The sequence below is a fragment of the Balaenoptera ricei genome, chromosome 9 (assembly GCF_028023285.1).
Source record: "Balaenoptera ricei isolate mBalRic1 chromosome 9, mBalRic1.hap2, whole genome shotgun sequence".
In the NCBI taxonomy this organism is placed as follows: domain Eukaryota; kingdom Metazoa; phylum Chordata; class Mammalia; order Artiodactyla; family Balaenopteridae; genus Balaenoptera; species Balaenoptera ricei.
Genome location: NC_082647.1, coordinates 1,262,501 through 1,383,762, shown reverse-complemented (window position 1 = coordinate 1,383,762; position 121,262 = coordinate 1,262,501). Strand labels below are relative to the sequence as shown.

The 121,262-nt window shown below is 53.2% G+C and overlaps 1 protein-coding gene across 4 annotated transcripts; it reads left to right on the top strand.

Moving 5' to 3' along the window:
* Window positions 1–48,574: 48,574 nt before the first annotated feature.
* Window positions 48,575–106,827, top strand: DNAJB6 (DnaJ heat shock protein family (Hsp40) member B6). 4 transcript variants are annotated; one of them, XM_059932933.1, is made up of 10 exons: window positions 48,575–48,721; window positions 66,571–66,662; window positions 69,118–69,227; window positions 71,139–71,198; window positions 72,023–72,133; window positions 83,129–83,260; window positions 84,577–84,718; window positions 85,206–85,276; window positions 101,178–101,393; window positions 105,591–106,827. In XM_059932933.1, the coding sequence occupies exons 2-10, from the start codon at window positions 66,598–66,600 to the stop codon at window positions 105,671–105,673; spliced, it is 990 nt and encodes a 329-aa protein (XP_059788916.1). In that variant the 5' UTR covers window positions 48,575–48,721; window positions 66,571–66,597; the 3' UTR covers window positions 105,674–106,827. The 4 variants fall into 4 exon arrangements, with proteins under 4 accessions (XP_059788916.1, XP_059788918.1, XP_059788919.1 ...); XM_059932934.1 differs by lacking the exon at window positions 48,575–48,721 and adding an exon at window positions 49,052–49,072; XM_059932935.1 differs by lacking the exon at window positions 71,139–71,198.
* The last annotated feature ends 14,435 nt before the right edge of the window (window positions 106,828–121,262 follow it).

Here is a 121,262-nt window from a genome sequence, read left to right as displayed (position 1 = left end):
CACACTAATATTTAGCTGATTTCCTACAGTCGCCTCTTGCAAATTCCTCTGCTCCCGGTCTGAAAGTGTTACGTACAATAGCGTAGTAATCTGTGCCCCAAATAACAGCAACGTCTGCACCACACAGGTCAGCAGATCTCCCCTGGGGTTTGTTTTAGGGGAATCACCCCCACTCCCCAAACAAAGGGTGAGTCGCTGAGCCCGACCTTGGCTTCCCAAGGCTTCTTTGTGGCACCACAGTGGTGGCCGGAGTGGATGACCGGAGGCCGGGTGACCAGCAGGTCCAGGTGGGAGGTTGGGCGAGAGCCGAGAGGATGGAGGCAAGGCCCGGGGGGGGGGGGGCGCCTGTGGCCTCGGAGCATCCCGGACCACCCAGAGGTCTCTGCTTCCAGAAGACTCTGTGAGTTCTTAGCCTGAGTACTTCGTGCCTCAGCTTGCACATCTGTGAAATGGGGATAATCTAGATGCAGTTCTCCCCCATTAAGAAGAACTCACTTCAGTACCTGGTTTTGCTAACCAAAAGAAATCTGAAGAGGATTGGCGCTTTTACCCCCCCAAAAAAAAGGCGAAAAGGGAAAATCTCGTTCAGCTCAGCGTGTTTTGCAGCGAGCGTTACAGAGGCAGCGCCCATCCCAGCAGTGAGAGCGGCCCCGTCAAGCTCCTTCCCGGAACCGCACTCCGTATCTCAGCAGCAAGCCGCTACAGCTGTGAACCGTGTCTGTGAGCACCTGTGCTTCATCTCGATTGACTTTGTGCGTCCACGAGCAGGACGAGTCCTCAGGTAACTGCTTCTTGGCCTCACGCCTTTTCGGCTCAGGAAGGGTTTCCTCGGATGCTCTTGTTTTCGGAGAGTTGTGGAACCTGTACTTTGGCTTCACAGGGATGTTACACCCGTTTGATGAGAGTTGTGAACAAGCTTTGGATGTCAACATATTATAAACCCAATATAACCTTATTTTCACTTAGGTGGTTTGATGTCACAGGTTGCAAATGTCACATTTTGACATTCGTGCCTTAATAATAACATTGTCGGGACTTCCCCGGCAGTCCAGTGGTTAAGAATCCGTCTTGCAGTGCAGGGGACACCGGTTTGATCCCTGGTGGGGAAACTAAGATCCCACATGCCGCGGAGCAACGAAGCCCACGCGCCACAACTACTGAGCCTGCACTCCGCAACTAGAGAGACGCCGGCATGCACACGACAATGAGGATCCCGCGTGCCGATCCTGCGTGCCGCGACTAAGACCCGAGGCAGCCAAAAAATAAACTAACAATTTTTAGAATAATCATAACATTGTTGCCCGTAGGCCACATCATTCCTTTTTCCTCTGCGGAGACGGGCAGAAAAGTCACCCTTCCGCGCTCTCCTCTCCCTTGCCCCACTCTGGCTGTGAAGGGTAGTTGTCCTGGTAGCTGTGCCTGGTGCTTGTCGGTGCGACTGCAGACGTGGCTCTGCGGCTGGGCTCCTCCTCCGTCGCCTGCTGCCGGGCCGTCGGCTTGTGTGTGTAGACTGACGACTTGCTGTGTCGTTCCCGAGGTGCCTTCTTCGCCTTTGAAACTTGGTGCGGTGAGGATCTGCCCACCTTCCCCTGCGCTGCAGTTCAGGGACCGGCGCCCACCCTGGCCTCCGGGTCCTGCCGAGCCTCCCCCAGAGGCCAGAGCCACAGGGGAGGACTTCGCTTGCGGAGGGCATGTGAGGTCGGGCGGGCGGTCCAAGCACGGCGCTCAGTGCAGGAGCTGGGCCTAGCTCAGGATGGCGGCATCAGGAGGGCACGCCAGCTGGGGACGTCCTACAGCAGCTTCGGCTCCGATCCAGCACGAGGTGCTGGCCAGTGCTGTCTGGCCGAGGAACCAGGAACCGGAGGGACCCGTGAGAGCCCGAGCCGGGGGAGGGCCTGTCTAAAGGCACTCACGTTGTGTGACATCGTTAGCTGCCTCTGGCTGCTGGAACCTGGTGCCACAAACGGCGTGACTGAAACAGCACTTTTACCCTCTCGCGGCTCTGGAGGCCGTAGGTCTGAAATTGAGCGTCAGAGGCCCCGGGGTGGGGGGACACCGGCGCCCTGCCCCTCCCGGCTCCTGTGCTCCCAGCCCGGCCGTCCTGGACACGCCACTGCCTCTGTCGGCGTCCCACCTCCCTCTGTGTTTTCTCCTATAAGGACGTTTGTCCACTGGCATCAGCCCCCCCCGTAACCCAGAATGACCTCACCTCCAGGTCCTCAGCTAAGTTACATCTGCAGAGACCTTCTTTCAAGTAAAGTCAGTTCATGGTTCTAGGGACTGGGCCATGGACATAAGCGGGGGGGGGGGGTGGGGGGTGGGCGACCATCCCCCCACTACACGTGTTCTTCTAAGAGGCAGAGGCTACTACGCCGTCAGAAAACCGGAGCAGCGTGGAAGGTGGGCCCGCTCGTGGAAAGTTGGGGCCGCCTCATTCAGGCTCCGCCGTGGCCGCGTGGCCTGGAGCAGGTGTCTTGATGACCCTCTGTGAGATGAGGAGGCCACGCCACATCCATGTTTCCCAAACCTGCCTGAAGATGATCCTTTCCCTAGCGCTGGGGTCATAAGTCTGTGTCTTGAAAGCATCCCAGGCAACCCTTCCCGGGTAATTACAGGAAAACAATTAGATAACCTCCAAACCTCCAGTCAGAGGCAAAGAACTTGCCAGGCGGGGCCACACAGCATTCCAGCCCAGGGAACCGTTCCCTCTGCTGGGAAGTCCTGACCCTCTGCTGCGGGGGCAGAGCCTTGCCCCCAGCTGAAGGGTCTTGGCCCCTTGCAGGGTGCGCAGGGCCGGGCTCTACCTGCAGCCACCGCCCGCCGCAGGCACCCAGGCGCCTCTGCCCCTGGGACTCGCCTTCCAGAAGCTGAGTGCAGCCCACGGGCTTGTGGCTGCAGCAGGAACCGCTCTGCACCCACCATCCACCTCTGCACCCCACGCTGCACCCCTGCCAGCCCTCCTGAGGACACGGCAAAGGCTGACGACTCCTGGCCACTTTCTCGGCCACCTCCACGTCCCAAGCCATGACCTCGGGGTTGCCTGGATCTGCGGTGGCCTCCAAGTCTCTCCCACCCCTGACCTCACTAACCTTCAGTCTCTTCTCAGCTCAGAGCCAAAGGAAGCCCCTGGTCCCACGCCAGCCCCTGCCGCTCCTCTGGCAGAACTTTCCAGGGTCTCCAGCTCAGGAAGAGCGGGAGCTCTGAAGATTTCGGCACCCAGCGCCCGCCCTCCTGCTAACCGGGCCCCACTGGCCGCCTTGATTTCCTCCCCGGCCTCAGGGCCTTTGCACACACTCCTCCCCTGGGAAGACTCTTCCCGCAGACGCTCAGCTGACCTGCTCCCCCCCCCTTCTTTCCGGTGCCCCTTTGCCCAGTGTCACTTTTCTTTCCCACCGTGTTAAAAGTGGTAACCTGTCTGCTCCCTGACTTACACCTCTCTCCATGGCACTAGTTCTGTCTGATACAGTATGGATTTCACTCATTTATTGTTTTTTCTCCCCGCCCCCTAGAATGTGAGTTTCATTACCAAGCTCCTAAAATAAAGCCTAGCACGCAGTAGGTGCTCACTCATTATTTGTCACACGGATGGGTTTTCTTATGAAGTTAGCTTTTGCTAAGCAAGGTAAATGTTAAGTTAATGTCTGTACAGATGTTCAGATTCTGAATCACTGGGCCGGACCAGAACCCTTTGCCCACGTGGTAACGAGCTTGCTGCCCCGCCAATCCAGCCCCGCCAATCCAGCCAGGGCGGCTTTCCTGCCCTCCCGGTGCTGACTTCATTCGCGTCGGCGCACAGGCTCCAGTGGGTGGTCCCCAGGGGGCAGCTGCAGCCCAACAACAGGTCTGTGCGACTAACGCCGTGACAGGTGGGCCCCGCCTACGCTGGCCGTGAGTCGCCCTGTTTCTCTGGGTGATCCCACCAGCGGCCACATCCACCAGCTGGCGGCTCCATCAGGACAGCGGGTGGACGCAGCTATCTCTAAGGAGAGAAGGCGGTGGGAGGGAGGCTGGGAATGAGAGAAGAAACATCCGTGAAATCAATATGTTGAGGAATTTATATTTTACTTTTTAAAGGTCAAACAAATGAAAAGTCGTTCATCCTGGAGTGTGGTCACCTGAAGAAGAGGCCCAGGCCGTCTGGGTAAATAATTGCTGTCATCTTACAGACCAGATGGATGGCTTTCCTGACGGGTGAGCGTCTCAGATCCCACATCCAGGACTGACCTCACGGGCACCTTCCCCTCCCCTTGGCCATGCCCACCCTCGGCCCAGGGCGCCCCAGGCAGGCCTGACCCCCCAGAACCCTCAGGAGGCCGGGCTCACCATGGGGAAGGGTGCAGACTAGGGTCTCGGGGGGAGGGGCGCACAGCGGGACCAGAGGGACCAGTGCCAGCCTCTGGGGTCCCTGCCAGGGGGCCGCACAGCACGAGCAGGGTTGCCCAGGGAAGCTCACCGGAGCCCAGCGGCCAGGGTTTCGGCGGGTCGGTCACGTGGGCACACAGCACCCCCATAGCCCCCCTGACATGCTCCGCCTGCGGGCGCAGAAGTGGCCCAGGCCGGCCCGCAGAGAGGGGCACCCAGGCCCGGGCACGAAGGCTCATCAGCCAGGATGCTCCACGAGCCGCCAGGCTGTCGGGGGCCCGAGACCTCGGACCGTGCGGCCCGGCCTCCTGGGCACACGTGGTCTGCACACCCGCCGTCCACGCCCAGGGCCCTCCGGGGACCCCAGCCTGGACTCCACGGGCGGCATGGAGAACCTGCTCTCTCTCGGGGGGCCTGGGGCTGGGTCGCAGCCGGCAGGGAGGGGAAGGGTCTGCCGGTCTCGGTCGGGATGTAAATACTCCCGCCCTGTTTTCATGCGGCTGGCGGGACGGCACGCGCCTCCCGGCGCTCCTGGAACTGGATGGACCCTCGGGGGCACACAGCCCCGCCCGGGGGGCTTGCACACGCCGGGACACGGGGGCGGGAGGGGATTCTGGCCAAGAAGCCAGGTCAGGCTTCTGAGGAGGGAAGGAGGCCCCTGGCAGCGCCGTGCAGGCTGTGGGGTTTCAACCGCAGGCGTGGGACGGGAAGCGCGCCGGGAAACGGGGACCACTGGACGGGCCCTCCAGGGATGGACCGGGAGTTCGGCTGGCCGGCAGGAAGACTTGGAGCCCCGCAGCGTCTGGGTGGAGAAAACGAGGACCGGGTGGTCCTTGCGGCAGGTCAGCATCACCACCCAGACCAAGGCGCCCAGGATTCACAAAGGTCTCTCCCCTGGGGGGCGTCTCTCGTGACAACGCCCACCGTCCCTTCCCCGCGCGGGTCGGGGGACACCTGGAGGCGACTCTGATGGAGGCAGAGAAACAGCTCCCGACACTGGAGCAGGAAGGCGGCTTGTGTGGGACGCGGGGATGGAGGGCCGGTTCCCAGCGGACCCTCAGGGCCCAGGAGGGAGTGATGACCTCTGCGTCCCTGGTCCGCCGAGCCTCGGGGAGGACTGCCTTTGGCCTGTCTCAGGAGAGATGTCCAACCCCAGCTAATTACCCATGGCCAGAGGGTTGGGTCACATCTCACAAAGGACTGCTGGAACCCTACTCGGTCATGCCCATGACTAAGGGGACCACCACTCCCAGCTGCCCACGGATACCACTTGGGAAGTGGGTGGGGGCCCAGCCCAGGCTGGGGCAGCACTCGGCTGGACCTGAAGGAAGGCCGAGGGCGGCCTTGCCAAGGGCCGGTGAACAGCCCAGCTAAGGCCCCGGTGGGTAGGACCAGGCCTGCCAGCCCCCAGCGTGCCTGCAGCTTCACCAGGGAGGGGAAGCAGCGAGCACAGACGAGACGAGAAGCACAAACGCCAGGGTCAGGAAGGAGAGGAGCTGGGGGTCATGAGGGACCACTGCCCGCAGCTCATGCTCAGGATTTAGGGCTTAGAAGTGGAAGCATCCCAGTTCTTGAGCTCCGGGAGGTATCTCTACATGCACCCGTGTCCCCAATTTCTCGGCCTCACAGAAAACAAGGGCTTCGGAACAAAAAGGGAGCCCACAAGTGCGGGGCAATTCTGGACGGAGCTGGGACTGGGTGCATCTGAAAACCCCAGGCTCAGGTCCAGAGGAATGCTGTCACCCCAGGCAGGGCTGCTGACTGCGAGGGGGAGGAGGAGACCCCAGGGTCAGGCGCTGGGGACGGTCCCCCGCGCTAGGTGCCGTGCTCTGCGGGATGAGCCTGGACCCCCAGAACGTGCAGTTGGCACTGCTTCTGTGGGACCTGGTGAGACAAGGGGGAGCCTGGGGCCGGCGCCCGCTATCTCGGCCCCTGTCCCAGTTCCGCGGCCCCCCAAACCGTCCGCACAGAGACCCAGCCCACCTTTCCCTGGGACCGCCAGCCCCCCTGGGTCGCCAGGCCTGGGTCACATGCCGCCATTCCCCGTGTGGCCAGCAGGGGCCGCTGTGGCTGCACACACGGGCCCAAACACAAACACACAGCACCGAAACGTATGTACATGTACACACTCATACACACACAGTCACACGCAAAGCGTGCACACATGTATGCACACACCCGCCCCTGCGGAGCCAGCCTGGGGGCTGGGGGGTGGAGCTGGACGAACCCCTTCCCAGGCCTCAGTCCTGACACATGGGACCACTGACCAGATGCCACTTCCCACTTCTGTGCCCAGCACAGCCGCCCCAGCCACCCGAGCCCCCTGCGGGTGATGCAGATGGAGACACTCCCTGAACTCCGTCCTGGGGGTCCCGGAGCCCCGAGCTTGGGAATGGCAGCAGGAGGGAGGGGACCCCTGAAGGCAGGGAAGTCTCAGCCCAGTGTGGGTGTGCAGAGGACCGACGGGGACAGACGGGACAGGCCAGAGGACGGGACAGGCCAGAGGACAGACCAGGGGACAGACAGGGGACAGGCCAGGGGACAGAGAGGGGACAGGCCAGGGGACAGGCCAGAGGATAGGATCTGGCCTCCTTGCCCACCTCCCCTCCCAGACCTGAGGACAGGCCCACACTGCTCATGGCTGGCCCTGCCCTGGACGGGTAGGCAGTCCCCTGAGGGACACCACTTTACCATATGAAGTAACATTCACAGGTTCTGGCATGAGGGACCTGATGCCCTCTGGGGCCGCCATTCAGCCCACCACAGGCAGCCCTGATATATATATTTTTTGGGCCACACCGCGAGGCATGCGGGATCTTAGTTCCTCGACCAGGGATCGAACCCGCGCCCCCTGCAGTTGGATCGTGGAGTCTTAACCACTGGACCGCCAGGGAGGTCCCGGCCCTGATATATTTTGGTATCACTTACTACACTGCTTTGGTGGTGATTTTTATTTTTAAGTCTTTTCTCAGCCCCTCACTCTTCTGGGCCTGTTTCCCTGGTTATAAACTCAGCCTTCTCACCGACCTGCGGCTCAAAGGCCCTTCCGAGCCGGCAGTCCGTGAGGGGCCAGTGCTCGGGGCAGGGACCCACACAGCCCGCAGCAGGGACCCGGCCTTCCCGTCCGAGCGCACACCCCACCCCTTCACCACGGGTGGCTACTTTAGCTGCTCCTAGATCAGCGCCGTACAGGCACGTGGCATGAAGAGCCCGTTAATCCTTTAACGTGATAATAATTTAAAAAGAACTCCCTGGCCCCCGCACGCCACCGCCTGAAACCCTCCTCCAAGCAGGGCTGCTGGGCACGGCATGTGGAAACGCGGGCCCCTCTCAGGTCTGCAGGCGAGCAGCGAGCGGTCCCATCGCAGCTCTTGAAATGTGTGGGACACGCTTGCCCTGAGAGAGGGTTTGCTGCTCAGCTGGGACCCTGATGTGACTGGACGGCCGCCGTGTTACCTGGAAGCCTCCCTTCCAAGCCAGTTCCCGGAGCCCGAAGATGGAGCACCTGAGTCCCCGCCGTCAGTCGCCGTGGTTGGTCAGGTACTGGCCGGGCTGGGTCCCGTGCGGGACCGTGGGCACCTCGCTGGGACCTGGGGGGCTGCTCTCCCCCCGGTGGGACGCCTGGCGCTGGGCTCCTTCGGGGCCGAGAGCACGGCCCTGGCTGCCCCGTCATCTGTGTGAGCACCGGAGCCCACCCAGAGGGGCCCCTCTGTTTGCCGATCTGTGCCCCGTTCCGTAAGTATGTGCCGAGCGCCTATCCCGGCCCGGCTCCGGGCGCTGAGCTAAGCAGACACCGTGCGGCGGGGCTGCGGGTTTGGACGGAGGAAGCGCAAGGGCAGCCCTGGGCTCCTCTCGGGTCAGGAAGCTTCCCCAGTGAAGGATGGGCTGAAGCGTGAGACCTGAGGGCCAGGGGGTGGCCGCGCAGGGACTGAGGCGGGACGGGGCGGCCCCGGAAGGATCCGGGGAGAAGGGGCTTCCGGGGTCCGCCGGGCCGCCGTGGGGACGCGGGTCGGGGGACCTGCAGAGCGCCCGCGAGGGGCCCAGGCGCTCAGGGCGGCGCCCCTGCCCAAGGCGCTGCTCTCAGCTTGTCACAGGCCTTTGGGGGCAGGGGGCTCGCTTCGACGGGGGAGCAAAGCCAGGCGCAGAGAGCAGAGCCGCCGGCCGAGGTCGCCCTGAAACCCGGAGCTCTTTAGTGACCACACTGGGCACCAGCGTCGGCACGGCTGCCAGTGCCAGCCCGAGGGCGGCGGCCCGGGTCACTCAGGCGACACCTGTACCAGGCCGGCCGCTGGGCTGTTGCCTCCTCTGGTGTTCAGGCCCCAAAGACGGCATTTCCGCTGGGCCACTCCCGGGGGGCGCCCGGCTGGCCCGCGGAAGGGTCCCACCGCCAAGGACAGCGTGGCTCGGTCTGGCCTTGGAGGGAACACCCCAGGCTCCTCCAAGGCCCAGCGAAAGCGGCCTCCCCAGACGCGCGTGCAGCGGGGTCTCCGCCATCTCAGGCACGGAGCGGGGTGTGTCGTCACCCGCCGCCCGCTGGCCTGTCTCTCCCGCTAGGCCAGAGGCTCTGCGGTGCCCCCAGGAGACATCTGGCACCATCTGGGGACATTCTTGGTTGTCACAACCAGTGGGGGAAGGGAAGCCCGACACGAGGTGGGTGGAAGGCATGGCCGCTGTGACCCGCCTCCCAGGCTGGGACGCCCCGCAGCCCAGAGCGGTGGAGGTGGCCGGGCCCCGCCGACGGGCGGCCGCGTGCCTAAACGTTTCACGGCCGAGACACTTGATCTCAGGTCTCATCCTGCCAGCTGATACCCTCCCGAGGTTGCCGGCTCTCGGATGCCATCGACATTCAGTTTTTATGAAGGGGGGGGGGGGGCACCAGGCCGGGCTGTGGGGTTTGTAGAACATATTTAATCTTTCAAGTAACTGAAGACTTAGTTTCAGTTACTCACATCTTCAGCAAAACCATCAGCCGTATTAAGTGATCTGCCGTCTGTGCAAACACCTCTCCCCACAGGACGGCGCAGGTGGCCCAAAGGAGGGTGGAGAAGGACGCGGCTTCTCGGACCCTCCGCCGGGACCCCCGAGAACCAGCCACATGGGGAGGCCACAGCCGCCCCAGACCAGCGCGAAGGAAATTTCAGGCTGACAGTGAATAGCGTCCCGTAGCCCAAGCGGGCCCCGCATTGTTTGCCGGGACGGTCCACCTCCCCGAGTCCTGTGTCTTCTCTGGCAGCCAAAGCAGGGGCAGCGCAGTGTGTCCACAAGTCAGCACAGGAGGCACAGCCAGGATGACCAACCCCACTGCCAGCCTCTCCGGGCCGCGTGGCGTCTTCCAAGTCCTCCTTTGGGTCACAGCGGGGTCTGGGGGGCAAGGAAGCTGGCCTGACTAGGAGGGCCCCAGCCTGGCGGAGGTGGGCAGCGGAGGGCAGGAGTCATCCGCCCAAGGTCCAGATGCTAAAAGAGCCCGAGGTCAGAGGCTGGGACAGAGCACTCGGGACAGGGTGGACGCTGCCCTCTGCCCTCTGTCCTCCGCCCTCTGCCCCGACCCTGCCCTGGGGACAAAGGGCCAGAGCCTTAGAGGCTGGAGACAAGAAGGAAGGTGAGCACAGCCCTGGAAGGGCGGGGCTGCGCATGGGGAGAGGGCAGGCCCCTGAGTCACCTCCAAATAGCACTGGGGACTGCCAGCTGGGCGGGGGTGGTCCCCTCCACCCCTTGCACCCGGGCCACGGCGCACACTCCACTGTCCCGAGGACTCACGTGGGAACTGGACGCCGCCCTCGAGATGGCTCCGGGTCACCCAGGCAGGCTTCACCGCCGGCCAGGGTCACCCTGTGCCAGGGGCAGGGCGGCTGAGAGGTCTCAGAGCCACCTTCCCGTGAATGACCCTCATCCCACCCTGACCGGTGCCCTGATGCCCCCGGGCTGGCGAACCCTCCTCAGATGTCACCCCAGCCTTCCCAACAAGGGTGAAGTGAATTCACATTCGCACACACCTGTGTCTACACCCGAGGCAGTGTTACGGGTCCGTCTGTGAGCTGCTCTTCCTGTCCCTTCCGAGGGACGCCGGGAGCCTCTGGTCCCGGCAGCGAAGGGCCCTGGCCTCGTGAACAACGCCGTGTGCAGGATAAATCTGTACCGGGGAGACCTGGGCGGAAGGAAAGAGGAGGGGGATGTGGAAACGTGACCTGGGAAGTCACCCCTTTGCTGCCCCTCTAAGATGTGCCGGGCAGGGAGGGGATTGGGGGGCCTGCAGAGTTGGGGGGGCAGACAGGCGGCAGGAGGGGCGCGGAGGCCAGAGGCCCCGGGTGGAAAGTGCCGGGATCTGCAGGGAGGCCTGGGGACCAAGGCGGTGGAGCGGGCCGAGCGGGGCTGGGCCGCAGAGACCTGGGCTTTGCTCCCTCGCCACGGAGCCGACGTGTGTGCCCAGAGGCCCCGAGCGGCTGTGCCGTCGGAGCCCTGGTGGTGGGCGCGTGGTGGCTAGAGGGGACCGCGTGCACGCCCGAGCTGACGGACAGGCCCCCCGAGACCGCCCACTCATCTGCTCCCCGTGACCGGGTCACCTGCCTGCATGTCCACCACTATCGCTGACCCCCAGTAAAAGCTCTCCTTAAGAAGAAGAACGTTTTGTTACAAACCGGAGCACAGACGTGGGGCTTGATGAATCATTACAAAGCGAGTGTGGGGTACCAGCTGACAGGCAGCGCCAGGCGCCTCAGCGCCCAGAGCCCGAGGGCCATCCCCACGGCCCTGCCTCCTTCCTGGGAGCGGCCACGCCACTGTTCTGGAAACTTCTTCCCTGTGCGGTTCATCACTTTTCCTGGTGCGAGCTATTCACATCCTTTATTCTGAGGGATCCGCCCCTGTCTCCCCAGATTTGTTGAGGAATCAGATCCTCTGACCTGTGACCCCAGGTCGGTCCAGCAGATCACACCCTCTTCTTCCCGGAGGGTCAAGGCTGCGGGACGGAGCCCAGGGGGCCGGTCAACACCCTGTCCGAGAAGGAACCCAGTCCAGGAAGCAGGGCCGTCGTCCTTGAACGGTCTCTGCCGTGGGCGCAGAGGGGTCCTGGTGGTCCGTGTGCGAGGGTTTGCCTCTTCCATGCACTCCTCAGCAAGGAGCCTGGGCTTGGAGCCGGCCAGACGGATAGCCCCACCCGTCCCGTCCCCACCACTTGATCCTCTCAGCCGCCCCGCCCTCGCCTGCGATGAGCTGCGTGCCTGCGCCACGGGCCGCCCCACCAGCAGAGATGCCCTGCCCAGCGCTGTCCCTGAGAGCTCAGACTCCACCTTCGAGATGCTCGCTCCAGCCGCCCGGGAGGAAAGCCTGGGCCCTCGGGCCTCTCGGGGCTCCCCGGGAGCGCTGGGGCCGCAGAGGGGCTGGAGTTGGACGGGGTGGGGCCCTGGGGCAGAGCTGGAGGTCAGCCAGGGCCAGGGATGGGGAGGGGCTCTGAGGCTGGGGGCTGCCAGGCCGCCCTTGGAAATGCTCTACGGGGCACTAACTGGTACAAGGCCCAGGTAACGACAGGGACGCCAGCTGCAGGGCTGCTCCTGCTGGTGGAGGTCTGCGAGCTGCCACCAGCCCCCGGAGCGGGACCACGCCCAGGGCGGGAGCCACGGGCCCAGCCACCACCGGGCAGGTGCGGGACCCCGCGGGCCTGTTGTGAGGCCCTGTGGAGCTGAGCCTGGACACGTGCGCGGCAGCTGTTCCCACGGTGGCTGCACGAGGAGGTCCACCCCCCGACCTCGCCAGGCAGCCGCTCACCCTTCAGGCTCCCGGGCGGCTCGCCCCGCCCCGCGTGAATCAGGCTGCCCAGCCGGGTGGGGCCCCAGACTTGATGACCTAACGGCGGCGTTGTGTCTGATTGTGCGCGCACATGCGCTGTGCACGCGGGTGGGCGTCCGGAGCCCGGCCCACGGGGAGGGGGCGGGCGTTCCCAGGCTGTCTGCCGGTGGTGCCGGGAGGGCGTCCCCCGGGCCCGGAGCTCTCGGCGCTGACCTCGCCCCTGCTCCCCTCCGCCCCTTCCTCCCCAGAGCTCCCACCCTCCCCACCTGGGACGCACCCTCCTCTCAGGCCCGCCTACCTGGTGCGTCTCCTTGGCCTCTTTCTCGGGGCAGCGGTAGATAATCCATCCTGCTCTAAACACCTGTTCACGGCCACCCCTGCCTGTGTGACCTCCTGGAGGGCAGGGCCCATGTCCACTCACTCTGCATACCAGGGCCCTGCCCCGGGCATCGTCCGAGTTCAAGAAACGTTTGTCGAATGAACAAGGGGCCCGATCTAGCTGGGGATGGGCAGGATTGGGGACGGGGGAAGGGCAGGATTGGGGACGGGGGATGGGCAGGAGGAAGAGGATCGTGATGGGCTCGGGCTGCCCGTCCATCATCCCAAATTCCTGACGGGTTTGATGAGACGCGGACGGAGAGGACAAATGTATGGACACCAAGGGGGAAAGGAGTGGGGTGGGAGGAACTGGGAGACTGGGATTGACACATTTACATTATCGATACTATGTATAAAATAGACAACTGGTGGGAACACACAGTACAGCACAGGGAACTCTACCTAACGCACTGTGGTGACCTAAATGGGAGGGAAGTCCAAAAGGGAGGGGATCTCTGTATGTGTACGGCTGAGTCATTCTGTTGTGCACTGGAGGCTAACACAACACTGCAAAGCAACCAGACTCCAAAAAAAATTAGTGAGAAAATAAATTAAAAAAAAAGACCCGGGATGAAAGTCAGAATTCCTGATAATTATCATGAAATCATGAATTAGTCTGTATTTGTTCTATAGCACTTTATTTCCATGTCCCTGATATTGATTGCCTAAAACGAGTGAATCATTTTCCTATGATAGGGTCATGTTAAAAGTTTGGGGGCTTTTCTGTTTTTTTTTTTTTTTTGGCCGTGCCGCGTGGCTTGTGGGATCTTAGTTCCCCGACCAGGGATCATTCCAGGCCCTCAGCAGTGAAAGAGCCAGGGAATTCCCTTTTCTGTTTTGAAAACATGTAATAATAAATGCTATGATTTAGTTGATTTCTTTTATCGGTCTTAAAATACTTGCGCCATTTCTCAGACTCTCTGCATCGTTATGGATCTCTAAAAAGTTCCGTTTAATAAGGAATATTAAGCTTAGCCGCACTTACAAGGGTCCACAGCCCCCAGCAGACACTCGAACATTCTCGGGGAGTGTTGGGATGATGTGATGCCCGATCGGCCAGCGAGGTTAACCCCAACCCTGACCGAGAACCAAAGGCCTCCCAAGTACACTACTCCTCAACACATGTGGCAGGATTTGAAGAGCATGCTGGGTGTGTGTGTGTGCGTGCTGACTGGTGTGGATTTTGTCTGCAGGAATGACGCACCGCCAGCAGCGCCGGCCCTCTCGCCTCTAGTGCCGTGGGAGCAGCTTGGAGCAGTGCCGCCCGACCTCTCCCGCATGCCAGCCACAACCCTGGTTCCCAGACAAGCCGCTCCACCGTCAGCACTTCCAGCTTCTGACTGGACACCAGGGGCTTCCCCAGCTGGCGGCGTCTTTGTGTTGATTAGTAAGTTCTAATTCTGGCTGGAGAATTATACTCCTTTTTCCTGTCGTGCCAGTTTCTCAACTGCTCTCTCCTGGGATTCAGAAACACATATGTATTTCTTGAGAACTGCCTGGAAAGAAGTTCTCTGGGGAAGCACGTCTCGATCAGGTTTCGCCACTAGCCGGCCAGGCTCAAGTTGATCAGCAGGTCGCCAGGGCCAGCACCGTGTGGGCGGGCAGCTGGGGCCCAGCCGAGTGGCCACAGGGGCTGGGGGCGGACCCTTCGCCCGGGTCCCTCCCGGCCCAGGGGCTAACAGTTCTCCTCTCGGGTTAATCAAGCAAGTGGGCACTGAGACATCTATTTGGCACGGGGAGAAAAGAGAGATTCTATTTAGATTTAACTTTTTAAAAAAATATTAAAAATGTAGGCTTTATTGATATTTCACATATAGATCGACTTTAAAAAAAAACAAATTTGGCTATTTATTAGCACGTTAATTCTTAATTTGGGGACAACACTTTAGCTTAGGTTTTGAAATTATCAGCAAGGAACGCCCGTCTGCTCCAAGCCTGATGGGGCTTCGTGCGGTGTGGATTTTACAGACGCACGTCATGGCGCGCGCACCCCTTTTATCCATCGCGGTGTCTGACCCTGGAGGTTTGACCACTGGCCAGACCAGGAGTGGCAGAACACTGCCCCCAGCCCCAGGAGGAGCCAAGCCCGTCGCCCGAGAGGCTTTGAGAGCGCAGGGGCTGGGGGGATGCCGCCGGGTCCACCGGGACCTCAGGCCCACGAGGCCCTGCCCGGCCCGGTACTGGGGCCTCGGCGCCCTGCAGGCTGGTTTTGGCCAGGACTCGCGTGGTGTCCCTGGCTTGGGGGCCACCAACCGGTCCTGCTGAGGCAGGGGGCTCAGGCAGGGCTGACAAGGAGAAAATAAAGTGCTCACTAAAGACCCAGCTTCCCACAGAAGCTGTGAAAAGTGGATGGAGTTTCCCTGAGACACACTCTCAGAGGCTCTGCTCTACAGGCTGCTCGGGGACAGCGACGTCCCGGGGCTGGTCCTTCCTCTGGGCATCCCTGGGCTCCCCTGCCCCTCCTGCTGTCCTGGCAGCTGGTCCATCTGGAACCTTCGGGGGCCCACACTGTCCTCCTTGTTTTTGTTAAGGGCCTTCTTAGGAGAAAGTGCTTTTTGTTTGTTGAGACTTCCTCCCCTGGACACGCCCGCGTTTTAGAACAAAAGGACAGTGCTTAACCCAGGCGACCAGACCTGGGACAAGCCTGAGTCTTCACCCTCCTGCAGGCTCACGGGGCACCAGGGTGGCGCCAGCTGACCTTTGAGCCCAGCAAGTCCTTCTGTGTCACCAAGGCTGGCGCTGTTCAAGCACCGTGAAAAGACGGCCAGTCGGAAGCAAAGGCAGCCAGTGTCCCCGTTCACAAAATGGGCAGAAACCCGAGACCCACGCGGGACTTGGCCCCTGACAGAACGAGCCGCCTGGGGGCCAGGCCCGCTGGGCGGTCAAGGCTGGTCCCCCGCGCCGCCCCCCAGGCTCACTCAGACCCAGAGAGGAGACCATGACGTCCCGGGTCACAGGGCGGCCCTGGACGAAGTGGGGGGAAGCAGGCCTTGCTGCCGGCTCGTGCCGACGCCGGGAAGCGGCCCCGAGCAGGGCAGGAATCCTGAGAAGCCCCTCCGCCCTGCCTGCGTCCCGCCTCGTCTCCCACGTGCAGGCCTCTCTCTGGGAACCTGGGGCCTTGGGGCCGGGCCCCTCCCAGCCCCGCTCTCTGGGAAAGAATCGCTCCTCCGTCTCCGGACCTGCCTGGGCCCTGAATGGTCCCTCTGTCTCGCCAGACTCAGCTCATTGGCACAAACACGTAACCAGCCGCAGCCTCGGGCCTAGCAAGGCAGCCCCACCGGAGGGTTTCCTCCAGGGGCGCCCGGGGGATGCATCTCCCCCAGAGAAGGTGTGCGGGGGTGGGCTGGGATGGGGGCGGCTCGGGGGCTGGAGCCCTCCTGCCTGTGGGCGGCGGCAGAGCCGGGTGGAGCCCAAGGAAGGGACGGGAGTCAGGCAGGACGTCGGGCAGGGTGTGTCGCCGAGCAGAACTAGCCTTTGAGTCCAGGGCCGCCTGAAAGGGCTTCTGTCCCCAGCGATCGCCCCATCTGCGGGCTCCACGCCTGCCACCCTCCCTGTTAGTCCTGTCAAGCAAGGCCTCAAAGGCTCCCAGTGAAAATGCCAACGTGTTCCCAGAACAAAGGCAAGCGCCCAGGGCCCAGCAGTTTACCTGGGGTGCCTGTGGCCAGGAGGGTGTCGCCTGGGTGCCCCAGGGAAAGTTCGGGAGAAAGGCCAGGCCTCCTGGCCTCCGAGCTTCCCAGTGGGGGAGGGGCCCCCGCGGCACGTCCGCCTTGGGATGCGGATGCTGAGGGGAACAGTGGGTGTAACTGCAAAGCCCTCAGAGCAGCTGAGCGACAGATAAGAGTCACTTGTTGTTTCATCATCCCTTGCAGTGCGCCTCACCCCTGTTTGGGGCCCAGGAGTGGGAATTCTGAGTTGAATTCTGCAGTGTCTGGGAGGGGGGCCCCTGACCCAGCACTGGGCGGGCGTACAGGGGGTAAAGGAGAAGGGGAGCCAGCAGGGCCCCACCTTGGGTCGCGAGAGCCACACGGGAAAGAGTCTAAACGATAATTCCCAAATTATTCAGCCTCAGCAAGGGAGGAAATCCTGACACCTGCTGCAATGTAGATGAACATGAGGACGAGATGCTCACGGAGAGAAGCCAGATGCAAAAAGAAAAATATTGTTTGCTTCCACTTATATGCGGTCCTAGAGTCGTCAGAAAGTAGATGGTGGGGGCACCAGGGGCTGGGGGAGGAGGACGGGGAGTCGTGTTTAATGGGGACAGAGTTTCAATTTGGGAAGATGAGAAAATTCTGGAAATTCTGGAGATGATGACGGTTGCACAACAATGTGAATATGCTGAATGCTCCTGAGCTGCGCACTTAAAACTGGTTACAGTGGTAAATTTTGTAATGAGTATTTTACTGCAATTAGAAAAAGAAGAAAAGAAAAAATCCAAAAGTAAAGATAAAAAACATATCTGCAGGCAAGGACAGATGAGAACAAAAATGGGGGTGGGAAGTGGGGGGGTCAGGAAATGGCACTTTGGAGAGCCTGCCATGAGCAGATCTGGGCCCGTGCCAGCCTGCCTTCCAGGAGGGGCAGTGGTCCTCCCATGGCAGGTGCTGGCTGGGCTGCCTGAGGTCAGTGGCCCCGACAGATGAGGGAAAGTACAGTGATTGCCTTCGGGGTGGAGAACTCATTCGTGCTGTTTGAGTATTTACTTTGGGCTTATGTTAATGTCACAATTTAAAACATTACTTTTAAAGGGACTTAAAGCAAAGACATAACTAACGTTACAGGTTAGGATGCTGGGACTTCCCTGGCGGTCCATTGGTTAAAACTTCGCCTTCCACTGCAGGAGGTGCAGGTTCGATCCCTGGTCGGGGAGCTAAGATCCCACGTGCCGTGCAGCCAAACAAAAACAAAAATATGAGACAGAAGCAATATTGTAACAGATTCAATAAAGACTTTAAAAATGGTCCAGGGACTTCCCTGGTGGCACAGTGGTTAAGAATCCGCCTGCCAATGCAGGGGACACGGGTTCAATCCCTGGTCCAAGAAGATCCCACATGCTGAGGAGCAACTAAGCCCATGCGCTGCAACTACTGAGCCTGTGCGCCACAACTACTGAAGCCCAAGCGCTCTAGGGCCCGCAAGCCACAACTACTGAGACCGCGTGCTGCAACTACTGAAGCCCGCGTGCCTAGAGCCCGTGCTCTACAACAAGAGAAGCCACTGCAAGGAGAAGCCCGCGCAGCGCAACAAAGAGTAGCCCCCACTCGCTGCAACTAGAGAAAGCCCATGTGGAGCAACGAAGACCCAACACAGCCAAAAAAAGAAAAAAAAAAGGTCAAGATGCCCCATTGCCGCAGGTCAAACATCTTCTTCGTCCTCAAACCTTCAGTGAAGGGCGATGTGATTCACTGTGAGCAAGCGTGCGTGTGGAGTGAGTGTGTGTGTGTAGGAATGAGAGTGTGTACATGTGTGTGCAAGTGTGCGTGTGTGTACCTGTGATCCTGCAGCACCACTGGCCCAGGCCTGGTCTGGAGGAAAACCGTCCACGGGGCACGGGGGGGGGTCTCACGCCTGTGAGAGGGGCTCGCTTCCCCTCGCCCGTGGCACGTGGGCCCAGAGCCCTGACCTTCCACGTCCGCACTGCAGAGAGATGGGCCTTGGCCAGGCCCACAGGGGGGCCGGCAGGAAGGGCTGCAAGGCCTTGGGTCAAGGCAGCGGAGCTCCGCCTGCAGGCCTGGCACAGGTGAGCGCTGAGTAAGGCTGGCTGGCACCTGCGGGCCCAGCGCTGGGTGGGGGACGGCAGGGCGGGGCTGCCAGGCGGCTAATTCCAGGTCAAGCTCTAGAAAGTTCCGGGCCTGCATTGGACTGTGGCCCAGGTCCCCGTGGGTGACGGGGCAGCCCGTCCACAGGGTGTGGCTGGGCCTGCCATCAGCAGGTGAAACCCAAGGTGCGCAGTCTCCTGGAGGCTCACAGAGGCCCACGGGGTCTTATCAGGACCCTGCCCTGCACCTGCTTCAAGCTGTGTGCCCCCCAGGAGCCGTGACCCAGGCACAGTGGGCCCTGACCTCCACCTGAGCACAGGAACCTTCTGGAAATGTTCTGATCCACGGTGGAGCTGGGGCCCAGGTGAGCGCACTCTTACCTGGGCTCTGAGGGCAGGAAAGCCCTTCCCACGAGAGGGACATTCGTCCCCACTGCCCCGGGGGCACCGTATTTCCATGGTCACAGAAATAACACGAGTCCGTTTCGTGAGGGGTGTTCTGTCCTGCTCCAGGGGCCCTTCTGTTAGGACGCGCCTCTCCAGGTCTGAAGACGTTTAGGCACAAAAGGCAAAAATGTCCAAGTTGCAAAGGCGAGTCGTTCATCACAACGTGAGCGTCCCACTCAGTCATCAGCCTAAGGATTGTCTCCCTGGCTTGTAGGCCAGTCGCTGCGTGGTGACAGCCTCCCGCCATCTCCCGGCCACACATTCACGTGCTTGTTCATCATTTATCTGTGCAGTGGCCTCCTCCTGGGCACCTGCTGTGTGCTGCCCTGTACCGGCTGCACCGCACGGGTCACACGGAGCCCCTGACCTCACGCGAGGACAGCGCAGTGGGAAAGGCAGACCCTGCGCTCACGGTTCCACCAACAGGCTTTTAATTAGAGCTCTGGAAGGTGCCACGAAGGGAACCGATGGGTCTCAGCTTGTAAGGATGGACCTAGCTGTACTGGACCGAACTTGAGTCTGCTCACCTGACACGCAGCAAAGCCAGTCTTCTGACACCGGGTTGTGGTGAAGGGAAGTGCAGCGTTTATTGTAGGGGCCAAGCACAGAGAACAGGCAGCTCGTGCTCAAAAGACCCAAACTCCCCAATGGCTTTCCGGGAAGGGGTTTTAGAGGCAACACTTTTGGGGGGGGCTGTAGCTCGTGCACGTTCTTCTGGTTGGTCGGTGGTGAGGTAACAGGGTGGTGTTTCAGGAATCTCAGTCATCAGCCTCTGGGGGCTAGTGCTTGTGGTCAGCTTGTGGTCACCACCATCCTTCACCTGTTTCTGCAGAACAACTCAAAGATATGCCTCTGAGTGTTATGTATATTCCTTGAGGAGGAGCTAGGACTCTGTTTTGTCACTGAATTATTATCATTACTTTCCTTGCTTGACTGCTTTACCTTTGAATCTGCATTCCCTCAGTTCCGTAATTAGTAACTGCTTGAATCTGCTCTTTGGAACTCAGGGAAGGCCTAGGAGACTGAAGCCTTTTTCTACAAGCAAGAAACGGAGGATCACAGAGGGGCTTTTGTACCCGGGAGGGCCTCACAGGATCCTGCTCAGTTTCAATCCCCCTTTTCTTTTATTTATTTATTTATTTTTATTTTTTGGCTGTGTTGGGTCTTTGTTGCTGCGCGCGGGCTTTTCTCTAGTTGCAGCGAGCGGGGGCTACTTTCCATTGTGGTGCGCAGGCTTCTCATTGGATGGCTTCTCTTGTTGCAGAGCACAGGCTCTAGGCGCGCGGGCTTCAGTAGTTGTGGCGTGTGGGCTCTAGAGCGCAGGCTCAGTAGTTGTGGCGCACGGGCTTAGTTGCTCCTCAGCATATGGGATCTTCCTGGACCAGGGCTCGAACCCGTGTCCCCTGCATCGGCAGGTGGATTCTCAACCACTGCGCCACCAGGGAAGCCCCCCTTTTCTTTTTTTGTTTTGTTTTGTTTGGTTTTTTGGCTGTGCCATGCGGCATGTGGAATCTTAGTTCCCTGACCAGGGATTGAACCCATACCCCTGCCTTGGAAGCAAGGAGTCTTAACCACTGGACCGTCAGGGAAGCCCAATCCCCCTTTTCTTTGATATTCCTCAATCCTGAGGGGAACAGGGACAGGAATAAAGTTTTGGAGAGGGTGACTATAAATTCAGCAGAGGAACTCGGGTTTAGGGGGACCTGGCTTCATAGCCTGTAGAAGTGCTAATAACTCGGACTGAACTCTGAGAAAGGAGGACCTGGCCAGGGAGCGGGAGGAGGGGGCCACTGGGGGCAGGAGGGCTCCAGGCAGAGGAAGCAGCCTCGAAGAGGAGGGAGCGAAGGCAGGAAGAGGAGCTCCGCGACCTCACGAGAGCGCAGGTGGGGGCCAGCAGGGACGCCCGGGAGCCCTGCGGGCAGAGCAGAGTCTGGGGCACCACATCCCCAGCTGGGGGGACCCCTCCCTCCCAGGGCCCAGCGTCACACAGGGAGGCCCCCTGACCTGCCCCAGCAAGCCATCCGGCCCACAAGAGATCATTAAAGGGCCTGGGGCCTGCAGAGGCCTCTCACTTACCTTCTCTCTCTTGATCTCAAAAGGCTCCCTCTAGGCTGCCACGTCTCACGGCTGCACACAAAGCCCCTGTCACAGCCAGCAGGTCCCAAGTCCCTGGCGAAAACTGTGAACTGAACGGAGGCAAGGCGGGCTCCGGTTTCACAGACAAGCGCGAGATGTGGGGAGTCAAGGGGGTTGAGGAGCGCAGGTCTCCAGTGGGGCCGGCCCACGGCCGTGACCTCACTGCCGCCCTCCCCATGCTGTTCCTCTCGCCCCTTTCACCTGAGCCTCCTAACTTGGGTGCACAAGAGGGTCTGCAGTTCCCTTTCAGTTCTCATTGATCGAGGTGGCTAATTACCCTTGGGGGAGCCATCAATGACCCGATCTGAGGGCATTATTCCTCCATCTCCCGGTTGGCAAGCTTGGAATCCCCCAGAGGGGCCAGATGATGTTTCTGTGACGCCAACAAGCCAAGACGTCTTCCCCAGCGGCACCCCCGAGGCTCTGACTGCTGAGAATAGCTATCCCACGGTAACTTTACCGGGCCGATGTCCTTCTCCCAGGTCAAGCACCCACTTAGGAGAGGAACTCCTTTCTTATGTAATGTGTGGGTTGTCCTAAGGTGTCAGGGTTTCCTGTTGACACCCTTGCGTCATCTCCTGGCAAGCAAAGGCCACGTGGGTCTGCCCTTTGTCACGTCTGGAGATCCCCACCCCCACCCCTGGCCCCATAGCAAAATGTTCAGTCATCCTGCTAAGGCATTGACAGGGTAACATATTGTTAAAGAGAAAACCAGGCCCCAAACGGCGTCACTTGTGCTCAAGCCCAGGGCACCTGACCTAACTGCAGGCTCGACCTCCCCAGGAATGTAATCTTAATCCACCAGTCTGGAATTTTCTTTAGCACCAATGAGGTCATCTGTCCCGGGGCCTCTCCATCCCCCGAGGAAGAAGGAAGAAGTGTGTTAGAGCATCGACCTTCCTCCAAAAGATGATGCCTGGCCTGAAACCATCCTGCTTTTCTTTCACTCATAACTCCTTGCCCCACCCTCCTGCCTAAGAAAACCTTTCATTTTGTATGCGTCTCCCTCGGAGGCCCTGCTATTCACTGGCTGGGGTGCTGCCCATCTGCGAATCGCTTCACAAAGCCAGTTAGAAATCTTCAAATTTACTGGGCTGAATTTGGTTTTTTTAACAATATTTACCTTTGAAATTGAGCACAACGGGCGTGGCTCGTCCATATTCTGAGTATGGGAAGCACGTTTGACATCAAAACCTGACCGGGACCCCTCAAGTAGCAGCAGTTATAATTTGGTTATTTATTGTAGGAGAGAAATTCAGGAGCATTTACAATGAGTCTTATTTCACTAATCAGAGCCGCACACACGTTTCGTCTCGTACAATTCTAGGAGCCATACTTTTCATCTACATCCGAGTTTGCTGTGTGCACGATGTCCCGGGGCTGCGGTCCACCAGGAGGAGCCCCTGACCTGGGAGGTGCAGCTTCAGGAAGGAAAACAGGCCATCTTTACCAGGTATTGGCTGTTGGGGGTTGAATTGTGTCCCCCCAGAAAGAGATGTTGAGGCCCCAGGACTTGTGAATGGGGCCTTATTTGGAAAGAAGGTCTTTGCAGATGTGATCAAGATGAGGTCATACTGGATTAGGATGGGCCTAATCCAATGACAGGTGGCCTTATAAGGAGGGGGACATTTAGACTCAGAGACACAGGGAGAAGACCACATGAGAGGCAGAGATTGCAATGATGCGTCTACAAGCCAAGGCTCGCTGGCCACGGCCAGAACCTAGAGGGCAGGCAAGGGCCACATACTCCCTCTTTTAGATTCCTGGACCCAATTCCAACTTCTGTGTGTGTGTGTGTGTGTGTGTGTGTGTGTATGTAGGCTTCCCCACACACCAAGCAATTCTCAGACTCCAGCAGGATGTCTGAGAACCCGACTCAACGTAGAGATAGAGTCAGACCCCACTGGTGAAGGGCTCAGCCCCACACGACCACCCTCCACGTCAGACGCCCAGTTGCAAGTTCAAGTTGTCACCTGTGCTTCTGACCAAATGGCTATATATACATATATATATATATATATATATATATATATATATGTATGTATATATATATATATATAATAATTTTTATTGCAGTATAGTTGATTTACAATGTTGTGTTAGTTTCAGGTGTACAGCAAAGTGAATCAGTTATGCATATACATATACCCACTCTTTTTGAGATTTTTTTTCCCATGTAAGTCGTTACAGAGTATTGAGTAGAGTTCCCTGTGCTATACAGTAGGTCCTTATTAGTTATTTATTTTACATATAGTAGTGTGTATATGTCAATCCCAATCTCCCAACTTATCCCTCCCCCCTCCTTACCCCTTGGTAGCCATAAGTTTGCTTTTTACATCTGTGACTCTATTTCTGTTTTGTAAATATGTTCACTTGTACCTTATTCCACATATAAGTGATATCATATGATATTTGTCTTTCTCTGTCTGACTTACTGCACTTCGTATGATAATCTCTAGGTCCATCGATGTTGCTGCAAATGGCATTATCTCATTCTTTTTTACGGCTGAGTAATATTCCATTGTATATATGTGCCACGTCTTCTCTATCCGTTCATCTGTTGATGGACGTTTAGGTGGCTTCCATGTCTTGGCTATCGTAAGTAGTGCTGCAGTGAACATTGGGGTACGTGTATCTTGTCGAATTATGGTTTTCTCTGGATATATGCCCAGGAGTGCAATTGCTGGATCATTTTAAACTCCATCTTTATTTTTTTAAGGAAACTCCATACTGTTCTCCATAGTGGTTGTCCAACTGGCTGTAAATCAGACGTCCCCACGATGCCCTCCTTGGGTTCAGTTCAGTTGCTGGAGGGGCTCACAGAACTGAGGAAGACTTACCGGATTTCCAGCTTATTATATAGGGTACAGTCCGATGCAGGCACCCCCAGGCCAGGTGCGGGCACAGGGCGCGGAGCTTCCCTGCCGCCCCAGACGCACCGTCCCCAGCCTCCGCCTGCCCGCCAGCCCGGACACCGGGGCCCCGTCCTTTGGGGGTTTTTATGGAGGCTTCATCGCACAGGCATGATTGACTCGATCCTTGGCCATTGGTGATGGATTCGTACTCCAGCCCTTCCCCCTCTCCATGCGGGGCGTGGGGTGGGTGGGATGGAAATTTCCACCCTCCAATCACAGAGTTGGTTCTCCGGGCAACCAGCCCCCACCCTTGGGTGGGATTCAAAAGTTCCCTTCCCTGAAGCGTTTTCCGGAAATTCTGAGGGTTTGGGGAGCTGTGGACGTATAGGGATGGCCTGTCTACTCACTCAGCCCGTGCCCCTGGAGAGCCACCCAAGGGCTGCGGGATCCACGGTTCGCTTCTTTTTGCTGCTGGGCCGTGTCCGTGGTTAGCGTGTCGGTCACCAGCTGAAAGGAGCTGGGCTGCTGCTCCCAGTTTGCTGCATGTATTTCTGAGTCAAGGTGCTGTGAGCATTTGTGTACAGGTTTCCCTGGGAACAGTTAGCCCTTCTCTCAAACAAATGCCAGGACGCTTTGCTTTTGTAGTTCACTGAACGCATCAGTGCTTGATGAGCATTTACGTGTTAGAGAGATAGGAAATGGCTCGGTGCTAGGCTCTTGCAAACATGTGGTGCCATGTCTGTCAGCTGCTCCTGCTGCATCGGACCTGCCGTTCTCGGCTTCCTCTGTTTTACCGCCTGGTTTGGCCATCGTGTGGATGGACCCCCTGACCCTGACAGAGGCAGGTGCTGGCCGGTGACGCATCGAGAGCTGCTTAGGACAGGACACGGACAACACTGAGTGGGAAGGAGGAAAACCACGCAGGATCTCCCTGGTAGAGTCCTCAGCAGAACAGCTAGAATTTCACTCATTCATTCTTTCGACAAGCGTCACTTCGAGCTCCCTAAGTGCAGGCCCCCGAGCTCCACCTGCAGAGAGTGAGAGCTTGGCTGCATCCAGAGGATGAGCTACGTCCGAGCTCCCTGGCTTCCCGGACAAGGACCAGCCGATACGGGGGGACCCTGACACGTCAGGCTGCGTCCCTGTCACTCGCGTTACCTCCGCTGGGTGCTTCCCTGATTGCATTTGCTCAGTGTCATCCTTGTGGATCCTTCAGAAACTAAAACTCCACTCTTGGGACTTCCCTGGTGGCGCAGTGGTTGAGAATCTGCCTGCCAATGCAGGGGACACGGGTACAAGCCCTGGTCTGGGAAGATCCCACATGCCGCGGAGCAACTAAGCCCGCGAGCCACAACTACTGAAGCCGGCGTGCCTAGAGCCCGTGCTCCACAACAAGAGAAGCCACCACAATGAGAAGCCCGCGCACCGCAATGTAGGGTGGCCCCTGCTCGCTGCAACTAGAGGAAGCCTGTGCACAGCAACAAAGACCCAACGCAGCCCAAAATAAATAAATAAATAAATAAAATTTTTTAAAAAAACAACAAAGGATGGATACAGTGAAAGGGGTGGTCTGTCATTACCTGATGTGGGAAACACCCACATCCAATAAAGTTAGACTATAACAGAGAGATGTGTGTCTGAAGAAAAATATTTAACAGGTTTGGGCGTTGTATTAGGGGGTTAGCAAAACCATATGACAAACAATGAGAAATCAAACCACTCAGTGATTCAGATCACTGTTAATTTAAAAACAACAGAGCTATATATGCTGGAGTAGAATACAAGTCTATGTGAATTCAGTGGACAACGTAAGATCTTAAAGCACTTATGCTTTTCGCTGATAGCGGCGGGGCTAGGGCTGCCGTAACAAAGGACCACACGCCAGGCCGCATAAACAACGGAGGCTGATTGTCTCACGGTTCTGGAGGCCAGAACCCCCGATGATCCAGGTGTCAGCAGGGCTGCTTCCAGTTGAGGCCTGAAGGGAGACTCCGTTCTTCTCACCCCGGCTCGTGTACGGCCGTCTTCTCCCTGTGTCCTCACGTCACCCTCCCCCGGTTTGTGTCTCCATGTTCAAATTTCCCCTTTGTGTAAGGACACCAGCCCTGTTGGGTTAGGGTCACCTCCTTGACCTAAGGACCCTGAGGACTCATCTGCCCCGATCACCCTGTGAAGACCTGTCTCCAAATACAGTCCCCTGCAAGGCGCTGGGGGTCAGGGCTCCAGCACGTGGCACAGTTCAGCCCCTAACACACAGCCTCAGCGGAAGCGTTCAAGAGTCTTTGCCTTTGAAGAAAAGTGGGATATCTTCGAGGCGGCCAGGAAAGGGGAAGTTAGAGCAAGCAAGCTTAGTGGATGCTTATCCGGCCTTTGCCCGGCCCCCTGGAGAAGGAGGTGGGCTCCGTTTGGGGGCAGGGGGACCGCAGCAGCCTCTCCACAGCCCCGAGAGAAAACTGCTGTTGTGGAAACCAAACAAGCTCAAGAACAACAGCCAACAAGACCACACGCTTCTGTTTGCCTGGGGTTGTGTCACCCAGCAACGGTCGGTAGTGACAAAGATAGGTTCTGGGAAGCCTGATACCAGGAAGTGGTCACGCTCTGATCCTGGAGATGGGTTCTCGCCGCTCTGATTACAGGTGAACGTCCTGAGTGGTTTTCCTTATTTGTCTGCTTGTGGGTCTTTGTTTCCTCGTGTTGACTTTGATTTTTATTTCTAGTTTTGAATCTATTTCCTATAATACAGAAATGCATGTTCATTATGGGAATTCCTCGGTGGTCCAGTGGTTAGGACTCCGCGCTTTCATTGCAGTGGCCTGTGTTCAGTCCCTGGTCGGGGAACTAAGATCCCATAAGCCAGCCAGTGTGGCCAAAAAAAAAAAAAAAAAAAAAGATTACTGCTAATCCCAAAAACCATACATCTCAAGTTAAAGATTTTAGTGCTTTTCTATGTGTGGGAAGATGTAAGAGTCTGGGTGTCCTACAGTTTAACTCAAACCTGGCCCCCACCCCACAGGTGCCAACCTCGAGCCCAGGCTGTCACCTGTGCTTCTGACCAACCAGCTGTACATCAGAGGGTCCCAAGACCCCCTCCTCCAGTTTAGTAGTTTGCTAGAGCAGGTCACAGAACGCTGGAAAAGTTTACTTCCTAGGTTACCTGTTTCCCATAAAGGGTGCAAGTCAGGAACAGCCAGATGGAAGAGATGCACAGGCCAGGTTTGGGGAAGGGGCACTGAACTTCCCCACCCTCTCGGGGTGCCCCACGCTCCTAGAGCCTCCATGTGTTCACCGACACGGAAGCTCTCGGAGTCCCTTCAGTTAGCGGTTTTTGTGCGTGTGGAGGCTTCACTGTATAGGCATGATGGATTAAATGATTGGCCACTAGCGATGAGCTCACCCTCTAGCCCCTTTCCACTCCCCAGAGGTCAGGAGGGTGGGGCTGACCCCTAATTAGTTGGTTGGTTCCCCTGGCCATCCTTGGGGAGTTTCTAGAAGTCACCCCATTCACATAAGCCCAGGTGTGGTTGAAAGGGGCTTGTTATGAATATCAAAAGACACCCTTATCCTCCTATCACATAGGAAATTCCAAGGGTCTCAGGAGGTCTATGCCAGAAATGGAGGAGGACCACGTGTGTATTTATTATAAATCACAGAATCACAGCTGTCCTTAGCAGGCCCTGTGCAGACGCACAGACACACGGACGGAAGAAGGCATAACAAGGATGGCCAGCCGCCACCAGAAGCTGGAAGAGCGGCGTGGACAGGCTCCCTCAGGGCCTGTAGAAGGAAACAACCTTGATTCCGGACTTCTGGCCTCCAGGACTGTGTGAGGTTACAGGTCTGTTGGTTTAGGCCTCCCAGCTTGCGGTAATTTGTTACAGCAGCCCCTAGGAAACTGAGAGGATGTCCACAATGTGGGATTGAATGGGAGAGCATGTAGGGACCGTCACAGGGTGGCAGGTCATTTGTGTCAAACTGTGAAGGCATCCAGAATATGCACGCCACTGTTTGCTTTTCCCGAGTCCCCTTCTCTTCCTAAAAGCAGAGCCTCCCAGAAGAATTCACCTGTCATAAGTCCCCTCCCCAGAGTTTTGCCACCAGGGAAGATGGGCTCACACCAGCAGAGAGAAGTCAGAAGGCGGGGCGCTAGGGTTAGGGCTCGTTCATCGTCCAACAAGTCGTTTGCTTTCCCGCAAAGGCCTTTGCCCCTCCCCTTCCGCGGTTAAGATAGTAAATAAGGCCCAGATTCGATCTCCTTAAGTCACATTATTCTGCGAACTCTCCTGCAGGTACTTAGACAAATGAAAACCTACCTTTTCTCTTGCTAGTTTGTCTTTTGTCACTTTAGTTCACAGGAGTCCGATGGCAGAATCTAAGAGGGGAGAGGAAAAGTTTTTCTTCCTTGACACGAAGTATTTGTTTTGTAAGCACAGAGACAGCAGGAGGAACGTTCCTCAAAATGTTGACGGTAGTTTTGTTCGGTATAAGGAGTGATAAGATGATAACTGGCTTCCTCTTTGCTCCCCTCTTTGTATTCTTGGGTATTGTTTGGATTTTAAAGATTAACTGTCAGAAGTGAAGGGACACTAGTTCTTCGCCTGAGGTCTCTGCAGGTGTTTCAGTGCCGGGTCCGGAGTCAGGACCGGCAGAGGCGAAGGGCTGGGTTAGGAGAGCCAGACCGAGCGGGTCAGCGACCTTATGTGTTTCATGACTTGCTGTAAAGTGTGTATTCTCTTTTGGTCGCACCGCGTGGCTTGCGGGACCTTAGTTCTGGACTACGGATTGAACCTGCACCCTCAGCAGGGGAAGCACAGCGTCCTAACCTCCGGACTGCCAGGGACTTCCCAAGTGTGTATTATTTAAAGTTTTTGTTTTGCTTTTTTGAATCATGCTTAGATTTTAGTCGTTTTATTAGATGGAACCAAATGGAATTGCCAATATTTGGCAGGTTTTGATGTATAAAATGGCAAATTTATTTGACGGATTTTGACCAACATTTGGCAGCTTTTGACCTAATAGCAATTTCACATGGTTTGACCTGGTTCACTTGTCTGAAAATCTCCAGTCTGTGTTTATGTCAGGTGGTGGGCCCCGCGTGTGAAGCGGGGGAGACGACAGGACAGGAAAGGTACCCCCCACGGTGCTGGCTGTCCTGGTGGAAAGGTTCCCTGACCTTGCACCTGGGTGGGACTGACCAGATTTAAGACCAGAAAACCGAGAAATCAACGCACTTGTGCTTCATGGTCTGGATAAAATTCCTTCTGCCTCAACCATCCGATACACAAAGGAAACTCTCAGAACTCAGTCCCGACCCTTGACCAGGGACGGGGCACCAGCCGTGGGTCAGGGGCGTACATCTCCTTGGCTTAGGGCAGATGTTAAGACCGTCACCGGGAGGTTTGTCACCCCTGGGCCCAACCGTCCAGAACAGAGACTGGCTCCCTGACCTTCTGTCTTCCTTTCCAGGGCTGCTGTCACAGAGGCCCACAACCAGGGTGGCCTGAGCAACAGAAATTCATTTTCCCACAGTTTTGGGGCCAGAAGCCTGAGTTCAGGGTGCTGGCTGGGCCGTGCTCCCTCTGAGCGTCTGGGTAGGATCCTTCCTCGCCCCTTCCAGCCTGGGCGTCGCTGACCGTCCTGGGCGCTCCTCAGCTCTGGCCGCACCCCTCCTGTCTCTGCCTCTGTTGTCACCTGTGTGTCTGCGTCTCTCCCAGTCACTGGGCTGGACCCGTCCTTCTCCACGATGACCTCATCTTAACCAACGATTAGTCGTCGGCAGCCCATTTGTCTTCCAATAAGGTCACATTCGGAGGTTCTAGTGGTTAGGACTTCCACGTGTCTTTTTTTTTTTAAATTAATTAATTATTTTATTTATTTTATTTATTTATTTATTGGCTGTGTTGGGTCTTCGTTGCTGTGCGCGGGCTTTCTCTAGTTGCGGCGAGCGGGGGCCACTCTTCGTTGTGGTGCGCGGGCTTCTCATTGCGGTGGCTTCTCTTGTTGTGGAGCAAGGGCTCTAGGCTCATGGGCTTCAGTAGTTGTGGCACATGGGTTCAGTAGTTGTGGCTCACAGGCTCTAGAGCGCAGGCTCAGTAGTTGTGGCGCGCGGGCTTAGTTGCTCCGCGGCATGTGGGATCTTCCCAGACCAGGGCTCGAACCCGTGTCCCCTGCATTGGCAGGCGGATTCTTAACCACTGCGCCACCAGGGAAGCCCCCACATGTGTCTTTCTGAGGACACGATACGCTCATGGCACCCCCCGAGGGAGCTCTCTGAAGCTGTTTCCCTGCCATGGACGGCTGCTTTCCTGCTCCGGGTGGCCTGGGCTTAAGCGGACAGGAGTGTCACTTGGCCACACGCTCATCTCGGTCAGGGACACCGGCTCCCTGTGTTCCGGAATGTCGCTGATGGTCCTAGAAACCAGTCACATCCTTCCTCCTGCCGCTGGCCCCTCCCGCTGGAGCCCCCATCTCCGTGAGACAACCCCTCAGTGTCTGGCGCCCTGTAACCGCTCTGCTGTGCTCTGCCTGTCCCCTTGGGGGGCAATGTGCCCTCACCCTTTGATGCCAGAGGACAGGACCCTCAGAGGATTGGTCTCTGAGCCCAGGCTGCCCAGCATTGGCGGGGGGGGGGTCCCTCCTCCTCCTTGTCTATCCCTTCAGCCTCCTGCCCAGGAGGCCTTCCTGCCTCTCCTCCTTTGTCAGTGTCTAAATGGGGAGGAGGGCTTGGGTCAGGTGGGCCATCCAGGCCTAAGGCTTTTGCTGCCCTCCATGCTGACGATTCCGTTCTCAGGTCCATCTCCAGATCCAAACATATAGTTGCCAACCTGACATTTTCCCCCGATGTGTAAGACTCTCTCAGAAGCTCTTTCTCTGGCCTTTCAAAGGTTTGTAAGTCTTTCGAGGGCCAGTGAGCCCCTTGCGGTCTCACGGCTGTGGGGCGACTCCTCAAGGGCCTGGGAGCACCTCTTGGAAAGGGAGCCACCCGGGAGGGGAGCGTGCGGCTCAGGGAGGTCGGGGAGGAGCTGGGCGGCCTTGAGCCGTCTCTGACTCCAAACTGCAGAGCCTGCCTGGGTGAGGGCTGGGTCCCTGCGGCCCCCAAAGGACGGCTCTGTCTTCACAGCCTCTCTGTGTGTCCCTTGGATGCACATCCCCTTCTGATTTAATGCTTGTTCACTTGTCAAGTTAATTTCCTGGGTTGGCAGGAGGGTGTTTTCAGTCCTTTTCCCCCAGCACTTGTCACCTGTGCCCAGCCGCCCTGGGGGGTTTGCGTCCCTCTGACATTTCTACGCTTGATCCGGACTTTTCTTGGGATTCTGAGGTACTTCCTGCTGTGTTAATCGGGACCGAGTCAGCTGAGAGCAAGAGGGACCCAGGTACCAGTGCAGCCCGCAGCCAGGGGGCGGCCGGAGGGAGGAGTCCAGGCCCTGCTTGTGGAGTCTCGGGTGTCTTAAAAAAAGTGCTGCAAATCTGCCGTGTTACCCTGCACCTTGCCCCATTGGCCTGAGCCAAGCTGGGATGCGGTCTTCATCCTAAATGGCCAAGAACCTGGAACTCGAGGTTTAATTCTACGGAACAAAGGGGAAAAAGTGTCACTGGGGCACTGCAGTTTCGAACAAATCCACTCTGGAGACAATTATCTTCTAATCCAGCTGGGCTGAGTTCTCCATCCCAGACCCCTGGGTTCCCTAAGCACCGGGATTCCCCCCGGTCAGGACAGGGGAGGGGCCCACCAGCTGATGCAGGTGGAGAGGAAGATCTCAGCTCTTCCAAAGGTCCCTGGAACGCCAGCCCCGCAGAGGCTGTGGCTGACATCGCCGCTCCCGGCGCAGCGGCAGCTCTTTGGCTCTGGAGGTACTTAAATGTTGTCCAGTTGGTGTTTGTTTCTCAGACTCTATCGTTCTGACCCACAAACCCTGCTAATACCGTATTTGCCAAGTGAAGGGAGGCCTAGGAAGATGAAGGGCACAGCTGCCGTAAGAGCGGCTGAGAGCCACGTGCATTGTATATGGAAAGGAAAGGACTATGGACCGAGTCCAGCGGGCGGCTGTGTGTCAGGAGAGCTGGGGACGGACGCACCGGGCTTTCTCGCCTGTCAGGTCAGGTGACGTCATTCTGTCACCCGATACAGAGAGAAGGGCGGCCTTGTTACAGTTTCCTTCTCTGGACAGAGAGCCACTTGGCCCCATGGCAAAATCACAATGAGAGCAGTACGATGAACCCCATGATGGTCATGACTTTCCAACTCTGCAACTATTTTTACTCTGAAGATAAAAAAGTTGCAGGTTAAGACTGCAAACAAGAGCTTTCGTTATTTTCACCCTGAATGTATGGCTGTCCTATGTTGTCACTCTTATCTGTTCCACAGTGTGAGGTTTTCCGATGTCATCTCGGTGACGGCCATGGGTCCCGTCTTTCCAGAACGGCTCTGCGAGCTGGACAGTGTCCAGTGAGGAAGCCAGGTGGATGTGGGCTTCCCCAGCCCTTCCCTCTTTCTAGAAAACACAGGCCTGTGTCAATGGCTAACGATGACGGCACTCAGCAGGTGCACAACAAGATGTCATCGAGCTTGGGGACGTGCCCTCACCCACACTGGGGTCCCTTTGGTGGGCTTTTGGGGCCCTGCTGTCCAAGCGCTGGGGGGGGCTCCTGCGACCCCAGCCAGAGAAGCTTGATTTCTAAATATCTTCGAGCTGCTGGAGGCTGACCGTCTGCTTGCATCCTCCCCCCACCCCCCCCAGTGCCCCTGGGAGCAGGAGGAAGCCTCTCCTTCCAGGAGAGTGACGCTGTGCAGGCGAGCCAGCTGGTGACCCGACAGTCCCCTGAGGCTACTGGAGGACGAACCGGAGACAGGACAAGGGAGGGAACACAGAAGCGAACCAGCCCTGGACACAGGCACTAGGGAAGTCTGTGTGGCTGGGCTCTCCCTTCTGTGCCCACACAGGGGATTGGCTGGCACTGGACAGGGTCGCAGGGGCCCCCAGCCAGCCCCTGCATTCCCCATGGGGGCTTGGCACCGTGAGCCTGACCCCCTAAGGGCCGGCATGACTATGGGCCTCCAACCCGCTGCCCCGGGACCTTCCCCACCCGGTCAGCAGGCTGCCCATCAGCTGCCCCTCGCTGACCTGCTGTCTGGGCAGCACTGCACACCCCCTCCCACCTGGGCTGCTCTCTTGGGCCCCAGGCTGGCTGTCAGCATCTCTCAGGCTGGGATGTGCCCCCTGAGCCTGTGGTTCATTTGTACAACCAGCTCCAGCCTCTGGGTCCAGGAAGGTGTTCAGCACTCATTCACCCACTTAGTCCATCAATGTTCGCTGAGACCTACTACGTGCTTCAGACCATGGAAGGCACTGGGGATCGGACACGGCCCGTGGGCGCTGGCTGCCGGGGCAGCCAGCAGTGGGAGGGTTCAGGCACAGCGACGCCGACGGAGGTCCCCAAGGAAGGAGAAGCCCGGGAGGGTTGACTTTGCAAAGGGACCGATTTCCAGGGTACCGGGTGCAGGAGACACAGGTGCTGAGGAGCGGCTGCACACTCACCTCCCATCCAGCCCAGAGGACACAGGGAACGAGAGGGAAGAGGCCTCCTGTCCTATTCGAGCTGACCCGAGGTGACCCCCGCGTGGGCACCAGCACCAGAATGCCCTCTGCCCCTCCATGCACCGTGCATGCCCACCCTGCCCCACGCTGGGCCCTGCCTGGACAGATGGGGGTTCATCTTCCTCCTCGATGTGAAAACAAAGTGAAAGGCATTTTGGAGACAGCCGGGGATGTTTAAAACTGGCTTCTGTCGGGGGGGAAAATCTTTCCCTTCTTTTCTAGGTTCATTGGCTGGTCTAATAATTAAACTGACATAAAACAGATTAACAAGAATCAACAGATTAACAGATTTCATCCATGCGGGAGTCCCACCAGAATAAGAGACTCGAAGGCAGTCAGGCAGCTGAGGCGTCTACACCCTCCTAAGCGAAGGAGAACGGGCAGGAGTCCAGCTTCAAAGGGGAGGAAGAGGAGTCACAGGAAGGGGAGGGGAGCAGGTGTTTGGTGAACAGGTGTCTGCCCTGCCGTGCAGATGAGCCTTTCTGATAGAGAAAGTTATCTCCGCTAAGAGTGCTTTTCCTGGGCCAGGCCCCATCTGAATTCTCTTAGGCAGTTAAGAGAGCGGTAACAAGTTTTTCCTGAGTCTGCTGGATCTTAATTGCCCTTGGCTCAAACGATCCCCATGCAAAGTGGCACATTTTGGGGTGGCTTATTCTGGTCCCCCTCAATTACATATTAGATTATATTCTTGAATACATGTTTCTTTTCTTACAAGTGATGACAGTACTGAGGTTGCAGAGAAAACTTTCCTTATGAGGTCATACACGCTAAAATATTTAGGGGCAAAATGTCAGGGTGTCTGTAACCTGCTTTCAAATGGTTCAGCAAAAAATGAAAAAGGAAAGAGAGACCAAGCTATGGGAAAATGGCAGCAACTGGTGAATGGAGGTGAAGTGTTTATGTGTTCATTTGACTCGTTTTTCAATTTTCCTGTAGGTCTGAAAGATTAAATAAGAACTCAGGACGGTGGGGAAGGGTCTGTGTTGAAGGGACAGTCCATTAGAGCACGGGGGAGGGTGCCGGGGGCCTGCCCCGGTTTGCTTGCCTGAACCTTGGGGGACCCAGGAGACTTAACTCCGTTTCGGGGGCTCCATTTGCTGGGTGGCCGCATATGGGGGAAGCAGAAGCTCTGTCCTGTGGCCATAGATTCCATTCCATTTCCAACCCCGGACAGCCCTGTTCTGGGTTCATCTGGGCTTCAAAATAGTAGGGGGAGTGAGGGGAAATATGCTAGCTTACTGGACCCCCCGTCGTTCTGCAGGGGATTTTGCTGGAGAGGTCGTGCGTTGGAGAAGCTTTCAAGAGCGACAGAGGATCTGGGCTAGTTTCAGTTACAGAATCTGCATGTTCCTTCACTCTCCTTTTCCTTCTCAGAGTTTAAGAAGGACCATGACTAAGGCAGCAGTTTTCTGAGACCAGCAGATTTCACTTCTGTTCTTCTGCTCGGCTGGGTGTTCTCAGTTACGGCAGCCGGTCTGAGCTCTGAGGTCAAGGAGCAGAGCTAATGTCCTTTATCCCCCTCCTTTGGGGCTACCTTCTGTTGGAGGAGGCCTCGCCTCCAGGAACCCACTCCTTTCTTTCCAGTCCTCGGGACCCGGAGACTGCCTGGGGCACCCCTCTCCTGTGCCTCTGAGCCTCAGTTTCCTCGTCTGGAAATCCGAGGGACCCGGTCCCGGGTGGAGCAGTGCCGTGACAGAGGAAAGTGGAAGGGGCTGGCCAGGGACTTTGTACGCTTTTAGCACTTTCATTAAAACCCCAGGGACTTAACCCTCTGCACTTCCAAGGCAGGGGGCGTGAGTTTGATCCCTCGTCTGGGAACTAAGATCCCACACGCTGCGCAGCATGGCCAAAAGGAAAAAAAACAAAGAGAGAGAGAGAGAACATTTATCAGATGAATTAAAATAAAAACAAAGCACAAATTAGCATATTAACCCCCCAGCTGCCTAAGTTGTATGCATTCTTCGAGGAAACTTTCCTCCGGGAGTTATTTCCTAAGAGGGGACGCAGCACACCCAGCGGGCAGGATCAGAGAGCGTCCTTGGTGACGGGGGTGGTCCTTGAGCTTAATCAGGGGCTCAGTCCAAAAACTGAGATTCTCCACCTACGACGGAGGCCGCTTGCTGGAAGCTGTAGGAGAAAATGAACTGCGTGCGCGTCTTATCACTTGGCCGGGCCTGCTGGTCATTGGCTCTGCATTTCTTGCCACATGTGGGAAATAATAAATGTTCGGTAAGTGTTGGTTAAATAAACGGATACATGACTGAAAGGAAGAGGAAGCCGGCTGGCTGCACCCTGGGCTGTGGGACCCCCCCCCACACCGGTCCTGTCGCCCCACAGGCTTCTGAGTCACCCAGGTGCCCGGTTCTCCTCCAGAGAAACCTTCATCGCTTGCACCTCCTCCCAGATACCCTGACGATATTAGTCGACAGTCAGAGCGCTTGCAGAAGAGGGAGTCTCGTTACCCTGCAGGAGCTCGGCCCCGGTGGGAAGCTCTGATGGCTTTTGTTTCAGGCTCACCGCCTCCTGCCCCAGTCCTGTCCAGCGCTGCCCAGGGGCCGGGCAGGGATCGGTGGGCTGCCGGCAGTGGCAGCTCCGGAGCGAGGGTTGAAGTCCAGTGACAGGGACAGAGGGTGGGTCCAAGCCTAGGACAAAGCCGTGTGATTGCTTCCCGTCTGCCTGAAAGATCACACGTCGGACTTCTTTCCCTCCCATCCTTTTTATTGTGGTAAAATACACTTAACATAAACTTTATCATGTTAACCATTTCTAAGTGTACAGTTCAGGAGTGGTAAATACATTCACCACCATCATCTCCATAACTCACCTTGTAAAATGGAAACTCTGTCCCCATTAAACACTCACTCCCCCTCCCCCTCCCCCAGCCCCCGGCCCCCACCATCTACTTTCTGTCTATGAATTTGACGACCCCAGGGACCTCATATAAGTGAATCATATAGTGTTTGTCTTTTGGGACTGGCTCATTTCCCTGAGCATAATGTCCTCAAGGTCCATCCCTGTTGTAGCAGGTGACAGAATGTCCTTCCTTTTTAAGGCTGAATCATATTCCATTGTGTGGATGGACCACATCTTGTTTATCCATTCATCTATCGATGGATACTGGGTTGCTTCCACCTCTGGGCTAGTGTGAATAATGCTGCACGAACATGGTGTACAAATATCTCCTTGAGACCCTGCTTTCCAGTCTTTTTTTTTTTTTAATTTAATTTATTTATTTTTATATAGCGGGTTCTTATTAGTTATCTATTTTATACATATTAGTGTATATATGTCAATCCCAATCTCCCAATTCATCCCACCACCACCACCCCATTTCCCCCCCTTGGTGTCCATACGTTTGTTCTTTACAACTGTGTCTCTATTCCTGCCTTGCAAACCGGTTCATCTGTACCATTTTTCTAGGTTCCACATATATGTGTTAATATATGATATTTGTTTTTCTCTTTCTGACTTACTTCACTCTGTATGACAGTCTCTAGGTCCATCCACGTCTCTACAAATGACCCAATTTCGTTCCTTTTTATAGCTGAGTAATATTCCATTGTATACATGTACCACACCTTCTTTATCCATTCATCTGTTGATGGGCATTTCGGTTGCTTCCGTGACCTGGCTATTATAAATAGTGCTGCAATGAACGTTGTGGTACATGACTCTTTTTGAATTATGGTTTTCTCTGGGTATATGCCCAGGAGTGGGATTGCTGGGTCATATGGTAATTCTATTTTTAGTTTTTTAAGGAACCTCCAAACTGTTCTCCATAGTGACTGTATCAACTTACATTCCCATCAACAGTGCAAGAGGGTTCCCTTTTCTCCACACCCTCTCCAGTATTTGTTGTTTGTAGATTTTCTGTTGATGCCCATTCTAACCGGTGTGTGCTTTCCATTCTTTTGTGTATATACCCACAAGTTAGAGTTGCTGGATCACATGGTAGTTCTGTTTTTAATTTTTTGAGGACCTAGAATACCATTTTCCCCAGTGGCTACTTAGCCATCCCAAAGGGTGTGAGGTGGTAAACAGAGAACAGGGGATTTTTGTCCCAGAGCTGGAGTCCTCTCACTCTGGCTTGTCTTTTCACTTTCATAACTGTGTGTTTTGAAAAACAAAATTTTTTACTTGTAATGAATCCAGTTTATCAGTTTTTTTCTTTTATGGCAAATGCTTTTTGTGTCTGTACAAATAATCTCTGCCTATGAAAGTCTCAAAGATTTTCACCTGTGTTTTCTTCTAGAAGTTTTATAGTTTTAGATTGACATTTGGGTCTGTGATGTCTTTTGGGTTCATTTTTGTGTTTGGTGTGAGATAAGTTTTGGTTGTTTTCAGTGCCTATCCAGTTGTTCCAATATTTGTTAAAAAGTCTCTCCTCTGCCTATTGATTTATCCCGGCACCTTTGTAGAAAATAAATTGACCATATATCACATCACTATTTCAAATTCACATAATTCAAGTGGGCTTAAAGTGTGGTTACTCTGTTTATTGCTCTGTGTAGTTGGCTGCATTGATTCTAGAGAAATCCACTTGCAAACTACAAACACAGAAGGAGCTAATTTATATATAAGGTATAGTTTATCTGTAAAGCGTACCCTTCAGGGCTTGAGGAAGGGGAGTGGATTCCTACAATGAATCATGGAGCCTACTGTGCGTTAGCTCAGAAGTCTACAAATAGTGACAGTTCTGAACTTGTAAGTAGTGGCGGGGGATGAGCCTGACTGTTCCTGCAGCTCCAGCTGCATCTCACCTCAGGGTTGAAGCCCTCTAGGACCGCCCCCTCCGCCCTCCCCACCCCCCCAACCCGCCCCAGAACTCCGGGATTCGCTAACCGGTGGCTATTTATTGAGCACCTGCCAAGCATGTCACTGGAGCTGCGAACGACATGCGGGTCAGTTGCTGAGCAAGATGAACTAAATAACAAACCACTTATGGATATTTTGTCACTTAAATTACTCTAATGCATCATTTCTGACTGCCATGATATTGGTCAGCCAGATAGGGATGAAAGAAAAGCCATTGGTGTTTTTAAAAAATATTTTTTAAAAAATTTGAAGTATAGCTGATTTACAATGTTTCGGGTGTACAGAAAAGTGGTTCAGTTATACATATATATATGCATATATATACTTTTCAGATTCTTTTCCATTATAGGCTATTACAAGATATTGAGTATAGGGACTTCCCTGGCGGTCCAGTGGTGCAGACTTTGCCTTCCAATGCAGGGGGTGCGGGTTCGATCCCTGGTTGGGGAGCTAAGATCCCACATGCCTTGTGGCCAAAAAACCAAAACATAAAGCAGAAGCAATATTGTAACAAATTCAATAAAGACTTTAAAAAAAAAGATATTGAGTATAGTTCCCTGTGCCATATAGTAGGTCCTTGTTGTTTACCTATTTTATATACAGTAGTGTTTATCTGTTAATCCCGAATTCCTAATTTATCTCCCCCTTTCCCCTTTGGTAACCATAAGTTTGTTTTCTATGTCTGTGAGTCTGTTTCCGCCTTGTAAATAAGCTCATTTGTGTTGTATTTTAGATTCCACATGTAAATGATATCATATGGTATTTGTCTTTCTCTGTCTGACTTACTTTGCTTAGTGTATGCTAATATCTAGGTCCAGGGAATTCCCTGGTGGTCCAGTGGTTAGGACTCGGTGCGACCACTGCCAAGGGCCCGGGTTCAATCCCTGTCGGGGAACTAAGATCCCACAAGCCTCGCGGTGCGGCAAAAAACAAACAAAACAAAACCCAAAACTCTAGGTCCATCCATGTTGTTGAAAATGGCATTATTTCATTTCTTTTTACGGCTGAGTGATGTTGCATTGTGTGTACGTACCACGTCTTCAGCCATTGGTGTTAATAAGAGCCTAAAGAGAATGTTTAGCGTCGGCTGGCTTTTGTTTCTAGGTTTGGGGTGTAGTGTCTTTCTGTGGCTCTTCACAGCGATGCTGAGTGACGCCTGGAGTGAGTGGAAGACGTTTCCGGGGCAGCATGGAATCGCTTTGTGAAGGCATCACTTACTGTCATCCTCACCGGATAGCACCTGGTCTCCATGCTGGGCAGGTGTTCTGAGCTGAGGGGCAGACCCTGGGGAGTCCTGGGACACAGGCCCGGTGGCTCCTTCCTGGCAGGAGCTCCAGTTTCTCCATGAGGGTGGGAGGGGGGCATTACCTGCCACAGGGCCTGAGCGTGGACGTGGGGTCCTGGTTCATGCGAGCCGGCCCTCTGCGTGTTTCATGTTCAAGGAAACCTGCTCAGGTGGGACAGGCCTGTCTGTGAGGATGTCAGGGAAGGCAAGGCCTGAGAAGCAACGTCACGGCTCATTTCACGATGTGCGAAGTGTGGCTTATCTGGTTCAAAGAGCCCTGAGTCAGCGCAAAGCTGCACAGCACGGCGCCACGAGCGGGCCTGGCCCACTTTCAAGGTCGGCAGACAAAGCACACTTCGTCGCCTGAATCAGGAAGTACGTCAACCCTGACAGCAGACATTTCGCGAGTGAGACATGTGCGGTCGCGGGGCCCGGTAGTTACAGGGACTCCTCTTTTCCCAGGTCTGTTTATCCTCGACGTGAGTCCATTCTCACTGCCCAAGATTCAGACAACCAGGTGGACGGATTGCCTCTCAGGTCTTCTGCTTCCCAGGGCCAACCTCCAGTAGTTTCCTCCTCCTGTGCACCCCTCCCCCGCCCTCGCCTCCCCCGCACCCTGATCTTGTGCAAAATTTATAAGCTACAGAAAAGTTAAAAAAAAACAGTAGAGGGCTTCCCTGGTGGCGCAGTGGTTGAGAGTCTGCCTGCCAATGCAGGGGACATGGGTTCGAGCCCTGGTCTGGGAAGATCCCACATGCCACGCAGCGACTGGGCCCGTGAGCCACAACTACTGAGCCTGCGCGTCTGGAGCCTGTGCTCCACAACAACAGAGGCCGCGATAGTGAGAGGCCCGCGCACCGCGATGAAGAGTGGCCCCCGCTTGCCGCAGCTAGAGAAAGCCTCGCACAGAAACGAAGACCCAACACAGCCATAAATAAATTAAAAAAAAAAAAAAAAAAAAGCAGTAGAAGGAACATTTTATACTTTTCACTTAGATGCATCAGTTCTTACCATTTCCCCACGGTTCCTTTGCCTCTCTCCATACGTACGGACACACACGTGCTGAGTCTGCAGCTCGCTTCACGGACCTCCTCTGCTCTCCTTTCCTCTGTAGAACCAAAGGCAACCACTAGGCGACCACGAGGCGACCACTAGGCGGCCAGTGTTGCCACCTGCAAGGAGAGCATGCTACTTAAGAGGCTGGGTTCTCCTTCTTAATCCTTTTTTAAAGAAAAACAAAATACACATAAAAACTCAAACAGTATTTAAGTACAGAAATGCCAGCCAGCCCCAGCACTCCTCTCTCCAGGAGTCCACGCATATTAGTTTTACAAATAAATACGCTCATTACGTTCTGAGCTGACAGTACCTGTGGACTCGTTCCTTGTTGTTTCCTACAGATCTACCTCTTTAGTGTTTTATTTTATTTTTTTTATTTTTTAATTTTTAAAATTTATTTATTTTTGGCTGTGTTGGGTCTTCGTTTCTGTGCGAGGGCTTTCTCCAGTTGCGGCGAGCGGGGGCCACTCTTCATCGCGGTGCGCGGGCCTCTCACTGTCGCGGCCTCTCTTGTTGCGGAGCACAAGCTCCAAATGCGCAGCCTCAGTAGTTGTGGCTCACAGGCTTATTTGCTCCGCGGCATGTGGGATCTTCCCAGACCAGGGCTCGAACCCGTGTCCCCTGCATTGGCAGGCAGATTCCCAACCACTGCGCCACCAGGGAAGCCCCTAGTGTTTTATTTTTAAATTAGTTTTGAAAAAGTTTCAATAAGCAATACATTCACATAGTTTAAAACTCTAAGTAGAGAAAGTGTTCAGGGAAAAGTCTCATTTTATCCCAGGCACCTCCCTCTGGGATCTCCTCCCCATGCCCAGTGTCCAGGGTGTGATTCTAGAGTTGTTTATTTTTTTAAAGATTTATTTTTAATTAAGTAATTTGTTTTTTATTTATTTTTGGCTGCGTCGGGTCTTAGTTGTGGCGTGCAGGCTCTCTGTTGTGGCGCAAGGGCTTCTCTCTAGTTGTGGCGTGTGGGTTTTTTCCCTTCTCTAGTTGTGGCGCGCAGGGTCCAGAGCACGTGGGCTCTGTAGTTTGTGGCATGTGGGCTCTAGTTGAGGTGAGTGAGCTCAGTAGTTGTGGCGCGCGGGCTTAGTTGCCCTGCGGCATGTGGGATCTTAGTTCCCTGACCAGGGATCAAACCCGCATCCCCTGCATTGTAAGGCGGATTCTTTGTCACTGGACCACCAGGGAAGTCCCCGATTCTGGAGTTTCTAAGTACAAGCTGTTCTTATTCTTCCCTTTTTACACAAAAAGCAGCGCGCTCACACTGTCCCACAGTTTACTTTTTTTCCAATTAGCAACATGTCTTGATGTTAAGATAAAGTGATTTCTAAGGACATACATTTAGGTGGGACTGAATAGTTCTGTAATACAGTGAAAGTTTCTGTTTAATGTGTTAGATTTACCAGAAATTAAGCTACTATTTCTAACACAAACTGTGGGTAACTTGTTTTGAAGGCAGGAAATCTAAAACACAAACCATTTATTTATGTAGGATTCTTTGAAGGTGATGAAATCTGGGGTACCCTTTGAGATTTTTTTTAATTGAAGTAGAGTTGATTTACAATATTGTGTTAGTTTCAGGTGTACCGCAAGTGATTTGGTTATACATATATACCTGTATATATCTCTATTCTTTTTAAAAATTATTTTCCATTATAGTTTATTGCAAGATATTGAATATAGTTCCCTTGTTTTTTATGTTTTAAATCAATATATAGTAGTGTGTATCTGGTAATCACAAACTCCTAATTTATCCCTCCCCCACTTCCCCTTTGGTAACCATAAGTTTGTCTTCTATGTCTGTGAGTTTATTTCTGTTTTGTAATTAATTTGTATCATTTTAAAATACAGATGATATATACATATATCATATGGTATATCATACGATACCATATGATATTTGTCTTTCTCTGTCTGACTTACTTCACTTAGTATGATAATCTCTAGGTCCATCCATGTTGCTATAAATGGCATTATTTCATTCTTTTTATGGCTGAGTAGTATTCCATTGTATATATGTACCACATCTTCTTTATCCATTTATCTGTTGATGGACATCTAGGTTGCTTCCATGTCTTGGCTATTGTAAATAGTGCTGCTGTGAACATAGGGGCGCATGTATCTTTTTGAATTATAGTTTTGTCCAGATATATGCCCAGGAGTGGGATTGCTGGATCATATGGTGGCTCTATTTTTAGTTTTTAAAGGAACCTCCATGCTGTTCTCCATAGTGACTGCACCAATTTACACATTCCTACCAACAGTGCAGGAGGGTGGCCTTTTCACCACATCCTCTCCAGCATTGGTTGCTTGTAGACTTTTTGATGGTGGCCATTCTGACCAGTGTGGAGATTTTTGATAGACACACGTTCCTGTGGGGCTTTGAAGGCGTTTTGATTAGAGAAACGTACACTAAAAATGTATGTGAAATAGCACATTTCTCATACAACACCTTGTGGTTTTGTGATACCTTTTATCTGGGGATCTCAAAGAACTAATTTTATAAGTTCTAACGCACATACAAGGTACAGCAGCTATCATTACTCCTATTTCACAGACAGGGAAACCAGCCCCGTGGTTAAGTCACAGCATGGTCAACATCGACGTTTTATTGGGCATCCTGGGGACGCAGGGCAGAAAGGTAAGTCTATGCATCACGTCCTCGTGGTCCCAACGTAAAAGCAACCGGTGTTCCTTCTCGGGCCTCGGTGCTGGCACTCTGTTCCCTTTCCACTCACCCAAAGACCCAAAGTGTCCTGAGGCCTGGCAGTGTGACAGCTTTCAGAGTTCACAAGTTCCTCCCTATTCCTTTATCTTTCGAGATTAAGGACCTTCTCTATTGCTTGCCCTTTACACATGTTAAATACGTCCTGGAATCCCAAACGCTCCCCACAATTGTCCCCAATCCATCTGTTTCCTCCTCTGTGGAGCTCGGGCTGAGGAAGGGAGTCCCACATCTGAGTCCTCTGTCTCTGCCTCCTTTACTTCCCATCTGTTTTTAAGGGAAGGTATAAATTCCTCCTATTCAAGGTGAGTTCCTCTACCTTTACGCTGGGTTCCAATCCTCCAGACTCCTTGAGAATGACTTTAACCTCTTTCTCTCCAGCATCATCAATTCCTTTTCTGTCCATGGGCTCTTTGATTAGAAACATGCAGGAGTGTCTTCAAGGTGACAACCAGAAACAAACACAACAAAACCAGATAAATGCCAAGGCTTCACTTGACTTTCCCTTTCTGGGTATTGTCTTTCTTCCCTTCTCTGTTGGGGACAAATCTTTCTGACTGCTGCCTGGGTTCCCCATAAAGCACCCCTCTGTAACCCAGTCTCCTGCAATTACTCCATCAAAGGCCACCCACACTTGAACCATGAATGTTTCTCAGCTCTCACCCTTTTTCTTTTTTCACTTGGTGATGTTAACCAAGCTTTTTTCGGAGATTCCTCTTCTCTGAGTGCAGCACACACCATTTTCTAGGGCCCCCTACTGCCTGCTGTTCCCTCAGCTTCTCTTTCTTTTCCCACAGCAACGAGGCTCTTAAACCTTGATTTGCAGCTTTGATAGGTCTTTGAAGTCCCAGGTAGCCGGTGACAATGTCTGCTGGGTACTTTCAGCAGATCCCCACTGTCACCTTTCTCCCCATGGCCGGCATCCTCACTCTCTCTTCTCCACCCAGACTGGCTCCTCCTCCCGGTTAAAACCATCCCATGGTGGAATTGAGTTTTCCTTTCCCCTTTCCTTCACCCCCACCACACCTAGTCAAACACAGATGCTCAAGATTTTTCTTCTATAACCTGGAAACATTTCCAAGGTTTCACAGTCACCGTTTCCTTTCATTGTCCAATTAAATAATTTGAGTCTCCCTCTAAAGTGACCGCAAGAAGTCCAGAACCCGTCCCCTCACAGAGCTCCGCTTCTAGGGTCCCCAGGCTGAGACCCGTTCAGTGGTCACTGCACACAGGCCCTGCCCACAGGGTCTCCTGCACACAGCCCCTGCCCCCTCCTTCATTTCTCAAGGCTACCTTTCACACACACAAAGATACCACCAGACTGTAAAGGCTGATAAACATTTCTGAAGACCTGAGATGTTACAAAAGGAATGAAAACGCTTGGAAACAATGCTTTATAATTGGACATCAGCGATCACTGCTTCTCAGGTCCCTGGGCGCCCGGCTGGGCCCTTCCTGCAAGGCTGCTCCTGCCAGCCGTCCTCCCTTCTCAGGCCTCTCCTCCCCCACCCCCAGGCCTTCGGTCTTGTCCACCTTCTTCAGTTAAAACTGTCACAACTTTTGCAAAGATGCTCTTCTCCACAAAGAAGGCTCACCCATCACACGGTCCTTCAGTCTGCCTCTCTCTCCTCTAGACCTTGTTGATATCCTTAACTTCGCATAACCAAAAAAGAGCTTTCCTTCTGAAATAAGAATCTTGTTGCCATTCCTACAATGTGGAACAGCTTTAGTTTTTAAAATAGCACTATTTACTTATTTATTTATTTATTCATTCATTTATGTTCTTGGCTACCCTTGGAAATGTTTCCTCTGTCTGGAACTCTCTCCATCCACGCAGGGCTTCAAATATTAATTCCTACTTATCTTTCAAAACTCACTCAAGATTGGCCTCTTCTGAGATGCTTTTCTTGATCTGTCCGCCCCTCCCCGCCGCCCTCATTCTCATCCTGGTTTGGATGTCTCTCCTCTGGGCCTGGAGGCTGTAATCTTAGATCTTAATAGCTCTGGCTACACAGCCCTGGAACCTCTGGTTTATGGACCTGTCTTCCTCACTGGATGGGAAGGTCCTGGATGGAAAGAGTCCTGCCTTCTTTTACGTGCGCCTGGGGAACAGCATAGTGCTGGTATACAGTAGGTGTTCAATGTATGCGCACGAGATGGGGAAATGAAAATACACTCATGCTTATCTCACCGCTGTATTTCAATCTCTCACCACTTCACGCCACACTACTACGGAGTTCTGGAGGACTCATGGTTTCAACTTCATAAACGTGATTTTATTAGTTTTGAAAAGTAATAAATAAAATAAAAATGTTTTATATGTAACACAAAAGTTCAAACAATACTTAAAATCAGAAAGAAGAAAGTGAGAATTATGTGAACTACTCATTATTGAGTATTCTTCCAGTTTTCTGTGCGTCTAGGTTGAAGTAGCAGAATATGCCATCCCAGAATATGCCTCTTTGGCATAAGGATTACTTTGAGCCATTCTTTTTTTTTTTTGAGAAACTGCAGAAGCAGGAGAAACTCTGAGAACAGAGTAGAAATTTACCCTTTTGTAGGGAAATTTACATTTATAAGGGAAATCTCCATTTCTAACACATCTCCCCCTCTGTACCCGGAAAAGGAGGACGATTCTAAACCACAGAACCGCTTATCCATGGAGAAGGCAGCAGACTGAAATCTGCATAACAACCTTACCCTTGTTTACTGTGCTTTTCCTTATAACCTCCCTTAACTGGCTCCCCTCCCCCCTTCCCCCTCCCCCTACATCTTTGTCTTTATCTGAAGATGGTGTTTAAAATGATGGCTTGGATACCTCCTGGAGTTTACTAAATTTTCCTGGTGTCTCCCATGTATACCTGAGGTATACATGTTAATAAACTTGCATTTGTTTTTCTCCTGTATCTGTCTTTTATTATAGGGAGTCTTAGCTAAGAACTCAAAAGCAAAGAGGGAAAATTATATGTATATGTCCACACACACACACACACACACACACACACACACACGAATACGATTTTACAAAAATGGGATCACTATATCAATAATGCATCTTGGATACATTTGATGTTAAAAAGTATAACTACATTATTATTTTTATGGCCTGCAGAGTATTCCTGATAAGGAGGAACTGATTACCTGCAAAGTTGTGATCAATAGGGCTTCCCTGGTGGCGCAGTGGTTGAGAATCTGCCTGCCAGAGCAGGGAACACAGGTTCGAGCCCTTGTCTGGGAAGATCCCACATGCCGCGGAGCGACTAGGCCCGTGAGCCACAATTGCTGAGCCTGCGCGTCTGGAGCCTGTGCTCCGCAACAAGAGAGGCCGTGATAGTGAGAGGCCCGCGCACCGCGATGAAGAGTGGCCCCCGCTTGCCGCAACTAGAGAAAGCCCTCGCACAGAAACGAAGACCCAACACAGCTATAAATAAATTTAAAAAAAAAATTGTTATCAATAACCTTTCATGTACTTTTTTCTTTCATTCTCTGTTCTTGCATTTATTGCCTCAGGGCAATTTTTTACAAATGTTATTCTTCGATCAAAGATAAATTTCTCAGTAGAGCAATAATTGCTAAACTGTCATTCGGGACCTTCACCTTTGGTTCCTGGACTCACAGGTGGGCTTGGCAGGATGTGTGTGCGTGCATGCCTGTGTCTACAAATTTTCTCCTATCACTTGCACGTTTTGCTGGGGAGAAGTCCATGCCTTTTAACAGTTTCTCCGAGAGGCCATGACACAGAAGAGCTGTGATTTACTGAGTATCTCTATGTGCCAAGCACAGAGCCAAGCACATACAATTAACCTTCACATGAAGCCTTTATCCCCATTTTACAGACGAGGAAACAAAGTCACAGAGCCTCCCTCTTCTTCCAGACATTCTGCAAACCACAGATTCGTCGCCGCCTGGCTTCCCTTGCCTGTCAGGTAACAGCCCAAGGCCTTTCCAACTGTCTTCCGAGGCCAACCAGCCTCCCCACTTCTCTCCAAAGGCCTTCCACTCCAGATCAGATCCTTGCGGTTCCATGTTGAAGCGACTTCCAGCGGAGTAAGTTTCCAGCAGCACCGCTATCTGGGCTAACGCTAATTTTGGAATAAGTCCTTAATCTTTGAAGATCTTCTCTGCTGTCCGCAAAGAGCTCCTTAAATATGGAGTATTATCTAATTTTCAGGGTCTTTGTTCCCCCGGAACGCCGAGAGACGCCTTGTTGGTACTGGTCGGTTTTTCTCCTGACACAGTTAACTCACTGCACTGGCAGATGTTTTAATAAATAAATATTTATTTTTTGGAGGAAGACCAAGCTATTCGTGGCTGGCCTACTATCTAGACTCCACGTCTCTGTGCTGCCTGCTTTCCGAGGTTAGCTCCCACTTGCGTTGAGTAGGGACTCATTTACATGTGAGCTGTCACACGCTAGCACTGCCAACCCCGGGAGGGAAAGAAAACCCCGGGGACCGGCCGGCAGGTAGGGCTGCGTGCGGCGGAGCCAGGTGCGCAGGCGCTGAAGGAAATTCCAGCCCCGCCGAGGTCATCTCAGCTTCACCAGGAGTTGCTAACACCCAACACCGCTGTGCCTCCCCTGACCAGGGATTTCTATAACCTACCAAAGGAGGGACTGGAGAATTGACTCCGAGTAAAACAGTTTTCTTTTTTTTTTTTTTTTTTTTTTTTTAATTATTTATTTATTTATTTATTTGGCTGTGTTGGGTCTTCGTTTCTGTGCGAGGGCTTCCTCTAGCTGCGGCAAGCGTGGGCCATTCTTCATCGTGGTGCGCGGGCCTCTCACTATCGTGGCCTCTCTTGTTGCGGAGCACAGGCTCCAGACGCGCAGGCTCAGTAGTTGTGGCTCACGGGCCTAGTTGCTCCGCGGCATGTGGGATCTTCCCAGACCAGGGCTCGAACCCGTGTCCCCTGCATTAGCAGGCAGATTCTCAACCACTGCGCCACCAGGGAAGCCCAAAACAGTTTTCTTTTGCTAACTGGTCACCTGCTGGTCACCTGCTAAGAACTAGGTGCGTAACACAGGGAGGGTTTACACAAGAAACGGCTCCTCAAAATACGGTCTCTGATCTCAAGTGGGAAGAACAAGACCCACGGTCCCCCCGGCTCTCCAGGGGCCCAGGCGAAGGGCGGGTCAGCGGCCCACCCCTTGGGCCCCGGGGACACCCGCCGGCCGCGCAGACCCACCGACGGGACCCAACGAGAGCCGCCGTTGGGCGCCGGCGACGGAGCCCCGACTGCGCACGCGCGTTGCCCGCCGCGGCCCGGGCCGCGCAGAACCTTCGGGAAGGCGGGGGCGGAGGGCCGGGGCAGGGCGCATGCGCGGCGTCAGGGCCGGGCGGAAGTGTCGTCGCCGCGCCGCCGCCGCGTGACGCACTTCCTGTTTGTTGTTGGAGAAAGGAGAGAAAGGAAAGCGCGAGGACCGTCGCAGTCCAGCCGCTACCGCCAGCCGCGCCGCCGTGTCGGAGCCGAGGAGCCCCGGTCGCCGCCCCGCCGCGCCCTCCTCCGCCGGCTTCCGCGTCCTCGGTGAGGGCCGCCAGCGGCCGGGGGGGCGGGCCCGGCGGCCCACCTGACCCGGGCCCTGGCCGCGGCAGGCCGGGGGCCGGGCTTGTGTGAGACCGGGGTCGGGGGCGCGGGGGCGCCGGGGGCAGGCGGGGGGCAGACCGGGGGCCGCGTGTGGGGCCGGGGTCCAGCTCGCCCCTCGCGGCCTCCTCCCCCGGGCCCCTTCCCCTGTCCTGGGGGTTCCCCTCCTCCCGGCGTCCTGGGGGCCGCGCGCCGGTTGTTGCGGGCGGGGGCGGGGGCGGCGCTGCCGCGTGGGAGGCTGCGTTTTCCCTCGGTTTTAAGGCCCCACATAGACGGCTTTGAAGCCAGGAGGAGGTAGGTGTGCAGGAAGAGTAGAGGCTCGTGGGAGGCCGCGCTGCCTAGTGCGGAGACCGGGAAGCGGGCGGGGGACGCGAGGCCGCGTGTCGGGGACTCCCCGCTGGCTTCTCCGAAGTGTGTCGGAGATGGAAATGAAACGCCTGGCTTTTCGGCTTACAAAGCCAGTTTGCTGGGTTTTGCTTCGGGGTGCACCGCAGTTTATGTAGCTGAAGTTTCTATCAACTTTTGCCCAAGTAAGGAAAGAACTGACGCAAGAAGTGGAAATTGGAAACTTGTGTTGTCTCGCGAAACGTTTTCAGAGCGTGTGGGTCGCTCGTCGGACGCGTACCTTTCCCGGCTACGCGGGCAGGACACGGCGGTGGTGAAGAGATCTCACCACCACCCGGGGGGCTGCCTGGGAAGGGTGGACTGAGCGGCGCCCTTTGTATTCTCAGCGTTTTTAGTTCCGTTGTGGATTCGCAGTAAGACTTTATGGCTAGAATCTTTTAAGGCAGGTAATTGACTTAGTGGAAGAGTTCGGCCGAATGACCAAAAAAGGAAAGAGAAACAAACTTTTAACATTTGAACTTGTGTGCTGCTCGTTCAGGTTTTACTCTTTTTCTAATAGTTACGCACATCCGAATGTTTTCATGGTGTCTGAAAGGCATTTTGTACTTCTTTCCTCCGCCCTCTCCCTATACCACACCCTCCCCGATTCCGTCTGGGAAGTTTAATCCAGAATATTCCTGTTTCCAGAAAACTTAGCTCCTGTGGGTTTAGGAATTGAGTATTTGTACGGGCTGTAGTAGAAATATGAGTGCCCTTTGTGCACACTATCCAGGGAGCTGTGGAATTTTGGGGGTTATGCAGAGTCATGAATTTGGGGGTGAATTGTCTCGGTCTAGGTGTGGATGACTTGACAGGAAGTGGGAGGAGAACAAAAGGGGATGAGAAGCTGGTTTTTGGGATTTGCCTAAGCAGGCTTTGTGTGGTGCTGTGCAGGGCTAGGAAGTTGGGAATTTAAGGGCTTTCAAAGACTTTGACATGTGTTCGCATCCTCTTCAAAATATCAGTGTTTTAAATTTTTCTTGTCCTCAAAGTGGTGGATTTGGAAAGTATTTCTGGCTGCAGGACGGAGACTCACCTGGAGGGCTGGGTGGAGAGTATTATTTGAGTAATACTCTGAATACTAAGTCAGCGTAGGGCATTGTGGTGTGATATCTGCAACCAGTGGCGTGCAATCGCTTTCCTCTTCAAGCAAACCCATTTTTTTTTTAGGTGGTAGAACCCAGGGTAGAACCATTTTCCCTTGTATCAGCTCTATTTTGGACAGTTCCAAACAAATATAATTATCCTCCTCACCAGCAACGACAGTTTTCAGCCTAGCAAACTCAAATACCGAGTTTGGGGTGGAATGGTCTGTGCCTTTTTTAGCTTTAAAGCGGGCACGGTTATTTTCAGTCCGGCTTTTCAGCATCACAGTGTAATCCTGAGCGTGTCATCTTAGTGACGTTGATGTTACTTCTTGCCTTCCACTGGGGTGCCGTCTGTGTATGACTGCGTGTTCAAGGTCAGCTGCTACCTTGGTTAACGCTTAAAGGATGATTAAATGTCACTTCTAGTGTCTGTTGGTAAGGATTGAGTGCAATCAGTCTTTTGATATTTTAAAGAATTTTTAGAAAACTTTTTTTTTTTTTTTTGGCCTTTTCACTTCTTTGGAAATGATCTAGAATTTAGGACGGTGTTCTGTGTTAAAAATCTTTTTTGCTTAAAATTTGTCCAGGACACCACCCAGTGGCGAGAGCAGGTTAACTGCAGGCTTATTAGTGAATTAGGATGGGATCAGTGGCAAGATGTAAGAAGTGCTGTAGTTTCTCTTGGGTGAACAGAATTTGAGAGAACTTCAAACTTGAAAAAAGTGAGGTAAGTGAAGAAAAGTGAAGTTGGTGAGGGTAAGAATAGTGTATAGAAAGACAATTTTAAAGCCTCATTGGAGAAAATGGCTTCCTGGATATGTCAGCTAGAAAAAATTTGATGTTTTTATTGTAGATTATAATGTAGATTATAATTTTCAGACTTTTATATTCTTAGGGAGACATTTGATTCCTTTTGTTTCAATATCCTACTTAAGAGAGAAGTAAACTTTGGAGAGTGTGCTCTAGAGTGTGCGCTCGCGCCTGTCCATTCTTTGATCAGAGAATAAAACTTGTTTCTGAACTGAGTAAATCTTTTAAAAAAATACGTGATTTTTAAGGTGGGGGAAATTTCTGAAAAAAACAGTAAAAGTAGTTAGAAGGGTTGCAATGTACAGCAAAGTAGAAAAGCTTCTGTCTAATTTATATCTCTCTCTTTACTTCACAAGTTATGTTATTTAGGCATAGTTTGGTTTTCTCTTAAAATTGTTATCCTATATAAAATTTGTAAGGACTTACGGCCATTTTGAGTAAAAAACACCAACCATTGCATGTGGCCATGAGGCAGAACTACTGGTTGTATGTCAGAATACTCCAGGTATTTTAGGGTTCCTGAGCTCGTTTGCAAGGATCAGTTGTCCCTGGAATGGTGATTTCCTCGTGCACCATGGGATTCTGTGCACTCTGAAATTTTCATCCTGCCTTCTACCAAGAAAGACATTTAGAGCTTGCCTTGTGCGTGTGCTGGCGCACTGGGGCCCTCCTGTGAGGTCCTTTGGGCAGGCCTGGAATTTTAATTGTGTTCCGTTGTGACTATAGCATTGTCCTGGACCCAGAGTACTCAGAAAATGTTGGTTGAATTGGATCCTTTTTCCCGGTCTGTCTGTTCCCTGATTACTCTCTGTGGTTAATAATGGAATCCAGAGTTTAGGAAGGTTGGACAAAAAATACAGAGGGCATACAAATTCAGTTCACAAGTACCAGGACTGAGTACTTCGCATGTATTTTTTTATTTTAATGAAATGAAGTTAGTCATGCCCTCAAGTGTCTAATAGGTGATGATTGCCAGTTGAAAGAATGGTCTTGGATCCTGAGTTATAGAGGAAATAATTTCCCTTGTTTGTTATTTTTTATTTTTGGCTGCGTTGGGTCTTCGTTGCTGCGCGCGGGCTTCTCTAGTTGTGGTGAGTGGGGGCTACTCTTCGCTGCGGTGCGCGGGCTTCTCTTGTTGCGGAGCACGGGCCCTAGGTGCGCGGGCTCAGTAGTTGTGGCAGGCAGGCTCAGCAGTAGGGGCTCGCGGACTCTAGAGCGCAGACTCAGTAGTTGTGGTGCACGAGCTTAGTAGTTGCTGCGCGGCATGTGGGATCTTCCTGGACCAGGGCTCGAACCCATGTCTCCTGCATTAGCAGGCGGGTTCTTAACCACTGCACCACCAGGGAAGTCCCCCCTTGTTTCAGGAATGCTTTAAGGCATATTGAGTAAGAACAAACTATAAGTAGATGATCTGTGATAAGGATTGGTAGTTCATCTCTGTTTCTCCCCCTACCTCTGTGTGTGCTGGGAATTCATCAGATAATGAAATGACGTGTAGGAAACTTGGCCACGTTTATCATTTATTTTTTTTTAAACTTGCCTATTTCCATTATATTAAGCAAGTAGTATTGCAGAAAATTAGTTTCATGTCATAACATGAATTCAACATTTAAACGAAGATGTTTAAGATTTGTCCTTTTCTAAGTTAGAAGTAGTGAGTATTTTGATTTTCTGGTTTTTTAAGCTAAAGACAAGGAATGTCTTCAGTGGACAAATTGCATCATGTAAAACCGTGTGCAATATAAATAGCGATCTATGGGGTGGAAAATAATGAAAAGCTTTCTGGAAGGAGGAAGGTTGTTTTTCCCCCTTCAGCTCCATTTTCAATATGGAGTCTCTTGGATTGGGAAGGAATGAAGGAGGATTTTTATTGCAATCAGAGCAAGGTTTTTTAGACGTTAGATGGAGAGATAATTTGAGAACAGATTCTTGGGTGGAAAGATGGTATTTTTTAAATTTTTTAATCTTTTTAAAATACTTATTTGGTTGTGCCGGGTCTTAGTTGTGGCTCGAGGGCTCCTTGGTTGCAGCAGCTGGGCTCCGTGGTTGTGGCATGCGAACTCTTGGCTGCGGCATGCGTGTAGGATCTAGTTCCCTGACCAGGATCAAATCCGGGCCCCCTGCGGTTGGGAGTGCGGAGTCTTCACTGCGCCACCAGGGAAGTCCCTATTTTTAAATCTTTTATTTGGCTGCACTGTGCAGCATGCGGGAATCTTAGTTCCTCCACCAGGGATCGAACCCACATCCCCTGCAGTAGAAGAGTGGAGTCTTAACCACTGGACCACCAGGGAGGTCCCAAGGTGGTCAGTTTAGCCCAGTTACACACCTTACTTGTGTGGATGGCCAAGATTTGGGACAGAGTAGCCAGAGGTCTCAGAATCACAGCAATCATGTTGGGCACATATATTCTTTTTTTTTTTTTTTTAATTTTTGAATTTTATTTATTTTTTTATACAGGGAACATACATTCTTTAAGTGTTGTTAAGAACATGGGGCATGTGTAATGACTTGGAAATTCTCCTTTAGATAACTCATTAAAGTCAAAATTTTATAACTTAAGAAAGGGGCCAGTTAAGCTGTTCAAAAAACTTGGGTTCTTAGAGCTGGCTCATCGTGGAGCACCTCACACTCTAGATGGATATTTGTGTCTGTCACCTGAGGTGCTTCTTTAAAATCTTCTATGAATATTTCAGGAGGAGGGGAAGTAAATGCTTCTACTGAGTTGGCCATTTTAAGTTGACTACACGTCCATCCTGACATGCTCCTTAATCGTTGAGACGAGCAAGGCCGAGGAAAGAGAGAGTCTTGCACCTTGGAGGGGTTTACAGCGGCCGGCTCAAGTGTTTTGCAGTGTTCTGGTGCATGTGCCCGTGTGGGAGCATTTCCAGATGATGGCACTTGGACTATTAGACTGAGACAGGTTCACCCACTCTGTGAAAGAAGAGTTTCTAGGTTTCCTAGGAAACCTCTCCTGAACTGAAATGGCATAAAGTGAAGAAGCAGTTACCTGAGGACCTGTCCTGCTCGTGGACGCACACGATCAATCGAGATGAAGCACAGGTGCTCACAGGCACGGCTCACAGCTCACGGTGGCGGCTGGATGCTGAGATGCGGAGTGCGGTTCCGGGAAGGAGCTGGCGGGGCCGCTCTCACTGCTGCGGTGGGCGCCGCCTCTAACGCTTCCTTTTTCTGTAGAAGTGAAAATCCTGCTCGGATTTCTTGGGCTGGCAAAAACAAGGTATTAATGTGGGTCTTTCTTAAAGGTGAAGTGTTGTAAAGAGAACTCTGGAAAAGCAGGGACACCTGTGTGAGTAAAGTGGTCAAGGAGTAAACGGCTCTGCAGCGACTGCACGTTGGAGGTGATGCTTACACGTGGCGACCACCGCCGTCAGTTGTGAAGGAGACTGTCTAGGCTCTCTCCTTCCAGTGAGCCTTGAGATGTTAGCTGATTACGATGTGGGACCGTAATGCTTGGGAAGTGCATACAAGTATTCTTAGTTTCATCATTTATGATTTTATTCTTGGTTTTGGTGTACATAGTAGTAGTTCAGGTACAGGCAGACCTCGTTTTACAGCGCTTCCCTTTATTGCACTTTGCAGGTACTGTCTTTTTTACAAATTGAAGGTTTGTGGCAACCCTGCATCGATCAAGTCTATTGGCCCCATTTTTCCGACAGCTTTTGCTCACTTTGTATCTCTGGGTCACGTTTTGGTAATTCTCGCAATATTTCAGATTTTTTCGTTATTATGTTATGGTGATCAGTCATCTTTGATGTTACTGTTGTAATTGTTTTGGGGCCCTAAAAACCCCGCCCATCCAAGACAGCTCATGTTCTGACTGCTCCACCAACCCGCCATCTCTCTCGCCCTCCTCCGGCCTCCCTGTTCCTGAGACACAACAGTGTTGAAATTAGGCCAGTTAATAACCTTCAGTGGCCTCCAAGCGTTCAAGTGAGGGAAGAGTCGCATGTCTCTCAGTTTAAATCAAAAGCTAGAAATGCTGAAGCTGAGAGAGGAAGGCATGTGGAAAGCTGACAGGCTGAAGGCTAGGCCTCTTGCTCCAAACAGCCAAGTCGTGAAGGCAAAGGAATGGTCTTTTTTTTTTTTTTTTTTTATATATATATATATATATATATATTTTATTTTTGGCTGTGTTGGGTCTTCATTTCTGTGTGAGGGCTTTCTCCAGTTGCGGCGAGCGGGGGCCACTCTTCATCGCCGTGCACGGGCCTCTCACTGTCGCGGCCTCTCTTGTTGCGGAGCACAGGCTCCAGACGCGCAGGCTCAGTAATTGTGGCTCACGGGCCTAGTTGCTCCGCGGCATGTGGGATCCTCCCAGACCAGGGCTCGAACCCGTGTCCCCTGCATTGTCAGGCAGACTCTCAACCACTGCGCCACCAGGGAAGCCCCCAAAGGAACGTTCTTGAAGGAGATTAAGGTGCTGCTCCAGTGAGCACACGAATGGTAAGAAAGCAACACAGCCTTATTGCTGTTGAGGAGAAAGTTTTAGTGGTCTGAACAGGTGATCAAACCAGCCATGACATTGCCTGAAGCCAAAGCCTAATGCAGGCAAGGCCCTAACTCTCTTCAAGTCTGTGAAGGCCGAGACAGGTGAGGAAGCTGCAGAAGAAAAGCTTGAAGGCAGCAGAGGTTGTCTCATGAGGTTTAAGGAAAGAAGCCGTCTCAGTAACATAAAAGTGCAAGGCGAAGCAGCAAGTGCTGATGGAGGAGCCGCAGCAAGTTATCCAGAAGATCTAGCTAAGATCATTAATGAAGGCGGCTACACGAAACAACAGATTTTCATCGCAGATGAAACAGCCTTACGTTAGAAGAAGGTGCCATCTAGGACTTTCATACTAGAGAGGAAAAGTCAGTGCCTGGCTTCAGAGCTTCGAAGGTCAGGCTGACTCTCTTGTTAGGGGCTAATGCAGCTGGTGATTTTAGTTGAAGCCAGTGCTGAGGTACCATCCAAAACTCCTAGGGCCCTTAGGATTATGCTCCGTCTGCTCTGCTTGTGCTCTGTACGTGGAACGACAAAGCCTGGATGACAGCATATCTGGTGACAGCATGGTATACTGTGTATTTCAAGCCCACTGTTGCGGCCCACTGTTGAGACCCACTGTTCAGAAAAAAGATTCATTTCAAAAAACTACTCCTTGACAGTGACCCAAGAGCTCTGATGGAGATGTACAGTGAGATTCATGTTGTCTTCATGCTTGCTAACACAACGTCCATTCCACAGCCCACGGGTCAAGGAATAATTTTGACTGTCAAGCCTTGTTATTTAAGAAATACATTTCGTAAGGCTGTAGTTGCCATAGATAGCAATTCCTCTAATGATCTGGGCAAAGTCAGTTGAAAACCCTCTGGAAAGGACTTACCATTCTAAATGCCATTAAGAACATTTGTGATTCATGGGAAGAGGTAAAAATACCAACATTCACAGGAGTTTGGAAGACGTTGATTCTAACCTTCATGGATGACTTTGAGGGCTTCAAGACTTCAGTGGAGGAAGTAACAGCAGATGTGGTGGAAACAGCAGGAGAACTAGAATTAGAAGTGGAGCCTGAGATGTGACTGAATTGCTGTAATCTCAGGATAAACTTTCACAGAAAAGCATTGCTTCTTATGGATGAGCAAAAGAAAATGGTTTCTTGAGATGGAATCCACTGCTGGTGAAGACGCTGTGAAGATTGTGGAAATGACGACAAAGGATTTAGACTAGGACATGAACTTAGCTGATGAGGCAGCAGCAGGGTCCGCGAGGACTGAGTCCAATTCTGAAAGAAGTTCTACCATTGGTAAAACGCTACCAAACAGCACGGCACGCTGCAGAGAAATCATTCGTGACAGGAAGAGTCAGTCGATGCGGGAAACTTCATGGCTTCGTTTTAAGAAATTGCCACGGCCATGTAGCCACCAACATGGAGGCAAGATCCTCCACCCGCAGAAAGATACTAAGGGCTCAGGTGATGCGTAGCATTTTTTTTAGCAATAAAGGTTTTTAAAAAATTAAGGTATGTACATTGTTATTTTCGACATAATGCTATTGCACACTTAACAGATGACAGTATAATGTAAAGTAACCTTTTATATGCACTGGGAAGCCAGAAAACTTTGTGTGACCCACTTAATTGGCTTTATTGTGGTCTGGAGCCGAACCCACAATATCTCTGAGGTGCCTGTATATAAGTATGTGCACATGTCCTGGGGAGGTGTACACTTTTCTACTCAAGTGGTCCGCACATGAGTTTAGGTACCATGAGACTTAAGTGTGTGTTCTGAAACTCCTAACATTGAAGGCGAATAAGTTTATTGGAAGAGGCAGGGTTTGTTTTTGTTTTGTTTTGTTTTTTTGGCTGCGTTGCGTGGCTTGCGGGGATCTTAGGTCCCCGACCAGGGATTGAACCTGTGCCCTCGACAGTGAAAGCGTGGAGTCTCAACCGCTGGACCACCAGGGAAGTCCCAAGAGGCAGTTATTTTTGGTTAATGGGTATTAGGCTAGTTAGTGGCTTTACTAAAGAGGCAGAGTTAAAATTTTTTTACTTGATATTAGACCTGTTTTGTTGGAAATTGCATAGATTAACAAACTAGTCCTAAGAAACATTCTTTTTTTTTCTTAATTGAAAATCTAAAGCATTGGTTTTCTCTAGCTTCCTTAACATACAGATCGTGTCAGTGGGAATTTAAGAACTTTGATAATCGTAGTTAGAAATGAGCCTCTTCCCACTCCTCACCCAGATTCCCCTTAAGCCTGAATCCATGTTTGTTAGGACCAGCCCTGTCTGTCTGAGAACTCCTGTTCCACACTGGTCCTTTGCAGGGTGGGTGCCAGTAGTCACACTGGGGGCTGAGCACTGGAAATGGGGCTCGTGCGACTGAGGGGCTGAGTTTCCAGTGCTGTTTAGTTTTAATGACTGTAGGTGTAAGTGACTTTGTTTGGCTTGCGGGTCAGGCAGCTCGGTTTGAGGTGGTGTGTGCCGGCAGCAGTTCCCACCTGCCTGAAGTCCCCGTGGACACTTGCTTTTAAAAAAGTCTGTGTCTGCGTTTCCACGCAGCGTTCTGTCACAGCAACCGTGCCTCATTTTCCGCGGCTGAGGGGGAGATGCGCTGACCCCCGGGCGCGGGGTGTGGAAGCATGCTGCTCCCTGCCTCCAGGGGCGACTGAGAAGGGAGGGCAGGTCGAGTGCTCTCAGTGCCCCGAGGGCCCGTGTGTTGTGGTGTTTCCTGTCTCCTGTAGTGCCGGCCGAGCACGGAGATGACGGGGATGGAGGAGGTGGGCACTGGAAGTGCTTGGGGGGTCCAGGTTCTCACTCATCCTCCAGCCTTACAGTTTTCTCTGGGGAGGAGGACACTTGGCCAGTCTGAGGGGCTAGGTGACGGCCACTTAAAATATTTAGAAATACTGAATTCTGTAGAGAGATTCCTGATACAAGTGTGTAAGTGGCTGTTTTGTATTGTTTTTTTTTCTCTTGTGGGATCTTAGTTCCCCGACGAGGGGTTGAACCCAGGCCACCAGTGAAAGCACGGAGTGCTAACCACTGGACCGCCGGGGAATTCCCATAAGTGGCTTTTTCTTTTGTGTAAAACTCCGGGGTTAGTCAAAAGTAATTTGAATGCAATTAACCTTCTATGGATTTTGTCAAAACTTAGATTGTTTCTTTTATGCCTGATTATTCTGAAGCAGCAAGAAGTGAATTAATCTGTGGCTGACACTGCAGGGTGGTGGTTGTGGGATCAGTACTGAAGCCAACTTCTCAGGTTTCCAAGGAGGTATCCTCGGGACAAGGGACCTCATTTGGTCCTCTGTTTCTAGACCTTGGGGTGTTGTCACTTTATTGTCTCTAGAGCACGTTTTAATTTGTTTGTATTAAAATCTGTTAATCTTATTGGCACTGGTTGAATACTAAAAAGATAGTGCTGCTAAGAGAGAGTGTCCAGAGCGTCACGTGCCTGAGCCCTGCCCTCGCGGCACGGCCTGATGGCGCAGGCTGACTCCATGACCTCTTTCTGTGCCCCGCTGTCTCCATAACCTCTCCCCAGCACTGTCCGTGCTTTCTTAGTTGTGTATGCCTAACTGGTTTACAGGTCTGTCTTTTCCTAAACTTGGTGACTTGGTCCCAAGAGCATCATGATTGTTTTCAATATTAAATTTACATAGTGAAATTCACTCAGAATTACAGCGTTGTTTTTACTGAGAGTGAATGCGTTGATGGAGTAATTGGTATCCAAAAGGGTTGATCATTTGGGACGATGGGCCGCCATATCCAAGGTGGAATTTATGGGCAAAAGCTGTGAACTTCACTTGTCTGAAGAGCCACAGTCGTACAAAGTGAGTAATAGGAGGCAAGACAGTGACTGCAGGCTCAGAAAGACCACAGCTTAGCCAAGTCTGTGTTGGTCATCGGGTTCTGGTGTTTCCTAGGGGAGTTGAGAGGGAAGTGGGGCAACGGTGGTCTTACTTTTTGTTGGTGACGGCTGGAGCGTGTCCTCATTATCAGTGTTGGGTTCTGGGTACCAAGGAATTGCAGCTTTGGAGCTTGCTCTCGGCAGGGACCAGGGTAGTGTTCTTAGGAGTTAACTGCAAAGAAATGTGAGGCTGTATTAGCCTAGAGAGTGAAAACTGCATGAAGATAAAGCCCTTGAATGTTTGAGGACATCTGTGTGGAGGAGAAATTCAAATGCCTTATGTAACCTGAACAAGGACCTAGAGGGACAGTTCCCTGCAGGCTCCACTGTTCAGAAAGAAGAGGTAGCCGTCCAGAACTAAGGGCTGCTCCCAGAGTCTGTTGGGGCAGCGAGAGTGTGGACTCGTTAGTGTTTATTGTAGTGGGAAGGCTTTATGCGGTGGTTTGAACTCGGTTTCTTAAAAGGTCATTTTTGTTTGACAAGACCGGGTTGATGCTGCTGGGCCAAGTCTGTGCTTTGGGAATCACTGTGTTGGGGGTTTCAAGATAATAGTGTTTTCAAAATCCGGCATTTCTTCTGCATTTGTGTGCTGGAATTCATCTATAAAAAGAAGGTTGGCTCATCAGCTATTTGGTTTCACACGTAGTTTGCATAGGAAAGGCAGTGCAATAAATGCTTAATTTTTTTTTTTTTATTGCTGTTATGTATGCTTTTAAAAATTTTTTAAATTTTTTTGGCTCCGCCTTGTGGCTATGCAGGATCTTAGTTCCCTGCAGTGGAAGCTCGGAGTCCTAATCACTGGACCCCCAGGGAAGTCCCTGGTATGTGTACTTTAAATGCACAACAGTCATTCCAGTTATAAGAGAAATAAGTCGTAGGGATTTGATGTACAATATGAGAAATATAATTAACACTGTTGTGTGTTATATGTGAGAGTTAAGAGTAAATCCTAAGAGTTCTCATCACAAGGAGAAAATACTTTTCCTGTGTCTTTTATTTTGTATCTATATGAGGTGATAGATGTTCTCTAAACTGATTGTGATAAGCGTTTCATGATGTATGTAAGTCAAATTGTCATATTGTACACCATAAACATGCATAGTGCTCTGTGTCAGTTATATCTCAATAAAACTGGAGGAAAAAATGCATGGCAGCCATTCTTTTTGATACTCAGAATCCCATCTGATCTGTGGATGTTTCATCAATTTCGCTCCGATGTCGTTTTGACATGGTTGTACTTTTTTCTCTTTTTGACTGACTTTTGAACTTTTTACCTTGAAACCATTGTATATTTACAAGAGTTGTGAAGATAGTACAGGAGTTTTCCTGTATACGTCTTACCTAGCTTTCCTTAACATAACAAATGTAACCCTGGTGTTCATCAAAACTAAAAAACTATGTCGGTACAGTACTGTTAACTACAGACTTTATTCACATCCCACCAGTTTTCCCCCCAAAGTTCTTTTCTTGCCACAGACACCAGTCCTGGAGCCCAGATGGCACTTAGTTATCATTTATTCTTAGTCACCTCCAAGCTGGCACAGTTCCACAATTGTGTTTTTCTTGACCCGGCCTGTGCTTTCTGCTGGCATCTTTACTTTGATTGACAGCATATCCTAGGCTCATGTGGTCCCTTTGCTGTCCCAGACCTAGCATTAGCTAGCGCAGTGAAGTGTCGCTCCATGACTCCCCAGGGGAGCTGACAGTGTCCTTTAGAGCTGGTTTGTCTGGTGCTGGACAGTAGGTAGTGTCTGTTGTGATAGCATCTGCATATTTATAGCTCATCTTGGCTGTGAGAAGGAGGCTCCCACAGTATTTCAGAGTAGTATATCTGGTGCCACTGAAGATCAAGAGAAGTGAAGGGGTTTGAGGTATTTTGCAGGTAAACCAGGCAGAACCGTGGATTAGTTTGTTGTGTGTATGTGGCGACGTAGCAGTGTTGGTGATGGTGAAGGTTTCCAGCCAAGCAGCTTGGGGTAGAATTAATAGGGAAAGGCCAGGTGTGGGAGTGGGGAGGACCGAGAGTTAAATTTGGTCATGTTCTATTTGGGATGTCTTGTCAGACGTCCAAGTGGCTACGTCAGTAGCCATCTGTCTGTTTGTGTCTGAATGCCAAAGTGAGATCTACGATTGGAGCTAACGTTAGGGAATCATTGCTACATAAACGGTATTTAAATAACAGAGTGGATGAAAACACAGGAGTAGGGTGGGAAGGGGGCTTTGAGCCCCCGGCGTTCCCACTGTTTATTCACAGGCCGATTGCGGGGAGCAGGCAGGCAAGAGGTAGGCAGACCAGGAGACCCCACAGCCGGAAAGCCCGTGGGTGCTGAGGGCTTTGGGAGGTCAAACAGCGTGAGCCCTGAACGTGCGCGTTGGACGTTAATGGGGGAAGCTTTTCCTCTTGACGTTATATCAGAGTCAGCTTTGAGCGGTGGGCTGGAGCTGGACAGGACTGTAGTGAAGGCGGTGTTTGTGTCCAGAGTTGGCTGCAGACCGGGCGTCTGGTGGGCGTCACTCCGTTCATCTGCATTTCCTTCTTGGGGTAGTCTCCATTTAGAAAGGAAGAAAACAGCCAGCATCCAAGTGTGGCTTGTGTCCCAGGCGCTGTTAATTGATGACGCTCATGTGCTCCTTCAGTCCCCGTGACGGTCCTGTGGGACAGATGAGTCTTCCCGGGGGGTGTGGTAGGTGGTTAGGCGGTCACAGCGTTCACCACTTGGCGGGCGCGGCCGAGTCTAAGCCCATCTTGCCGTGTCTGCGCCGACTGCCTTGACTGCCTTGACGAGCTTGCTCTTGCCCACCATTGTCTGCACAGACACTGGCACGCTATTGCAAATACGGGACACGTCGATTGGACTTAGAGAACATGAGCTTTGAACTGGGCGCAAAGATGTCTAAGCAGTGGCATCTGACGCACCGGTGACCTCTGGTCACATGTGACTCAGGCAGTGGTTCAACTGTTAGGGGAGGGCGGGTTCATCCTGAGACTTCTCTCCTTGTCCCATTGGTGACAGTGGTCTGGTAGGGTTTCCCAGCATTTTTGTCATTGCTGGGCACTAAGATGTCCCCATGCAGCAGTAACTGGAGCTCGAAAGTGAAAATACCTACAGAGAGTTAATTAGTAGCCCTCTGAAGTACAAATGAAGGGATGCTGACTTTCTGCTGCTTTGCGGATGTTCTTGCCAGTGGTCAGGTTTTTGGTTCCAGAGATGTGAGGTTGCTGTGCTCCTACTGGCCATCTATTCTGGGTAGTCATTTCCAGGTTAAATTTGCCTTGTGCATCTTGCCTGCCCCAGGAGTTTGAATTTTTTTTGGTCTCTCGAAAGAGTGTACAGTTGATCCTTGAGCAACGTGGGGCTTTAGGGGTGCTGACCCCTCGCAGTTGAAAATCTGTGTATGACTATTGACTCCCCCAAAGTTAACTAGTAGTCTGTTGTTGACCAGAGCCTTGCCGATAACAAAGTTGATTGGCATGTACTTTGTATGTTATATGTATTATATTGCTGTATTCTTACAGTAAACTGGAGAAAATATTAAGAAAATCATAAAAAAGAGGAATTGCATTCACAGTATTGTATTTATTGATAACGTAAGTTTACATCATATTTTTACAAGATGAATTGTCTGTTAGTATCTACGTGGCAAAAATGAAAAGATAATGTGAATGAAATTCACGTTTGTTATAGGTATGATAATTCGTACATCAATAATGAAACAGCAGCAGTATGATTGCTTTATGGTAGCCTAGTGTAATCGATATGATTGCTTCACGATAGCCTAGCCTATACACTGATGAATGAATCATAATATTTTTGTGACATACAGTATTACACTCATTCATAATACAGTATTGGAAACATTGTTACATTTTTAAAAAACCACTTGTGATAAGTTGATACTGGAGGGAGAGACATACTGTGTGGTTATGTAATTCTTTGAAAACAAAGTTATAGAACAAAAACTAAAATGTTACTAATTTTGTATTAAATATCACTCACCTTATATCTATGTAGGGATGGACTGGTATATATCTACATTACATCTTTTGCATTCCTGGTTTACCTAACTTTTTCTTAATTTTTTCAGTATTTCTAGGCTGCATGGTTCTTCTGTTTTTTCAGATTGTTTCAAATCTCCAAAAAATTTACCAATGCTTATTGAAAAAAATCCGCATACAAGTGGACTTGTGCAGCTCAAACCCATGTTATTCAAAGGTCATTTGTAGTTTTTTTTAAAAATGCAATTTTAATAAAATTAAGGTGCATGATGCACATCTTAAGCTTACACAAGGTTGTATGTCAGTTGTATCTGGATAAAGCTGGAAAACAAACCAGATTCAATCTTAGGATATCTTTGATCTTAATTTTCTTATTGTTTTACTAAAGTATTTGCATTAAATGAGTTAATGTTTATAGACTACTTAGAATTTAAACACTTAGAATTATGCCCACTATACCTGTTTTGTTAAATTTAAAAGAATTTTAAAGTCCTGTTTTGTGCTTTCTCACAAAAATGCCTGTGCACTCCTCCCTCTCATTGATAAGGTTACATTTTATTTTTAAATTTTTATTTTAAAAAATGACATATAATTGATTTGAGACATGTTGATTTGAATCATCTATGTCTTGCAGTGTGATTGCCACCTGAGTTAGCTAACACCTCTTGCATTATGAAATTAAATTTTTTTTTTTTTGCGGTGAGAATGTTTAAGATCTAGTCTCTCAGCAACTCTGGATATGTGACACAGTATTGTTGGTGGTAGTCACCACGCTGGGCGTTAGATCTCCATAGCGCATTGAAAAATCTCCACAACGGTCAGACATACACAACGTGGGTTGTAGAGGTACTTGTTTCTCCAGCACAGCCCTATTTGCCTCCCCACCCTGGGATAGTATTTGGTGGTTTTGGAGAGCTTGGAGCATTGCGGGTTAATGAAGGTAATGGGATTCCATTCTGCAGTTCCAAGGCTTAAGGCTTCGATTCTCAGGGGTGCTCCCTTTCCTCTCCCTTGCAGTTCAGTGGACAGTTTTTCTCAGTCTCTCTTTCTTGCAGTTACAGCCTTTTTTTTTTTTTTCCTTTTAATTTATTTATTTATATTTATTTTTGGCTGTGTTGGGTCTTCGTTTCTGTGCGAGGGCTTTCTCTAGTTGTGGCAAGCGGGGGCCGCTCTTCATCGCGGTGCGCGGGCCTCTCAACAGTCGCGGCCTCTCCCGTTGCGGAGCACAGGCTCCAGACGCGCAGGCTCAGTAGTTGTGGCTCACGGGCCCAGTTGCTCCGCGGCATGTGGGATCTTCCCAGACCAGGGCTCGAACCCGTGTCCCCTGCATTGGCAGGCAGATTCTCAACCACTGCGCCACCAGGGAAGCCCAGTTACAGCCTTTTGAGGAGCCTAAATTATGGATTTTCATTGCAGCCATTAGTGCCACAAAAGCAAGTCCTGTCCTGAAAGCACAGCAACAGCCCCGCCCCCTCGGGATCCCCATTCTTGGTGTAATTAATTCTCTGTTTCTGGCACTTTAACTGCTTCAGCTCAGTTGCCTCTTCCGATGTGTTTGTTGGATTTTTATCTAACATTTCTAGAGATTTTGAGGTGGTAGGAGGGGTTTCTATTTTTGATTCTCCTGTGATATCTTTGAGTTATTTTTTGCACGAAGTCCGTGGACTGGTATGGAGGGGCTTTTCTCTGTGTGTGCTTCTTCCTGACCCTTGTTCGTGTGGTCCTCTGTAAATGTCCGACGAGGGCCGCACAGGCTGATGTGCGCACCTACGTGCTGAGTCACGGTGCAGCACGTTTTTTTTAACCATGGGTTGCTCCCCAGTGTTGAAAAGTAGAAGTATGATACAAGTGTGCATCCTGTTTGAGATGGGGATATTTCCCAGTTGTGACATTATTTAGCCCCAGCAAAGGGGCCTCAGGGAGGTTGTGATCTCATGTATTTGTTTACAGTCAGAACATTTCATTTGAAAATCTGATCCTAGAATTTGGGGGTAGGCTACTGAAAGCCTAGTTTCAGTTTTTTTTTTTTAAACTACGCTAATATTTTTTTGTTTGGTTTTGTTTAATATTTATTTACTTAGGCTGTGCCAGGTCCTAGTTGCGGCGTGCAGACTGCCAGTTGTGGCATGCGGGATCTAGTTCCCCGACCAGGGATCGAACCCGGGCCCCCTGCATTGGGAGCACGGAGTCTTACCCACTGGACCACCAGGGAAGTCCGCTAGCTTCAGTTTCGAGCACAGCTGCTTGACAGAAGAACTTTGCTTTATCCGGTGAAGTTAACTTTGTACTCTTGTGTGGAATAGGCCTGTTTCATGTAGGTTTTTGGTCACTGGCTTAATGAGGTGACTTAGACTTCACATCTTAAGAGGGAGCAGATGTGTAGGTTGTGTTCGGTTTGTGGGACCTGAGGCTCGATCCTTGTAGTGGTGGTGGAAGCAGCGGGGATTCGTCATCCTGCGCCGTGTGGTGATGGGGAGAACGCACTGCAGGTGTCCCCTGAAGGCCTGCTCTTTTGGGTGCCCTCTCACTAGGACTGCCAGCAGGGGGACAGTGTGTTTGTTTTCATGTCCGACGGATGGGCACGGGAGGCCGGAGGGGCAGCTACAGGAACAGCCCTGAGTCAGAGCCGGGGGCCGTGGGAGGGTGTTGGCTGGTCACTAGCGAGGGCTGCCCGGCTGTGGAAGGTGTCTGCCGTTCCTGTGTAGCGTCCCCAGGGCAGGGACAGCATGTTTGTCAGGTGGCCGCGGGCTTGCCCAGTGCCTGGCACAGGAGTGCAGGGCATGAGGGGGGGACCGACGCCCTGGGCTGCTCAACAGGGGCTTGGCAGCTGGTGGCCGGCGGGCCCCAAGGCTGGTGCAGAGTCACCTGTCGGTTTGATTTAGTTGAGACTATTCTTAGCTCATTTCAGAGCGTTTTTTCCTACGTCGGGAAGGGTCTTCGGGTGTGAACCTTGGAATCAGCCCCCAGACGCGGCCCCGGCCCAGCAGGCTGGTGGTTAGCGCCCAGGCAAGGCGACACCCCTCACCCCTGCCCTGTCCGCCCCTGCCCCCAAGACGAGCCCAGCCTTGGCAGTCTTGTCGCTGACCACGTATTTCTGGTTGCAGGACTCGTTTCCAACAGCCGGTTGAAACATGGTGGATTACTATGAAGTTCTAGGCGTGCACAGACATGCCTCAGCCGAGGATATTAAAAAGGCGTAAGTAATCGTATTTCTGAATGAGTAAGTCTGTGCACTCGTGTGCTGGTCATTTGCAGTGTAACTTTATATCGCCCCTAGAAACGGCACTTCAGCTGGTGTGAGTCTCTGACTGCTGCAGTCTAGTTTGAATTTTAGACAGCATTTAACAGGTTAGCTTTTGCCTCAGACCTAGGCCCACCTTACCACCTGTCATTCAGGGAGAAGAGGGCACTTGGTTTCCTCTGTCACTTTGTCTTGGGACAGTGGATTCCATTTCTGCTGGAATTAGATCAAAAACTTACTGAGGATGTGAAATCAGCCCAAAGAACTTTGACGCTGGACTTCGAAGTGGAGCTGCCTTGGCGCTCGTAGGGTTGTCACCATAACATCCTTGGTGTAGCTGCTTAAAGATTCCCGTTGCATGACCCTGTCCTGGTCCACGTTCACGCTTGAGCCTGGCACTACTGTCTGTCCTGGCTGAACCTTTGTGATCAGGGCCTGGCCCACGGGAGGCATCTGAGGCAAGTCTCAGGTCACGGGCAGCTCTCAAGGTAAACTGGGGTCAATTTAATTCAGTGTTAACGTACAGCAGAAGGTTGATAGATTTTTAGCCTAGCTCCAGACTAATGCGTAAGCCTGGAATAATAGGGAATCAGGTTCTGGTTTGTGTTGTAGGAGCTAGCTTTTCAAGGCTTCATGAAGTTGATACTACTAGACTCAGGTGTGCAGATGGAAATGAAGGATTTTTGAACCAGGTCGTTCTTTTAAAAATACTCAACTAATTCAGCAGGTTGACTGCCGTTGGGCATACCTGAAGCTGCTTGCAGAATATCCCTGTGTCAGACCTTGGCCAAGAAACAGTGGGGACCAGGCGGCCAAGGACGTACCTTAGAGCTGTGTCACCAGTGGGCTGTGGGGTTTCTCCCGCTTGCTCATGGTTACAAGCAAGAACAGCTTGGTACAGTTGGAAGTAATTGTACTGTTCTTAAATAAACGTAATATGTGCACAGTACTTGTATTAACTGATGGAAAATCATGCCTGTATTGTGCCAGACACGATTAGAGCACGGCGTCTCCGGGTGACTAAAGCAGTGGAGTGGAGAGGCGAACGCATGGTACCCCTTAACTCACTGTGTTATACCTTGAATCTAAGGAAATCTAGCAGTCTTTCACAAGGCATAGATAATTGAACCTTATCCTGGATGCTCATACGTTTCTTCACTTTCACACAAGCATGCTAGTGCAAACCAGTTCTTTCTCTCTTTAGCTGCTTGTATGGTTTGTCTTTTTTTTTTTTTTATAAATTTATTTATTTATTTATTTATTTGTGGATGTGTTGGGTCTTAGTTTCTGTGCAAGGGCTTTCTCCAGTTGCGGCGAGCGGGGCCCACTCTTCATCGCGGTGCGCAGGCCTCTCACCATCGCGGCCTCCCTTGTTGCGGAGCACAGGCTCCAGACGCGCAGGCTCAGTAGTTGTGGCTCACGGGCCTAGCCGCTCCGCGGCATGTGGTATCTTCCCGGACCGGGGCACGAACCCGTGTCCCCTGCATTGGCAGGCGGATTTCTAACCCCTGCGCCACCAGGGAAGCCCCGGTTTGTCTTTTTTTAAATGGAGGGTTTGTAGCACTGGAGGGGTTTTGGTCTGCTACTGCATGGTTAGGTCCACAGTGATTTAATAATAAAGTACTGTTTTATCATTAGATTCCAGCTTTAATCCGATTTTAATAAGCTGAGGTTTTTGATTAAAATGCTGAAATTAAATTGAACCACAGCAGCCTTACATTAATAACTTGCCAAGGGTTAGAAGGACTGTCGGTTTGTATTCTAGTCATAGATTTTTAAGGAGCACGCCCTCTCCCCGTCTCACGTCCCCCCGGCCCCCCCTTTGAAATGTACACTACTTATGTGTAGCTAATTAGAAAAGAGGATTTTTTTTTTGTTTTTTGGAAAGCCTGTACTTGTTAATGTTAATTGGAACCACGGAGCGGACCGACCTTGGTCATGGAATCTTTAAGTGAATCTTGAATTCAAATCTCAAGTCGTGAAAGATGCTGGAATATTCCACTGTGCTGTAGCCAGTGGCCCACCTTCGCCCAATGATGCGAAAGTAATGGGCTGGTCAGGCGATGGGGACATAGGGACTGGGACAGTCACGTTGGCTCTTTTCTCTCAGGGAGCAAGGCCTTTGCACGTGCTCCATTTTCTCACCCTTAGCACCATTAGTGCACGCTGCCCGTACTTTGGTCCTCACACATTTTAAAAACGTTTTTTTATCTCTAGAGGTGGGTTTGTGTTATGCTGTCGATTTTGGAATGTTTTTTTTTTTTTCATTCTGGCAGAAAGGGAGACGTTACAACAGAAACTAAGGTTAATCTCACTAGTTTGCAGCTGTCATTTTTTTGCTTAATTATGTTTCAAAGCCCACTGGCTTTCTGGACATTGGATTGATCAGTACCCTTTTACTCCTTTTAAGATATAGGAAACTGGCACTGAAGTGGCATCCAGATAAAAATCCTGAGAATAAAGAAGAAGCAGAGAGAAAATTCAAACAAGTAGCTGAGGCGTATGAGGTGTTGTCAGATGGTGAGTAGCCCAGCATGGGGGCTGTGCCCTCCCCAGGGCCTGCAGACGGAGGGATGGCTGAGTGAGGTTTGGGACAATGAGAAGGAGGTTTTTCTTGTGCAGATTTGACATTCCTGTTCCTGGCAGCCACTCGGTAGGTTAGCCTGAGTGCTGTGAGGCACCCTGGCCTCCAGACTTCTCCTGGGGTGGCTCTTTTAAAGCAGTCCTGACCCCTGGTCTGGGGACTGACGGGACAGGTCAGGTCGCGGGAATCTGTCTGGGTCACTGTGGGTGCGCTGGAGGCCAGCTGTGCAGTTGGTGTCGTGACCTCTCATCCCCGTTGCCCTACTAAACACCCTGTGTGAATGTGCTGGCTTCTGCTTGGAAGGATCTCCTGCGTGTCAGGAAATCTGGCATCGCGCGTACAGCTGAGGTTCAGACTTCGCAGCTGGTAGGTTTCCCTCCCTAGGTCTAGAGCTTAGGTATTGAATGGAACTGAAAGTCAGATCTGCTGGCTTAGTTTCAGGGGTCACGCGGAAGGTAGCTGTCAGCTAGATAGATTCCCCGGGTTCTTGGTAGGAGAACCGTTGTGTGTGGGCCGTGTGGTAGGGAGAAGACTGTGGAACTTTGTGAGAAAACTGGAGAACTGCTGACGCCACCTTGCCAGGAAGCGGTACTGGAGGGCCTGGTATGAGTCGAGGCGGAGACATGTAAAAGATGAGAGGCGGACTTACCGACCACAGGGAGTGGACCCTTTGCTCCAAGTGTCGCTACATGTGGCCACGTTCACTGTTAAAAGATAGTTCTGATTTTAGAACCAGCTCCATGTGACCGTCACCCGTGTTGACACCTGTGTTAACGCGGGACCATCTTGCTTAGGTCCTAACAGCCCCTCCGCCTTTATTTTGAAGGAAGGCCTAGTCGTCCTATTTCACAAGTGACTTTTGTCCTTGTTATCGTCGTCATCGTCCTGGTGTGTGTGTGCTGGTCCAGCACGCCCAGATTTGTGGATTTCACAGACCAGGAGCATGAGAAAAATGGAGGACTAAAGTCAAGCTTGATTTTTGGTAGAAAGAGAACCTTTCAACTCCCATAAAAATGCTGTTTTTTTGTTTTTGTTTTTTTGGTGAGGGGGAGTGTATTTTTCACATTCTCTTACTCAGCCTTCAATCCCAGGAGTTACCTTCACAGATACACAGTGACTGTTCTTACAAGTCTCTGATTACCAGAAACTGGCTGTAAATGGTTTGCTTCTACACTTGTTTCCCCCATAAACCCCTGTTATTTTACCACACGATTTTGTAGAACATGAGATTTTAGGGGAACACACATCGTGTATCAAAAGAACCTATATGTCTGAGCAGGGCTGCATCGTGGTTGTTTTTATTCTAGAGCATAAATGATAAGATGACCAGGGATAGTAGACCATCATCAAGGCTTGGGTGGGCTCTTGCCTTAAGCCAGGGTGGTTAAGCTGTAGGCTTTGGGTTGGCTCTTACTCTGGCTGTTATTTAGTTCATCTCTTTTCTGCCCTCACCAAGACCCTGTCCTGTTTCTCTTTGTGCCACAGATCTTATCCCCCAGTTGGACTTTGTAGTAAGAAGGTACATGTCTAGGGTTGGAATCGTTTTGCAACTTTCTATTGGGGTTTTGATGTAGTATGCATGGGCGTGGTGAGCAGTAGAGTGAAATAAATGTTTTAAACTTGACAGTACTTAAAAACGTTTTGAGTTGTTTTTAAGGGAGATAAGCACTTAGATGTTCCGTCTTTCACCTTTTCATCTACAGTAAGGGAGGCCTAGCTCTTTAAAACTGATCGTGGAAATTGAGAACCACAGCGGGTCTTTGGTTTACAACTTTGGAAACACTTTATTGAATTTTGAGGAAAAAGAACAACTTGGTCTTTACTGACTTGTCTTTTTAAATTTATAGCTAAAAAACGGGACATCTATGACAAATACGGCAAAGAAGGATTAAACAGTGGTGGTGGAGGTATGTGTGTACATGTTGGTCTTTCTCTTGGCCTTGTAGTGACCAGAGGAGGTGGTCTGATGGCAAAGGGTCTTACGGGGGTTCAGCGTGTTATTTCTCTTGGACACTCGTGTTTCAATAAATACGGATGCAGTCTGGAGGGTGGGCTGGATGGGGGAAGGAAGGAGAAATTGATAACACGGAAAAAGCCTATTGAAAATCTCTTTGTTATACTAGGAAGTGTATATTGGTGTACATTTTGTAGATAGGAAATACTGTAAAACCTCGCGTCAAGAGTTTGTACCCTGAGAGCAGTACCTGATGTGTCAAAATATCCTTAGGGTTTAAAAAAAACGATTCTTTCGAAAAACTAAATAACCACCTAAGTAACTGCCTCTGGTGGTGAGACCTAGACGTGTGTACTTTTGACGAAAAGTTCCTGCAGTGATCTGCTGTCCTGCCGGCTCCACGGGCGGCACTTGGACATTCACGCTCCAAACCGACCGTACACACGTGTGAGTGAGTGTTTATGTGCTTGGCTTACATGAAGTTTCACAACAGAGAACAAACACAGTGTAATCTTGTGGGCTGCTGACACATTTAGAGAGGGTGAGAAAGCCCTCGGGTGCTGCGTGCAGCTCAGGAACGCTGACGTCCAGGCACATTTCCCAGCTCTGGGCCCAGGTGGTTTTGATCTCGGTAGGGCTTGAGAGAGCCTCAGGTTTATGAAACATTTTCCTTTTTTAGATCATGGTTTGTGTTGAAATATAATGTCCTGTAGACAAGTGATTGTGTGTCAGCTGCGAGCAGGAATCCATAACTGGCATCTGTGCTTGCTTCTGTAGGTGGAAGTCATTTCGACAGTGCGTGTGGGTTTGGCTTCACATTCCGAAACCCAGATGATGTCTTCAGGGAATTTTTTGGTGGAAGGGACCCATTTTCATTCGACTTCTTCGGTAAGTTCATCGTTCTGGGTCATTGGTTACCTAATGTGTCCGTGACTCTCGAAGACAGACATACCCGTTCTGTTTAATCACAGTTGTAGCTTGTCCTTAAACTTGCTGTCTGAGCAGTGCAGGAGTTTAACTAAACCCCTTTTCCTTCTCCCTTCAGAATATTTTTCTGAATTTACACCTTGCGTGTTTACATAATAAAGGCTTTAGTGTACTCATTTCCTTGGCTGTGTTTGCCTCTGATGAACTACCTCTGCAATGGGAAGGATGTGGACACTTGGGGCTCAGAAATGCTGTTCCTGGTCGGACAATGCATTCTATGTGAATTTGCCGTGTAACAGTCTGGTTAAAAACACTAAGCATCGAGGCAGATGTTGTTCAGAAGACATTTGATCTATAAGCTTGTTTTTGTTTTTCTAATTGTGGTGTTAGGACTCTTGAGTTTGCAGTTTTGGGGAAGAAAGGACACCTCTAGAGCAAGGCATCACAGATGTTCATCTTTGAGAGAACAGCTCTGCCAAAGGAGACTGTGCTGCTCTCGCTGCTGTTTCATTGTAGGAGAGGGTTTCCCATCCGCTGCACCTTTGGTCCTGGTGCCCGACTAGAGGCAGAGTGTCGGGAACTCACGTTAGGGTCTGGTGTCGGGAACGTCCGGTGTGCTGGGCGGCTCGAGAGGTCAGGGTTCATTCAGCGTGTGCTGCTGAGGCCACTGTTGTCTTTGGCTCCTGGACGGGGAGACATACCCTGTGTTTGCTCCCTTCATTGCCTGGAGCCTGGTTGAGAAGACTGAACGCCACCTGCAGCCCCTCAGGAGGGAGACAAGAACAGCAGTTCTGTCTACAGCTAACACAGGGGCACCAGTGGACCCTGCCCATGCAGGCACGAAGAGGAGTAAGGCGCTACCGTGTCTGGTAGGTGGTGGGCCTTTTACATGGCGCAGTCCTTCAGTTTATTTCAGCTGGGGATTCAGAGAGACTGTCCTTATTTATTTATTTTAACATCTTTATTGGAGTATAATTGGTTTACAACGGTGTGTTAGTTTCTGCGTTTCCTTATTTTTTTACTATTTTTATGGCTTTACTTTCTAAGGAAGTAGCTTATGGAGGAAAGGTGTGTATGTATACTAGCGTATATTAGCGTTTTCACAGACAAGTGTAACAACAAAAGCTAAGCAGGGGAGTGTTCCAGTGGGATGGGGCAGGAGACTATGTCTTTTTTGAAGACTTTATTTTTTGCATTAATTGCTGCTACCATAAGCAGAAATATGTATTGGGAAGGCTCGCTATGAATATGATATGAAATATAATTGTGTCCTTTATTAATTCCCCTTATATTGGTAAAATATCTTACTGTAAGAAAAACACAAACAGTTTTAATGATCTTTCCCGTCTTAAAATTACCTTGTGTCTCATTACAACCTTTAGCGAGCTCCAGATGTGTTATTTTGGGGGAGCAGGGCAGGTGCTGGGTGAAATTGGCCCGGTCTCTGCCACCTCGAGCTGTGAGGGGGGTGGCAGAGAAGGCAGGGCCGTGGCCGGCGGCGCCCACGTGCCGCTTCATCACTCCCGGGGCCTCTCAAGGGAAGAGCCCCTTAGTGCTTGAACAGTAGCCAGGCTTTGTTTTCCTTGGGAAAAAAATCTGACAGGCCAAGGTTTCTCATTAAAAATGATTTTCCTTGAGCCGCTCTTTCTAGAGTAAAGAAGGGATAGAGATGATAATCAGATGTGGATGAGTTAAGTAACATGTGGTCCTTACCCATTATGAGTACTGACTTCCACATCTTCTTTTTTTTTTTTTTTTTTTTTTAAAAATGGCACAACTTTTTTTTTTTTTTTTAACTTTGGGTTTATTTATTTATTTATTTATGGCTGCGTTGGGTCTTCGTTTCTGTGCGAGGGCTTTCTCTAGTTGCGGCAAGTGGGGGCCACTCTTCATCGCGGTGCGCGGGCCTCTCGTTATCGCGGTCTCTCTTGTTGCGGAGCACAGGCTCCAGACGCGCAGGCTCAGTAATTGTGGCTCACGGGCCTTGTTGCTCCGCGGCATGTGGGATCTTCCCAGACCAGGGCTCGAACCCGTGTGCCCTGCATTGGCAGGCAGATTCTCAACCACTGCGCCACCAGGGAAGCCCCCCACATCTTCTAAATTGAGGTTTGTGTATATAAAGAAATCTTTATGTGTATCTGTAATTCACTTAGAAGAGTTACAGATTGCAGGATGTACGGTGGAAATTTCTTCCGTTGGATTCAGAGTCCAGTTTAGAAGAGACCTAGTCTTCCTGTAGATCTAGACTCTCAGGCCCTCTGTTCGAGATACTGCGTTGCTCACGTTTTAGCACTAGGCATTTCCCATATGTTTCTCGTGATTGGTGTGGCAGTGATAACTTGTCCAGTCCATTCTTGTAGGTGTTCTAGGTGACTTCTGTTTTCAGGCTCTCAGGGTTTGCACACAGGAAGAGAATCTGCGCCGCGGCTACTGCAGGTATGACGTGACAGTGTGCCCCGATGGCGGTATGTTCAGTGCAGAGCTGAGTGAACGTAGGGTTGGGGGTTTTCTGCTTTGGCAGTGATTTAGTTGATGTTTCTCAGTATCCAAATCAACCCGGTTATAGCGTCCATTTATAGTAGTGTGTTATTTTTTCATAATTTTTCACACGACCAACTTTTTTGCGCTCCCGTTTTCCAAAAAAACCAAAAAGAGTAGCTCAAAACCTGTTAAAAGACATTCTGAGCTTCGCTTTGCGTTGACTAGAGTATAAAACCCTCTTGACTTCAGACTCCCCAGATGAAAGGGGAGGAGGCTTGAAGAACCAGAGCTGGTGGGAAGGACTGAGGCCTGAGGGGAGCTGCACAGACCGCCACGCTGCAAGGACCGTTATGTGGCGGGAGGAGGACGCGGGCCCGCGGGCCTGCGGAGAGACGCACGCCTCCTCGACGGACGCCTTCCCAGAGAGGGAGGGGAGAGCATTTCTAAGACGCCGAAGCCTGGCTCTGCAGCGGAGGATGCAGGCCGACCTTTCAAGGCTGACTTTGCCGAATGTAGAGCACGCACAAAACTAGCCTTAGGAGCACGTTAATTGGAAAAAATTAATGAGTAGGGATTATACTAATGTGAATTAGGATGATCCCTTCATTTGTTTATTATGAAGGATGCGGTTACTCGGTAGAATGATGTTCTAAGATAGAAAAGCTTTGACCATTACAGGCCTAGCAGGAAATGCTCTCTGGGAGACATTTCTCCCGACTTGCACCCTCTGGTTGGATAGCCAAAACCAAGCTCTGAAACCGACAGCCTCTTCCCGAGAGCAAGAGGGAGTTCACTTCGCTCGTGTCCCCTCCGCGCGGGCTCGGGTCGTGCATGGGCACCCGGCCGAGGAGGGGAGAGGAGGGGGCGTGGGTGCAGCGCAGGCAGGCGGGGCTGCGGAGGGAGGGGCGCGGCCAGGCGTGGGGGGTCGAGAGCCGGTCGTTCCGTCTTCCTCCAGGGTCGGGGAGGCGGCCCGCGAGCAGCTGGCGCCCGAGGAGGAGGTGGTGCAGGAGGGCAGCGAGGAGCTGAGGAGCTCGAGCCCCCCAGCAAGGGCCTGGAGGCCACCTCCAGTGAGGACGGGCCCCCGGGGGCCCGAGGGGTGTGAGGACGCGGGCCCGAGCTCGAGGCCCCGCTCCTGCCCCGGCGGGCTGTGCGGTGAGCAGGGCGCTGACTCCCTGCCCGCGGTGTGTCTGGAATAAAGACTGCCTGCTGCTAGTGCCTGACGGTCCTTGGGCAGCTCCCCGCGGCCGTTGTGGAGGTGAGTGGAGAAGCGCAGGGGGCTGGGACGCCCTGCAGGCCACCCTCCCCGCGGAAGCCGTGTCGCAGCCCGAGGCGGCGCCCGTGCTAGTGTCCAAGCGGCGGGAACAGCAGACCCCGAGGTTGGAGCCGGAGACAGGGTGCGGCCTGCCTGGGTCCCTCCCCAGGCCTCTTCCCGCTTCTGGTGGCCTCACGTGGTTCTTTCTGTGTCTTCACATCGTGTTCCCTCTGCATGTCCAGATGTCCCTTTTTATAAGGACACTAGTGACATGGCGTCAGGGCCACCCGAGAGAGCTCCTTGTAACGGGATCGTCTGCAGAGGCCCTACTTCCCACATGAGGTCACGGTCACTGGCCTGGGGGTTAGGAAGGCCGCATCGATGGGGGCCCCTTTCACCCTATAATGTGTGAAGACTTGTTCTGCGGTTTAGGAGCAGCACATTTTGAAAGGGGAAGCCTTTGAAGTTAGACACGCCGAGAGAAGCTGGACGTGGGAGAGCGTAGCCTGCGGCGGTGGGAGGGGCCCTTGGGAGAGGCAGGGCCCAGGTGGTGACCCCCCCCCCCCCCCCCGGGTGGGCCTGAGACCCGGCGGCCAGCGTGCCCCCGTCCCCATGGGCCCAGGCTCCGCCTGCACTGACCTGCACGCGAGGAATTGGAAAGGCGGCAAGGAGTAAGGCTTCAGGTCCACACCAGACAGCGTGTGAAGTTTCCTGCTAAAGGAGTTAAAAGAAAAACACTTTCCACGAGACTTAAAACGACTACGAAGCCCCTGTTGAGCCCCTGGGCCCCCACGCTGGGGGAGGGGTGCTGAGGCCAGGAGGCCAGGAGGACCGGAGGGTGGCTCTGTCCGTGTTTGGGAAGTCCTCCGTCGGAACGGGGAGCAGGCGTGTGAAGATAGCTGGGCGAGGGCGGGTGCCGTGCTGGTGGGCCTCGTGTTCCTCTGACCCAGACCCCGCCCCGGCCCAGCCCCAGCGGGAGGGGAGAGGGTTTCCTGAGAAGGTCGCGTTCGGTGGTTTTCTGGGCCACGAGAGCAGCAGCCGCGAGATCATCTCCCCCGGGGAAGCCAGCACCTGCCGCGAGCTGGTTTTGAGGGTTTTAATGGAGCTCCCGGCGCCACCCAGGGCAGAGCTCCCCGAGTCCGTGTAGGGCTTGCTCTCCTTCCCTCCCTCCTGGAGTGGTGCTCCCCCGGCCTCAGGTGCAGGGCGAGGGCAGGGCGCTGGCTGGGTGGCTCCCTAGTGGTTTGTGAGGGGCCGGGTGGCACCAGGAGGGAGAAGGGACCCTGGCGAGACGGGCCACACACTGACCCTCACAGACTCTGTGAGGGACAGAGAGTCTCAGGGAGCCCCAGACCTCTGCTGGCGTCTGAAGTGGGACGATTTGGGTCCAGTGTGTGTATTTGGGATCCTTGGCTTGGACAGAGTTCTGTAATCATTAGAAACTACAGTGCTCCTACCAGACCTGTGATGTAACTAGAAACTGCATTTTGTAACAAAATAGTTGTATGCAGAGTTGGAAGTGTGATGTTCATTTGGCATATATTATCTGCTTACTGTTTAGTGCCAGGCACCACCAGATGCCGGTTCAGCCACGGAGAGGTGTCCCAAACCCATCCTCCCCAGGGTTCCAATCTTGTATCACGCTATGGCTGTGTTGCTGATTTGTTCCTGTTTCTGTTTCAGATTCTTTTCAAATATCTTATTTTCTACTTCTGAATATGTGAGAAAAAAACATTTTAAAACTTGAAGTTGTCGTGAAAGGAGTGTTTTGGTTTTTGTTTGTGGTGTTGGGATTAGCTGGGAGATTATCACGTTGAAATCTGTCTGCTCCCCTTGGCCTTTGAATTGCAAGTGTTTCCCCTTTCCTAAGGGTTGCTGTAGTTGAGCTTTGAAACTGTAGTACAGTGTGATTTTCCTTTGTTTGAAAGGCCCAGGATGCTTTTTCGAGTTTATGGTGTTTTCCTTTTTTGTGCGGTTTTCTGTGTGTGCCTGGGAACTTGATGGCGTGTGGCCATGGGAAGGGACCGGCGGCTGCCCTGAGTCACCAGTGCAGGCCTCTCCCTTGCTTGGGTTTTGTGTTCACTGAAATGTTTCCTTCAGGACAGAGGGAGGAGTGCTCATAATCATGGCACTTGGCTTTGCTTCTGTTGGCGTTTGGTGTGGACTTCAGTATTTGGCTTGAGTTGGTTTCAGCCAACTGTTGTGGTGTGGTTACTGTTCTATCAGATACTGAATTTTGGTAAAATTTAAGGAAATGCATGGGTCTAAACGTCTTTGCACTTAGCTTTTTCCTTAAGTCTTCCTCTGTGTATGTGTGCGTGTAAACGTTTGTTCCATTTTGCGCTTAATTTTTTCACAGCGTTCAGTGCAGTGTATTTTTTGTCGTAAGTTTGACATCGTTACTTAGGGTGTTGGTCAGTTTAGTGTTTTGCAAATGTCACCTTCAGGGACTGTGTTTAGTACTTCTGAGAGAAGAGCAGGATCTTACCACGTTGTAGAGGTGTGTTTGATCCAGGATGCCTGAGACACTGAAAAGAAAGAGTTAAATCATAGGATAGGTATGTGCCTGTTTCCTGTAATGTTTGTATCTCACAGCACAGCATTGTTACGGGATAAAGACCTGGCTAAAGACTCTTCTAAAATGACCAAGGATACAGAATTTAGAAAGTCTTTTATTAGGTTGTCCAGAGAGACAGATCCAACAGGGTGTGTATCTCTATATCTCTCTCTGAAGAAATTTAGTATAAGGAATTGGCTCATTTGATTATGAAGATGGACACTTTGAAAATCTGCAGAGCTGATGCCCCAGTTTGACTCCATCAGGCTAGAAGTGCCATCAGTGTTCCGGTTCAGAAGCCATCAGGCAGGAGAATTCTCTTGTGTTTAGAGGGGTGGGGGTTGGCCTTCTGGTCTAGTCAGCCCTTTGGCTGATGGGATGGGGCCTGCCCACCTTGGGGAGGCCAGTCCGCTCTGCTCACTGTGCGGTCATCTCACCCGAGAACACCCTTGGAGACGCCCCCAATAGCTGGGTGCTGTGGCCCCTTCAGGTTGACACACAGAAGCCGTCCACTCCTTCCCAGCTCGGCACCCACACTCGTTATCTCCTTGAACCATGCTTAATCTCCAAATAGAGACAATAGCAAGATCATAATCGTGCCTAACGCGATGGCTGTCCTGCATGTAATCGAGAATGTGCTAACCTTTCTCCCAAATAGGAGGTCAGGTCCTTGAACTTACCTTTCTCCTTGGTGCCCTGTAGCTGAAACACTGTGATACAAAGCCTGCACTTGATGTGATGTGATGTGATAAGGGGGTAAAAGAGGCAAGAAAACAAAGTTGTGCTTAGTATTTATGAATAACACGTATGCACAAAGTATTCATAACGAAATTAGGAGGAAATACACCCGGCAGTTCCAGCCCTTGTTTCTGTAACAGGGCCTGTGGTCGTAGCTGCTGTTTGTAACTACCTCCTCCTTCCACCTGGTCCATATTCCCTTTGCCCATCAGGCACCTCGGCTGGCCGTGTGGTTCTGTATCCCTGGGGGAGTGAAAGTAAAAAAGTACTTGGTAGAATATTTGGTTATGTTGACATGTCTTATTAAAACTTCTTTCTAAAGTAAATGCAGTATTTGCCCCTTTTAACCTCAAAAATAATAATATAACACAGGCTCAACGTAAGAAATTGGACAACGTAAATGAGATAAAAGGAGGGAGGGGGGAATCAACCTTTGTCTTACCACCAATTGAAAGTCCACTGTCAACATTTTTCAGATATTACAGTTGGGATGTGTGTGTGTATATATATATATATATATATATATATATATATATATGTTCTCTTCTGCCTTTTTCTAAAGCGTAAACTTGATGACCATTCAAATACTTGCATTTAACATGCTCTCCATTCATTTACTCTTTTGGAAAATTAGGTATGTTTCAGTTTTCACTATAAATGCTTTGGACTCCTTTAGTATAGTAAGTTATTTCCATGTTTGATGAGTTGATTTCCCTGAAGTAGAATTGAATTGCTGGATTGAAGGGTCTTTAAAAATTGTATTTAGCTTGGGGGGCTGAAGATCATAAAAGCTCATGATCCATACTCCCCAGACCAGCAGCAGCCAGTGACGGGGAGCTCTTAATAAGGATTTGCCTGATCTCACAGTGACACCTGTTAACAACACATCGCTATAATCATGACTTTTTTTTTTTAATGTGTTTTTTGGTGTCACCATGACTATTACAAATGAGACTTTTCATTTTTAGGGTTAACTGTAGTATCTGAAATTACACGTTAAAATTCGGTGACTACTTGAATTGTAGAAAGTCATATTTAGGCTGTATAATAGAAAAATATGCAAGATAAAAGATTTTAAAAATAAAAGAATACAAAAGTACAAGAAAATGTAATTGAAAAGCTAGCTGGCCTTATTCTTACAACATACTACTCAACCATCTTTTGAAGTAGCTTCTGAAGAAGGTGATTTTATAATTATGAAAGGCTTAATTTAGCTTCATGTAAACAAATTAAAACCGTTTGTTTAGCAGTGGTATCACATGGACACTGGTTTAAGTTGGTCTCAAAAGCCCTGTGAACAACCTTTAAAGATTTAGTTGCTGTATGAACCTTAAATTGTAACATAACTAATTGTTACAGCAGTAATAAAAGGAACATTGCAGAAGGACACAAACAACATGATTCAGTGTAAAATAAAATTTTAGAGCATGCAGAACAACACATCGTTTAAGAATTTGTATATGGATGGTGAAAATCTAAAGCTGGTCCTGTAGATTCTTCTTAACGGCTACTTGAAAGAGAAAATTACTGTGCTGTGAGTTTAAACTGTACTTGTTGCATTATGTTTCTGTGTCTTAACGTGGGTGGTTGTAACATAAGAATGTGAATTATCTGCCATTTTGTAGATCGGATCTATAGAGAATGTGTCACTGCAGGTGTGTAGGCCATGATAATAAGGTAAAAGGTGACTTAGTAAATAGAATGCTTGTATTTTATTTGAACAGGATAAAGTCTCTGAAGAAATTTACAAAATGTCTCCAGCTGTAGATAAAGTTTATGGTTCATTTTTCTACTTGCACTTCTAAATATGGTAATAATGGGACTGTAAGCCCTGTTCACAAGGTAGCTGGTAAATGAATTTCTTAAAATTGTGTTTGAAAACGGTGGCGTCTACTGTGGAAGTGGGAATTAAGCCAAGACCAGCAGGCCCTGGGGCTTCCTTGTTCACAGCAGCAGCCCTTGCCCAGTACTGCCGGGGGCTCGGGTCCCCTGTGGGGCGGTGGACCTGGTCTCTGTGCGGACATGTTCACTCCTCCTCCCTCTAGCACTGCCTTCTTTCTAGATCTCTCGACAGGCCACCAGTGACCAGGTTTTCTAAATGTTTGCTTCTTCAGGTCTGTTTTCGTGTACTTTGCATAGCTTGCTTATTTAAGAGAGGCCTTGTAGGTTGTTTTTTTTTTGCTTTTAAAAAAAAATTTATTTATTTTTGACCGCGTTGGGTCTTCGTTGCTGAGTGCAGGCTTTCTGTAGCTGCGGCGAGCGGGGGCTGCTCTTGTTGCAGAGCGTGGGCTCTAGGCGAGTGCGGCCATGTCGTTTTGCCACCCCTTTCCTCGCCCCCATTCTGAGCGTTCCTTAAGCTGCCTTGGCCTTGCCTGGCCCTTGGTCATTCCTCGGGGTCTGCGACCAACAGCGCACGTAACCTCTCGCACATCCTTTCAGGTCACTGCCAGTTACCCTGGGGGTGTAGTACGCTGCTCAGGTCACGTTTGTCTGTAAGCATGAGTGCACCATGAATCTCAATTTCTACTTGGTTTCGTGCTCACTGTGTGTTAACTTTTCTATTTACTTTTATTTTCTTTTCATTTTACTACTCAAATGCATTAACTTCCTGCTTTGGTCACTCTTGCCTTGTCTTAAAAATATGCCGTGCTGATTCTGTAGTTTGTGTGTCATGGGTTGCTTTTCTCTTTCCCCGACATGCATTTCTACCTTACTCATCCATCAGGAGTCCTTGTTTTTATTTTTCTTTTTCCTTTTTTTTCTTTAAAATTAGCTATCATTCTTAATGGACACTTTTTTGTTGTTGTTAATAAATTTATTTATTTATTTTTAGCTGCGTTGGGTCTTTGTTTCTGTGCGAGGGCTTTCTCCAGTTGCGGCGAGCGGGGGCCACTCTTCATCGCGGTGCGCGGGCCTCTCACTGTCGCGGCCTCTCTTGTTGCGGAGCAGAGGCTCCAGACGCGCAGGCTCAGTATTTGTGGCTCACGGGCCCAGTTGCTCCGCGGCATGTGGGATCTTCCCAGACCAGGGCTCGAACCCATGTCCCCTGCACCGGCAGGCAGACTCTCAACCACTGCGCCACCAGGAAAGCCCAGTGATTTTTTAAAAAAGTTTGTATAATTCATGTTTTCAGTAGGTGCTCACTGATTGATGATAATAACCAAAAAAAGCCCCGGAACTGTCAAGGCTAATCTTATTTTTATTTTCAGGAGCATTTTGGTATCTCCGGTAGTAATAGGATGCCTATTCACGTTAGTAATTTTCTATTAAAGTATAATGTAGTGTCTGCCAATTAACATTTATTCAGATTTGACTTCAGCTAATCCTTTCTAAAATTTTTTTGAGATGTCAGGCTTACAGAAAAGTAAAAGGGATTCCTTAGCACTTGGCCCAGAATCACCAGCTGTTAAATTTTGCCTCACTTTGCTACAGCATTCTCTTGCGTTATAAGTAAATACGTTAGAAGAATCCATTTTTGTTTTTATTCCTGAATGACTTTGGAGAAGGCAGCCCAGACTCCATGCAGTACGACTACTTAGGTGTGAAATCATCCTGACCTTTTAAATGGTGTCAGCTGGGACAGTGTCTACCAGAACTTTCAGTAAAAAGCTGTGTTAAAACAGCTCTCTGTCCAAGTCTGTAGTGCAGATTAATGACCTTGAGTGTTATATTTATATATAGTGTTGTGTTTTTTTGTTTGTTTTAAATCCCCGATGTATTCTAGCTTTAGTTGCATTAAACAAGCAAGTAAAAGTGCTGGTTAGATGGACTTTTGGCTGCTCTGTCGATAGGCTACATTGTTGTAATTTCTTGGTAAGTTTTTTGTTCCTAATGGAACAGTGTATCATAAGGCATTAACCCTTATTGAAGCTCTCCTGTGAAAAAGCAAAATTGAATCAAGATTTCACAAAGCACTTCTGTTTGTTTTTAGAAGACCCGTTTGAGGACTTCTTTGGGAATCGAAGGGGCCCCCGCGGAAGCCGGAACCGAGGCACGGGGTCGTTTTTCTCCGCTTTCAGTGGATTTCCCTCTTTTGGAGGGGGATTTTCTTCTTTTGATACAGGTACTAACTAAACAAATCTGTGCTTAGTAACCTACATTTTTTCCCTAATCTTCCCAAGAATGTTATACTTGAAAACCTATTTCTGATCTTAACTGTTAAAGGCGGCCAGCATTTAATGAAATTGCTGGTTAGAAGGAGTAAGGTGTTTTGAGATAAATAACTGTGAGATAACCCACTTAGACAATCTCACTAAATCCTTTTTTATCTAACCTCAGCAGTTAAAAAAATTCCAGTATTATCTTAGGAGAGTCCAGGTTGATGGGGTCAGGAGGTGGGGCTTCAATGAGGTCTGTGTGTGACCAGAGCCAAGCTGAGTCCCCAGGTGAGGCGTGGTCACTTGTGTTCGCCCTGCCGCACGGAGCTTAGCTGTTGATGTGGAGGCCGTCCGCCAGCTGCAGTCACATGCACACGGCCTGATGCAACCCTGTGTTTCACCTGAAGAATTGTAACCTTAGCTTTTCTTTGAAGCTCGCCCAGTTCCTCTTAACAGAGGAGCTGCCGTGTTTCTGGTGCTCAGTTTTGTTTAAATGCTCTGGGGTGAGCACTGGCTGTGCTGCTCCTTGTACAGGTCCCCACACAGCGCACCTGCGAGGGCCCTTCTCCTCAAATGCCGGCTGGACTTGGTTACACAGGGCAGGTGTCGGTGCACTTCCGTCCAGCACATCCTTTCGTTAGAGGCCATGTAATGTGCTCAAGTGTAAGGGAGAGTAAAATAGAGCTGGTTAAAAATACCACAACAGTACTTCATTTAAGAAATGTGTGTGCGACGGGACGCAGTCCTTACCTTTAAGGATCCTCAGGAAGAGTTGTTAGGGAGTGTGGGACGTGTGCTGTGATGTGGACCTTTTGGAGTGGGACAGGTAGGTAAGTTCTTTCAACAAGCAAGCAGTCTCAACGTCGAAGTTGGCTTGCTTTGGTGTGGCTGTGGAAGTCAGTGTCCGTAGTCGATCACCATGTAATTGAGAATTAGTCCGTGAACTGCAGACCCGTGCTATTCCAGATAATTCTTTGTGGTATTCTTTCTAAAGTTATTTCAGCTTTTTAATAATTCAGATTTTTATTCCCTGTGGTCACAATTACAGGGAGCAAGTCAGAAGCAAGTTGGGTTTGCCCATGTGTGGCGGGAAATTCGCTCCATTCCTGTGAGATGCATGGCACCAAGTTGCTCCCCTTCAGTAGGGTGAAGCGCGGGGAAGCCCAGCAAAACCCTTTGTAAAGGGGGGGTTCCTCCTGCCCTGTGGCTCTGATGGAAATGTGTGCATTAAATCAACAGTGGACGTACTAGTCTCTAACCTTTCTTTCCTGTGTTCCTACAGGATTCACTTCCTTTGGTTCACTAGGTCACGGAGGCCTCACTTCATTCTCTTCCACGGCATTTGGTGGCAGTGGGATGGGCAACTACAAATCTATATCAACTTCTACTAAAGTGGTTAATGGCAGAAAAATCACTACAAAGAGGTACAGTGATCTTCTCTAGTTCATATTTCGAATAAGTAGGTGTGGTGTTTCATTGGTGCCACATTTTCTTTGCACACCCTCCAGTGTGTGACATATGGGTTATATGTTAAGTCTGTCTGGTACCATGAGAATCTTAATCTCCGATTTAGAGCTTTTCCTTCTGAATTTTTGCTCAGTGTTATATATTAGACATCACCTTTATTTAGAGCCATGTTCATGGGTAATAGTGTGTTGGAATGGTAAAATGGAAACCGTTCATAGTGAAACCGTGACCGTTCTGACTGCTAGTGCCTGTGCCCGTGTCCAGTGTCAGATTTTAAGAAACGTCTGTCCTCAGCAGGTTGGCTTCAGCCACAAAATTAGTAATTGCACGTATATCTGTGGCAAGTCCTGTAAAAATATGCATGTATATTCACATATATGTTTACTTATTTGATAACAAGATGTTAAAATGCCTCTTATTCCCCCCCCCCACCCCCCCCACCAGGATTATCGAGAATGGTCAAGAGAGAGTGGAAGTCGAAGAAGACGGCCAGCTGAAGTCCTTGACGATAAATGGTAAGGAGCAGCTGCTGCGCTTGGATAACAAGTAGCTCGCCGCACGTGCGCAGCAGAGCGTTCCCTCTGGCGCGCGCCGTGGGAGGATTGACAGGAACATTTTTTTGAAGATTTCACACGAACTCGACTTTCCGTATAACTGTACTTAATCTAAAGTATTTATACACAGCTCATTGGAGCCCTACTTGTCATAGACTTTTGAGTTTATTGTTGGGACCACATGATAGGACCATTTTTTTTTTTTTTGTCTTTAAAATTGTTGTAAATCTCTGTATGCACTTTGCTTTTTTATTAAACGTAATCCAAGGTGGCCGTGACTCTTGCGTACACTAACACCAGCACGGACCTGCTTTTCCATTGTGTTTGAAACATGAGCCAAGTAGTGTCAGCCTGCTGTGAAGTTAACATCGCCAGGGCGAATCTTCCACAAAAGTAATTTGAATTTTTTTGAGTATTTAGTAGTGAAAGATATTAATGCATTAATGGTAATACATTTCTGGTTTAATATAAACTGAGGATGTTTTCTAGTTGTGCATGAATGCTGGCAACTTAGTAAGTTTTGACAATTGTTTAAATATGTAATGTGTTAAGCTTAGGTTTAAAAAGTTAAGCTGGTAAACTGGGTCTTTGTCATTTGCTTAAAAAAAAAAAAAAGAAAATAAATGCAAATGTGTTTGGTGCATTCTTTCCTGAGTGGGGCGAGGCCTCCTGTGTGTGTGTGTGTGACTTTGTGCCTGGGCTCCCAGAGTCCTTTCATTCCTGCTGTGTCTGGTCACTAAGGCCGATGCTGGACATCAGTTACGTGTGTTCTTTGGTGTATTTGGAGTGTGTATGAAAATTTTCCTATCAGTGTTGAATAATGATTAGCAATTTATTGAACATTTCTTCGGTGAGGGAGGAAACGGCTGTCCAGTTTTCCATTCTTCAGAATATGTTGTTGTTTTCTAGGTTATGTTTGATGCCAGCTCATTTAAAGATAATATGCACAGTAAAGTCATGGAATGATACAGGTGTGGGCAAATATAAAGGTGTTTCTTTTGTTTTTCAATCAGTATAATCTGTCACGATAACCATTGATAACTAGAATTTCAGCCAGAGGAATATGAAACAAGAGTTTGATTGTATTTATACTGCCCCACTCGAGTTTGTTTTGGAACTAAGCAGTGTGAAACTGCTAGAAGAAGGTGTTAAAAAAGACATTGCAAACTTGAATGTAAGTATTGGAAGACAGCTGGACCAGGGAAGACAAGGAAAGGGGCTTCCGTGCGCCTGCCGTCTTAGCTCGCAGAGCCTGCGGAGGAGGAGGTGTGGGCACCCCACACGCCGGGAAACCACAGTGCAGAATCTGCTTTCACAAACTGAAACCCTAGTACCAGAAAGTCTGCTTTCGTTGTTGCCGTCAGGATAGGTGGTTTCTCTGTTACTACGTGAGAAGCTCACAGGAACAGCTGCCAGTTCCCTGACTTGGAGATTATATTTTTCATTGATGGGTGGAACAAACCGTTCGGTAGAACAGGCTCGATGGCCCCCTCGGGACACCAGGTCAACGAAGAGAAGTCTCATCCGGCCCCCAGTTGTTAGTGTCCCAGGACGCGTTTCATTGGAACCTCGGCTTTACACGTCTGAATGTCCTGGGACGGGCGGGTTTAGTGCAGCCCCGGTTGTGAGCAGGTCGCTCCACTTGGGGGCGCAGGTGGAAGGGGAACCTCTTCTGGTGACGTGTTTTTGAGGGGAGCATCACAGCCACTGTTCGCCGTTCCCGCCTGTGAGAAGTGCCATTATTCTGCACGTCCGTTAATAGGAATGTTAATGAAATAGGATAGAGAGCTTTTGCCGTCGGGGCTTGTTCCCTGAGTACTTGGAAGCAGTCAGGTTCGTTCCTACAGCCTTGAGTCCGGTGTGCTGTGAAACAGCCGTGAGCGGTGAGGTGAGTGTTGTGTCCAGCCCTGGTCGTATCACCCACAGAAGGAGTGACTTGGAACAAGAGCATTTAATTTACGTTACAGGTCTGGTCATTTGTTAGTCCCTGTACTTTCTGATTTAAAAAAAAAAAATCTTCCTGTAGCCCTGAATGCCTTTGCAGCGGGAGACTGAGCTCCCCACAGACTGCCGGTGCCGTCTGGGTGAGCCCGCCGCCGGGGCTGTCGCATCATGTGTGCGCTCGCTTCCTCCATGCTCAGGGGGTTATCGTAACAGTCGCTCAGGATGGAGGTCTTCCGTTTAGTTCCCCGGAGCACAGTCTTGAGGGGGCACAGTGTGCTGTGCTTTTCTCACTTATGCTCTGTTTTCTTGTTCCCTGTAGTTTGCACCTCCCTTGCTTTGATGTAGTTCAGTGATGGCTGGTTGCCTCACTCCTGTCTTTTCTGTTCAGGTTTCAAAGGTTCCAGGTTTGCTTCTAGCAGCCCGGTTACTGCTGCTTTGTGATACAGATGATACCAGTGGTCACACCTGCCCCGGTAGCTCATCTTTCTTCCTCTTGAGGGTCCACAAAGGGCACATTGTAGAAGTTTGCAGAGAAAGCTTTAGACTTACCTGAAGTTACTCTTGTAAACCTGTGTGTCTGGCCTGCTGGAGTTTTCAGTACAGATGTGGGGAAGCTCCAGGGACGTTATTCGTGGGACAGCACCTTTCCAGTCAGTTTTCCCTTTGTTTATTGTCTACTGAAGGCTCGCCACTCCTGCTTGATTACCCACTAGCTGTCCTCAGCCTCTTCAGGGGCTGCTCTTCTTTCTCCTTTCAGCACTACATACTCACATGAAAATATTTTTTTTTTTTAGAGAATCCAGCAGTAGTTTGTAATTCATTTAATTGTCTCTGCTATTGCTTCTCTGTGGTTAGCCATCAGCAAGTTCAATAATGGGATAATTATTACTATTTCAGGAGGTTTTCAAGCACAAAATTGTGGAGTGAGTTTGAGCACTTGGTATGGTGTGGTCAAGTGGAGGTTGAACTGTATGACCCAGTGGCCTTTTTTTGTTTTTTTAATGAGGTACGAGATTCTGCCTCCCTTTGAGTTATTTTCAAGGTGATTGGTACTTTCAGAGTGGGTGGTTTAATGCTGCAAGTCTAGAAACATTTGCTTAAATAATTAGATTCTTCCTCAGTCACCGTTTCTTGCATCCTTAAAGTTAGTCTAAGGCTTCTGCTTTTAGAGCTGGTCACATGGGTGACTTTTGATTTTTGTCTCAGCACCTTTGAATCTGCTGTTCCTTGCAATTCTAATGAATTGGGTTAATTAGATGGAGATTTAGTAGAGTATGACTAGTGGTTAAAATGGGATAAGACAACTTTTTTTCTTTCTTTTTTTTGGTGACTAAATTAGTTATTTCATCTTGCTACTTGAACAGGTCAGAGGAGGGAAGGTTACAACAGCTGTTTCTCTGTCAATCAGAAATCTAGAAATCATGGTGATCATGGATTTCCAAAGACTAGACCTGGCTGGGACTTTGGAGAGAGTCTTGTTTGTTAGAAGTGGAATTGGGCATCAGAAGACCCGGTGCTTGTTCTTTGCTTAGGTGAATCTTTGCTCCTTGCTTCGTGCACTCTGTAAGTTGTTCTTACCAAACTACATACAAAGGCACTAACTGAGGTTTTGGACCCGGGTGAGTTCTGCACTTTGAGGAGAGCCATGACTATTTCTCCTTTTCCCTCTGACCCCAGTATTCAGGGAACAAAGACTCCTCTTCTGCATTCCAACCTCCATAGGAATACAGACCCCACGAGGGCAGGATTTGCCCATTTTCTTGCTGCTTCTCCCTAGCCTGTGGTGCTGGAAGCATTCCCTACGTATCTGTTGTATAAATCATCCCATGGCACTCATTTCCACTCTGCCCCTGGAATGCTGCCCTTTGAGCCTGCGAGCACCGTATCTCCCAGTCCGAGTGTACCGAGTAACCACCAGGTCTGGTTTGGGAGGACTGGGGGGTGCTTCTTGGTTTATGACATTTCTTTGTTCTTTGGACCACTGAATAGTCCATGGTGGTGGTAAGTTTCACAGTCTAGTAAGTAGAGCAGCTTAGTACTTGTCCTTTTCTATCCCAGTAGGGTTGATTTGCTTCTTGAAAGGAACACAGAGCACAGCAGCGTCGTGCTGTTCTCCCCACCCCTTCCCTTGTCCTGTCCTGGTCCCCAAAGGCACTCAAGGCATTGGTAGGACATCACGAGAACAGGACTTTCTTACCTGGAGCCTGTCTCAGGGCTGTAGGACCCAGAGCTGGGCACCCTGTATGTAGCAGAAGCAGTGTTGCATTCTTTCCCCCGTTGTCTCGTAGAGAAGACCACATTTGCTTACCGTGTGATGCGGGAGTTCCCTGCCCTTGCAGAGCTCCGCCCAGCTGGATGGCAGCGTGAGCCCGCGGGCAGGGTGTGGACGTGCGTGAGAGTACTGCAGGCGGTGAAGCCAGGAGGGAGAGGTGGCCTCTTTGAGGCCTTCCTGGAAGTAGTGGTCAGACTTTGGTCCTTCCAGGGGCCGTCCCAGCATTCTGGTGGCCGTCCCTCCACCCCAGGTGGGCGCACCGGGCGGGCACAGCGTGACCACAGTCTTCAGAGACTAATATTAGGCTTGTTCCCCTAGTTTTTTTTTCAATAATTGAGATGTATTGGTTGTTTTGAGGATCAGTACACAGGACATTCCAGTTTGCACACAGTTCTTAATGTATGTACCAAAAATCTAAAAAGTCGTGTAGATATTATTCTTCTTGAAACAGTAATTCCAGTGACTTTGCAGCTTAAATTCTGGAGGTAGCATTTCCTTAAGAGGGTATCAAGTACCAGTATCTTCACATGTGGACAAGCTGTTAGACCCCGAGTTCCACTGTTGCACAATTTAGTATCATACGCACTGTACCTACATACATACATATGTTAGCCGACTCACTAGGGAACTGGTTGGACGACCACCAGCACAGGTGTCCGAGGACACTGAGTTCTGACTGGGACGGCCAGCATCAGGCACAAGTCAGCGGGGAATAGAAGTCATTTAAGATATTCAAGACACGTGAACTGTATGAGTGGGTTATATTCGGTTGCCGTGTGTTGTGCCGTGTACTACAGCGTACAAAGACCACACCCAGCATCTTTGGAGTGTTAGCTGAGAGCCATTCAGAAACCACCCTTTTCTGGTTGTACCAAAAAAATACCGCCAAACGATTTCCCCTCTTCAAGTCGTTTATACTTAAAAATGGGATGACGTGGGATTTCCTCCTAATTAAAAATGTTTCTGGAGTTCCTAAAAAAATCTTGCGTTTACCAAAGAGATGATACATGCACCCCCATGACTGCACAAGGGGGAAGATGGGGCGACCCCCGGGGTGCGGCTGCGCCCCTCCAGCCCAGTGCAGCCGGACCCCCGAGCGCCCGGGTGAGCCCCTTCGCCCACTGGGCTTTACAGCTCCCTCTCCCTCTGGTTTGCATTTGCTTCGAGGGAAGAGTTACCCTTTCCTGCTGCCGTCTCTCCACTTTGGGGGAACGTTTTCCCCTCCACCGCCCCTCAGTCAGCGGCAGTGAGGAGGCACCCAGAGCCTTCACCCAGCTGGGCTGCGGGGCTGCGCTTGCCGCTGTCGGCCCCACGCCCAGGCCGAGGGCTCTCACCGGACACACCGGCGTGCTGGAGGTGCCGCCAGGGCTCTGATGGCACGGGATCCCGAGCCGGGCGGGCAGGCGAGGTGCTCTCCGCGCGTGACGTCTGTGCTTCCCCTTTCCGTGGGCTGCCTGAGGGGTCCGCGCGCAGTTGACCCGTGCTCGTGTGTGTGAGGAGCGTGGCGGAGGGTTCCTGTGGCGGCCAGGAGCTGGCTGCTGGCCGCCTGCGGGCGGGCTCTGGGTTCCCGCTGCCTCTGGAGTGGCTGTGGTCGCGTGTGCCTGGCCGGGGCGGCCGTGCAGCCCGTGGCCTGGGCTGGGGGCTGCTGGCGCCCGTCGCAGCTCTGGCCTGAGAGTCCTGTACAGCCCGGAAGCCTCGGCGTCCCTTTGTTCCTGTGATCGTTGAGGTGTCTGGGTGGCGTGCGGGTCCTTGTAGGAGTGGCTCTGTTGGGTCGGGGGCCTAGAGGAGGTTGAACAGTCGGGGGGGAGAAACGTGTGCATTTGAAGCTGGTAGTCATAAGTTACTTTCCACCAAGAGTATGTGCCTACCAGCGTACTTGTTAATGCTGTCTGTTAACAGTTGTTAAAATTCATGTTTCTGGTTTCTGGATGAGGTGGAGCCTCTTGGTTGGTGATGGCGGGTATCCCTGTTTTTCTGCGGTTGTTCCCTATTTCACAGGCCCCTGTTAAATCATTGTTTATGAGTCCTTTGCTCTGTTAAAGTGATTTTCCTTTTCAGTTGTCATGTGTTCATTTGACGTACTGTGTGGCTTTTGGGGTGGCCTTTTGTTTAATGTCCTACATGTTCCACAACTAAAAAATTTCCATATTTTTTTCATGTACTTTCACTTGTATGTTTGCTTCTTTAATTTACTTGGAACGTTTGTATGTGTTAAAAACACCCAACTTTCTCCCAGATTTCTTGCCAGTGTTAATACCTGCTAAATCTCATTCAACAAGCGACTGTTCAGGACTTGTGTTCTCTTGTCCTTCGGGTCTTCTTTTCGGCCCGGGTTGCACTCTGTCATGTGGTGTCCACTGGTGGAGTGCTTTGATGAAACAACTGCGAGTTCATGGCACATGGCCGCTTAGTCTACATAATATGGTTTTTTAATAAGTCTTTAACGGGTGTCAGTATTGAGAAGAAACTAGAATCACTCGAGATTTTTATGTGGATTAAACTGTGTCTTTAGGAAAATAAGATTTTGTGAATATAAGACCCTACCAAAATTAGAATGTTTATTCTTTTTGATGATTTATTTCAGTTACTGTTTATTACGACAGCCTTCGGTCATTTTTTTTGTTTTTGTTTTTGGCTGCGTTGGGTCTTCGTTGCTGCGTGCGGGCTTTCTCTAGTTGCGGCGAGTGGGGGCTACTCTCTGTAGCGGTGCGCGGGCTTCTCATCGCGGTGGCTTCTCTTGTTGCGGAGCACGGGCTCTAGGCGCGTGGGCTTCAGTAGTTGTGGCATGTGGGCTCAGTAGTTGTGGTTCGCGGGCTCTGGAGCGCAGGCTCAGTCGTTGTGGTGCACGGGCTTAGTTGCTCCGCGGCACGTGGGATCTTCCTGGACCAGGGCTGGAACCCGTGTCCCCTGCATCGGCAGGCGGATTCCTAACCACTGCGCCGCCAGGGAAGCCCCTTTGGTCATCTTGATGGAAGTCGTGCTTCAGCCGCGCGGTCCGGTCCCTGCAGCCTGAGTGAGGACTGAGCAGGAAAGCCGGGTGGCTCGCCCCTCAGGGCCGGCCTGTGTCGCGCGGGTGCTCAGGGCATCAGAGCGTTGCTTTGTCCTTTATGGAGCGGGTGGTAGGAGTGCCCCCGACAGCACACAGCCCTCGCCCCTCCTTCCTCTCCGTAGATCCTGACCCTCACCCTGCTTCTCTCGGGGCCCTTTTCAGCCAAGCGGGCACGTGGCCCCAGAGACAGTGGTCTCCGCCGGAGGAGTGGGGCCTGGGGCTCTGCGGCTCCTGAGGGCAGGGTACTGGGGCCCGACCCGAGGCCGCCTACGCGAGAGCAGAGTGACGTGCCGGGGTCGGGAGGCCGGGGCGGTGGCTGGCTGTGCCTCTGCCTCCCTGGGTTTCCATGTCGCGATTGTTCTCGAAGCGCACAACCCCCGGGGGTGTGTGGCGGTGAGGTCCGAGAGCTCCAGGCGCTGTTGGCCAGAGCTGTGACTTTCCGGGTGAGTGCGGGGCCCCATCCGCCCGAGCCCGGCCATGCCCTCCATCCCCTCCATCCCCGGGGTGCTGTGGTGCGTCAGGAACTCCCCGCACCCCACCCCCCCCCGCCCCCCGCCCACCCCAGGAGCAGGTTGCTGAGCTGCCCTGCCCCGCAGCTGTCTCCGCAGACAAACGAGCGATGCCTTAACCCACCGGGAGAGGCGGGCGCTTGCGGGGCTGGCGGGCGCCTCAGGGCAGGTTAAGGGGCTCCGCCCTCTGTGGTGGTAACACGAAGGACGCTCTAAGCTGTGGTGCTGGTGGGGAGGCCAAGCCCACCGGCCCTTCACAGGAGCTTTTGACCCTTGGTGTGGATTCTGTGCAGGACTTGAGTTCGGAGGGGCTCGGACAGGAGAGTTCCTGCTGCTGTCTCCTTGACCTTTACCCTCGGTCCGTGTTCCTCCCGTGTCCGCACGGCTGCAGCCAGCACCACCGCCCACCTCCTGCCAGAGCCTGGGCCCCTCCTGACTCGGTCCCCCTTCACGTGACCGCCTTCTCGGTCCACCTGATGGTCAGTCTCATGCATCGTCACCGTGTCGCCTGCCCGCAATCTGGCAGCGAAAATTAAGTCGCTCCCTGCTTAGAGTCGCCTGCGAGGCGCTTTAGACTTGGCCGTGTGCCGCTCTTCCTGCCTGCTGTCCCATCCTCGACGCCTGCCCTGCCGCACTCAGGTCACGTCGTGGTCGGTGCCGCCTCCCCAGCTTTGCCCGCGTGCTTCCGTGCCTTGCTTTCCTCCCCATCCTGGGAACGGCGCGCCTGCTCTTCCTCGCCTCTGCCCCTGCTTTTGTCTCTGCGTCCTCCGGCCGTTGATCTGCGTGGGCCTCGTCCTGTCGTGCTTTTCTGTTCGCGGGTGTCCAGCACTGAGTCCCTGAGAGCGAGGCAACATCACATGTGCCAGGCACTTATCAGGCCCTAAATATTTGAATCCTCTCTTGGGCCAGTGATGCATTTTTGGATGTCTGAGTCATCTACATTTGTGTCCGTGGTATGCATGATAGGAAGAAGTATGGGATTAACCCCTGCCCCGACCCCTCAGAGAAAGAAAACAGCAGCCACAACCGAGGCCTTTTGGATTGTACGTATTTGGAAACAAGTGATTCTGTTTTTATATAAGGAAGTTGGCTTTCATTTGCATGTTATCAGCCAGATTCCTACTGCGTATTCGGACTCCATTTGGGGAAAGAAGTGGAGCATTTGGGTTGGTGGTTGTGCACATGGGGCGGCGGCTGGGACATTCCCCTCATAGTTCCTCGGTGACTTCAGTGAGCTTGGGCACAGGGGCACTGGCAGGTTGTGGTTTGTTTTGAAATTGTATCTAACTTGGTGCTAGAAGGCAGGATGTTTTCTGTTTCCCAAATGAAAAGGATGTTTGAATTGTATCCCACGTAAACTTTAGTGAATTCATGTGCGTTAATAGCTAATTTCTGCAGAGGAAGAGGTTAGCGGAAATTATGCCGAAACAGTAAGTTCTGTCTGGGTTGTAAGAGTGGATGTGACTTACTTATTTTTCTTCAAGTAATGTGTTTTGCCTTTATATAGTAAATTGCTGAAACAATTAGTGAGTTTCCGTAGAAGAGGAATGTTTCAGCAGTTAACAGAAACGTATGGAAATTTTGGAAAAGGCTGTAGAAAGAAGCCCAAAATGTGGTTGGCTTTCAGAAGGCGTGATGTTGGGAGTGGGGGGATGGGATGGGAGTGGCGGTCATCACTTCCTGGTGTTAACTCCTGGAAGTCGAGGTTGTCCCGAGAGGCCCCACGTGGGTCTGTGAGGGTGGGGGCGGGGGCCCGCGTGGGGGCCTTCTCTCCTCACGAGGGGGGCGCGTCCTCCTGTCCTTAGCAGGTGCTGGACATCGCCGTCACCTCTTCTGACTGACTCAAAGCGTCTGCCGTGTAGTGGCACTTGGCGTCCCATGACCCTTGGTGGGCAGCGTGCTTTTTTTGGAGAAGGTTTTTGTTCAGAGGAGAGCCAGCCCTGGGACGCCCACCCCACCATCCACATGGGGCCTGGGGGGTCTGGAGGCACGAGGGGTCCTGTGAGTGCTAAGGCCCTCCCCCCCACCCCTCCCTGAAAGTGGGTGCCGGCCGATGCTGAGTTTAGCAACTGAGCATCGCAGAGCCCAAGGCTCCTTCTTCAAAGCGCAGGAGCTTTGGCTGCAGGCGTTTTCTGGGGCGGGTGGTGGAGGCAGCTGGGCTGTCGTCTGGGTGGCGGAGGGGTCCTGGCTTTAGGGAAGAGTGTCTCGCCGAGGAGAGCCTCTGTGGGCCTCCCGGGCAGCGCCCACCCTGCTGGACACCATCAGGGAACCTTCCTCTCTGCGTCGGGAACCACAGGCTCAGGAGTTGTTTTGGCGACGGGGCTTAGGGGCGGCGGTGTCTCCTCACGCAGCTGGACTCACAGCCCATCCTCAACCTGGGATGGAGCTGGGCTGGTGGCGTGTGTCCCTCCCTCCTGCCGTCTGAAATCAGGGCCCCACATGCTTCGCCAGGGCGGCTGGGCCTCAGAGGACGGGCCGCCTCTTCCCTCTCTGCCTCCAGGACCCCCTCACCCGAGGCCCGGCCTCCCCGCCACGCCCTCGAGGCTCGAGGTGTCTGCGCTGCTTCAGCGGTTATGTCCCACAGCCGAGGGTGCCTTGCTGGGGGCCGGGGAGGAAGGGGGTCTGAGGGCAGAACGTGGCACGGGCCGGCTGGGTCCTCTGCGCGCCCACCCCTGCAGGGGTGGGAGATCCTGGGCTCTCCGCTGCCTGCAGGGAGAGGCCTGGTGGGTCCTTGTCGCGGGTCACGTGGTCCAGCCCCCTGGGCCCCCCGACGCGGGACGGACGCAGCCCTTGGAGCTGGGGTGGGTCTTGTGGGAGGACCTGGGGCGTGAGGGACGCTGTGAGAACGAGGAGCCCCAGGCGGCACGGCGGGGACGCCCTGGAACAGACTGGGACGCACTGGAGCCGTCAGCGCGGGTGCAGCCGAGGCCGCCAGCAAGGCCTCTGTGCAGCCCTCGCCCAGGCGTCAGCTCTTCCTGCGTCTGTCTCGGGAGCTCCCGGCGCTGCTTTTCCCGGGGCCTCTCACGTCCCCTTGAGACGCCTGCCCTCCAGGGGAGGGGCTCGCCCTCCACCCAGGTGCTGGGCAGGGGAGGGCGGGGTACTGGCATCCCGCGGCCCCGCCTGCCCTGAAGGCAGAGCCGCCTCTGCCCTGGACAGACCTGCCCTTGAACAGGCCCGAGGGGCGTCTCCGGGGCCTGGCTTCGGGGTGCACACGACAGTCACTGGGGGCCGTTTACAGACCTCTGCCATCTGCGTCCCGGAGCAGTTAGGTCAGCTCCCGGGGCGAGCCGGGCTGCGGCGCGGGGAGACCCGATAGAGGCCTGTGTCGGTTCTGAGACGTCAGCTGGGCCCGGGGAGAACGGGGGGCTGGCGTCGGGGCAGGACGGCCTCCTGCCCTACCCTCCGGGGCCGCCCGCTCTCCTCCGCACGCCGCACGTCTGCCGAGCCTCCCGTGCCCCTCGGCTTCTCGCCTCTCGCGCTCAGGAGCCGTGGGACACGGCGAGCGGCACGGGTCCGCTCACTCCCCCCCCCCCCCCCCCCCCCGTGTGCAGTGAGGCCAGGCCCCTGCAGGGGAGGCACCGTCCTGAACGCTTGAAGTGGCAGGAGTTGACGGTGCTGATGGTCCTTACTCAGACCGGCAGCAGCAGCGGGTCGTCTTCTCAGACAAGGGGGTCCTGTGTCGCCCACAGCTGGTTGCCCTTCTGGGTGTGGTGGCCTCCTTTTCTGTCAGTCTGTCAGTGCCTGCTGTTATTCTGCGTGTGGTACAGTGGGTTCAAAATGAGCGCTTGAATGAACACGTCGAGGGATTCCTTCCAGAAAGTGTCCAGCGGAAATATTCAGATAAGCTTCTCAACATCCACCTTTCGTCTTTTCCCCAAATCCTTTTCCTGGTACTTGAGACATGGAAGAGCTTTACGGGGAACCTTGTGGGGTCTGTGGCTTGATCATCGTGCTCCAGACCCCAGGGCCTCCGGGGCTCATGGTGTTGGAGGGGGGGCCCGGGGGCACAGAGGTGACGGTGTCTACCAGGGCCAGCTCGTGGGACAGTGAGGCGCCAGCTGCGTGTCCGTCGCAGCTTCTGAAGGGCTCGCCTCGGAGCCCAAGCCTGAGAGTCCAGCTTTCAGCTGTGGCCCCTGCGTCTACCCCTGGACAATGCCTGGTCCAGAGACGGTGCGGCCGGGCCCGCAGGGAGGGGCTTCACAGAAGCAAGGCCGGAAGTGGGAGGGTGCCAGGATTAGCCCGGGAGGAGGGTGCAGGGGGCCAACCAGGTCAGCGCGAGCCCCTCGCCAGAGCCGGCCGTGCCCGGGGCGGGAGGGGACAAGGCAGAAGCACGGCTGCCGGGGGAGGGGGTCCCCAGGACCCAAGAGTGTCCCCACCTTTGCCCACAGCGGGTCCCGGTCTTCGGGGAGGTCACCAGACCCTGAAGGCCTGGGGCGCGTTCTGCGCGGTGTGCTGGGATTTGTTCCGGAACGCCGGGAGTAACGCCTTAGTGACCGTTTCGTCCTCTAACCAGACGGCAGACGCAGAGCGTGCCCAGCGGCCCTGAGGGCTGGGGTGGCCGGGGCCTGGGGACGGGCTGGTGTGTGCGGCCGGGGCGCGGGGTGACAGCACGGCTGAGGGGGCACGCCGGGCGGATGCGGGTCCTACGGGAGCCTCCCGGCCTGTGCGCTGGCGCCACTGAAGACTGTCAGGGAGCAGAGCAGGCGACCGTGCCGTGCGCGGGACACAGCCGGCGCTGTCCGTTCACCGGGCCTCCCGCGGCCGGCCTGGCAGGTAAGTGTCGTCTGTGCCCACGGCCGTGCGGTCCTGCAGGTGGGGCTTCCCTGAGCGGAGTGGGGCAGGGGGAGCACCGCCTCTTCTGTGCGGCCGACAGACCCAGTGGGTTTGAGCTGACCTGAGGTGAGTAACACAGCGGCGGCCGGCCCCCGGGGTGCCCGGACCTCCTGGGACGCCCACGTCCAGGCCCGTCGCGGTCACGCGGGCACTCAGAGCGAACACGCTGCTGTGTGTGGTCCAGCACCTGGGATGCTCAGGCTACACCTGTGGGCGACGTGCCATCCTTAAGGTCACGTCAAAGCGGCCGGGCGCGGTTGCGTCTGGAGCCGGGGAGGGGCCGGCTGCTCACCCCAGAGGCCCACCCAGGCCGCCGCCGCCTCCCCAGGTGGAGACGAGCCGAGCCTGTGCCTGGGCTGCTGGGTGCCGAGCTCCCCGAGCGCGGGCGCCGCGAGCCTGCACGACCCTGCGGCCGTGCTGGGGCTGCCCACGCTCCCCCGCCTGCCGCGTCCAGGGAGGGTTCTGAGGTCAAGTCGCTGTGGTGTTTTATTAGCCGCGGCCCCGTGGGGCCCCCTCCCCTGGGAGGGCTCCGTGGATTTGGGAGTCATACCTGCGTCTCGACCCCGCAGAGCCCCCGGGGGGTGGAGTGGCCCTGAGTGCTCCCAGCCCTGGCCCTGCCCCGGGACCCTCGCTCGCGCACGTTCCTCTTCCAGACAGGCGTGTTCTGGGAGCGCCCTGCTCTCGCGTGAAGCCTGCGTCGGTGCCAGTCGGTGCCTGACGACCCCCCTCAGCGGGCACAGGGGCGCCCCTGCTCGGGGGACGGGGAGCAGATGTGACGGCCGCGCCCAGGGCCTGCTTCCTCAGCTCGGCGGTCCGTTTGACTCTGAGAAGCCGCCGTGACGGTGGCCATAGGTCCTCAGGGGACTGCTAGGGGTGGCATCTGGTGTGATGGTGGTCAAGGCCACGTCCGCCGACCGCTAGGTGCTCTCTCCGAGCGCTTGGTTAGCTGGCGGCACAAGCGGCTCGCGCATGTCTCTTGGAGGGAGGGGATGTGCTGTTGGGAGAGACCATGAGCCCAGGGCGCCCTGCCGAGCCCGTGCTGGGAATGTCAGAGGCCCTGCAGGGCGTGGAGAGCCTTAAAATGCACGCCCGGGTGCTAGGCCGCCCGAGGTCACCATACTTCTTTGCGGTGTCAGAGGAGGTATCCTGTGCGGAGCGGGGGCGCCGTGAGCGCGGTGCGGCGTGGGTGCGGTGAGCTCGGGGGCGGTGAGCGCGGGGGGGGCGGTGAGCTCGGGGGCGGTGAGCGGGGGCGGTGAGCGCGGGGGGGCGGTGAGCGCGGGGGTGCGGTGAGCTCGGGGTGCGGTGAGCGCGGGGGGTCGGTGAGCTCGGGGGCGGTGAGCGCGGGGGGGGCGGTGAGCTCGGGGGCGGTGAGCGGGGGCGGTGAGCGCGGGGGTGCGGTGAGCGCGGGGGTGCGGTGAGCTCGGGGTGCGGTGAGCGCGGGGGGGCGGTGAGCTCGGGGGCGGTGAGCGCGGGGGCGCCGTGAGCGCGGTGCGGCGTGGGTGCGGTGAGCTCGGGGGCGGTGAGCGCGGGGGGGGCGGTGAGCTCGGGGGCGGTGAGCGGGGGCGGTGAGCGCGGGGGGGCGGTGAGCGCGGGGGTGCGGTGAGCTCGGGGTGCGGTGAGCGCGGGGGGTCGGTGAGCTCGGGGGCGGTGAGCGCGGGGGGGGCGGTGAGCTCGGGGGCGGTGAGCGGGGGCGGTGAGCGCGGGGGTGCGGTGAGCGCGGGGGTGCGGTGAGCTCGGGGTGCGGTGAGCGCGGGGGGGCGGTGAGCTCGGGGTGCGGTGAGCGCGGGGGGGCGGTGAGCTCGGGGGCGGTGAGCGCGGGGGCGCCGTGAGCGCGGTGCGGCGTGGGTGCGGTGAGCTCGGGGGCGGTGAGCGCGGGGGGGCGGTGAGCTCGGGGGCGGTGAGCGGGGGCGGTGAGCGCGGGGGCGGTGAGCGGGGGTCGGTGAGCTCGGGGGCGGTGAGCGCGGGGGCGGTGAGCGGGGGCGGTGAGCGGGGGGCGGTGAGCGCGGGGGGGCGGTGAGCGGGGGGGCGGTGAGCGCGGGGGGGCGGTGAGCGCGGGGGGGCGGTGAGCGCGGGGGCGGTGAGCGCGGGGGGGGCGGTGAGCTCGGGGGGGCGGTGAGCGCGGGGGCGGTGAGCGCGGGGGCGGTGAGCGCGGGGGCGGTGAGCGGGGGTCGGTGAGCGCGTGTTGGGGCCAGTACTTGAGCTCAGGCGTCTGGAGGAAATGGAGGGGGGAGGCCCCACGCCTGTTTCCAGCACTGAACCTGGCGCTCCGGGACGTGTAAGTGGTGCGGAAAGGATTGTAAGCGCGCACCCCCCTGAGAGCAGGTCTTGGTTACAGGGAGCATCTCTGCAGGCCCATCGTCCTCCGCGTTGGCGGGGTGGGTGGGGCCGGCAGCGGTGGAGGGAGGGTCTGCCTGGGGAAGAGCTCGAGTGGGCGAGCGTGTCGGGTCACACTGGCTGTCGCCTGCTTGGGGCTCAGCGGTGTGCGCCCTGGACGTCGCGGTTTGGGTGCCGGGCCCACCCACCGTCCAGGGAGCAGGGTTGTTGAGGCACAGGAAGGCTACCGCCTGGTGTCACTGCTCCCGTTGGACCGGTTGTGTCCTGCGTTGTTACTGGGTTTCTGACAGCCTTTCCCTTAGGCCCCGCCGACCCCCCGCGTGACTGCTGATCAAAAACCCCCCAGAGAATGAAATTTGAAGTTATTCGGTGACTATTATCATTCGTTTCTTAATTTTATTGCTAGTATCCACCTAATGTGCAAAACTTATGTTTTTGAAAACACCAAGAGAAACACAATCTGGAGAGCAAGGAGAAATGTTCTTGGCTGTGCGTCCGGTGACAGGTGACCGTGCGTGCGGGTCCCCGGCCCAGAGCTCGGAGCCGCCCTCTGGCACGAGCGGGCGGGAAGCCGGGTGGCCGCCGCCTCCATCACCGCAGGTCTGTGCAGGTCCTGGCATTGCAGCTGCCTGAGAGAGAGACCGATGGCTGGCCCGGAGCCCACCCCTCCGGGGTGACACCCTTGGGCCGATTCTGAGGGTGAATTTGTCACGGGCGCCCCGCCCTCACTCTTGAAGGTCGGGTGTGCTTTCAGGATGCGCTGCCGCTCCCCTGGGGGCTACTTTGGTTTCCTCTGTTCTCTCTCGGAAGATCCGGTTGAGGCCCTGCTCGAGCGGGCCGGGCGCGAGATGAGGGCCTCCTCCTCCCGCTCCAGGACCTCGCGCCGCACGGCTCATGCCCGTCTCCGTCCTGTGCTTTCAGGTGTGGCCGACGAGGACGCCTTCGCGGAGGAGTGCCGGCGACGAGGCCAGCACGCGCTGCCCGCCCAGCCCGCCAGCACCAGTGCCCGCCCTCTGAAGTCCCACCGGCCAGCCTCTGTGCCCAAACACGCGCCCCACCCCCCGGGTGAGGACGAGGACGAGCCAGGCCGGCACCGGGCCGGCAGCAGCTGGGAGCCCCCGGCCGCGTTCCCCGCAGGTGTGCACGGGGGGTCCGCCGCAGAGCCTCCCCGCGGGGCTGCCTCCCGGCCTTCCCGGGGCCCCCGAGGACCGAGATGGCCCCTGTGTTGCTGCGTCCTGGCCTGACGGGCGGGCGGGCGGGCGGGTGGGGGGAGGCCGCGTGGAGCCCACACTAAAGCGGGGTGCCGGTCTCCCACCACGGCATGCCATGTGTTGTTTTGGGCAGCAGCTGAGACCCTTTGTGTGACTTCCAACTTCATGCTGGGGGTCTGGTCCCGCAGAGCGGGCGCCCGCCCAGCCTCTCCTGGGGGCCCTGCGGCTTCAGCCATGCCTCCCCGCCTTGCTGTTGAGTTACAGGCAGAACCTGACACCCGCCCCCAGGGGTCCTGTGGTCAGGTGGATGGGTGCTGACCCACCCTTACCCCAGGGGAAGTGTCCCACCTCTGGATGCACTGAGGCTTCGTGACCCCCTTTCTCCAGACCCCGCTCTGCCCTCTTCCAGCTTCTTGACCTGTAATTTCTTAGAGAACCCAGATGGGTCTTTGAAGTGTGTTCCCTGTAGAAAGTTCTGGATTACTTCTGACGGCATGGCTGTGCATGCAGGCTGACCCTGGCTGAGTCTAAAGGCCGATGTAAATCTAGTTTGAATTACTCATCGGTTTGAAGCGTTTGTGCCCGTCTTGGTTCTCAGCACTGGAAGTCGCCAGGTTGACCACAGCAGGTTATGTGAAGGAAGAGATGGATCCTTGGTCCCTTGTTCCAGGGTGACGTCTCAGTGTACGTCGTGAGGTTACTTCTGTGAACCTAGGGCAAGAAAGCATCGTCTGCGCAGGGAACTGAAAGGATGAGGTCTATCCCTTTCTTCTCCCAGAACTTTCTATTGGGAGCTCTGTCCCTTCAGTCCCCTTCTGGCCCTTTTCACGTGGAGCAGGGTGCGTGCTTGGGTCTTGAGGAGGACAGGGGATTTGTCCCATCCACCCACCGGAAGGCGGGTGTCCTGGGCTCTGAGCCAGGGTGCAGAGCCCCGCGGGACTGCGCGGACCTGGCCACCGGCTGCCAGGAAGCAGTGCCACCCAAGGCACATGGGCCATCTGGGAGCGTTAGCCTCTTCCTGGGTAATTGAAAGAAAAATGGAGGTGATTGAAAGTGGAAGGGCTGTGCGAATTCAGAAGAAACTTGTTCTGCCTTGAATGGGCGTGTGGATGTTTTCCCCAGATTTATCGTCACCTCCTGGTCCTGACCGCTCGTTGGCTGGACTTGGCGAGGGGCAGGGCTGTAGATTCAGTTTCCCCGAACAAATACCATTTGAACAGGGACCTTACGGGCTGTCCCTTTGGTTGGAAGGTGACCATAAACCTGGGTGTCTAAACTGGGTGGGCATATCCCAGTTCCCAAGAGTGAGGCGTGCGGGCTCAGGCCTGCCTGGAGGAGCCTTGTTAGGCATCTAGCTGGCTTCCTGAGCAGGAAGTGGGCCTGGGGTCACAGCGAGGCCCGTGGTGCTTCTGAGCAACAGAGACCAGGGCTGTGGACGGAAGGAGAGTAGCCACTGCTGGGGAATCATCAGAAAGTAATTCTTCTTTGTGAGATCTTGTGCTTTGTCAGTGTTAACCATCAGGGCCCTCCCAGGTGTTGTTTCCAGGTGGGGAAACTGTTGATTTATGAACTCAGCACATGCTTACACACGAGGGCGAGCAATGGCCTTGTGCTTCTGCCGAATGCTTCTTCCTGCCCGTGCTCCACAGCGATGTCGGGCGGCCAGGGCTCGGCCTGGCAGGTGCTGGGCGCTGCGGAGCACACTTTTTTTTTTGTGGTTTGTTTCCTTCTTTCAAATCAAGCTACGAGGCCTTCAAAAGAGTGTCAGAATGAATCACCAAAGAATTAAAGATATGCTTTTTACATGACTATAGTGAGCTCGTTTGACTTCTTATCGAGAGATGACGGAGCTGCTCCGGAGGAAGACTCCAAAACTGGGAGAGCGGAAAAGGCCGCTGGGGTAACAGGGCAAAGCTAGGTGCCCAGTGGGTCAGGGCCTCCAGGGAGCAGAGTGATGGGCACCCGCCGGGCCGCTCCCGCCGCCGCCGTCCTGCCCCGCCACGCCTGCCCCTCCGGCGGGCGCGCTCCGCGTGGTCTGGAGGCTCCCGCGGTGACTTCCTGCCAGGCTTTCACATCGCGGGCAGCCTTCTTAGAAGCATGTGATGAAGGGCTTGGTTCCCTACAAAGTGTCCGGTGTCCCCACTTGGTGCTTCAGCCATTTGAGCAATCGGCGGGCTAGGTGCCCCCGGGGCTGGCGGGGTGGGCAGTGGCCTGGCGGGTTCTGATGATTTTAGGCTAAACACGAGCCCTCGCTTGCGATGCGCTCAGGCCTCAGAACATGGGCTTGATTGCTCCTGGGAGGATCTCCCGTGTTGACGGTGCGGCCCGTGTGGTTCAGGGTCAGGGTGCGGCTGGGGGAGCCTTGGCCCGTCTGCGGGGGGAGTTCTGTGTTCAGCCCGACGGTGCCTTCTTGCCGGCATTCACTGTGTTGTTAACCTGCTGTGAGACGGGGTGACCGCCCCGGCTTTATGTCAGAGGACGCATCGCACGCCTCTCGGAGCCCGTAAATTAGACGGCGAGATGTGGATAAAGGATTAGTGTTTTTCGTTTATGGATTCCACACACACTGGAGGTCTATCGAGAATGTGTAACTGTTAAAAAGGAAAATTAAAATTATTCAATGTGAAGAAGAAATTCACGAATGAAAGGATAACGTTGATCCTTTAACTTCCCAGCTCTGCCCGGTGTGTGCCCGGGGGCGCCTCTGGCTTAGGGGATTCATGAGTGGAGACGGGGCCGGGGCCTGAGTATGAGGCAGGAGAGGGTCCCGGCGCCCCCGTGGCCCCCTCGGTCGGTCGTCGTGGTCGAGTGTGAAAGGGAGAGCTGAGAGGAGTGACTCGTGGCCAGAGCAGCGTGGTCACAGGGGCGGGGCTGCTGTGCGCTGGCGGTGGGTTCGCAGGTGTTTCTCTTCCTTCCTTTTGGCTTATTGTGTAGGTAGCCGGGTCAGGCAGGAGGACGCTGGGCGTGAGGACCCCCGGGGCCCCTGCCGCGGCCCCCGTGTCAGGGCCACTTCCGTACAGCACCTGACCCGGACGGCTGTGCTGATGGGAGAGCAGGCAGGACACAGGCCGCAGAGCCCTGGGGGCCGCGCCAGCCTCCACCCTCTGCGAGCGGATTCCAGGGGCGTTTGAGTCGGTGGTGAGGCTGGGAGGCCCTGGCAGCCTCGTCCTGTTGGAGGCGCGTGTGTGTCCTCAGTTTCCCCCCCTGCCCCGCAGCGGGCATCGTGATCAGGTCCCGGTTGGCTGTCGGCGCCCATCTAACTGACCCCCGGGCCCGGCCCACCCAGGGGTGGTTCTGTGTGGACACATGCGTGTCGTGAACAGACTGGGTCTCTGGGTTCCGTCTGGAGAGGAGATTGTGTTCTAAAATGGCACCTGCCTCCTAATTTAAAATCTCGAGGATGCTTTTATGTGCTCTTTTCAGCAGGCTTAGGGGCCCACGCGCATTAGGTCACAGGCCTGCAGTGATCCTGGCCTGGTTCTAGGCTGACCGTTCAAAACGATCTTCTGTTACCAAATTCAGCGTCCCGCTCCTCCGCCCACGTCTGTGTGCGCTAACGCAACACAAGGTCCTGAGCTGTTTTCGCAGAAATAACCCGGAGCTCTTCTGGCTCTTCGGACAAAATCTCAGGAGGGTGAGCGGGTCACACCCGCCTTTCTCCCCCGGCTTCGGGCAAGCACACGGCACAGGGGAAAAGGTTGGAGTGGGGCATTGGTTGAGCCCCGGACGCTGTAACAGCTGGGCTTCTCCCTGCAGAGGGGCCCCCGGGGAGGCCCATCCCCCGAGGCGGAGCCTGCCCTGCCTTGTCTCCAGGTGACCTGGGGCTGGGTCGTGGGGACAGATGATGGGCAGGCCCGCGGGGCTGGCTTGGTGGGCGGAGGGCGAGCCCGCAGCCTCCGCGGGGCTGGGATGCTGGTCGGATCATGTTAGAGGTTTCCATCGCCAAGTTTTAAGTCTGTCCATGTTTTTGTTGAGCCTTAGTCGTGGAGCAGATAGGAGTGAGGTCACATAACTGTATCGCGAGGTTTGTTTGTTTTAACCGGGGGGATACCTAGAGACACGTCTGCCTCTTGGTGGGGCCGCAGCTGCTCCTCTGCAGTGTTTCACACGCCTGTTTCCTTAGGATTCAAAGAAGGTGGCAAGAGGAAGAAGCAGAAGCAGAGAGAGGAGTCGAAGAAGAAGAAGTCGACCAAGGGCCGCCCGTAGACGGGCCGCAGTGGAGCGGCGGGCGGCCAGCCGAGGGGCTGCACACACGTGCCGGGTGCCGCACCTGCTTCTCCGCCGCCCCGAGGCCACACCTGCTCGGCGCTGGGGACACTGGGGGCACACCGGTCAGGGCCCGGGGGGCGGGAGCATGGAGCCGCGGGCCCGTCCCTGCTTCTCCAGCTCTGCGCCCGCTCATCCCCCCGGCGGCTGAGGCCACCCTGCTTCCCTGGCGCACACCTGCGGAGATGCTTGCAGCTTTGGCCGTGTGGCGCTCCCGACGGCGCGTGCATGCTCGTGACACGACCTTCGCTCCTCCGCTGAGTGTGTGAATCTAGACTCAAGTTAAGCACAGGGCGACGTAAAGGTGACTCCTGGCCCCAGGTGACCTTCTCTTCAGTTTCGGGGAGCCAGACCTTCACGGTGACCTGGCCGCTCGAGGTGTGGAGCCCCTTCACGTTTATGGTTTTAATTCTAATCTTCTCGAATAGCCCGTCTTTCCTTGGATCTGTAGTTGTTTTGGCAGGGACACAGGAGTCTACAAAATTCTGTTCAGTAGTAGCACCTCTGGCTCTTAGGTTAGACTCAGGCTGGGGGGAAGCAGACGAGCCCCTCCCACATGCAGCTCGTGAGGTACTGAGCACAGGCGCTGAGCCGGGTGCGGGCTCCGGCACCGGCTCCTTCAGAAGAATCGCTTCCCTTGGGCCGGGGTCTCCCAGCTTCCGGCAGCGACTCCTCCGCAGGACCGAGGCCCCTAACCCCCTCCCCGCCCGCTGTCAGGGCCCCTCCTCTCACTCCTGCACCCGCCTGAGTCCCCTTGCCCTTTGCCCCCGGGCACCGAGGGCATCGTGAAAAGCTTGGATGGCATTTTCAAACGCCAGCAGCTTTCACCCAGCGGCGTTGGGAGTCCGGGCACTGGGGGCACAGCTTTCATGGCCGAGCCGCGGGCTTGGGCGCCGGGAGCAAGTGTGACGCGTGTGGTTCTCAGGTGACTGTGCAGTTTGCTCCGTGTACCTGGTTGTAGTGGAAGGTGGTGTGGACTCTTGGGTGAAGAGTGGACTGGTGTTTGATGCTTAGTGTGGACAATGTAACCATGAAAGCGTAACGGATTTTAAGTGCTACCCACGTAAATAAACTGTAAGCGTTATTGACTAACACTCACTTGCCATCATTTATAAACATCAGTTATTAGTAATTAAAAAGAAAAGCAGTTCTTCTCTGTCATTTCAGTTATGAGAGATCAAGTGGTATTTTGGGGGCAAGAGTCTAGATTCTGAGATGCATCACTGTAGAGTGGGAATGTTGTTTTAAAGACGACGTCGCCCCTGAATGTACGACGTGTGAAACCAGCGGCCTTGCTGACACCACGGGAAGCACGGAGATGAGCCGGGCATGCCTCCAGACTCTGTCTTGGCCGAGGACAGCGGCCACGTCCCGGGGCCGTGAAAGGAGGGTCACTCGGAGGAGTTGGAGCCTCTCCGAGGGGGGTGGTGGTCCACGCACGACGCCCTGACTTGGTTCTTCTCAGCCCTCACAGCCCAGAGCCTCCCCGCTGTGGGGACCCAGGGGGAGGGCCGGCCCGACGCGAGGAAGGTTTCAGGTCCTCAAGGCCGGTCACCCAGGATAGGACACAGTGTCCGTGCCATGGGGCAGAGCCCCGGCGGTCATCAAGCTGCTGGGGACCCCACGTCCGTCTTCACACAGCCCTGCCCTGCAGGCCGCTCCTGAGTGAAGAGGGGAGGGGAGGCCCCTGGAGGGCAGGCCCACAGGTGGGTCCCGCTTCGGAGGGGAGGGGAGAGGGGGCAGAACCAAACCAGCCCAGGGGTGGGCACAGAGCTTGTGGGGCTGGAGCCACCTCTTCCCCTGTGTTAGGAGGGTTAAGGGCTGCAAAGCTCACGTAAGAAACGTTCAATTTGAAATGCATACACTTTCGTAGGACATGCCGTGTCCCGTCCCCAATCTGATGGGGCAGCATTGAACCGGGAAAATGCTGTGGAAACATCCACAGGGAAGCTCTTCCAAACTCTTGTTTGGAGCCTTCAAAAAGTGGGCCATATAACATTAATAATCACGCCTGATTTTTTTTTTCTTTCACTTTTGCCAAAATGAGGTTTTATTTTGAAGGTCGTTTGACAGTAGGGAGACCTAGGATTCACCGGCTCGGGATCCAGGGCACGTCTGTGCTCACGCAGTGGTCCTGGTCACCCCTGGTTGCTTCCGCGAAGCTTTGCACCAAGTAGGAGCAGAAACTGCCCCCTCCCCCGGCGCCGGCCCCTCCCTCCTTCCGCACCACCTGAGTCTGCCGCCCAGAGGCCACCCTTTCGGGTCGTTTGGTCCGCAGTTGCCCACCTGGAGGACCCCTCCGGGCGCGTTCCAGTCTGCGGCGGCCCCTGGTCCTCAAGGTGTCGTCCTGGGAACCTGAGGATGGCCTGGGGCCAGAGTGGACGAGGACCGCTGGGGCTGTGGCTCTGCCCCTGCCCCGCCGCCCCCTCCGTCCGGCACCGAGCAGCCGGGCAGCTCTGACCACCACCCCGGAGATGACGAGTGCGGCGGGGCCCCCCTGCGCGTGGGAGGCAGTGTGCCCCCCTCCTCGCGGACAGAGGCCCGGCCGTGGGACGCGGGTGCCCGGGGTTGGGAGGGGCCGGGCAGGGCAGCCCCGTGGGCGGCCCTGGCTCCTGGTGGGCCGGAGGGAAGGGCGGCTGCGGAGCTGCGTCTGCCCAGGAGGGCGGGTGGCGGCCCACTTGGTCCTGCTGGTGGATGGGCCCTTCCCCCGCCTGGTGCGCAGAGACGAGACCGGGTTCTGGAGGGTTCGGTGTTTTCTTGTCATCGTGCTGCTCTCTGGGGGGCCCCTCCCTTTCCCCGCGGCTGCTCCCTCGGCCCAAGGACGGTCCACCCGGCCCTCGGCGCCCTGCCACCTCACGGAAGAGCCCGGCTCGCTCGGGGGCAGGTTTCCCCGGGGCCCGCCTCCCGCTGGGCCTCCGCAGAGCCCGCTCTGCTTGCCTGGCCTGGGACCTGGGGACAGACCCCCGAGACTGCGGGCCGTCCAGGGGAGGCGGCCGGTGTCCTCAGCCAGGTGACTGCCGTGAGCTTCGGGGACGCCGCAGGCGTGTCACCCCAGGTTGAGAGCAGGGGCCCGGGTCCCACGCAGAGGTCCGGGCTGCCGGCCCCCGCCCCACAGGGCCTGCCCAGAGGCCTTTGGCCACACGGAGAGGGGCTGTCCCTTGGGACTCTTCCCCCCACCCCCGGGAGCCGCTCCCGCTTGGGTTGAAGCCTGGAGCGTCCAGAAGATGCACGGGACCCGCTGGCCTCCTCCCCTCGCCAGGCCCCCGGCCTTGGCCAACAACTGGAGACCACGACAGCCCTGCCTTTACCCCGGAGACAGGGGTGGTGGGGCCTGGCCTGGGGACCCTCCCCAGCCACCAACGTCCAGCCCATGCTTTGCAGGGAGGCTGCTAAGTCCGCGTGTTTTGAAGAAGTGAACGAGAGAAGAGGCTGAGGAGGGGGCGCCCGGGCCCCCGGTGAACAAGAGAGGAGGCTGAGGAGGGGGCGCCCGGGCCCCCGGCCTTCGGAGGAGCGAACTCACGGGGAGGCGGGCGTGGCCCCGTTACCACCCGTCCACAGCTCTGCCCGGAGCTGCTTACGATGCCGTGTTTTCTAGTCCTGGTGAAATACGGAGAGCGCACCATGGACCGTCTGAACCAGTTTTCACTGTGCAGCCCAGGGGCGTCCAGCACAGTCACACTGTTCGGCCAGCATCGCCACCAGCACTTCCAGCACTTGACCTCATCTTCCCAAACTGTGTCCCCGTGAAACATGACGCCCGCCCCTGCCGCCCCCCCGGGTCCTTCCTTCTGTCTCTGATTCAGTGACTCCAGGACCTCGTGTGAGTGGGGCCACACAGGGTTTGTCCTGTGACTGGCTTGACTCACCCAGCATCCACGTTGCCGTGGGCATCAGATTTCTCGGCTGAATCGCATCCCGTGGTGGGTGACCACGGTCCCTGGAGGGGTGGACACTTGGGTTGCTGCCGCTGTGCCGCGTCCGGCCTGCGTCCTGATGTGTAAGCAGCAGAGGGTCCCACCTTCTGGGGAACGTCGCGTCCTCTGGCGAGGCGTGTGCTGTGTCAGCTCCCGCCCCGCACGGTGCCTGGCAGGGCTGTTCTGTTGTCTGGGGGACAGGGGGCAGCCGGAGTGGACGGGCCCCTGGAGCGTCTCGGGCACCAAGCAAGGCCGAGGCTTGGCAGGAGCCTGAGACACAGGGCTCTTGACTGGGCCCAGCCGGCACAGCCTCCCCTGCCCGGTGCCTGCTGCCTGCGCGCGGCTCCTCAGGCCGCCTTCTCCCCGTTTCGGGCGGTCCTCACGGCAGGCCCCTGACATCCCCCTGCCCACCTGGAGCTGCTGAGCAAGGCCGGGCAGGGAGGGCGTCCCGGGCCCGCAGCCAGGTGGCTTTGGGTGGACGTGTGGCACCAGGCCCCTTCCTGGGCCCGCCTCCCTGACCCCTGCAGCTCACACAGGCCCCGTTGCCACTGACCACCCTCGGAGGCCCCCTGGGTTTTCCGTTCACCCGTGCCCGTGCCTGGGCCACCTGGGCACCTCCCCACACCTGCTGCATCCACCTGGCTCTCAGCTGAGTCTGCCTGGGGTGGGGGTGGTGGGTGTGGACACCAAAGGCGCCCCAGTGTTGGGTGCAAGACAGGCCCTGGGGTGGGTGTTAAGGTCTCACCAGGCACGGTTACCGCCCGGGGCCGAGGCCCCCAGCCCAACTAGAGACCCGCTCTTGGTAGAGGCCGCGTGAGGGCAGAGGGGTAGTCCAGCTCGGCACCTGGACCAGGCCGCTGCCTCGGACCCCACTGCTGGGCGGGCGCCCAGCTTCTCAGGTTGAGCCCAACGCCGTGAATATTTGTTACAAAATGACTCAGTGTTTGTTTCATCCGAATTCCTGACTTCTTCCCCAGGAAGACGTGGAGTCATCGACAAGCGGGTCCAGCAACTCTGACCGGAGCCCCGGAGCGGGGGCAGGTTGGCGGGTGAGGCCGCGTTCCCAGCAGCCGGTGTGGATGGATGGCGGGCGCCGGGCGCTGGGCTGGGTCTGGAGGAGACCCCGGTGCCGCGTGCCTGCCCGCCTGGCGCGGCCCCGCCGCTGCGGCTCCCCGACGCCCGGCGGCAGATGCCGCTCATCAGGGCCGGTCGGCATCCGCCGCGTCAGCGGATTCCTTGCCTCTGTCTCTGGGGTTTTCACAGGTTTCGCTTGATCAACGGCATTCATTCTTAGTGGACAAACAGAGTTCAGTTTTGTGGCTTAGAAATTATTGGTTCTCTGGCCAAGTAGCCGTTTAAACAGTGACTGGGTGGCCCTGGGTGACCAGGACGATGAATCTGCCTGTTCCTGAGAAAGCTGACGTCGTGCGTGGGTGTCGGCCGGGCGTCTGGGTCTGGAGTGGAGGCAGGCCTGGCAGAAACCCTGGCAGGAGAGGGCGGGGCTGCGGGAAGCGGTGAGTCCCTCAGCCCGCCGGCCAGGCCTCCGAAGCACTGCCCGTCCCGGGCGGCACTCACCAGGCCCCTGCCTCTTTCCTTGTTCTCCCTTGAGCCCAGGTCGGGGTCCGCCCGCCCAGAGCGGGAGCGTGTGGCTTCCCAGGGCTGGCGCTGCGATGCCCCCGGGATGTGTCACCCAGGTGCTCTGGACTCCTGGCCGTCAGGTGCCTGGCTGTGTCCTTGTCCTTTTACAAAGGAGACCGCAGGCTCCAGGATGTCAAATATGGTCCCTGATGTCCACAGAGAGAGGAGAGCTGGGCTCTGAGCTATGTCTGTTCGACGTGAGGTTTATGCCCCGACCCACCTGGTCGTGCTCAGCCAAGACCAGAGGTGTTTCGTGCAAAGCTGGGCCAGCTCGCCTGTCTTCAGGGTGGCTGGGGAGACAGCCTCCCCAAAGCATCGTCACCTCTGTACGATTCCCTTCCGGGCGGGAGTGGTTCTGGGGGTCTTGAGCCACCTGCCCTGCCTGTGATGTCGCCCACCAGGCCTCCCCACTGGGTGACGCCCGGATAGGCGGCCTGGGCTTTATCAACCCAACTCGGGTGCTTTGAGGGTGAAAAGGGCTCAGGACTAACTTCGCCAGCGTGTCGGGGGTGTGTGCCTGGCTCCGGGCACCTCACGTACCAGTTGCCAGGGAGCTGAGCATCCTGAGTTCTATTCGGCTTTTACTTTGCTAACTTGGTAGTAGGGAGGTTTTCCTACAGAAAAGTAGCTAGATTTGACAGTCGTGTGTGGGTGTGTGATTTGCAGACCATTTTAAAGTAAATCAAACACTTCGTTCTTAAATACTTCATATGCATCTCTAAAAATATCATTCTTTACACAACCTCAATACCATTATCACACCTCAGAAAATTAACAGTAATTCCCCAATGCCACCAAACTCCCAGTCATTTTCAAAATGATTTTTATAATGTTTTAAAACCATGCTTCACTCAAGACCACATCCTCCTTTGTGGTTATGTTGCCTAACTCTGCATTCTTACCTTTTATGATGAGAAGTCTTCATCACATGCAGTGTATATATGAATGGACAGAGTACGTGGCACCTGTCGGTCTGTCTGGTCCAGATCCTCCCTTCAAAGCCTGGACATCCTCTCCTTTTGCCTCTGAGTATCCACCACGGTCTCCTTCTGTGTTCTCAGCTGGAATTCTATGAAGGCGGATTTTCCCGAGCCCACTCTGGGACCCTGAAGTGCAGTTTGTACAGAAGAGGCCTGATAAGTGCGGTGTCTTTTCCCTATTTTTCAGACCTCAGAATAATGCTTGTTTTCTGACTTCCTCCTCGGACACCCAAGGTGACCAGTTACTTTCTCTTTTTAGTCTCAGATATCTTTCCTGTGTTTGGTCCATTGAAGCCGTTCTCAGGAACGGGCAGATTCATCATCCTGGTCACCCAGGGCCACCCAGTCACTGTTTAAACGGCTACTTGGCCAGAGAACCCAGGGCGCTCTGGGTGATTGTGAGGGATACGTGCATTTAACCAAGGGTCATCCCAGGACTCAGAGTAACTCTGGGGTGCTGGGCTAGGCCTGGTGTGTGTTTGTGAGTGACAGAGACAGAGACTGAGGCAGAGATGCCGCAGGAAGCTCTGGCCTGTGGACTGCCTTCCTCAGGAGGGCACCGTGGCCCCCCGCAGAGACTGCAGAGGGCTGGGGTGCTGTGCTGTGAGAGGGAGGTCCATTTGTTATCAGGGCCCTGAGATGTTAAAATCCTTTGGGAAAAGCTCACAGGGCTGAATGGATGGGGTGAGAAGACAACACGGCCTCTCCCGTGACCCAGAGTAGCCCAGGTGGGAGGAATTGCAGGCTTAACTTCCAGTGACCAGCAGAGGCCGGGCCCAAGGCTGCCCTTCTTCCTTCCTGGGCCGGCTTCTGCCGCCAGCTCCTTCCAGATTCCCACGGCCGTTGGTCGTGGAGGAGAGGCCACCAATGGTGATTGGTCCACCCACCCACCCCCATCATCCATCCATCCATCCATCTATCATTCATCCGTCATCCATCATCCATCCATCATCCATCCATCATCCATCCATCATCCATCCATCCATCCGTCCATCCATCATCCATCCATCCATCCATCATCCATCCATCCGTTCATCTTCCTTCCATTATTCATCCATCATCCATCCATCCGCCCACCATCCATCCATCCATCTTCCTTCCATCATCCATCCATCATCCATCATCCATCCATCCATCCGCCCACCATCCATCCATCCATCCACCCATCATCCATCCATCCATCATTCATCCATCATCCATCCATCCATCCATCCATCATTCATCCATCATCCATCCATCCATCCATCCATCCATCCATCCATCATCCATCATCCATCCATCCATCCATCCATCATCCATCCTTCTGTCCATCTTCCATCATCCACCCATCATCCATCCATCCATCATCCATCTATCCATCCATCCATCCATCATCCATCCATCCATCATCCATCATCCGTCATCCATCCATCATCCATCATCCATCTATCCATCCATCCATCATCCATCATCCATCCATCATCCATCATCCATCCATCCATCCATCTTCCATCCATCCATCCATCCATCCATCATCCATCCATCCATCCATCATCCATCATCCATCCATCATCCATCCGTCCATCCATCCATCCATCCATCCATCATCCATCATCCATCATCCATCCATCATCCATCATCCATCATCCATCTATCCATCCATCCATCCATCATCCATCATCCATCCATCATCCATCCGTCCATCCATCCATCCATCCATCCATCATCCATCATCCATCCATCCATCCATCCATCATCCATCCTTCCGTCCATCTTCCATCATCCACCCATCATCCATCCATCCATCATCCATCTGTCCATCCATCCATCCATCATCCATCCATCCATCATCCATCATCCGTCATCCATCCATCATCCATCATCCATCTATCCATCCATCCATCATCCATCATCCATCCATCATCCATCATCCATCCATCCATCCATCTTCCATCCATCCATCCATCCATCCATCATCCATCCGTCCATCCATCATCCATCATCCATCCATCATCCATCCGTCCATCCATCCATCCATCCATCCATCATCCATCATCCATCCATCCATCCATCCATCATCCATCCTTCCGTCCATCTTCCATCATCCACCCATCATCCATCCATCCATCATCCATCTATCCATCCATCCATCCATCCATCCTCCATCCATCCGTTCATCTTCCTTCCATTATTCATCCATCATCCATCCATCATCCATCATCCACCCATCCATCCGCCCACCATCCATCCATCCATCATCCATCATCCATCATCCATCCATCATCCATCATCCATCTATCCATCCATCCATCATCCATCCAGGGCATACCAGTCATGCATCTGGCGTGTGCAGGCTTGTTGGGGGCATAGCTGTACGAGCTGCAGCCTGCCCTGCAGATGGGACCACAGGCAGGAGGAGTCACCCCCGGTCCTGCCTTCTCAGGCCCCATCCCGGCAGGGGGCTCAGACAGTGCAAGAGGAGCTCCGAGGAGGGGCATCTGCTGCCGGGGGGCTGAAGGAGTGTTGTCGGTGGGTGTCGGTGTGTGGAGGTGGGCAGATGGTCCAGGTGAGAACTCGTGGGAAGGAGGGTCTGGGCCAAGTAGGACGGGGGGCAGTGGGGTGGGGGAACCAGGTCGGGGCAGCTTCCAGTACAACCAGAGTTTGCGCTCGGCACTGAGCCCAGCAGAGCAGGCCTGGCCTGAACACGGCCGGCCGGAGGAGAGGGCGCCGGGCTGACTTCTGCCACCTCCCTAGGCTCATGCTGCCTGCCGATGGGCCAGCAATGGGCCTGCCCTGAGGACCACGTCCGCCCATGGTGGGCAGGGCAGGCTCGCCCCATGAAAGCCCCTCCCAACATCAGAGCTGGTCCTTTGAGCTCAGGCCTGAGTTTGGACCATGGAAGCAGCAGGAACCAGGGACGGCGGGGGGGGTGGGGGTGGGGGAGGGACAGGGTGACTTCCCAGGTGCCCGCTCGCTCTTGCAGGAAATGGCCGCTGCTTCAGGACTGGCGCCATCTGTGTCTTCTGGCAGCCTTGAAGTTGCCACCTGTCACTTGATGGATCATTTGTCACTTGACAGGGATCAACTCTCACCTGACAGGACCACCTGTCACCTGGCAGCTCACCCCTGGCTCCAGGTGCGGGTCCTGCCCCCAGCCCCCTCTCCTCGGCCGTCATCCCTGGACGCTGCGAGAGGTGCCCTCTCCCCACCATCTCGTCCACCCTCGAGCGGCACCGAGCAGGCCTGGAGGACGCTTGCACAGGAGGAGTCCAGGGGGAGAACTGGGATGTGGGGCAGCACCGAGGACGACCGCCAGGCAGAGCAGCCCGGGCACAGGGCCAGTCAGGCCACGAGCATCCTGCGGCCCATGGCCACAGCTGACTGCCCGGCCCCGCCGCCCAACTTCCGGCGACCCCACGTCCCGGCAAGGGGGTCCACGTCCCAGCCCGGAACCTGTGAGGAAATCGAGTCTTTGCAGACGCCGTCCATCTAGCTAAGGATCTGGTCTTGCGGGCTACGGTGGCCCCAGTGCAGGGGTTGGTGTCCTGTAAGACAGGGAGGATGCCTGAGGCTCAGACATGCTGGGAGGAGCCCGGGCGGGAGCTGGGGGCATGGCCGCCACAGCCTGGGTCACACCCTGGCCCCATCCATCCATCAGTCCATCCATCCATCCGTCCATCTATCCATCCATCGCCTGCGGACGCTGCTCTGGGAGATTCAGCTTAGGATGCAGTTTCTGTGACGTAGCACTTCAGCATCTCAACTTAAAAAACCCACATCAAATATTTTCTGAAGATTCCCGTGTGTCTGTGCAGTTTGGAGGGAATTTTTCCTTATCCAGGGTCTTCAAGGGGAAAGGTCCGTGTGGCAAGATGGTCTTTTATGGCGCAATATTTTCTGTGGCCACAGGAGGGCGACTCCATAAAGGAAAACAGAACTGTGGGCAGGAGCCCCACCTCTGCCCCCTCCCACATGCACCTGCACATGCCTGCACACACGTGCACACAGGCACACATGGTAGAGTAAATCGGTCGTCCTTAAACTTTAGTAATGTTGAAGTTAATCGAAGCTAAAGTGAGTTGGAGGGGGAGGGGACCAGAGTGGTTTCCTCTCTCCTCGGTGGAGTAAAACAGCTTTACTGGAGAGCTGGAAGCTTTCCTTGTTCAACATTTACCCTCTAGTCTCATCATGTTATAAATAACACGTCAAAGGATTCACAAGAACACAACTTTAAAAGATAAAATTAGGCTCTACCAATAGCTCCAGATTTTTTTCCTATACTCACACGCCAAGAACATTTCTACATCTTTCACTCAAATAACATCTGACAAACGGTAATTTGTAGTTTCCTGAGCTAATAGAGAAAAATAAAATCTGTTGTTAATATTTCTAGCACCTTCTGGCTAAAATAATCCCATGACCTGCTGAAGCCTGCACTGGTCCCCCACTAGTAGGTGATGGGGAGGAAACGTCAAGCCTGCCCAAACTTGCACCAGAGCCCGGCCATCCCGGCTGCCTGGGAGCAAATGGGAGGCATTGCATCTCTGCCCTTGAAAAAACCATCTTAGAATTTTTAAAAAAATTTTTATTGGAGTATAGTTGCTTTACGATATTGTTAGTTTCTGCTGTACAGCAAAATGAATCAGCTATACGTATATAATCTTTTTTGGATTTTCTTCCCATTTAGGTCACCGCAGAGTATTGAGTAGAGTTCCCTGAGCTATACAATAGGTTCTCATTAGTTATCCATTTTATACATAGTATATATGTACATAGTGTATATATGTCAATCCGAATCTCCCAATTCATCCCACCCCCCCTTCCCCCTTGGTATCCATACGTTTGTTCTCTTTGTCTGTGTCTCTGTTTCTGCTTTGTAAATAAGATCGTTTATCCAATTTTTTTTCAGATTCCACATATATGTGTTAATATATGATATTTGTTTTTCTCTTTCTGACTTACTTCACTCTGTATGACAGTCTCTAGGTCCATCCAGGTCTCTACAAATGACCCACTTTTGTTCCTTTTTATAGCTGAGTAATATTCCACTGTATATATGTGCCTCATCTTCTTTATCCATTCATCTGTCGATGGACACTTAGGTTGCTTCCATGTCCTGGCTATTGTAAATAGAGCTGCAGTGAACATTGTGGTGCATGTGTCTTTTTGAATTATGGTTTTCTCAGGGTATATGCCCAGTAGTGGGATTGCTGGGTCGTATGGTAGTTCTATTTTTAGTTTTTTAAGGAACCTCCATACTGTTCTCCATAGTGGCTGTATCAATTTACATTCCTACCAACAGTGCAAGAGGGTTCCCTTTTCTCCACACCCTCTCCAGCATTTATTGTTTGTAGATTTTTTGACGATGGAGAATTGTTTTTGAAGCTCTTGATGCAAACATGCAGCTGTTTCATTAATCCTGACTTTTACAATGAGTCATTTCTCCAAGGTGTGGTTTAACTTCCTAATAACTAGTGGAAGTCTTCCTGTCCCCTAAGCGTGATGTGACACTTTGTGACGTCAAAGAGGGTGACATCTAGTGTCCCCTGTCCTCTACTCCCTACCAGACTGTTATTGAAACCGAGGTGAAAAACAGGCTGACGGAAGAAATAAAACAAAGGGGAAGAAGGCAGCGGCCAAACCCGAACTGCCCCAATCCTGATAACACCCATGAGAAGTCATCGCCCCTCCCCGTCGGTCCCCATTTAAAATGCACAGGGGGGAATTTGAAATACGTGCTGTGCTCTGACATGCCTGCTGCAGCCTCTTCCTCAAAACGACCCCCTTGATCCAAGCTTGGACCTGAGAAAACCTCCGGGGTCACCAGCCAGTCTAGGAAACGACATCCTTCTAATAGATTGGCTTCCATTTTGATGCAAGTCAATTGATTTATGTGACTCCTTTGTGAGCTTCAGTCTTGGGCTCAAAGGGTTTATTGTTTGCGTTGGAAGGACAGCGTATGACAGTAAGCGTGGGGTTTCCAGTGTCCTTCCGTGTAGTTGTAAAAACCTCGCGTCAGTCGGGGGCTGGGAGACTTTTCCGACACCACACCCCAGCCGAGGCTCCAATCAGACATTTAGAGGGCGGCTGTAACAGTTACTTTGCCCTATCGTCCAGGTGTAGGAACTAGGAAATACACGTATGGTCTAGAAAAATTCACCTCTCCACCCCTTTTATGTGCTCTTAAATCTACTTTCTTTTCATTTTTAGCTGCATTGACAAATACTTTGCTGTAAGTCCAAGCTTCTTGGGAGAATATAAATATTAGTCAGATCTGCCAGCTAAATACCTTTCATTAGAGCCAGGCAACCAATTTCATTTCAGAGTAAGAGGCTGCCTGCAGATTTCTGGAATTCTATTTTTTATATACAATCTCTACCGCTTACATATTTTTAATGCAATGTCTGTTGTCCGATCAGAATAACAGGACCGACCCGGTGCTGATTACCCGGTGGAAGTGAGTTTCCTCGTGTGTGGGTCTCACCTCCGGCTGTGCCATGGATTTGCCAGAACTGACATTATGATCTCCTCAGCACAGTTTATATTTATCACAACCAGTTTAGAAAGAGTTGGAATTAATTAGGGAACGTTTCAAATGTCAAATCGTTAAATGAAACTGTAAAAAGTAAGTTGTGGTCTTTGGCAAGCAAGTATTTCATAAAATAAGATCCCTGGAATGAAATGGTCATTGCTCTGAAATATATAGTTTTATTACCACTTTTAGGGACACGGATTAACAATCCAAGAGTTTTAGATTTGATACGAATAGTGATGTCTTATAGCTGCCACAGGAAGTCATGGGGTTTGATGTCTAAGACATCACCAGAGACTCGAGGACGTATTCAGTCAAAACGTGGCGTAGTTAAGGGGGTGTGTGCGTGTGGGGGGCACCTGCCAGTTGTTCGTTGCATTTTGAGTCATTTACAAAGCGTTCAGAATGATAGATAATGTAGAAAATATTGAAAGCTGAAGTTAACAGATATAGGAATCTTCTTTGAAATAGATGATCAAGCCGCTGGGAGGTGACCTGGGGCGTCCAGCAGACTGCCTGTACACCGGCCGCCTCGCCTCTGTCACGTGCCATCTGTGGTGACTAATGAGGACCACGGGTACCAACAACTTCAGAAATTCCCCCAAACTGAGAATCTTGTCTCCTTCCTAAATGTGGTTCTGATGACACAGAAACAGTTTCTGTTTCGATGCGTTGATGTTACAGCGAACAAGCTGTGACAAACGAGTCTGTCGGGGAGCACTCACGGTTTTTCTCTTTTTTTTCTGGTTGTTTTTGTTGAAAACACTTGTTTTTTCAGTGTGAAAGGAGCTGGTAAGGAGGTATGAACAGCCAGCGTCTGTAAAAGCGTCTGCTGGTCTTGAAGCCGGGAGCCAGGACGTGAATGTTCACTGGATGGTGCACACGGTCCGGAGGCGGCAGGGGCCCCGAGGCTTTTCACAGAAATGCAGACAGACGAGGCTGAAGCCAAGAAGCCCTTCTCACGGTCAGAGGGAGAACTTCTGTCCCTGGGGGGCAGCGTGCAGACTTCTACGTGGAGACCGTAAAGCCCTGACGTGCAGTCATGTCTGTGATCAAATCTGTCTGGTTGGTCCGAGCCGATGGCCACAGCTGAAATCAGTCCACTTTTTTTTTTTTTAAATTAGATATTTATTTATTTATTTTTGGCTGCGTTGGGTCTTCGTTGCTGCACGCGGGCTTTCTCTAGTTGCTGCGAGCGGGGGCTACTCTGTTGCGGTGCGCGGGCTTCTCATTGCAGTGGCTTCTCTTGTTGCGGAGCACGGTCTCTAGGCGCGCGGGCTTCAGTAGTTGTGGCACGTGGGCTCAGTAGTTGTGGCTTGCGGGCTCTAGAGCGCAGGTTCAGTAGCTGTGGCGCACAGGCCTAGTTGCTCCGCGGCATGTGGGATCTTCCCGGACCAGGGCTCGAACCTGTGTCCCCTGCATTGGCGGGCGGCTTCGTAACCACTGCGCCACCAGGGAAGCCCTCAGTCCACTTTCACGTACGAAGTTCTCATGCTCCTCGGGGGTCAACCTGACACTGGCCTTTGGCTGCGTGAAGTGAGCAGGTGGGAGAAGCGCACTGCAGACGGCACGCCGTTGCCATAGGGAACCGTGGTCCCGGCGTGGTCACTGCTGGATGGTTCCGGAGGCCTCTCTCTGAGATGGAGAAGCAGGACCGGGCTGACCTCCAGGCCCTTGCTTTACCGCGGCGTCTCTCGCTGCACTGCTGCCTGGACGAGAGGTGCCCACAGCCCCTGCTGGTCCCAGCCCGTGTCCGCCAGTCTCTTGCACGCACACGCAGTCACGCGTGTTACACATCCAGACGTGCTGCCCTCAGAGCCGCCCCCTTGGGAGGGGATGTTTACCCTCTGATGCTCAGGGAAGATGCTTTGGGGGGCCATGGGGGGCTCTGCGCTTTGGTGAGAGTGCTTGGTCCTGGGGACAGCCAGGAGCTCATCAGGGGGGCCTGGTGCGTGGAGGGGGGGTGCAGCCGGATCGCAGCCGGGAAGTGGCCGGGAGTCACGTCCGGGTGAGCCGCTGGCGCCGTGGGCGCTCGGGGGGTGGCCCGTGAGAGGGAAGAAGAGATCTGACCCGACCTGATCAGCCACGACACTGGCTTCTCCCAGACGGTCCCTGAAGTGGGAGCCCACAGTGCCCTGTGTCCCGTGTCCACCATCCGCCACGAGGGGCCACTTGTGCAGGAGAGCACATCCTGGTGAGCGCCAACAGGCGTCAGACGTTAACTTGATGTGTCACAGGCGTGGCTCAAAAGTTCAGCCACACGCGTGTGCGTGCACACGCGCACACACACACACACACACACGTGCTCTCGCTGCCACTGACTCTGAATCTTCTCCCGGCACAGGGTCTGGAGCAGCTCTGCCCACCAGAGAGCCCCCGTCACAGCATCCTGTCTGGAGACCAGCCCAGCCTCACTCGTCCCAACCTTCCTGAGTCCTCATTTGCCTTCACAGATGGTTTGGGCCGAAGAGAGGTGAGGAGAGCCC

Bases quoted from the DNA above. Each gene is read 5' to 3' on its own strand.
- DNAJB6 (XM_059932933.1), top strand. From the start codon at position 66,598: ATGGTGGATTACTATGAAGTTCTAGGCGTGCACAGACATGCCTCAGCC. The intron at 66,663-69,117 runs GTAAGTAATCGT...ACTCCTTTTAAG, and splicing joins GCCGAGGATATTAAAAAGGC to ATATAGGAAACTGGCACTGA. The intron at 83,261-84,576 runs GTACTAACTAAA...GTGTTCCTACAG, and splicing joins ATTTTCTTCTTTTGATACAG to GATTCACTTCCTTTGGTTCA.